Source organism: Diceros bicornis, chromosome X (assembly GCF_020826845.1).
Source record: "Diceros bicornis minor isolate mBicDic1 chromosome X, mDicBic1.mat.cur, whole genome shotgun sequence".
Taxonomy (NCBI): Eukaryota; Metazoa; Chordata; class Mammalia; order Perissodactyla; family Rhinocerotidae; genus Diceros; species Diceros bicornis.
Window position 1 is genome coordinate 77670566 of NC_080781.1, and position 112245 is coordinate 77782810.

The 112245-nt window shown below is 36.6% G+C and overlaps 2 protein-coding genes across 3 annotated transcripts; one reads left to right on the forward strand and one right to left on the reverse strand.

The window, feature by feature from the left end:
* Positions 1-2659: 2659 nt before the first annotated feature.
* APOOL (apolipoprotein O like) lies at positions 2660-89729 on the forward strand. Of its 2 annotated transcripts, none has more exons than XM_058536272.1 (9): positions 2660-2729; positions 44178-44279; positions 65518-65637; positions 68585-68639; positions 70071-70169; positions 75199-75290; positions 82014-82127; positions 82332-82446; positions 89172-89729. In XM_058536272.1, the coding sequence occupies exons 1-9, from the start codon at positions 2715-2717 to the stop codon at positions 89258-89260; spliced, it is 801 nt and encodes a 266-aa protein (XP_058392255.1). In that variant the 5' UTR covers positions 2660-2714; the 3' UTR covers positions 89261-89729. The 2 variants fall into 2 exon arrangements, with proteins under 2 accessions (XP_058392255.1, XP_058392256.1); XM_058536273.1 differs by lacking the exon at positions 2660-2729 and adding an exon at positions 11098-11144.
* A 1871-nt stretch (positions 89730-91600) lies between these two features.
* SATL1 (spermidine/spermine N1-acetyl transferase like 1) lies at positions 91601-111115 on the reverse strand. The gene is made up of 6 exons (XM_058536271.1): positions 110112-111115; positions 106589-106640; positions 94909-94989; positions 94397-94498; positions 93767-93807; positions 91601-92849 (listed from the first exon to the last, which is right to left on the reverse strand). Exons 1-6 carry the CDS (start codon positions 110895-110897, stop codon positions 92679-92681), a joined length of 1233 nt encoding a protein of 410 aa, XP_058392254.1. The 5' UTR covers positions 110898-111115; the 3' UTR covers positions 91601-92678.
* Positions 111116-112245: the final 1130 nt, after the last annotated feature.

Here is a 112245-nt window from a genome sequence, read left to right on the forward strand (position 1 = left end):
CTTCCCCTAGAAAACCTTGCTTTGGTCTAAGTTCTAAACAAATTTTGTGGTTACTGTTGAGTTTTAATAATATATATGTAACCTTCAAACTAGCACATTTTGATAACTTATCCTTTAACATTGTATTCTTCATGAATGTTAATTTGGAGAATTCCCAGTTACACAGTAGGTTTCCAAAAACACATTGACTGAGCTACATGCATTCTTTTAGAGCATAAATTCATGAAGTTCTCAAATTGTTGGAGCTCAGCTTTGGTGCAGTTTGTGTCTCCATCCCCTGTGGTACTACATATCCCTGCATTTAAACAGTAGATTAGAAATAAACAGTGATAGCACAGTGAGTGTAAATGCCAGAGGAACTGAACCTGGGTTACTTCAATTTTGCCATCTTATGTGACCACTTGGCTTTTTTATTTGTGTTCAAAATTTAAAACGCTGAAACAAAGTGCAAACTTCGAAGTGTAACTTTTTGTTTGTAAACCATAACTTTTAATTCATACATGAAATATTTTACTGCATTTGAATTTTACCGGTGTGAAACTTTAGATGAGGCTATTGATCAGACAGAAAAATAAGTGCAAACAGCCAGAATTAGCCTTAAGCAATGCACAGTGAAAAACTAATCTTTAAATTGTTTCTTGAAGATTGAGTCACAGAAATTGCGGAGAAGTCATTTACTACGCAACAACAACACAATGTAAGGAAATGGATAGTTACATAGAAAAAAATAATTAATTTTTTTAAAAACAGAGCAGGAGAAACAACAAAAGATGTACGTCTGACATTGCCAGAAGAAACCAAAAGGGCAGTATCTGAAATGCCTTGATCATTTGCACCAAGGAGTGGACACTTGTTCTAAAGCAATGGATCAAACGATGTCCAAGTTCCCTCACATTCATTTTCACTGATTTTTACAGAAAAAGAAATTCTGAAGTTTTTACCAACTATTATAGAAATTTATGGTTAGTATTCTGGTGAAGATATTTTCGTTGAAACGTTCAACTGTGGAAAATTTGAATGCCTCTGGGTTTGATCCTGAAGAAACAAAACCATGGATGGTACTGGAATTCATGGAACTTTTGTGAAATAGGATTTTTATGATTCTCTTTCAAACTTATTTACAATTTTAAGACTTCTATTTGTATATCTGTTGCTTCATATGAAATAAACTTTACTAATGTTAACATTAATTAAAATCTATCAGCTGTGAACAAAGATAGAGCGACAAATATACCTACCCCATCTACTGATGGTGGAAATATTAGATTTTGATGAAGTCATTGACAAATATGCAGCTGTTAAAGCTCAAAAGCAGAAACTGTGATATTATTATTCATTACTGTGGTAGACCACTATGTAGGTATAAATTCTTTCTCCTTTAAAAAATACATTAATGCAATTAGAAAAACATTGACCCACTACTTTTTTCCTTTTTTGTAAGTACTATTTATTTTCTATTTATTTTTATACTGGCATTATAGATAGATATGTAGATATGAAGTTCAATAAAAGTAATATTTCACTCTTGCTTTTATGGCCTTTATTATTAATTTCATCTTTATTTCTTAAAATAATTTTGTCATATAGAGGCGGTGGCTGTTAAAAAATGATCTGCTTCTGGTGTCAAATATGTTAGGTAAGTACTGATGCCTGGTATATAGTTTGCACTTAAATATTTGTTAAATGAATAAATGAATTAATATTGGGTATGTTGATGGGCAGACTATGAGCATCTTCTTTCCTTAGAATCATTCATTGGAGGCCTAGGGGAGATCTTGCTCCTACTGAGAGGTTGCACCTATCCACAGTATATTCTCTTTACAGCACCAAAACGATCCTTTTAAAATTTAACTTAGATCATGCCACATCTTTGCTCAAAATCCTCCATTGACTTCCCATCTTATTAAGAATCAAATCCAAAGTCCATATAGTGGCACAAAAAGTCCCTACACAGTGTGTTATTTCACTCCCTCTGAACTTACCACTCCAGCCACGCTGACCTTTTTCATTGCTGTTCTTTCTGCATGGAATGCTCTTCCCTAAATTTCTTCAGGACTTTTCTCAAATGTCACCTTATCAGAAAGTCTTCCCTTAACCTATCTGAACCAGTAAATTCCCACCCCGTCCCCATACTGTTTTATTTTCCTTCATAGCATTTGGCATTTTGTAACATTTATTTGTCTCTCTTTTCCTCCTGGAACCCTAAGCTCCAAGAGGGAAGCACTATGTTTTGTAACGTACCTTGAACAAGTGCCTGGTGTATAGTAACCTGTTAGTGATATGGTCCTAGAATGTATGAATTTGCTCATGTATCACAGAGATAACATATTCTTTTTGTGACTATATACGTAGTTATTTACTAAAGCAGCTGGACTTGAGTTTTAAATCCTTATCTAGACAAATCACATATGCCTCAACGACGAAAATAATGAAAATTCTGCACCCACCAAAATAGCTTTCAACTGTTCTCTGGAGAATATTCTGAAAGGCTTTATCAGGAATAGGGGGAGTCAACCGTAAGGACTAACCGTTTCCCGGGAAGACAGCTGACCAACCATAGCAGCTTCCCAAAGCAGCTCTAGGAGGGCGGAGAAAGGGCGGGAGCTAGCAAACAAGGGGCGTAACCGGGCGGGGCTGTCGCGAGGGGAGAAGAGTTGAACTGTTTGTCCCACTCCGCTCGCCGTATGAAAATTTAGGCGGAGAGGGTCACAGATATGGCGGCCGTTAGGGTGAGTAGGAAAAACCTTGCTTAGTTTATCCGGGCCTAGATAGCATTCTGGTAACTATAGAAGGAATCCTCGTTGCTTCAGAAGGGAGCCCCCCCCCACCCCAGCAAGAGGCAGGGTCGAGGTGCGGTTGTGAGATAATTGGCAAGATCAGGGAATCTTTAACATTTGAAACCTCAAGACGCTTGGGGCTTTAGAGTTTCGATTTTCCTCAGCCTGGGAGAGTACTCTCTCCTCAATACCCTGCGGTTGACTATTTATACAGCGGCACAGTGAAAACTGAGAAACGACTGGGTGAAAATGGCCGGCCAGGCCACGAATAGCAGCAGACGTTTGGGTCTCGAGCTGAAACAAAGAAAAGAATCCTGGACATTTGTCTGGGTGTATAGGGCGGGGCCTTATGACCCTTTGAAGAACTTTGTTCAGTCATTTGGGGTGAAGTAGACCAGGATAGAAACGTCTCAGAGTCTTTCTGCAGTGCACGGGTTTGTATTCACTGTTGTTACTTTCCAGGTTTGAACAACAAACCTGTTTCTTTTGAGTTCTGTAATGGGAAACGGTGCCTTTACTTAGGAATCTGTGTACAGGAAGTGACTCACCTGGCTGCTAGCTGTTTCCTAAGTACGTTTCAATAACAGTAGTCGACAAATATCTAGGAGGTTTTAAGTGTAAAATGCACTGCTTGCAGGAGATAGAAATATAAATAATTCAGTTCAGCCAGTGTTTAAGCTGACTCAGTATCCGTCTTGATTCATCATTCTCACTCTATTTCTACAATTCTGGCTCTCATAATTTGTCTCAGTTATCACAACACCCTTCTAACTGGACTCACTGCCTCTAGCCTGGCTCTCATGGAATCCATTTTCCTCTGCACTGCCAGAGTATTTCTACTAAAATGCAAATCTGATTATGCCCCTTCCCTACTTAAAAGCCTTTATTGGCACTCCATCTTCTCCCCTCTGGGGTCAGGTCCGACTCCTATGTCTAGAATACCCGACTCTGCCTTGGCTTTCCAGCTTGATCGCCTTTCTCTCAGGAACTCTCCTAACATCTGCTCTTTGTGCCTGAAGTGCCCTTTCCCATCCTCATCTAGTTAGCTCCTATTCATAGTTCATTCATTCATTTAACACATATTTGTGTACTGCCTCCCCATATGCCTAGCACAAAATGCCTTTTATGCCTCTAATTTAAATAACACATCTTTGTGCTCCCAGAGGATCCTTGGCATACTCTTAACAATAGGACTTATTACACTGAATAGTAGACTATTTGCTTGTCTGTTCTACTCTCCTAAACTATAAGCTACTTGAGGACAGTAATTATAGCATATTAAATTTTGTATCCTTAGTACTTAGTACAGATATGGTTTATATTAGGTACTCAATAAATTCTACATGAATAAATAAGTGCCAGGCAGTGAAGATAAAAGAAATTAAGCAGTGGAGATGCAACATTTAACACAAATGACTGTGATACAGAGTCAGGGAAGTGCCTTGGGACAAGTATGAAGTGATAGGAGGGTTCAAAAGAGAGAGCTCACACCTCCTTTAAGAGAATAAAGAAAGACTTCATGGAGGAGGTGCAAAGACAGAAGGAATGGTCAGTGGTAAAAAGCAAACCAGAATAGTCTCTTGTCACTGAAGCATAGAGAAGGAGAGTTGAACAGTCTTTTGATTCGGCCATTTATAAATCATTAGCTACAAAGCCAGGCACTATGCTAAAATACTTTACATATGTTATTTCACCTAAGTCTCAAGACAACTTTATGTTGTAGATATTATGATCATAGTTTTACAAATGAAAAACTAATGTTTAGGGAAGTCAAGTAAATTGCCCAAAGTCATTATGCTATTAAGAGCTGAGGTGAGATGAAGAGGTATAAGTAAAGTGGTAGAGGGAGAACTTAGATTATAGGATTAAGGGGAGGATAAGTGGTGGGAAACTGGCATTCATTTAGCACCTACTTTGGCTAGCTGCTTTACATATATTATTTCAGTTTAATCCTTTTGATGACCTTAAGAAATGGATAGTATCCTCATTGTACGTGTGAAAAAACTGAGGCTTAGAAAAAGTACTTGCTCCAGGTCATACAGCTGCTAAGTGGAAAAGCCAGGTTCCAACACAGGTATATTTGCCTCCAAAATCCATGATCTTTCCAGTACTCCTTGCTGCCTCTGAAAGGGAAGTGTATATTACTCTTTAGAGAAGCGTGTGGTGAAAGAAAGGAAGGAAATCTTCGGATGGGGGTAGCAAATTCTAGAAAAGGTATCTTTTCATTAAAAAAAGTTAGAAGACTCTATGTCAATTATGTCTCAATAAAACTGGAAAAAAAGATCAGGACACCTGAACAGGTTTGGAGACAAGGGGAAATGTGTCAAGAACTAGTATAAAGGAAAGATAACAATAGTAATCACAGCTATTATGTTATTGAACATTTACTCTGTTAGGCATTTTGCTAAGCACTTCATGTGAATTTTCTCATTTATACTTCACAGTGGCCCTATGAGTAGGTACTGTTATTATCAGCATTTTATAGGTGAAGCAACTGAAGCTTAGAAAGGTTGAGTAAGTTGCCCACAGTCACACAGTAGTAAGCAGCAGAGCTGGATTCACATGATCTGAGTCTAGATCCTGGGGCTTGAACTTGAGGAAGCATCTGTGAGGCCAAGGTACCAAAAGGGTGATCTCTGCGAATTTTGAAGCCCCAGAGTTTAATAACAAGGAGAAAGGTAGAGAGGAGTCCTGAAGGTTGGTAGATAACTCTGAAAATAGTTATATACATCTTGAAATATAAGAACTTATTGAGCAGATGTGATGGTGGAACACTGATGTGGAATTAGCCTTGAGAAACAAGGCCTGTGCTGATTTCTCCTGACTTCTTGAATCAGAGAGAATGGCTGGAGGACTGGCCTTCATTTAAAAGGGTTGGGAGGAACGTAGTAGTGTCAAACAAGAGCCAAATTTCATTAATGCCACAAGTTGAGTGAATTTGAGGAAAATTTGGGTCCTGAAAGACAATTTGTCTATAATAGAATACTTAATATCAAAATGTGGCTACCATTCCTATATGTCAGACACTGTGCTAAGCTGTTGATTCACATTTCATTTAGTTCTCACAAAAAGTTTTCTAAGGTAGGTAATTTTATCAGCTTGAAGAACAGGAGTAGAGCAGTAAGGAAATCAAAGCTGCAATAGGAGGTTGTAGTAAGAGAAAAGCTTGCTGAGTTTATGATTTTAGTTGTTAACATTAAGTTCTGGGTAATGGTAAATTCAGGGTGTACTCCTTGAGTAGGTAGCCACAGGGGAGTGAATATGAAGGTAGATGCAGGTGAGGTCAAAGGACAGTGAGGTGAGACTTTTGGGTTTTTCATCCACACAGACATTAAAGTCACTCAGAGTTATGGCAAGATTTAGAGTATAGAAGACGACTATTACTGCAGATCCTAAATCTTCGATGTGATGACGTGACCAGGAGGCAGGTAGATTATAGTGCTAAGGTTGAATACATGGATGATATGAGCCTCTAAGGAGCAGAATTACTTTTCTTTCCTTTATGTAAATTTTTTATTGAAATATAGCATACACAGATCATGAACAGATAGGTAAATTTTTACAAAATGATCATACTTGTTCAACCAGCACCCAAATTAAAAAAAAATAGAGCATTACTAGCAGCCCAGAAGCTCTCCCCTTTGTCCCCCAATGTAGTTGTCCTCCACCATAGATTAATTTTGCCTATGTTTAAACTTCATATAGATGGGATTATACAGTATTTACTCTGTTAAGTCTGGCTTCTTTCACCCAACATTATGTTTCTGAGATTCAGCTATTATGCACATAACACTAGTTCATTCATTCCTATTGCTGTATGATATTCCAGAACGTGAATATATCATGATTTATTTATTCATTCTACTGTTGATGGACATTTGAATTATTTTCAGTTTTGAGCTATTACACATAATGTTCCTATGAACATTCTTGTATGTCTTTTCGGTGCACACAAGTGCACGTTTCTGTTGAGTATATACCTAGGAATGGGATCGCCAGGTCATAGGGCATGCAGCTTTGGTAGATACTGCCAAATAGTTTTCCAAAGTGGTTAGACCAATTTATATTTCCATTTGTGAGGATTCCAGTTGTTCCACCTCGTCACGAGCAAGAACAGAGATTTTTACATAAGAATGGAGGAGTAATGGCTTAGAAGCAGCATTGAGAATCAGGAAGAAGACAAATTCTACCTCCTATCCCTGAGACACTTTGAATAGCCTACACCTGAGGGTTACAAAGGAAGCAGTGACCTCAGGGGACAGTCATGTTTCATTTCAGGCAAGGAGAGGGGAGGGTAGACACAATGGAAGGGTTTTCGGGGTTTGGGGAAGTAGCAGGAAGTTTGGTCAGTGGAGAGAAAATACAGAGCACTGTAGGAATTAGAATACAGGAGATGATACATGACTGAGATTATGTTTTGGGGCTTGGGCCGAGGATGATGGAGCTGGGAAGGAATATGGGCATTATAGGCCTTAAGGTTGCAAAATTCTTGATAATACCAGCCGTACATTCCTTTGTATTAACTTTAGTCCTTGTCTTTTTCGTCATCTTTGTTTCATGTGACTGATACTAGAAGATAGTTGGAACCTAACAAAGTGAAGTTCATACTTGGAAAGACAGATGGTTATCTACAGCAAAATCAGTTTTTCTGTTTCCACTCAGCATTGTTGGACATTTTTATTTTTTAGTGTAACTTTGAAAGTTAAGCTTTGAAACCTTCAGCCTATTTAACCATGTTTGGTATAGGTTGCAGGATGTTGCTTTATGCCATAAAATAAAAGTGATCTGTGCATTGCCTGCTACCATACCCATATGACAGAACTATTCTCTGTGATGCCATCCTCACAGACAGCTGTTAGGTGTTCTGTGAAGGTCATTGAATATGGAAATCAAAGATTGCTTGTCATGAATTCTAAGATTCCCTAAAATTGTTGCACATTGGGCTCATCTAAGTCAGTGTTTCCTAATCCTAGCTGTGCATTAAAATCATCTGGGGAGCTTAAAAAAAGTACTGCTGCCTGGGCCCGACCCTGGGTGGGGCATTTTAATGTTTTAAAAGCCTACCAGGTAATTCTGATGTGTTGCTAGGTTTGAGAACCACTGATTTAGGGAGGGGATGTGTGACTTTTATACAAGTTACAGAGAACAGAGTATTAGACTTTTTCAGGTTATGAAGAACAGAGGCATGTTCAAGTTATTTTAAGTAGTGGTTTAATAGAAGGATACATACGTTAGGAAGAAAGCCTAGGAAACTGTCTCACCAGGTTAACAAACCTAAAGAAGAATTATTCTGGATACTATAGCAACTCTGGTAGTTACAGTTCTCATGACTGAACTGTTCTGCTTCTGTTAACTCTATTTTTCACATCCAGACTTTCCTAGAGAGAGGATCTGATTGGGTTGGCTAGTCACTAACCATTACAAAGTACCCTCTTGGGCAGAAATTGCACATCAGGCTTCTTTATAAGACAGCTCCTAGTCGACTGCCTTTGGCTCAGGTACCACTTCCTAGTCCAGTCAGTTTTGGCCCATGCATCAGTCTTGTAGTTCAAAGCATAGCGACCTGTATTAGGAATCACAGAAAGGAGCAATATTATTGTCAGATGCTCTGAGGCTTCTTAGAAGAGGCAAGGCAATGGATGGGTACTTTTGGGGTTCATGGTCTGTCTGGTACCATTTACTTTTGAATACTTTCCATAAGTAAGTAATAAAGTTGTTGAAAACATGGTGGAATACTTTTAGAGCTGCGATTAAAAGCTAACTTATTAAGATCTTGTAAGTTAAATTGGGAAATTGGTTCCTCAAGGATAAAAAAAACTTTAAGACAACCAGTGTAAGTAGCAATCTGGTGGATAATGAAAGTTGCTTAATATAATTTGAACACGTCAGGGAAAAAGTGTAACCCATTCCTGAATGAGACCATCTGTTATATAGACTTGATAGATATTAGTACTCTAGGCCTAAGGCATGAGTTACATACTTAATGTAGATTTGGCCTGGCTGTTTTTGGATCTTTTCTCTCAGTCATTCTGAAACTCACCAGGGCGTATTCGTATCAATACGCTAACTGCTACTGCCACATCCCCTCCTCAGCTTGGCTCCATAGCTTACCTCATTCATTCATATTTTCAAATTTCTACTTGATATCTTTAGGTACATCAAATTCAACATGTTAAAAGTTTCTTTATCTTTACCCAATTTAATTTTTCTGCTGTATTCTCCTTATTTCATTTAAGAACATCAGCCTTGGGGCTGGCCCAGTGGTGGAGTGGTTAAGTTCATGCGCTCCGCTTCAGCGGCCTGGGGTCCGCGGGTTCGCATCCTGGGTGCAGACCTACATACCACTCGTCAAGCCACGTTGTGGTGGCGTCCCACATACAAAATATAGGAAAATGGGCACAGATGTTAGCTCAGCTGCAATCTTCCTCCAGCAAAAAGAGGAAGGTTGGTGCAATGGATGTTAGCTCAGGGCCAATCTTCCTCACCAAAAAAAAATCAGCATCTGATCCTGGGATCATCTCAAAGTATCCCCCACATCCAAACTGTTAACAAGTCCTGTGAATACTTTATTCTTCCATACATTTTTTCTTTTTTTTTTTGCTTGGAAAGATTTGCCCTGAGCTAACATCTGTTGCCAATCTTCCTGTTTTTTGTTTTTGTTTCTTCCCCAGAGCCCCAGTACATAGTTTTATATTCTAGTTGTAAGTCCTTCTAGTTCTTCTGTGTGAGCCACCACCACAGCATGGCTTACTGACAGATGAGTGGTGTGGTTCCGTGACTGGGAACCAAACCCAGACCGCCGAAGTGGAGAGTGCCAAACATTAACCACTAGGCCATCAGGGCTGGCTCTTCCATACATTCCTATTCTTTTATACATTCATTCTTTTCGGCATTCATTCATTTTAATGCCTGTGATGTGCAGGAGATGGTGATAAACATTGGGGATACAAAGATCAACAAGATACGAACAAGAGGTATATAGAAGAGAAGACACTGAAACTAACAAGCACATGAAGAGATGCTTAAAATAATTATCAGATAACTGCATATTAAAACAATGAGACAGCACTTTATTAAGCTAGAAAAAAATAAAATGCTAGCTAAGTCCAAATGTTGGTAGAGATATGGGAATATAAGGACCTCTATGTACTGTTGGTGGGAATGTTGACTGGTACAGCCATTATGGAAATCAATCAGTTATTCTTTAGTGAAATTAAGTATATACACATACCCTATGGCCCAGCAATTCTGTTACTGAATATATATGACAAAGATATAGAAGGTCATGAGGGCATTTGTAAAAGGATATTCATTGCAGTGTTATTTATTGTGGTGGGGAGTTGGAGGCAATATAGGTGTCCATCACTGAAAGTGGATAGGTGAAATGTGGTGGGTGTACATCATGTAGTAATATAGCAGTTAGGAGAAATGTGTTAGAAGAGATGGGTTATATGTACACATAGGGACGCAGATGGATACGATTAAATTGTTTAACCCACTCGGATTTAATGTAATTATTGATATGATTGGATTTATGTTTGCCATTTTGCTTTCATTTTCTATGTCTCATGTCTTTTTATTCTTCTCTTCCTCTTTTACTGCCTTTTCTTGTATTCACTGGATATTTTATGGTGTGCCATTGTAATTTTTCAATGATTTATCTATACTTTTAAATTATTTTCTGTGTGGTTGTTCTAGGGCATACAACATACATCTTAATTTATCAGACTCTATTCCACATTTATACTGACGTAACGCCTGTACGATATAGAAACTTTACTCCTTTATAGCTCTGTTTCTTCTCCTTTTTCTGCCATTTTTGTTATATAAATTATATCTATATGTGGTATAAACCACAAAATACATCATTATGATTATTTATTTTATAATCTAATGTCTTTTAAAGAAGCTAAGAGAGCACAGATATTTTATAGACAGTATGTGTGTGTGTGTGTGTGAGTGTGTGTCTATATACACACACATATATATGCAAACATGTACCCACCCCCACACGCATATCTTGTTTAACAATTTTGATTCTCATCATTTCTTCTTGGGGATTCAAGTTACTATCTGGTGTCATTTCTTTACTCTGATGTATCTTAATTTCACCCTTCCCTTGTGTTTTTTTTTGTCAAATATATTACATTTCTATATGTTGTAGACTCAACAATACAAATTTATAGATATTGTTTCTTTTAAAATGAGTTAAGAGAAGAAAGAAGAAATATGTAATTATACTGTCTTTTAGAATTACCTACATAATTCCTTTACTGTTGCTCTTTTCTTTTTTCCAATGTGGCTTCAAAGTACTGTCTGATGTCACTTGCTTTCAGCCTGAAGACCTTCCTTTAGTATTTCTTTAAGGTAAGTACACTAGCAGTGAATTCTCTCAGTTTTTATTGATTTGAGAATGTCTTTATTTTGCCTTCATTTTTTAAAGGTAATTTTCCTGCATATAAGATTTCTTGGTTGACATTTTTTTTTGCTTCCAGCACTTTGAATATGCCATTCCAATGTCATTCTGCCCTTCTTTCTTTCTGATGAGAAGTCAGCTGTTAATCTTACTGGGCTTCCTTGTATGTGATGAGTTATTTTTCTCTTGCTATTTTCAAGGTTCTCCCTTTCTCTTTGTTTGTTAACATTTTAAGTATAACGTGTCTGGATTTACATATCTTCAAGTTTATCTTACCTAGAGTTCATCGAGCTTCTTAGATGTGTAGTTAATGGTTTTCATCAAGTTTAAGTTTTCATTTAATAGTTCTTAAACATTTATTCTTTCTCTCATCTCCTTCTGGTACTCCCGTTATGCATATGTTTGTGCACTTAATGCTGGCCTACATTTCTCTGAGGCTCTGTTCATTTTTCTTCATTTTTCTCTCTGTTCTTAAGATTGCATAATCTCTATTGATCTATCTTAAGTTCACTGAGTCTTTCTTCTTCCCTCTCAAATCTACTATTGAGCCACTCTAGTGATTTTTTAAAAATATCAGTCACTGTACTTCTCAACTCCAGAATTCCTTTTTGGTTCTTTTTATAATTTCTGTCTCTTTACTACTGTTCTCTGTTTTTTTTTTCCCTCCCCAAAGCCCCAGTGCATAGTTGTATATTCTGGTTGTAAGTCCTTCTGGTTCTTCTATGTGAGGTGCTGCTGCAGCATGGCTACTGACAGACAGTGGTGTCATTCCGCCACCGGGCACTAACCCCAGGCTGCTGAAGCAGTGAGAGTTCTGAATTTTAAACACTAGGCCGCCAGGGCTGGCTATAATGTTCTCTGTTTTATGAGATCACCATACCTTCTTTTAAATCTTTCAAAATGGTTTCCTTTAGTTCTCTCAACATATTTAGAATAGCCACTTTTAGGTCTTTCTCTGCTATGTTCGTCATCTGGGTTCACTCTAAGAAAGTTTCTATTGCTTTTTTTTCCCTTTGTATGGAAAGGAAAAAAGGAGTTTCTGTTGCCATTTTTTCATGTTTTCTTTGCATGTTTTATATATTTTTTGTTGTAAATTGTACATTTTAGATAATCTAGCAACTCTGGTTTCTACCCCCACCCCCAGGCTTGTTATTGTTGTTCCTTGTTTGTTCATTTATTCATTTGTGTGGTGACTTTTCTGGACTAACTGTGATGTCTGTTTCTTCCATAGTGTGAAGTCTCAGATATCCTTGTGCAGATACTTTTTCCTATTTTTTCTTTAAGCTTAGATTCTTAGAGGTTGCCCCTGTGTCAGCACTGCGTAATGATCAGCCAGTGGTTGGTCAGAGGTTGTGCTTAAGCACCTTAAACCAGTAAGGTTTTCACCCTTTACCAGTGAGCCTGTTTGTGGCTTGCAGACTGCTTTCACAGTTCAGGAAGTTTAGGAGTTTGCTTCATGTTCAGCCAGGCACTCAGGGCTCAGTATTTTTCTCTCCAATCATTCCTCAGACAGTGAAGCCTTAGGTATATTCCCAGTATACTGGACCACTGGGGATGACTGTGGTTTTAGCTGGGCTCTCTTTCCATGATCTCTCCAATAATATTCTGACTGTTTGTTTCCATTGGTATCATACCAAACTATTAGTCTCCACTGATTGCTAGCTGATAGTTCTGTTGTTTTTGACAACACTCTGGGTAATAAATCGCCCTGCAGTTTGGTCCAAATAAAGTCTAGGCCCTTGGCAGCACTAGAATGTTTCCAGTCTTTGAGGCTTGTTCTGATTCTCCCCTCAGTAGAACCCCTGCCATATGTACCTGGAATAGCTCTTTTGCACCACCAACCTGGGGAATATGGGAGATTCCAATCAGATGTTGTGAGTATCAGAACAGCTCTTCAGCAGCACAGAGATGTAAGGGAATAGGGGACTGGAATTTTTACCAGCTGTTTTCCTGAATGCTCTCTATGGAGCAGGAACTGGGGATGGGGAACCAGCATATATGGTGTCTGCTAGTTTTCACCAGCTGCCAAATCCAACTAGTATACGTCTTTTAGCTCAGGAATCTGGAAAAGATGGGAGTTACCACTCTGCTGCAGAGCTTTCTAAAATAGCTCTTCCTAACACAGCACTGGGGAGGATGGGTAGAGGCCCTAATTTGAATGCAACTGCCTCCTACTCTTCTTACCAAGTTCTATAGATTTTGTTGAATAAATGCATCTCAATTTGTTGTAAGCCCTTTGATCCACATTAAAAGAATTTACTAATTTGACTAGTTTAATAGATGTCTCTCTGAGGGAGAGGTTTCACTAAGCTCCTCACACTGCCATTCAAGAACCACATACAAGTTTCCTGTTTTGGGCTGTGACACATAAAGCTGCTATGAACAATTGTGTACAGCATTTTGTGTGGATATGTTTTCATTTCACTGGAATAAATGCCCAGATGTGTGATTGCTGGGTCCTATGGTAATTATGTTCAGTTTTTAAAAAAACTGGTTCTTGATGGATTGACTCTTGTATTTGTTTCCTATTGCTGATGTAACAAATTACCACAGACTCTGGTGAAAACAACATGAATTTATTACCTGGAGGTCAGAAGTCCAAAATCAGTTTCACTGGGCTAAAATCAAGGTGTTGGCAGGCCTGCATTCTTTCTGGAGGTTTTAGGGGAGAATCCATTTCCTTGCCTTTTCTAGCTTCTATAGACTACCTGGATTTCTTGTCTTATGAACACTCCTTGCATATTGAAACCCAGCAATGGCTGGTCAAGTCTTTCACACGCTGCATTGCTTTGATACTTCTGTAGGCAAATCTCCTTCAGTCTCCTTATAACGATAGTCGTGATTACGTTGGGGTCACTCTGATAATCCACCATAATCTCTTCCTCTCAAAATCCTTAGTTTAATAACATCTGCAGAGTTCCTTCTACCATGTAAGGGAATATATTCACAGCTTCTGGGGATGCAGACATCAAAATCTTTGTGGGGGCATTATTCAGTTTACCACAATCCTTTTATCATTGTTTAGACTGCTCTGACACTAGTAATTTTCTTTGTTCTGAATTCAGCTTTACCTGATATTAGTATAGCCACTCCTGCTTTCTTTTGATTACTGTTTGTATGGTATATCCATCTCTACCTTTCCATTTTCCACTTGCCTATATCATTCTATTTGAAGTTTGCTTATTATAGACAGGCCATGTTTTTTAATCTACTCTGCTAATATCTGTCTTTTAATTAGTATATTTTGATAATTTGCATGTAATGCAATTATTGATGTGTTAGGGTTTCAGTCTGACATTTTATTTTTGTTTTTTCTTTGTTCTGTTTTTCCTTTCTGTGTTCTCTTTTTCCTGCCTTTCTATGGTTTTTTGGGTACCTTTTTTAGAACTCCATTTTGATTTATCTGGAGTATTTTTAAATGTATCTCTGTATAACTCTTTTAGTGATTTTTTTCTAAGAATGTCTGCTGTTTTACTCTTTCTATTGATTTTTCTTCCTTCCTGATGTTCCAAGCTTCCTTCTTTTATCATTTTCTTTCTCTTTAGAGAACTTACTTTAACCATTCCTTTAGGACTGGTCTACTGGTGGCAAATTCTTTTAATTTTTCTCCATCTGAGAATGTCTTGATTTCCTTGTTATTTCTGAGAGATAGTTTCTCTGGATATAGAATTATAGATTAGCAGTTCATTTCCTTCATCACTTGAGAAATGCTGTGCCACTTCCTACTGGCCTCCATGGTTTCTAATGAGAAATCTGCTCTCATTCAAATTGTTTTTTCCCTATAAATAAGGTGATGTTTCTCTTTCACCGTTTCAAGATTTTTTCTTTTTCTTTAGTTTTTCAGAAATTCAACTATGATGTGTCTTGGTGTGAGTTTCTTTGCGTTTATCCTTTTTGGGATTTGCTCAGATTCTTGTATCCATGGGTTTTATCTCTTTTGCCAAATTTGGGAAGTTTTTAGCCATTATTTCTTCTGTCACCTCCATTCAGCTTAGTTCATCCACTGAATGTTTTATTTCAGTCAGTCATTATATTGTGCAGTTCTAAACTTTCCATTTGGGTGTTTCTTTATATCTTATATTTCTTTTTGAGACTGTTTCTTTGCTGAGACTTTCTGTTTTTAATTTGCTTCAAGTATGTTCATAATAGCTTGTTGAAGCATTTTTATGATGGCTTCTTTAAAATTTTTGTCAGATAATTCTAACATCTCTGACAATTCACTGTTGGTATCTCTCTATTGTCCTTTTTCTTTTAAGTTGAGATTTCCCTGGTTCTTGTTACGATGAATAGTTTTTGATACATACCTGTAAATTTTGGTATTATGATGTAATGCTTTGGATCTTATTCAAAACTTCTGTTTTAGTTGGCTTTCACTAACACTACTCTGGCAAGAGAAAGGGCAGTGCTGCCTTGTTATTACCAGGTGGGGAGTAGAAGTCAAGATTCCCTGCTCAGTCTCTATTGACACCCATGGAAGGGAGGGCCCTCTTGCTATTCCTGAGCAAGAGTGAGAGTTTATGTCTCCCACTAAGCCTCTGTTCTTACCACCCTGGCTGGGAGGGATAGGAGTACCTTATTAGTGCTCCCCACATGGCCTCTACTAACATCACCATGGGGGACTGACCTTGTTACTGCTTTATGATGGTAAACATCCTGACTCTCCACTAGGTCTCAGATATCACCCCAGTGGGGAAAAAGAGGGGTGCCTCATTACATATCAGGTGGTGATAGATACTTAAGTTCTCCACATGGTCTCCACTGATATCTTGTGGGCCAGGGCTCGTTACTGCCTGGCAGGGATGAAAGTTCCACCTTGTCTACTACCACCCTGGTGGGATGGGGAGTGTTGGGATGCTTTATTTTAACCTAGCCAGAGTGGAAGTCTAAGCTCTCCCCTCAGCCTTTGTTTGTTGGGATGGAAGTATGGCCTCAGTTTTATCTGTGGTGTTTGACTATAGTAGAAGTAGCTATTATTTAAAAGTTTTATGTCTTGCTAGCCCACCCCTTTCCTGATCTTTTGGCTATAAGGAGCAAACTTTTCTTGGGTCTTGTCTGTACTGGTTGCCATTTCTGTGTTGCTGGCTTCTCCAGCACCCATTCTAAGATATATGAAGCAAAAAGAAAACGCAGGGACATCACTGCCATGCCATTCCTCAGGTCCTGAGGTCCCTAACTGATCTGCCATCTTCTCTGCACCTTTCGGAGTCTTCTGTACTTATTTTCTATATAATATCTAGGGTTTTTAACTGTACTCAGTGGAAGGAATTAGGAATAGTATATCTACTTCATCTTTCCAGAAATGGAAGTCCTCCATCATATCGTTTTATCATCCTATACTGGTGATATATTTGTCTGACTGCCATACTAAAGATTATACAATATTTGAGGGCAGGAACAATGTCTTTGCATATTTATATGGCCCTCATGGCCTAAGATAGCACCTGCCTGGAGCATAGTGTTTAGGAAGTGTTTGTTGACTGAGTTAAAACTTTGAACAACTTTTAGACTTCTTGCCCTTAAGAACAAAGTATCCTGGTTGGAGAAATATTAATTAAATAATAGTTCAAAATACTACATGGTTAAATTCTAAATTATCCCAGACTTTCATAGACTGGCTAATTCATGTCCATTGTAGGTAAATTCTTCCATTTCTTTGAAAAACCTGAAAATAAGGGTATGTTCCTTATCTCTGCCTGTAACTAGAATAGATCGGTTCCTTCTCTGTGTCCCGATTGTATACACCTCAATTATACTGATTATAACCATGTATTAGATTTGTTTTTATGTTTTTCTCTCTCATTAAACTGAGAGTTTCCTTAAAAACAGGGACCATGCTTTATTCATATTTGTATCTCAAGTCTCTCAGGCTCCTGAGATATAGTGTGCAGTAGACACTTGAATGTTTGTTCAATGAACAAATGACTGAATGAGTGTGTTCTGTGACATCCATATACACAAATATAGGATTTAAACATGTTTAAGTATTTATATTTAAATATATTTAGAGGGAAACTTATCATAATTATAAATTTAAAAATATATTAATTGCTAAAGTAGGTAATGTTAATATGAATATACTTATGCTTTTTTTTCAAAACTTCATTGAAAAAATTTACTTTTAAAAATGACCCTTGCTAGTGACTTGAAGTTTGAACCTTTATACACATTTATTGATAATATTTCCGCAAGACAGAAGAAATATTTGAAGATATAATGACAAGAATTTTCCAAAAGTAATGACATGCATCAAATCACCAATCTAAGAAGCAGAGAGAACCCCATGTAGGATAAATACCACACACACACACACACAAACACATCCCACTCCCCTATACACATCATTTTCATACTGCTGAAAAATAAAGAGAAAATCTAGAAAACAGCCAGAGAAGAAAGACACATAAAGAGGAACAGAGGTGAGAATTAAAGCATACTTCTCAGAAACTACAAAAGCTAAATAATGTTTCTGAAGGAGAGTATCTTTGTGATTGCAGCTGTGACTCAGAGTTGTTCAGTTATGCTTCTTACTTGCTTTTCTTTTGAACAATTGAGGCTTCTCATCTTTAAAAACAAAAAGAACCCCCAATTCCAAAATCCCCACCTTATACTGGTAAGGGAAATATTTTATTGTGATCTATACTGGATTTTATATGATGGTAGTCACACTACAGCTTCTTTATCTTCAAATAGTGGTGTGTAGTTACCTTTTTTAGAATTGTATCTTTAACACCATTCCAAGATAGGGTGTTTGAATTGTCCTGAATCTCTGTTATTAATTTGTATATAGGAATTCCTTATTGCAGTAAAGCCTGAATTATCTGAGGATTCTAGTTCTATAAAATGCCTCAAGTTCTGTTCGACAGTTTTAAAAGAATTGATTACACACCAAGTACAGTACAGATGCATGCAAATTCTACGACATCAATTCTGTTCTAAAAGAACTTATAGTTTTGTTGGTAAAGAATGCTTATCCTCATGCAATAAATAATATAGCATATAAGATAGCATATATTCAAATATTATAACATATGTATAATAAGTCCTTAGCAATTCAAGAAGTGACCCGTGTATATTATAATAGTTGAAGGCTTCTCAGTCTTTGAGTGATAATATTTAGATTATCAAGAATGAAGCAGTTAGCTTGTCAGCAATGGCTCTGGGTTGAACATTGTTTCATGTTCCAGGAACTTAAGGCAATTAGGCTGGCTAAATGAGAAAGGTTAATTTGGGCTTACTTATAAAAGATAAGATTGGATTAGAAACAGCAAGATGGTGGAGTATTTGAATGCTAGGATAAGTGGGAATTTTATTTTGAAGGCAGCAGGAAGCCATTGAAACAAATCCAAAATGATTTATGATTTTTTAAATTTAATGTAATATTACAGATATACGAAAAGGTATTAATGAACACTTCAAATGCATGTGAAACCTCCTGTGTATCCCTCCAACTCTGATTTGGTTCTTGCTCCCTGAACTCCCTGTAGCCACTCTCCTGACTTTTGTATTTAACATCGCTATGCATGTTTTTAGACTTTTACTGTATATGCATGTATTCCTAAACTTTATACACTATTGTTTTGTATGCTTTTAAGCTTTATATAAATTTTATTTATGCTGTGTATATTCTTCTGTAACTTGTTTTTATCACTTAGCGTTGTTTGTGATATTCATTTGTGTTTGTATGTGTAGCTCTAGTTCATTCATTTTCATAGTGCATAGTATTCTGTTTTATGATTATACTACATTTATTTCTTCATTCTCTTAATGGATGTCGTGGTCACTTCCTTCACCCTTTTTTCTAATACAAATAATGCTGTTATGAATAATCATGTGCAAGTCTCCTTGGACTCATGTGAGAGTTTCCCTGCTCTACCATATGCTAGCTGTATGATTTTGGGCAAATCACTTAACGTGTCTAAACCTCAGTTTTCTTATCTGAACAATTAGGATAAGAATAGTACTTATTTCCTAAGGTTTTATACTAGGAAATACTAAATAGATAATCTATGATGTGCATAACAGTATGCCTGGGCTATAGCAAATGTCCAGTAATTTCTAACTTCTGTTGTTATTCTTAGTATTTAAAAGAATCTTTGTATTCCCAGCACCTAATGTAATGCCATATTTCTTCTGACCTTCAGATCCCAATTTGTCATACCTCCTTCATGCCACTAGACTGATAACTTGATTCTCATGACAGTGAACATCAGTAGTCTCAAGCAAGTAGAATAGAAATTTGTTGTGTTATATTATCAGTTTTTTAATAAAATGAATATTTATTTACAGCCTTGTTTTTTCTTAGACTTATTTTGATGTCTTCCAAACTTTTGATGGTTATTCATGATATTTTTAATAACAGAAATAATCTTTAAGAGTATAAAATGTGTTTCTTTGGTTACCATACCTTTTATGTATAAAATGTTCCCCTTTCTCTCTTTATCATTGAAACACTAAACCACTAAGGTAGAAATTTGAATACAGAGGTTATTGCAGAGATTGTTTACTCAAAAACTATCCTGTGAAATATAAAATAGTTTTCATGACTTAAGAAAAGTTTCTTTAAAAATAACCCACATTGAAGGAGGTAAAATTCTAGTAGAGTGGAAACGAAAGTACCTTTTCATTAATCTTCCATGAAAGCTGATGAATCTAAATTAAGGCATAATAAAGTCCCAAACCTTTGAGGACTGAGATGCTAAAGGCCTTATAGTTTGTGGCTGGTTTACCCCTATAGTTTTTCCACAGGTTCTTTATTTATGTCTCAGCATTTCAGTCCTTTGAAGTAGACTGAAATGCTGATATAAAAAGCCCAAATTGTACAGGTAGACTTTTTATTTTGAGTATTTGTTCTTCAGTACCACTATCTTTTTCAGGAGTTTTGTGGGAAAATACGGGCAGAGTTTTTAAATTTCCTACTTGAGCAAAGTATCTGCTTTTCATGTACCAGTATAATAAATAATGCCATATCTGATAGACTCTGCTGTTCTCAGTAGATATAATGATAGTTCATTCTCTTAGAGATGATTCGCCCTTTCTTTATTTTCTGAAGAAAATAAGCACTATGATACATACAGATCTTCTGTTAGTGACTCACTTGTGATTACTCTAAAACAGGGCACCCTTGTGTAAGACTTTTATGTTGCTCTCAAGATATAGCTCTTAGGCTATAGCTACAAAATGAAGCATTAGCACCTTTTCTCATTTCAATTTTAGTCAGAAAAAAATATAGTGGTATCTCCGTTAAAGCAGAAGTTGGGTTCAATGGCACTTGTCGTTGTCAGAAACTTTATTCCTCTTAGAAAGTAGTACAGGAGACACAGGGGTGCATTGCAGAAGTCAATAAAGTGGAATTAAAATATGCTTTCGTGGGCAAAAGTGGCTGGACCTGTGCTGTATAACCCAAAGGAGTGGAACCAGGACCAGTAAAAATTATATGGACATATGTTTCAGTACAGTCTACGGAAGAACTTTCTCATAGAGCTATAAAAAGATGGAATGATCTATTAGTGGAGTTTCCCTATTAGAAGAGGGTCATACATGGACTGAAGGGTCACTTGGTAGTGTGTTATAAAAGGGATTCTATCATTAGAGGAATGGTTGGACCAGTAAACCTTTAAAGTCCCTTTACGTTCTGAGACTGAAACTCTAGTACAAAGAAGGTGATATTCCTGAAACACAGCCCTATATTTTGAAACCAGTTTCTCTTTTACCATTTTATGTTGGATTTAATAATCATTAGTTTATTCAGGAGCAGTGCTTGATCCTTCAGGCCAATTTGTGTTCCTCCCATCTCCTACCTGATATTTCAGAAGAGGCTAAACTTCATCAGTTGTACAGCTATGCCCCTGTGTTTGTTGTCTTCAGGAATATTTGTGCATTAGGTCTGTGGACAAAGGAAATCACTCAGAAAGAACAGTACTGGTGTAGTCAGTCACAGTCCTCCCTCCCTTGCTGATCAGGCAAGCTATTAGCCCTTCAGATCTACCAAGGGAAGGAAAGAGAAAGAAGAAAAAGTAGGAAATAGAGGTAAAATAAGGATTTAAAAATAATTGGAACAAATAGTTGATGAAAAAATAAAGGAGTAGGGGAACGAGGTGAGGAGAAGAAAAAACAAAAAGTGGGAGGAGATGGGTAAGCTACTTTTTCCTTTACCAGAGATGGCAGACTATAACTTCCCTCTCCTCCCCACTCATGAGCTAGAGTCATAAACAGCCCTGTGGTGATGAGATTTTCCTTGTGAACTGCTCCTCAGACACCAGCCCCACTGAAAGGGAAACTTCTTTTCATACCTTTCCAGCACCATTTCTGGATCTTTTGGCCTCCGCAAAATGAGGCCTTTTAAAAATATATATTTAAGCAATTATAGTATAAAGGAATAATTTTCCCTAAGAGATTCCTTAATCAAGGTATTATTGATCATTCTAGCTAAAAGTGCATCAATTTAGATAGAAAGTATTACATTTTAAAGTATTTATTTGATACAGTGTAATAATCATCACATTAATTTGACCAAGAAATTTTGTCATAGCATATGCAAAGTAGAATGCTGTTTCCAGTAAGAAAGAAGCAGGCTTGCTCTGTTGTTCCCTTGGAGACAGAAGGTTGAAATTTAGTCAAGAAATATGTTATAAGAATACTACCTTCTATTTATCCAGCACTAAACGGTTCTAAAATTTTAATCTCTTATAGTATTTGATTCTTAGAACATTCTTGTGAGAATTTTTGATAAGAAGATAAATATTCTCCAAGGTATTTATTTGTATATCAGGATAAAATATACTTGTGATAAATTTTAGTTGTGGGGCTGGATTAATTGGGTCCTCAAATGCTTCAGAGAGTATGGAGGGGCCTGCAAGCATATGCAAAATTTTGAAAGTAACTACATTTTGGGGGACCATAGTTCATAATTTTCATTAGATTCTCAGAAAGTTAAGACCAATGAATCAGTCTTACAATTTCTGATTAGCCTTAGGACCTTTAGTTATCATTTACCTCTACAAATGCTTAGCACATAGGCGTTCAGTAAATGTTCCATAAAAGAACTTGCTAGATTACCTGTGTATACTGCCTTATTTAAACCTATGAATTATTTTATTACTTAGTTTTGAGGTCTGTAGTCCTACAAAGTACTTTGTGTACAAAGAGGCATAAGGCTACTCACAAGGAGCCTACATTTTAGTAGAAAAATAGGCTACATACATTTTAAAAGGTAAATAATAATATAACGTTTGTTTAATACCAGATTAGTGCTTCACACAAATAAAAGCTATATGAATTCAGAGAGATGGCCATGAGTGAGCTAATGAGACTTGAGCTAGGCATTCAATGAAGGGCAGGGTTTAGGTAAGTGTATTCATTCACCAAATATTTTTTGAGTACTTGCTATGTGCCAGGCACTATTAGGTGCAGGAGACATTCTAACAGGGAAAATGAAGTGAGTGAAGGCACTGAGGGAGGAATGTGCTTGACATGTTTGGGGCCTGGGAAGATTAATTTGGCTAGAGCCAGAAGGTGTATAGAGAGAGGGGTAGAGTGAAGGTTGGTTGGTTGGTTGTTGAGCCAGGAGAACAAAGCAGTATTTTAGAAAGATTAATTTGGCTTTCCTGTATAGTTTATTTAATCCTGTTTTGAAATTTAGTAGCTACTGAATTCTAAACTGACAGCACCTTGAAAATCATCTCTTACTGGAGTGTTACTGTGTTCTCAAGGAAATAGAGTGCTCTCAATATTCCTTTCCCACATCCCCACAAGGTGGATATAGCCCAATTTCTTTTTATATATAGCACACGCATATGTATATATGTATGTGTAAAAGGAAGCTGTTAGGTGTTTTTAAAATTCAATTACTGATTTTGACAATAGTTGGTGTTTGTCTGACCCTGATTACCATAAACTGACTAAAGGTGAATTATGCCAATCTTTTGTGCCATTTCTAGAGGATTTTTTAAATGTTTATTTGTGTAACTGCTATATTCCCTTTATATATTTTTATTTTTAATTTTCTACTTAAATTTTTATTTATCTAAGATAAACTTTTGACACTTTCAGATGTTACTCAGTAATAATTACAATTAAGTGTTCAGAAATTCCAAAATAATTTTGTTCTTTCATACAACATCATAATTAAAGCACTTGGTACTTGAAATGCTTTAACATTAATGTTCTATAATTTAATAAGACAATAAAAACCATATCTATCTAAGCCACACTGAGCTGCACAGTTATTTGTTCTGGCTAACTGCAGATTGGCCTTTTAAGTGCTGAAGCCTTAATTTTGATGAAGATTATATCTCAAATGTACCATATACTTCCCATCCATCTTAAACCAGAGAGTTTAACCCATTCTTCCTCATTCGGTGTCTTCATTATTTAACTTTGCCAATTGTAATATGCTGTAGCTGTTATTCGTAATGAAGATGCAAATATGGATAGTGAACCTGAATGGGTATTGAACACAGAAATAGCCTTAGAATATGCTATCTTGAAAAGATTACTGGTGTCATTTGCTTTTTCCCCATAGAGGTGAAGTAAAATATATACAACTTCTTAGCTTTGTGGGGAGTGTAACATGCTCTATAAACCAAAGGCAGCCTTTTTCAAAGTGTTTTTCTGCCCTCTAAAGATCTCTGCTGATACTTGTGTCCTTTTTCTTGTCTGCCCTATTTTAAGTAATGTGTATGCTTTCTGCACCATTAACATAAAATAGTTTCTGATGCACAGTAGGCATTCAAAAAATATTATTTACCCCTTTCCTGTTACTAATGTATTAGAACACGAGTATTTTGTCGACACATCCATCTTCAGATTATTTCACTTTTACCAATGTGCTACAGGTCACTACTTTCTCTTAGTGTTCCTTAATATTTAATTTCCAAGAAAAGACCAGATGCTATGGACCATTTACAATTGCATTTTTAATGTGGGCAACAGAGCAGAGAGATGGCAGAACCTGGGTTCTTGATAAGTCACTGAATCAATCAGTCGTGGAGTTCTGCCTACTTCTAGACTTCCTTTTATATGAGAGAATAATGTTTTGTCATTGTTGAAGCCAATTTGAGTTGGCGATTCCAAAACTTTAGCCAAAAGAATCCTAAATGATACCTACTATGTTGGATTGTTGTGAAGATTAAAAGACTCAATGTATGTAAAGCACCTGGCTCATAGTAAGTGCTCCTTAAACACAGAACACCCTGTCTTCAGGGATTCCTTATGTTTTCAGGGACATCATATTAAGGTACAACACAGGTACCACTACCAGATTGTAGAGTTGTTCCATCATTCGTTTGTAACTTCCTTGCTGGTTCTTTCTTTCCCAACCATAGTGTGTGCCTCTGCTACTATCTTTCATTCTGCTTTTATTCTTTCTTATCTCTTGTATTTCTTATTACTTCTTCCACTTCTTGGCTTTTGTATGATAAATCTCGCTTTTTATAAACACAACTTTCCAATTGGAATACCCTTGCCTCTAATTCTCAAATCTTTGGTTCTTCTCCCTTTTTGTTCAGGGACAGCTTTTTGGCCACAAGAGATTCTGAAATATGATGACTTGTTTCTTTTCCTCCTCCCCAGGTCTTAGAAATCCTCTAGATGCCTAAAAGTTCTAGATAGTTAAGGCCATACTGTACCTTATAATAAGCATGGTTTGTGATACAAATTTCCAAAAGCCACGGAAAAATTAATCTCCTTATTTTGGAGTCACACAATGTATCTTAATCGGCTCCAGCTACTATAACAAAATACCATAGACGGGCAGCTTAAGCAACAGACATTTATCACAGTTCTGGAGGCTGGGAAGCCCAAGATCAAGGTGCCAGCAGGTTGGGTTCTTGATGAGAACTCTCTTCCTCGCTTGCAGACTGCTGCCATCAAGCTGTGTGCTCACATGATGTCTTCTTTGTGAGAGAGAGAGAGAGAGAGCATGCTCTCATGTCTCTTCCTCTGATAAGGACACCGATCCCTGTATGGGGGCCCCATCCTCATGACTTCTAAATCTAATCACCTCCCAAAGGTATATCTTCACATTAGGGGTTAGGGCTTCAACATATGAATTTGGGGGGGGGGGCACAAACATTCAATCCATTAATACCATGTATATTTTTAAATTTAACAAATCTTAACATTAGTCAAGTGTGGTGTCATTGGGAAAAAAATATCTTTTTTGCAGAATGTCTCCCCCGCCCCTTATTTCAGTTTGGGATTGTACTTGATTATCATGTGTACCCATAGTGTTGTTAAGCTAGGAGTAATAAAACTGCTATTCAAATATTTTATAAATATTACTTTAGAAAAATGCTGAGTGATAGTGGATAACTACCATACAAAGCAGCCTTATGTTATAGTGCAAGTAACAGGCTTCATAATTTTTCCCAGGTGACACTTTTTTGCTTTTGTTTTTAACAAAAGTGTCAGTTCAGGACTGAGGGAAGAATAAGCAAATGCACGATTTGACGGTTTTCATGTCAAATAAGCCAACAAATGGTCTCTGATAGATTTTGGTTTTATTCGTAGACTTTTGATGACCATTAATAAATTAAACCATGTTTGTATTTCATAAGTGCTGTGTTTCAAAATTTGAAGATCAGAGACCTGTTTGAGACACAAAGCTGGCTTATTTCAACTTAAACTTATGGAATAATAAATAATAATGTATAATCAGAGAGTTTTTCTTGAATATGCTAATTGTTACCCCCTGCTGTAAGTTTTAACACTTCAGAAAAGTGGAGATGATTTGTAGGCCAAATGAAAATCTAAAGAATGGATAAAAATGATATGATTAGTTCATATTTTAGACCTTGGATCTTACATTTGTCTAAGGGTAGGCTACTTTGACCTGATGATCTGCTATCATTAATTTATACTAAAACATGTATTTGAAAACAAAAAACAAAAAAAGAAATAAAAATAGAAACAAACAAAAACATGTACTTGATACAAGGCCAAGGTAAAGTGACTGCAACACTGCTAAGATTTAGTCATTATCTTCAAGGAAAATGCAATCTGTGTGGTTCAAAATAGAGTGAGAAAACAAATCTAATTAGAGAGTTAGGAAGGACTACATCAAGAGTGCCATATCTAGTAGTTGTTAAGAATGGCCAGGATTTTAGTAGAGACGGTATACCTGGGGGTGATGACATTGAGACAGGCAACCAGCTGAGTTTAGCTGCATCAAAGAATTCCTGAAGGAGAGTAGTAAACAAAGACAAGGCTAGAAAAGTGATGGTGAATTTCCTCAGAGATGGGACTTGGGGGAGGTGGGAGCGTATCCTTTTTTATGTTTATATTCCTAGTACCTAGCATAGTCTTTGACTAATCTTTATTTAAAGAACGGGAAAAATGTAAGTTAAATGTATTATAAGTTTGTTTTTATGATTTTATGAGACTATTCTCTAATTTATAGATTTAGACCATCTTTCAGAACCACTCCTATATAAGGCTAGATTCTCTCATTTTCATATTTTCCTTTTACTTTCTTGAAAGTAATGCTTTATAGTCCTCTGCAGTGGCATAAACAATGTTTAGCTCTTCTGCTGTTTTTAGGTCAGCATATATGCCCTGAATGGATCGGTATAGAGTTAAAACTGGTATGTTTGAAAGCAAAAATCATGTAAATGATTTAATCTCTTTTTTTACTGAATAAATTTGATATGTAGCATTGTGTAAGTTTACGGTGTACAGTGTGTTACTTTGATACATTTATATATTGTAATATGATTGCTGTTATAGTGATATTTATCACATTGCATAATTATAGTACAATATTATTGTCTGTATTCATTATACTGTGCATTAGATCTCTGTGGCTTATTTATTTCTCGTTGTAAGTTTGTACCTTAAACACCATTAATCTTCTCTCCCCTATCCCCTGGTAACCACCATTTTACTCTCTGTTTTTTACGGGTTTGATTTTGTAAATTCCACATATAAATGACATCATACAGTAGTTGTCTTTCTCTGTCTGACTTATCTTGTTTAGCATAATGTGCTCAGGGTTCATCCATGTTGTCACAAATGGCAGGATATCCTTCTTTCTCATAGCTGAATTCCATTGTGTGTATGTACCACATCCTTTTTATAAACCATTCATCCATGATGGGTATTTGGGTTGTTTCCATATCTTGGCTATTGTAATAATGCTGCAATAAACATGGGAGTCATATATCTCATCAAAATCTTAACCTATTCTTTTTGATAGAGTCATAAGAAAAACCTAAAGGTTGGAGCTGTAAGACAGTGCTCTCCAATAAAACTTTCTTTGATAATGGAAATGTTCTGTTTCTGTGCTATCCAGTATGATAGCCACTAGAGTCACATGTATCTATTGAGGCCTTAAAATGTGGCTAGGGGATGAAGGAACTGAATTTTTAATTTTAATTAATTGAAATAGAAATTTTTGTGTGTGTGTGTGTGTGTGAGGAAGATCAGCCCTGAACTAACATCCGATGCCAATCCTCTTTATTTTGCCGAGGAAGATTGGCGCTGGGCTAACGTCCATGCCCATCTTCCTTTACTTTATATGGGACGCCGCCACAGCATGGCTTGACAAGCTGTGCGTCGGTGCGTGCCCAGGATCCGAACCTGTGAACCGTCGGGCCGCTGAAGTGGAGTGCACGCACTTAACCACTACGCCACTGGGCCAGCCTCTGAAATAGAAATTTTAAATAGCACATGTGGATAGTGGCTACCATATTGGACACTGCAATTCTAAGGGTTCTCTTAGAACCTGCTCTGAGTCTTTTCATTTTACAAATAAGGAAATTTTGGCCCAGAGAGGTGACATGACTAACCAGAGATTACATAGTTGTTCAAGAACAGAGCTGGGACTAAACACAGGTGTCCTGATGCACAAGTCATTACTAGATCTAAACACTGAAATTTTTAAGTTGCTAATCAAATTGTAATTATTACTTTTACTCCATTTATTGTGTTTAGTAATAATTACACATTTCTCCTATCCTTTCTACTGTTTCCTCTCCTTCACACACACCTACACTATCTCCATCAAAAAAATAAAAAATGATATCTTTAGGACAAAGCTTTCAAATTCATTTATTTAACTTGGAAGTAAATTTTAATTGTCTGTGTTTTCAAATGACTTTTACTTCTAAATTCTTCAAATTCCCTCTGTGGTCTCCACATTCAGGATGTTCAGTGTGGGTTACCGAGTGATTCTGATCATATAATCTAGAGTATTATTTTAATATAAATAATTATCTGTTGGCGACTTCCCTTCTGGTTTTTAGAGGAACAAAGCAGCAATATCTTATCTGTAGTAAATTATACACTTGGGAATTATCACTGAACTTTAGAATTGTGCATTGTCAAAATTAGAAGGAACTTTGGACGTTTTGTAGTGTAGCCTCCTTTCACAAATTGGCAATCTGACGTACAGTGAGGGGGAATTTACTTGTAAAAGGTGACATAGTGAGTTATTAGCAGAGCACTGATGTTCTTTCCATTATATCACTATTGCTTCTCAGATCTTCACAAGTGAACAAATCAAAGGGCACTGCAGCGTGCGAAGTTCTATTAAGCTGCAAATGGCTGTCCTGAATTTTGATGACTAATCTCAACTTGTCACAGCTCATTAGGTGCTGGAAATAGACTCACCAAGTTCTTGAGTCAAATATTTAAAAGCAATTTACACTTGCAATATTGCAAGCACAATTGAATTTTCTTACAAATCTCAACTTGAAGGTCTGTCTGGCTGTTTGCAGGGGGTACTTGTTGCATAGCTATATTCCAATATGCCAGCATCTACTGAGGCTTGTACCCACCACACAGGTGTCAAAAATTTGGTTACCTTTTCTTTGAGTGAGGTGGAGAAAGCATAGTCATTTTTATGAACTATATTGGTCAAAGGACAAATGTTGTGGGTTAGAATGCTATATTTTGTTGCCAGAATATAATTCAGGCCAGACTGGTGAATGGAAGAATGAAAGGCAGTGTTTTACTTCAGTCTCCTGCAGCAGTGCCACTTTTCTAGTCTGCCACAGCATTTGCTACCATTATTAGACTGACATTTAAAATGTGGTGGTGGTGCTTCAAAGGTGAAAGATACACAACCATAAACTTAGGAACTTCCCAGGCCCAGTGTTTGACGTTTAAATTTACATGTCTAGCAGAGGGTCTCACCAGTGCCAGGGAACTCATCTCGTAAACAAGTATATATTGCTTCCCTGTTCACAAGGAGTTGACAGTCTACTTGGAGAGAAAATACTAATGCCAGTGGCTAGGTGCAAGTACAATAAGAAGCTAAGGATAAGCGTTGGGGAGTAGTAGGAAGTAAGACTACCTATGTTACCACACAAGATTGGGGTTCTCTGCTTGATGTGCATAAACAAGCCAATTAATTATGGCATCAGCTTTGGGGAGAGAAATCAACTTTTATTCTGCGATATCAATCTGCAGGGAGACAGGGGGCATGTGCCCTCAGATCTGTCTCCCTGATTCAGGATTTGGGGCGAAATTTAAGAGGTTAGGGAGAACAGGCTGGCATGTGGAAACACTAGTGGGACAGGTTTTGATTGGTGGGCTTCAAGCATTTATGGTAAGGTTTTAAATATTTATGACAGGGTGAGGAAGGAATTTTAACACTGGATCTTCCCGAATGAGGGACCTCTCGCTTCTGATAAGAGTCTTTCAAGTTCCGGTCATGTCCCAGCCCTTGGGTTCTCTGGGGAGGAGGATCTTTAGTTCCAAGGTCATTTCAGGTCTCAATTTCTTCTTTTTACACATGCCCTGGCTACAGGACTTTGCAGATTTTCTGAAAGGCAATTCTTAATCACTCTGTTGATAAGAGATGGGGTCAGTTGAACTGGTCCTGGAGGGCCCGTGGTTACACCTATGTAGGTTTTAGATAGATTATGAAGAGCCTGGAAACTATAAAATGGTTTTAAACATTGTACTAGGAAGCAGGAGGCCAATTAATTTTCTTCAGCAGGGTAGTAATCTAACTGAGCAAAGAATTATTTTGGTTTGACAGTGGTAATTCCAGTTGGTTGGAATTAGATGAAATGGAGTGGTGGCCATTGGCTAGGAGATTGATGATGGCAGTGATGATGATGATGGTAATAGTTAATATATATGAGCCCTTTTTCTGTGCTCATCCCTGTGAGATAGGTAATATTACATGTATAAAAATTGACACCCAGTCGAATTGCTTGCCCAATGCCACACCACTAGTAAGTAGTAGAGCTAGGATTTGAATCTAAGTCTAACTCTGAAGTCTGTCCTCTTTCCACTACTTGACCAAACAGATGGTAAGGGCCTGGTCTACGTTGGTGGCCCTTATAGCACTCTGTACCTACCTGTATTATAACACTCATCACTCTGGGTTCTTTTTGTATTACATACCTGTCTCCTCTACTAGACTGTGATTCTTTGAGGACGTGGATCATATCTTAATCATCTTTGTAACCCCAGCACCTAATATAATTATACAGTAGGCATTTGACAATGTTTGTTGAATAAAAGAATAGAAAATAAGGAGTAAACAAAAGACATAAACAACAAACTACTTTATTTTTGTACTTAAGGGTAGAGTAGCAGTAGAATACAGTCATGCGCTGCATGACAACGTTTAGGTCAACAACGGACTGCATATACGACAGTGGTCCCATAAGATTAGCACCATATATCCTAGGTGTGTAGTAGGCTATGCTATCTAGGTTTGTGCAAGTACACTCTACAGTGTTCGCACAAAGACAAAATTACGTAATGATGCATTTCTCAACATATTTCTGTCATTAAGTGATGTATGACTGTATTGAAGTTGGTAATACTAGAGTGCTTCTTTCTGCTCCTGCCTTTTATCGATATTCCTAGTAAACTGTCCTCATTTCAACTGAAAACTACTTTGAAAGATTATAATGGGATGTATACTAAGTTTCATAGGAGTCTTTTTAAAATTTTTATTATGGAAAATTTCAAACATTTACAAAAGTACGAAGGACAATGTGAAATATGATAATATAGCGTAATATAACATAATATGTAAAGTATAATAATAGGCAATATAATATATAATAATATGCCTATCACCCAGTTTCAACAATTGTCAAGTCCTGGCCAATCTTGTTTCATCTGTACCCCACCCCTGGATTATTTTGAAGCAAATCCCACATATATTTTGTCTGTAAAAATATCAGTATATCTCTCTTAAAAAACTGGAACTCTTTTAAAAATTATCACACATAAAAAATTAACAATTCCTTATTATTAAATATGTAGTCAATGTTAAATATCTGTGAATGTGTCATAATTTTTTAAAGTTCATTTTTTTGATTCTGGATCCAAATAGTGTCCGTACATTGCAATTTATTGATTTAAGTCTTTTAAGGCTCTCCCTCTATCTTTCTTCCTTTATTTATTGAAGAAATGAGGTCATGTCATTTGCCCTATAGAGTTTCTGAATCCTTGAATTTCCTTATTGAATTTCCAGGGTGTCTTTTAACATGTTTCTCTGTCTTCTGTATTTCCTGTATCATGATAATATAAGATAATCAACTAATTCTTACTCAAATTCAAAACTACAAGTTTTACTTTAACTTCAATCTTACATCTTTCTCCCATACTGAAACCCCAATCTTTAAAATACCAGCATATTTAAATGTCTTATTCTACAATATATACACAGTAGTTTCAAAATAAAATGCCAACACTGCCACCAACAATATGATTATTAAAAACAGTTTTAAGGTTTTTTTGCTGTTTTCTTTGTCCTTTGATCCTTTGAGTATAGCCCATTAGGGATGGACAGTCAATTACTTGGTTGTAAATTCACTTTGAATTGTTCCTGTATGTGTGATCATTGCCTCTACATGGTTTGTTTACTTCATTTTTCTTTTAGTTTTTAGGGCTTACCTTTTTAAATTTTATTTTTGTTTTATACTTATCACAGGATTCTTGATTTAATAAAATGACTTTTGCTACATGATGATACATCTCTAAAGCAGAACTAATGATTAGGACTGATTTTAGATTAGTCTATAATAAATATATGCTCTTTATTACAAAATAGGTAACAAAAATTCTTATAGAAGATAATTTTAAATTCCAATTCTGTTAGTAAAAAGAAAACCCATGTTTATGTTCCCCAGTGTTTTGTGCCATTCTCAGTCTATCAGTAACCAATGTTGTGGTTGGACTGGCCCTTGTGGTTTTTATTATGATTGCAAGACATCCTTCAGCAATAACCATCAGGAAACTTTGAAAAAATAAAGGTTTATTACTCACAAGACCTGGAAATTACACAGCACACCTGGGGCCTCACAGCAAGTTCACGAGGAGGGAGAGAGAGAGAGAGCAAGCAGGCGTGGAGTTCTGCTTTTATTGGGGTCCAGGGTGGGGGCCTAGGGTTTCTTGGGTTCATTCTTTATTGGTGAATTTAAAACGTAAGTGGGAAGAGGAGAGAAAGTAGCCTAAATGGTCAGTTATTGAAATCAACCAAGATCTCTAAAACAAAGGAGCCTTGGTGAGGGGAGGCAGCCTGGCTCTTTATCTAGTGTCGCTGACAATGTGTTTATTTGAGATAGCCTTCTTTGAAGTGGATGCTTCTTTGAAGTGGATGCCTCAGCAATCAAAGCTTAAGTCGGGCACTTGCAATACAAAAAAGAAAAAAAAAACTGTCAAGACTTACACTACAATCCACCCTGTGATGCCCAGGCATCAGAATCAATAGTGAGGACACTTAACTGCCTGGGTAGCTGATATGCTAAAAGTCAGGGGTAGGGCACATTGTAACCCAGAAAGTACACATCTAAATAGGATTATAGTAGCAAATCCTATAATAATTATACAGGCAATAGTCTGAAATGCAGTCTGTAGCCATTGTTCCAAACTTGAAGCCATGCAAAGAGGTCAGTGATCTTAGGGACTGGCCCTGGGAATCTGTTAAAGGATTTGGGTAATATTGTGAAATATTTTAACATCTTGGGCCATCTGGTATAAGTAGGTTTGAACCTGTCCTGAGTTGATAGATCGCTCCATATGTCCTCTAATTAGTCTGTTAGTCATGAGAATAGGTCATTTTAGTTAAAGGGTTGTGTTCTATTCTGGGAGCCGGTGATGCAAATGGGTTCCCCAACTTAAGCCTATATGGTGCAAGTAATCAAGTATTTAGTAAGAGGCATTTCTATGGAAACAAAAGAAAAAAACCCACAAAAGTTAATGCTTGGATCAGATTATAATGCGAGTTTCTGAGCTCTGAAGGCAGCCAGTCGAGATTTCTAGATGTTGGGCACAAAGCATCTTCAGACAGAGTGAGTGGCAATCTGATAGATTTTCCTGGTTTGCGGTTTGAATGTCTCTGGTGATCTTTCTGAGTGGCCCATACAGCAATAGACATGAAGATTGTCCATACATGAGCTGTTGTTGTGATTTCTCTGAAGTTTATATCAAGTTGTCCAACTTTAGTTTGCATGGCTTTGGAAAAAGGCCAGTTTTAGCTGTTAATGATTCTAAGTCAGAAGGGTGGGAGAACAAATGGAAACATTAGTTTGGAGAGTTGTAGCCAGATATTGAAGGAAATGAGAAGAATTCAGTATCCAGTCCAGTTTACAGGTAGGAAGCAAAGCCTGAAAGGCAATTAACAGGACTAGAATCTGATATCCACAAGGGTGTACTATAATTTTCCATTGAAATATATTTTTTCTCTTGAAAATCACCCTCCAATTTTACCAAAGGTAGTAAAATTAAGACTAATTTGTTTGCAAAATAAATCTAGTTTCAAAAAACTTCGCCTGATTATTTACATAAGTACAGCAAGAATAGCAAGTGACCCATATAGGCTCTTTTTTTTTTTTAGGAGTTCGAGACCCTTGCACCACAGCTTTATTTATTTATTTATTTATTTATTTATTTATGAGGAAGATCAGCCCTGAGCTAACATCCATGCTAATCCTCCTCTTTTTGCTGAGGAAGACTGGCTCTGAGCTAACATCTATTGCCAATCCCCCTCCTTTTTTTCTCCCTAAAGCCCCAGTAGATAATTGTATGTCATAGTTGCACATCCTTTTAGTTGCTGTATGTGGGACACGGCCTCAGCGTGGCTGGAGAAGCGGTGTCTCGGTGTGCGCCTGGGATCCGAACCCAGGTCGCCAGTAGCGGAGCGCATGCACTTAACCGCTAAGCCATGGGGCTGGCCCAGACTAGGCTCTTTTGAATCTACTTTGCTAGAACTTTTTTTTTTTTTTGGTGAGGAAGATTGGCCCTGAGCTAACATCTGTTGCCAATCTTCCTCTTTTTGCTTGAGGAAGATTGGCCCTCAGCTAACATCTGTGCCAATCTTCCTCTATTTTGCATATGGGACGCTGCCACAGCATGGCTTGATGAGTGGTGTGTAGGTCTGCGTCCAGGACCCAAACCAACAAACCCTGGGCCACCAAAGTGGAGTGTGAGAACTTAACCACTATGCCACTGGGCCAGCCCCTGCTTTGCTGCAACTTTTCATAAGGAATCTCAGATTGAACTTTTAAAGGCCTCTCGAGACCAGGAATGCCAAGCCATGGACTTACCATCAGATTTCACATGCAATACCTATAGATTTGAGTGAATTCCTCTGTTGTCAAGGTCCCCAAAATATCTTGAGGTTCTTGCATCTGCCAGGAAGTGACTTTCTTTACTCATCTTGTAAGGCTGCTGGAAACTCTATAAGCAGGGTACCAGGCCAGTTTTTCCAAGGGACTTTATTGCCTCCATGAAGTTAACCTTAGTTCCTTAAAGCTATCTGGTCATATCTGAGTCTAGGTATGTCTCTCTCAAATATGATATTCCAGTCAAAGACTTGGTAATATAATCAGTGTTTTCAATTGTGTCTTTTCACAAGGAGAACAGATTCTTATTGAACTTATGGAAATAACTATATTTTCATGAAAATAAGAATACTCAGTTTCGAATTCTGGAGGGATCAGGTATGGAGAAAAAGATGAAGATAAATGTTTCATCTTTTTCACCAAAGTATATATTTTACTGAATCACTCCAAGTCGTAGATATCTTAAGAAAAAAAAGTTTCCTTAAATCTGGAAAAACAAAACATTAAAAAAATCAGCAGTATTTCAAACAAAAAGTCATAAAAATTATATTCACACCCATCAGTTCATTCAGTCCCATGTAACTTTTGTTCCGCATGAATCCAGTTTTTCCATTAGTTCTGGAAATTCTTACCCAGTTCAGCTTTATGATATTAAAGTTATCAGAAACCTGTATTCTAGAGTATTTTCCAGGAATCTCCTTAAAGATGAAGCACTTTTGCAAAAAACATCAGAGTAAAACAATAACTCTCTGTAAATAACAAAAAGACTTAAAAATGGCCATGGCTAAAGATCTGATGAGACAGCAATTGACAAGGAAATTTGCTTATTTCTGTGACACACATTTCAAAATAATAACTAGAATTATGACTGATAACTTTATACCAACACGTTTTTAGGAATTTTATATAGTTTCTAAAATACTTATATTAATAACATATATCCATACAAGGATATCCATAAAGAAGATGTAGCATTATTTCTTATTTGACAATGCTTCCTATGTAATTTAACACATCAAATAAGCCTAATTAGTTTAATATATCTCTTTTTATGAGGAGAGATAACAAATCTTTTGCAATTTTCCAGGGGCTGTCTGAGAAATCCCAAAGTTATTTTCAGGTCAAAAATACTTCATTTAGAATTTGATTTTGGGAAGTTTGTAAAAAATATAAAAAATGTTTTGAACACTTGACTAAAAAGGATCACAGATCATTATGAAACAATACTTAATTACCCATTTAACCAAAGTGACAATAAAAGATTTCAAAGACAAATACAGAAAGTTACATGCTTGTGAGCAAAATTTAGCTTTTTTAATATTGAGAGGACTCAGTTTACTTAAGTAATCAAAGATTTGATGAGAACGATAACATGAAGCACAGTAAGTTATTTTGGTAAGACACAAAATCTTGGCTTTCCTGATCGATTACCCAGAAGGGGAAAAAAAAAACTTTTCATAATTTCCTATCAAGAGCAGACCAACAATCCAAGAAAACTCTGTCCTTCCAACAGAGAGAAAAACAAATTCTAATTTTACACCAGTGTACTTTTGATACTAAAATTCATTCATTCATTTTTTTTTTTACTTAATTAGATCCATTCTAATTTTAGCCAGCTTGACTAAACATAAAATTCCTTTCCCAAGATTCCTTTTCCACAAACCTTCCATAACTCTCCTTTTTACATTCAGATTTTTTGTCTTGTGTTTTTTCCTCTTTCCATTCTGAAACAATTAGCCTCACTTTAGGACAAAATCATTTTCCCTTCCTTTAAGAAAAATGCATTTCCATACTTCATACATTTCTTACTCAAAAACATATTCTACTTTCCTTGCATACAGAAATGTTTCCCTTATTACTTCCAGTAGTTTTAACCACATATATTAGATAGAATTTCCAACCCTCAGACACCTTAATTTCCAATGAAAACTAAGAAGTAAGCAATTGTGAACTGTCTGCCACGGCAGCATTCTTTAGATCGGCAAATTTATGAATTCTTTTCATAATTTCTAGAGAGATGTGCTTCCTCATAGTACAGTTTTTTAATGTGGCACAAAACATGTTTACTAATAGATCCAGATATCTTCACTTCCTCTGTAGTAAGAGGTCAAAAGTAGGTAAACTTAGACTTGTTTAGCAATTAACATTTCAGTATTTTATCTTACTTGGAAATGATCTAGATATTAAATGAATTCCCATCATTTCATTTAACTTAGCAAAATTGTAAGGGTGGAAGTTACAGAGAGATTTAGAAACTTTAAATAGACATGTCATAAGACAATCATTGCTAAAAAATACACCTAAAAACTCTTATCTCAATTACATCTATTTATTTTGTTTTTAACAATCATGTTTAGATTACCTACAAAAACTTCATTAAACATTAGATGTCAGTCGTCAGTCATCATCCAAAGTTCTTTTTCTTGCTGAGAAATTTTGTAATAGAGATAATATAAATTTATTTGACTCATCAACCCAGGTAGAATAAAAGTTGTTTATCTGCATTATATTTAATGCTGGTAACTCTGAAGACGTCTGTATTAATTAAACCAAAAGACTTAAACTAGCTTTAATTCTGAATATTTTTCCAGATCACGTGATCCGGAGAAGCATTTGTGTGAGTTTCTATTATAGTCATGTGCCGTTTAATGACAAGAATACGTTTTAATGCATTGTTAGGCAGTTTTGTCATTCTGTGAACATCACAGAGTATACTTACACAAACCTAGATGGTATAGCCTACTACACACCCAGGCTATATGGTACTAAGTTTATGGGACCACTGTCATATATGTGATCCATTGTTGACCGAAATGTTGTTATGTGATGCATGACTGTATATGCTTAATTTACTTTAAGCCAATTAAATAGAACTCTTTACTAATTAATTTTGGTGATACTATCCAGAGGTAGAAAAATATCACATATATGTAGCATACATCCATGGACACACAAAGACCCTATATCTTCCATTATAAAACAATATAAAACTCACTAGTTTAGAAATAATAGTTGAAATAAATTAAGTTTACTCGCTCAGATGGCTGAAGTCTTTTACTATTTGTAGAGAAGACTTTTACGATTTGTATTTGCCCTTGATAAGTAATCTTATGGAGGCTGTGGCAAGGGAGCCTTTATAGCAGTTTGTATTTTTAAAAGACTTCTTTCCCTCTTTTTTTTTCATTAGTCTGGGCAGAGTTTTAATTACCTCCTGGGGTGTTTACATTTCAAAGACATGGTAAGATTTACATCTTCAAGGGACAGAGAAAGAAAATGTAGGTTTTCTCCTAGAAGTTTTAGTGTCTTTTGGATGATTTTGGTGGTCCCAATTAAAATGTAGCACCACCCAGAAACGGGGCCTCTTCAGGGTTGGAAATGAAGAGCGGGTCACTTGGGTCACTGTTGTCATGGAAATGATAAACCCATTGGATCATGGAAATTTTGCACAGCAGGAGATGGGCTTTATCTTAATGTTTTCCATTCACTGTGAGCCTTAGCAGTGATCACTGTGATGGAAAGATGGGCACCATGCCAGGCAATAAATATCCAAATGAGGAGAGGGAGGGCCCTGGTGAGAATATGGGTGGCTTTAGGGGCCTTTGCCTTTCCTTCTCACTCTTCCTCCTCACTAGAGGCCTCAGTACCCTGTCAGCTTTTCCCTTGGGGGCAGGGATGCTTCATGAGGCATGTTTTTTATTTCTGCCTCATTCAGGGAAAAGCTGAGGGGGCTCAGGATCTGTGGTGTCTCAAAGGCAGCAAGCATGTACCATGGATGGATCTTTAAGAAAGTTATGCAATTTACGGTCTTTAAAGATACTGTTACTGCACAAAATTGGGGTTCTCTTGCCTGAAGTGCATTAAAAAAACAATTAATTATGGTATCAGCTTTGGGGGGGAGAAATCAGCTTTATTCTGCAAGATCGATCTGCAGGGAGACAGGGGGCATGTGCCCTCAGATCTGTCCCCCCGATTCAGGATTTGGGGCGAAATTTAAGAGGTTAGGGAGAACAGGCTGCCACGCAGAAATGCTGGCAGGACAGTTTTGATTGGTGGGCTTCTAAACATTTATTACAGGGTTCTAAACATTTATCATGCAGTTCTAAACTTTTATGATTGGGTTCTAAACATTTATGGATTATTATAGCAGCCGTGACCTTTTGGGTTGGATACCACAGGCTACATACACCAAAGGCAATATGCAAAAGCAGATAGCGGCTAGACAGACCCACCCAGCAAGCTGTGCTCCTTTCCCAGATGGTGTTACCTTCCTGAGTTAGGTGGTTAGTAAGCAAGTCACAAATAAAAGGGTAACCTTGGTTAACTGCAAGGGCAATCATGCAATCTTGGTGACTGCACCACTTGTTTTGTTCTAGTCTCAGCCTTTCAATAATGAATGTTGTGGTTGGACCGACCCTTGTGGTTCTTATTATGATTGCAAGACACCCTTCAGTAATAAATGTCAGGAAACTTTGAAAAAATAAAAGGTTTATTACTCACAGGACCTGTAAATTACACAGCACACCTAGGGCCTCACAGTGAGGTAGATGGTGGAGAGAGAAAGAACACAGGCCTGGAGTTCTGCTTTTATAGGGGTCGAGGGTGGGGGCCTAGGGTTTCTTGGGCTCACTCTTTATTGGTGAATTTAAAACATAAAAGCGAGAATTTAAAGCACAAGAAGAGAAAAAAGTAGCCTAAATAGTCAGTTATTGAAATCAACCAAGATTTCTAAAACAAAGGAACCTCAGTCAGAGGAAGCTGTGGCCTGGCTCTTTATTTAGTCCTGTGGCTAGCCATGTGTTTATTAAAGATAGCCACTTTGAAGTGGATGCCTCTTTGAAATGGATGCCTCTTTGAAATGGATGCCTCAGCAGTCAAAGCTTAAGTCAGGCACTTGCATTACAAAAAATGAAAAAAACAACTGTCAAGGCTTATACTACACCAAGGGAAGTTGGACAAGTCAGTGCTCTGCCCTGTTGTTTCAGCTCTCATACTGTGAACAGTTGTCCCCTTTGTGTTCTAATTAGTGCTACATCTTTTTACCTTTTTTTTTTTTTGGTAATGCCGCTATTTAAAATGGCCCCCATGCATAGTGCAGAAGTGCTATCTAGTGTTCTTAAGTGAAAGGAAACTGTGATATGCCTTAACGGAGAAAATATATATGTTCAACAAGCTTCATTCAAGCATGAGTTATAATGCTGTTGCTGTGAGTTCAATGTTAATGAATCAACAATATATATTAAATAAGATGTCTTTAAACAGAAACACATAAAAAACAAGGTTATGTATTGATCAGTTGATAAAAATGTCACCAGAAGCTCACAAGAAATTAACCCTGTGGTTTGGTATTCCCTAAATCAGTGTTCGTGACTATTTTATGGAATATAACTATGGCAAATAATGAAAATCAACTATTTTTTGATTACAGAAGCTCTTGGAAGGGTTGAATCTTATGGGAGACTTACCTCATGTTTAGTCTTCTATTTGTAGATCTGTGTATGATAGAATTCTGTTCTAGGACCTGTTATCTTTTGGAGGGAGCCAGTTTTTATCTGTCATTGATTTTAAACAAGTCATTTATAATTTTGAGTTGATAAATCATTATTTTAAAGTTACAAATAATTTTTAACTCAAGGTCTTACCTTCTTCTGCAAACTAGGATCGCCTCTGCTCAATTTTAATGCTATTTAGTTAACAACCTTATGATCTTGTAAGATTTATAATACTCTGAAGCTCTGATACTTTTTAAATATCCTATTTGATTTTCTAAATCAGAGGTTGGCGATTTTTTTTCTGTAAAGAGCCAGATAGTAAATATGTTAGACTTTGCAGAACAGATAAGGTCACATATTCTTCTTTGTTTTTTGTTCATTTATTTTTGTTTTTACAAATCTTTACATATGTTTTTTTTTTAAAAAAAAACATTTTTAGTTCAGAGTCCAGGCGAGATTTAGCCCGGAGCTGTGGTTCACCAATCCCGATTCTAAATTTTTCAGTGCAGCATACAGTCAGCTGCCTTTCTTTGGATAGTGATGCCTTCTTCATTAGTATAACCTGTGTTTTGAAAAAGCCTGAGTGTGCTGTTCTGCCTGTTTTCTTTTGACCAAAATCTTGGCCTTTTTTTTTGTTTAGAGGCAATAAGTGTGCTATATTTTTTTATTGTTATTATGGTTCTTACTAGAACCTGATTAACATCAAATATATATGAGAAGAAAAAGAGGGAGTAAGCACAACCACTTAACATCTTTATTCAGCAATCAGAAGGAATGGGGAGCTAAAAATAATTACCCATTTAGCAAGTGCAAGCAATTTTCATGTAATTCTTTATTTAATCTTCATGATAATCATAAAAAAGAAGGCATTCCTATTTTTTTTAGATGTATCACCTTCTAAGATAGTACTATCCATTAGAAATTTCTTCAATGATGGAATTATTGTATATCTGTGCTCTACAATACACTTTTGTGCACTTGAAACAGGGCTAATGTGACTAAGGAAGTAAATTTTAAATTTTATTTATTTTTAATTAATTTAAATTTAAATAACCACATGTAGCCAGTAGTTACCATATTGGGAAGCATGTCTCTAAGAGCTTAAGAAACTTGCGGAGGGGCTGGCCCAGTGGTGCAAGTGGTTGGGTGTGCACACTCTGCTGTGGCGGCCCAGGGTTCGCCGGTTCGGATCCCGGGCACACACTGATGCACTCCTTGTTAGGATATGCTGTGGCGGCATCCCATATAAAGTAGAAGAAGATGGGCACGGATGTTAGCCCAGGACCAGTCTTCCTCAGCAAAAAAGAGGAGGATTGGCATTGGATGTTAGCTCAGGGCTGGTCTTCCTTACAAAAAAAAATAATAACTTGCCGAGATTAGGCAGTAAGTTCCACAACTGGAGTTCAAAACGAGGTCTGTGCAACTCCTAAGTTCATGTTTTCTTCTATTATGCCATATTGCCTCGTCAGTAAAAGTCAAGGTGGATGGACTCTGTCCTACTGAGTAAAAAATGTAGTGAAGATACTTAGGCATTTTTCAAGGTATATTAACTTTTTAGGCCACTAGTTCAGTTAGTCAATCCAGACTCTGGAGCACTAGATCATAATTATCAAGCAATACCTATAAATTTGTTTTATAGTCTACATGTTATTATTGAAACAGCACATAAAACATTGACCAGCTTAAACTAGTTTGTTTCCTTAAAACAGGTTGTTGATTAATTAAACTTTGGTCCAGAGACAGCATTGCGCATGTACCAGGTGGGAACCTGTAGCCCCAGGATGACCCCAGAACCAGGAATCTTCAGAATTGTTGCCACCTGAGCTTTTATGAAGCAAGAAGTCCTTTAATAAGGAAAATCTGGCTTCCAGCAGCTTGATTACCATATATGGACTGATTCGAGACTAGCCAATCAGCTTCTACCCCTAACTCCTTCAATTTCACCCTAAACCCCGGATCAGGGAGACAGATTTAAGAGCCTTGCCTCCTGTCTCCTTGCTGATTGATCTCACAATAAAGCTCTTTCTTTTCTCAAAAGCCAGTGCCATAGTGTTGGCCTCTATGCACGTCGGATAGTGAGCCCTTGCTTGGTAATGTTATTATTACATTATGTGAAGTAAAATGACTATACTCTGAGAACATTAGGTTAAAAATTTTTCAGATGTTAGCATAGTTCAAAAGTGTTTTTCTTATATCTAGGGAGTAAGGTCTAATCAGGTGTTTAAAAAATAGCTTTTAGGGGCTGGCCCCATGGCTTAGCGGTTAAGTGTGCATGCCCCACTACTGGTGGCCCAGGTTTGGATCCCAGGCGCGCACCGACGCACTGCTTCTCCAGCCATGCTGAGGCGGCATCCCACATACAGGAACTAGAAGGATGTGCGACTATGACATACAACTACCTACTGGGGCTTTGGGGAGAAAAATGGAAGAAAAGGAGGAGGATTGACAATAGATGTTAGCTCAGGGCCAGTCTTCATCAGCAAAAAGAGGAGGATTGGCATGGATGTTAGCTCAGGGCTGATCTTCCTCACAAAAAAAAAATAGCTTTTAAATGTAAGAATTGACATCCTTCAAATAATCACTTCAGAGCTTTATTAACAAAATTTCTCAGGTACGTGGGAGAGCAGCTTTGCTGGCATCAGTTTTAAAATGTTTTTTTTTTATTGATACCTGCCATAGGTATGGAGTGGAAATCTCGTTATTTCATTAGTGAATACCAACTGGGTATAAGAAATCAAAAGTGAGGTTTTTGGGGAAGGCAGGCCTAGATAAATCATTCTGTGATGCTAACATATGTACTAGAGGGAGACTTGAATGGAGAAAAACAGTGAAGAAAATTTCTATTATTAGTATTGTCTTCATTTTACCCTATGTTTCTGGAGTCTCAATCTGAATCAGAGTCATGCCTAGTTTAAACAGGCCGTTGCTTAACTAGTGCCTGTAGCTTCCCTTAATATGCTCAGGAAATATTGAAAAATATGTCAGAAATGAAGTACAGGCACTATCACTGTTATCAGAGAACATTTAGAATCCTTTGGCCAGTGTTTCTTCCAGTTCTTGCACAATTCCACTTATCTGTAAGCCAGAGACTTCCCTCCGGATGTCCTTTGTTAATTTCCGCAAGCCTCCTTTCCCATCTAAAGAATCAAGCTCTTAAAATACTTGTTCCAAGGAAAGATTTTCATTTGGCCTTGTTGAATGGATAATCTTTCAGGATTATTTTGATACCTGAATAAACACTGGAACACTTTGTTCTTAGATCCAGTAATTTTTCTTCATTCTTAATTCAAATCAAGTTATATCCAAAACAGAGGTCCCTTTGGGTTTAGATTAAGCATGAAACAGATAAAGAATGCACTGGGAAAGTTAGGGGCAAAAGATTTGTAATGGAAGGAAATTATTTTTATAAATAATGTACATGTAAGTTGTATTTCAAGACGCAACCTGAATCACACAGTACTCCAGATCACCATTATCCTTTACTTTCTCCATAGCATTTATCAATTTGTAGTATACCATATAATTTATTTATTGTTTTTGTTACCTGTCTCTGCTCCACTAGAATGGCAGCTCCATGAGAGCAAGAATCTTTGTTAAGCACTGAGGCCAGGGTCTGGCACTTAGTAGTTGCTCAGTTAATATTGTGGGCTGAGTGAATACCATAATCTATCCCACTTCATCCCTCAGATTTTGAATTCACTTCTTCCTGGTAATTATTATATTGCTATATTCCATATGAAGTAGGTAGTTAACAAATTGGTAAAAATAATACTCTACCATCTTGTATGAGAAGAGAATTTTAGGAATTATATCCTAAAAATGTATAAAGTAATTTGGAGTGCTTGAGTTTTTACTAAATTTAAATGAAACCCATAGTGTTCCTCAGATGCCCCCAAACTTTATCTGGAAATGGAGGATGGGGAGCTTTTCAATTAAAAATATATTTTTGCTATATCTTTCTCAGATGGGAAAGCTGACAACGATGCCTACAGGTCTGATATGTGCGTCTATAAGTGTGCATGCAGCCAAAGAAGAATCCAAAAAGCAGCTGGTGAAACCAGAGCAGGTAGCTTGCCTACAAAAGTTGGTGAATTTTGTATAACATAAATATGATGCAAAAGCTCTGAGGTTTTTTTTTTTAGTTACCTCTATTCATCAAAAATATCTTTGAAGTATTTGTTAGGCACAATAAGTCGAAAGAAATAGTTATAAGGTGTCTCAAAATAAACACTGGGTTATATTTAACCCAAACATCTAAAATCCTAACTCCAATGAAAAACAACTGGTGATTTTTCTTAATGAATAATCATTGAGTAGTATAGGGTGTTAGTACTTCTAAGCAGTCTGATTTTTCTTTCTTGAAAAATGTATACAGGTACACCTGATATTTGGATGCCTTAGTTTAAGAAATTCATTAAGATCTCAGTTTTGAAGGTGACCTTAGATGTTTTCTAGTTCAACCTTCTGTATAGTACTGTAATCCCCTCTATAATAGGCACACTAAGTGGTCATTTATCTTCTACATGAATAAAACTCTGGAAAAAAGAAGCTAAGGCAGCCCATTCCATTTTCTGACAGCTCTCATTCAACTTAAGTTCCTTCCTTATGTCAAACACGAACCTGTCTCATAATAAGTTCTACCCATTGGCCCTGTGTCTGTTGCATTGGTGCCATACAGAAAAACTCTCATCTCTCTTCCACAAAACAACTCTTCAGATGTCAGTTACACTTTAAGTAGTTTTGCTTCCCAGATAAGTATATTAGTAGCTTTAACCATTCCTTATATGTCATAGCTTTAAGTTACCTCACTATCATGATCATTCTCTGCCAGACATGTTCAGAACAGTTAGTGTTTTCTTCAGGTGTAGGTATTTTGATGACTGCAGGATAGTCAGACTCTGACTTCTCTTGTTCTAGATGACATATTTCTATTAATGCTGCCTAAGGTCACATTCCTTTTTATATTTATTTGTGAGTCCTCACAATCAACCTTGCTTATAATCAGCCTTTGACCATGACATAGTGAACTTTCAGTTCTTTAAAATTCATTAAACTTTTTTACATGGGCTACTGGTAAGCTATGTCTTTTCCCAATCTGTACTTATGTATATGGACTTTTTGGACTCAGTTGCAGATACGTTTATGCCTGTTTAACTTTCATCTTATTGATGTAGTCTATCATGCCAGCCTGTTGATATCTAATTTTGGTTACTGATTCTATTTACCATTGTACTTTTTATCTTTTCCAGCCTCAAGTTACCCCTAAGATTTATCTACACAGCTAGAAATGTATACTTGAGTTAGACAGGCTTGAATCTGTATCCTGAATCCACCACTGACTAGTTGGATGATATTGGACGGAATTCTTAATGGTGGCATAAATATTTTGTTGTATGAATGTACCTTTATCAAATGTACAATTTCTATAAATTTTTGGAAATTGAGCATATTTCCAATTATTTTGCTGTTGTAATCAGTGCTTTGTCAAAACACCTTGTATGCAATTCTTTAGGTACATCTATAACTAATTCCTTAAAATAAATTTCTAGAAATGGAATTGTAGGTCAGAAGGCGTGAAAAATATCAATACGTTGCCAAAGTGACATGCATAAAGGTGGTATTCATTCATTCACTCAACGAAAAATATTTGCCGAACTCCTCTTGTATGTGTGTGAGGCACTGTTCTTAGCAGTCTAGGATAGATTCACTTCTCTACATACTTGCTGACTCTCATGATTCTTTCTCATGTTTATTGCTCTTAGAGAAATGTTTTTAAGCCTATTTTGACGCTCCCATCTTTGGAATGCTAAAAATCTAGGTGGGGGGCCAGCGCCATGGCGTAGTGGTTAAGTCCAGTGTGCTCCACTTTGGCGGCCCAGGTTCACGGGTTTGGATCCCGGGCACGGACCTACACCACTCATCAAGCCATGCTGTGGCAGTGACCCACATACAAAATAGAGGAAGACTGGCACAAATGTTAGCTCAGGGCTAATCCTCAAGCAAAAAAAGAGGAAGATTGGCAACAGATGTTAGCTCAGAGTGAATCTTCCTCACCAAAAAAAAAAATCTAGGTAGGAAGATAAGTAACTAGCATTTGTCCCTAATAGCTGAATTTACATATTTCTGAATTTTAAAATAAATTTGTACTCTTTACTATGTTATGGTATACACAGGATTCCTTGGTATTTGTTGTATTCCCCAGTAAATTTTAAATAGAATTTAATTGAATTACGTATTAAACAGAGTTGGTTGCCAGCTAGGTGCTAGAGGACTATTCAGAAAGTCAGGATCCAATGCTTGAGGAACTTAGAATTTCTGAAGGAATGAAAATGTGATTTGCATGCAACATTTCTAGGTACTTTTATTGTATAAAGTGAGTTATGCCTCTGTTTAAATCTATTTACAATAAAGCCTCTACTAAACCAAAACACTTTATGAATGAGGTGTTCTGGTTAATTGAATCTTCTGGTAAACTTGTGGCTAACCAGAAAATTCTTTTTTAGTTCAACTCTTCTTGTTAAACATTTTTTTTAAGTATCAATATACTCCTGCCTTATTAATTATATTCACATCTAGTGAATAAAATTGAATCTCTTCATTAGAAAACTCTGCAGAACCGTATGGCGATCATTTTTTTAAAACCATGAAATTTGCAATATTCAGATCTATAAAATGACTGGCAATTGGGCTGTGTGTATATGGTTAGCCATAGACATCACTGGATGTTTCTTTTTTCTAGATGTGAGTTTGACTTATTTTCTTGTCATTTTTTTCATAAAAAAGTAACAGAAAAGAAATATTAATTTGTGAGTTCTAGTTACTTTGTTTCAATTTAATTTAAATGTGGTTTTATAGCTTACTGAATCTAATTGTAGTTTCTAATTGAGTATAAACAATTTGTATTTATACAATAAGTGGCATTTAAGCCCAGGGCCTCCAATCTATAATAAGAATGTTCTTCTTGTTGAGAATGTTGAGACAGAATTCTCACAGTAGAGCTGAAATCCTTTTTTTTTCAGCTTTATATAGGTATAACTGACAAATAGGAATTGTAAGTATTTAAGGTATACAGCTTTATGTTTGGATATATGTATACATTGTGAAATGATCGCTACAATCAAGCTAATTAACATATCTGTCACCTCACATAGTTACCAGTTTCTTGTGTGTGTGAGTGTGTGGTGATAACACTTAAGATCTACCCTCTTAGCAAATTTCAAGTATACAATACAGTATTGTGGACTATAGTCACCATGGTGTGCATTAGATCTCCGGAACTTATTCTTCTTGCATAACTGAAACTTTGTACTGTTTGGCCGACACCTACCCATTTCCCCCTCCACCCCACTGCTGGTAACCACTATTCTACTCTCTACTTCTGAGTCTGTTTTAGAGTCTACATAAGTGAGATCATCCAGTATTTCTCTTTCTGTGTCTGGCTTATTTCACTTTGCATAATGTCCTCAAGGTTCATCCATGTTATCAAAAACATGAGGATATCTTTTTTAAGGGTGAATAGTATTCCATTGTATGTATACATTTGTATACATTTTTTAAACCATGAAATTTGCAGTATCTAGTATTACACACTGTCAGGGAAGAGGGAGAATCCCCCTCTGCCCTTTCCCTTAAGGTTCTTCTGGCTGGCCAAATAATTAACAAGACACGTTAGCAGGAGAAAATAATACCAAGTTTAATAACATGTATACATGGGAGAAACCAGGGAAACTGAGTTTCTCAACACAATAGCAGAGATTCTCATCTTAAATGCCATCTTCAGCCAAAGACAAAGGAGGATGTTGGGGGTGTGGGAAGTCAGTTACAGGAGATTACCAGTAAAGCACAGTAAACAACAGTGAAGTTATTATGCAGATTTAAGGCCTCATCTTCCCTACTGATAAGTTTCTAGAAATGAGGTCATCCCCCCTCTTCCCAATACAGAGAGGGAGATACCTTTACAAATGGAGATTTCCCTTATAAATGTAAATGTTTGTCTGGCAACCCCTAGCAGGGCCACCTAGAGAATGTGGCCGGGGAGACAGGAATTATAGTAATCAAGAGTATGTAGATTTAAGTTATCTTCTTCTGTCCTGATAAGAGTTTTCAAAGATAAGGTCATCCCCCCCTCTTCCCACTACAGAGGGAGATACCTTTACAAATGTAAATATTTGGTAAACAGAACTTTGTTAAGAATGGGCTTAGCGAGGACCCTGCCAATCTGTCCATACCCCGAGTTAAATTCTTTAGGCAGTTAGTGGGGGAGGTCAAATGTCCATCAGAGAAAATACTTAAAGTAAAGAGATATATTTCAGGTTGGCCAATTTTGATCTCCCACAATACACACACAAATACACACACACACACACACACCATATTTTCTTTATCTATTCATGTGCTGACGGACATTTAGGTTGTTTCCATATTTTGGCTATTGTGAATAATGCTGCAATGAACACGGGAGTGCAGTTATCTCTTTGAAATCCAGATTTTATTTCCTTTGGCTATATTCCCAGAAGTGGGATTGCTGGATCATATGATAGTTCTGTTTTTAACTTTTTGAGCAACCTCCATACTGTTTTCCATAATGGCTGTACCAATTTATATTCCCACCAACAGTGTATAAGGGTTCTCTTCTCTCCACATCCCTCACTAACACTTGTTATCTCTAGTCTTTTGATGATAGCCATTCTAGCAGATGTGAGGTGATATCTCATTGTGGTTTTGATTTGCATTTCCCTGATGATTAGTGATGTTGAGCACCTTTTCATATACGTGTTGGCCATTTGTATATTTTCTTTTGAGAAATGTCTATTCAGGTCCTTTGCCCATTTTTAAATCCAGTTACTTTTTTGCTCTTGAGTTTTATGAGTTCCTTATATATTTTGGATGTTAACCTCTTATCAGATATATGGTTTGCAATATTTTCTACCATTCCGTAAGTTGCCTTTTCACTCTGTTAATTGTTTCCTTTGCTGTGCATAACCTTTTTAGTTTGATGTAGTCCCACTTGTTTATTTTTGCTTTTGTTGCTTGTGCTTTTAGGGTCATATAGAATAAAATCATTACTAAGACCAATGTCAAGAAGCTTTTTCCCTATGCTTTCTTCTGGTGTTTTACATTTTAGTTTTTACATTTAAGTCTTTAATCCATTTTGAGTTGATATTTGTATATGATGTGAGAGATGAGATAAGGATCCGATTTCATTCTTCTGCATGTGGATATCCAGTTCTCCCAGCAACATTTATCAAAGAGACTATCCTTTGCCCACTGTGTGTTCTTAGTACCTTTGTCAAAGATCAGTTGACTATAAATGCATGGATTTATTTCTACACAATCTATTCTGTTCCATTGGTCTATATTTTTTTATTGTGAATTTTTTTTTGTACATTATTGTTTATCAGTCACCATATAAGTGCATCCCTCCACCCCTTGTGCCCACCCCCCACCCCCCTAGCCCCTGGTAACCACCAAACAGTTCTGTCTGTGCGTGTGTTGGTTTATCTTCCACATATGGGTGAAATCATGCACTGTTTGTCTTTCTCTTTCTGGCTTATTTCACTTAAGATAATACCCTCCAGGTCCATCCATGTTGTTGCAAGTGGGACGATTTTGTTTTTTACGGCTAAGTAGTATTCCATGGTATATATATACCACATCTTCTTTATCCAATCATCAGTCGAGGGACACTGGGGTTGCTTCCATGTCTTGGCTATAGTGAATAATGCTGCGATGAACATAGGGGTGCATAAGCCTCTTTGGATTGTTGATTTCAGGTTCATTGGGTAGATTCCCAGTAGTGGGATAGCTGGACCATATGGTATTTCTATTTTTAATTTTTTGAGGAATCTCCATACTGTTTTCCATAGAGGCTGCACCAGTTTGCATTCCCACCAGCGGTGGATTAGGGTTCCCCTTGCTCCACAGCCTCTCCAGCATTTATTGCTTTTTGTCTTGGTGATTATAGCCATTCTAACGGGTGTAAGATGATATCTTAGTGTGGTTTTGATTTGCATTTCCCTGATGATTAGTGATGTTGAGCATCTTTTCGTGTGCCTATTGGCCATCTGTATATCTTCTTCGGAGAAGTGTCTGTTCATTTCCTCTGCCCACTTTTTGATTGGGTTGTTTGTTTTTTTGTTATTCAGTTGTGTGAGTTCTTTATATATTATGGAGATTAATCCCTTGTGAGATATATGGTTTGCAAATATTTTTTCCCAGCTGGTGGGTTCCCTGTTCATTTTGATCCTGGTTTCATTTGTCTTGTAGGAGCTCTTTAATCTGATGAAGTCCCACTTGTTTATTTTTTCTTTTGTTTCCCTTGTCTGAGTAGACATGGAATTCAAAAAGATCCCTTTATGGCTGATGATGAATAGTGTACTACCTATATTTTCTTCCAGGAGTTTTATAGTTTCAGGTCTTTGATCCATTTTGAGTTAATTTTTGTGTATGGTGAAAGAAAATGGTGTGCTTTCATTCTTCTGCAAGTGGTTGTCCAGTTTTCCCAACACCATTTATTGAGGAGACTTTCCTTTCTCCACCGTATGTCCTTAGCTCCTTTGTCAAAGATTAGCTGCCCATAGATATGAGGTTTTATTTCTGGACTTTCAATTCTGTTCCATTGATCTGTGTGTCTGTTTTTGTACCAGTACCATGCTGTTTTGATTACTATCGGTTTGTAGTATGTTTTGAAGTCAGGGATTGTGATTCCTCTAGCCTTGTTCTTCTTTTTCAGGATTGCTTTAGCTATACGGTGTCTTTTGTTGCCCCATATGAATGCTAGTGTTCTTTGTTCTATTTCTGTGAAGAATGTCCTTGGGATTCTGATTGGGATTGCATTGAATCTGTAGATTGCTTTAGGTAGTATGGACATTTTAACAATGTTTATTCTTCCAGTTCAAGTGCATGGAATCTTTTTACATTTCTTTATGTCATCATTGATTTCACTCAGTAATGTCTTATAGTTTTCGTTGTATAGGTCTTTCACTTCCTTGGTTAACTTTACTCCTAGATATTTTATTCTTTTTGTTGCAGTTGTAAATGGGATTGTCTTCTTGAGTTCTCTTTCTGTTAGTTCGTTGTTGGTATATAGAAATGCAACTGACTTCTTAAGTTGATTTTGTACCCTGCCACTTGGCTGTAGTTGTTGATTATTTCTGATAGTTTTCCAATGGATTCTTTAGGGTTTTCTGTATATAAGATCATGTCATCTGCAAACAGCGAGAGTTTCACTTCTTCGTTGACTATTTGGATTCCTTTTATTCCTTTTTCTTGCCGAATTGCTCTGGCCAGAACCTCCAGTACTGTGTTGAATAAGAGTGGTGAGAGTGGGCACCCTTGTCTCTGCTTTCAGAGGGATGGCTTTCAGTTTTTCCCCATTGAATATGATGTTTGCTGTGGGTTTGTCATATATGGCCTTTATTATATTAAGGTATTTTCCTTCTATACCCATTTTGAGAGTTTTTATCATAAATTTATGTTGGATCTTGTCAAATGCCTTCTCTGCATCTATTGAGATGATCATTTGGTTTTTATTCCTCATTTTGTTAATGTGGTGTATCACATTGATTGATTTGCGGATGTTGAACCATCCCTGTGTCCCTGGTATAAATCCAACTTGATCATTCTGTATGATCTTTTTAATGTATTGCTGTATTTGGTTTGCCAATATTTTGTTGAGGATTTTTGCATCTATGTTCATCAGGGATATTGGTCTGTAGTTTTCCTTCTTAGTATTGTCTTTGTCTGGCTTTGGTATCAGGGTGAAGTTGGCCTTGTAGAAAGTGTTGGGAAGTGTTCCATCTTCCTCTATTTTTTGGAATAGTTTGAGAAGGATAGGTATTAAGTCTTCTTTGAATGTTTGGTAAAATTCTCCAGAGAAGCCATCTGGTCCTGGAATTTTATATTTGGGGAGGTTTTTGATTACTGTTTCAATCTCTTTACTTGTAATCCATTTCTTCTAGATTGTCCAATTTGTTGGCATATAGTTTTTCATAGTATTCTCATAATCTTTTGTATTTCTGTGGTATCTGTTGTAATTTCTCCTTTTTCATTTCTAATTTTATTTATTTGAGCCTTCTGTCTTTTTTTTTTGGTGACTCTGGCTAAGGGTTTGTCAATTGTGTTTACCTTCTCAAAGAACCAGCTCTTTGTTTCATTGATCCTTTCTACTGTTTTTTTAATTTCAATTTCAATTATTTCTCCTCTGATTTTCATTATTTCCCTCCTTCTGCTGACTTGAGCCTTTGTTTGTTCTTCTTTTTCTAATTCTGTTAGGTGTAGTTTGAGGTTGCTTATTAGGGCTTTTTCTTGTTTGTTAAGGTGGGCCTGTATTGCTATGAGTTTCCCTCTCAAGACTGCTTTTGCTGCATCCCATGAGTTGGTACGGTGTATTTTCATTTTCATTTGTCTCCCTATATGCTTTGATTTCTCCTTTAATTTAATCAATGATCCATTGGTTGTTTAGTAGCATGTTGTTGAGTCTCCACAGCTTTGTTGCTTTCCTCGTTTTTTCCTTGTAGTTGATTTCTAACTTCATGGCATTATGGTCTGAAAAGATGCTTGTTATGATTTCAATCTTCTTAAATTTATATGAGCATGCCTTGTTTCCCAACATATGGTCTATTCTTGAGAATGTTCCATGCACGCTTGAGAAGAATGTATAATCTGTGTTTAGGTGGAGTGCTCTGTATATGTCTATTAAGTCCATCTCATCTAGTTTTTCGTTTAGGTCCATTATTTCCTCATGTGTTTTCTGTCTGGATGATCTGTCCATTGATGAGAGTGGGGTGTTGAGATCCCCTACTACTATTGTGTTGTTGTTAATATCTCCTTTTAGGTTTGTTAATAGTTACTTTATGTACCTTGGTGTTCCTGTATTGGGTGCATATATATTTAAAAGTGATATGTCTTCTTGGTGGAGTGTCCCTTTTATCATTATATATTGCCGCTCTTTGTCTCTCGTTACCTGTTTTATCTTGAAGTCAACTTTGTCTGATATAAGTATGGCAACACCTGCTTTCTTTTGTTTGCCGTCAGCTTGGAGTATCGTCTTCCATCCTTTCGCTCTGAGCCTGTGTTTGTCTTTAGAGCAGAGATGTGTTTCCTGGAGGCAGCATATTGTTGGGTCTTGTTTTTTAATCCACCCCACCTCTCTGTGTCTTTTGATTGGAGAGTTCAGTGCATTTACATTTAGGGTAATTATTGATGTGTGGGGGCTTGTTGTTGTTATTTTATCTGTCTTTTTCTCGTTCTTTTGCATTCTTTTTGTTTCTCGTCCCATGTGTTTTGGACTACCAATTTAGTTTGGTAGTTCTGTATGGGGGTTCTCTTAGTTTTCTCTTTCTTTATTGTGTGTGATTCTGTTCTGATTATTTGGTTAGTGGTTACCATGAGGTTTGTATAAAAAATCTCGTGGATGTGATAGTCCATTTTTTGATGGCCTCTTATTCCCTTAGACTAAGTCAATTCAATCCCTTTCCTCTTCCCCTTCTAAGTTATTGTTGTCGCATCTTATTCCTTCTTGTGTTGTGAGTTCGTGTTTAACATGATGAGGTTATATTTATGCTTGGTGCTTACCTTCCCTTGATCTTTGGTTTTATATTTAAGTGTTTGCTAATCTATTTTGGTAAAGGACTGCAATTTTTCTGCTTTTGTCAACCTGTTTTCCTCCTTGTTCAAAAATTTGAATCCCCTTTCTCTTTTTTTCCTCAGGTATGAGGGCCTTCTTGAGCACTTCTTGTAGTCGGGGTCTTGTGGCAATGAACTCCCTTAGCTTTTGTTTATCTGGAATAGTTATTATTTCTCCATCATATCTGAAGGATATTTTTGCTGGATAGAGTATTCTTTGCTGAAAGTTTTTGTCCTTCAGAATTTTGAATATATTGTTCCACTCTCTCCTAGCCTGTAAAGTTTCTGTCGAGAAATTGGCTGAGAACCTGATAGGAAATCCTTTGTATGTTATTTTTTTTTTTTGTCTAGCTGCCCTTAATATCTTTTCTTTGTCATTGACTTTTGCCAAATTTACTACTACATGCCTTGGAGAGGGTCTTTTCTTGTTGATATATTTAGGAGACCTATTTATTTCATTCACTGGTATTTCCTGCTCCTTCCCCAGGTTTGGGAAGTTCTCCGATATTATTTCTTTGAACAAGTTCTCTGCTGCTTTTTCCCTCTCTTCTCCCTCTGAAATAGCTATAATCCTTATGTTGGATTTCCTAATTGAGTCAGGTATTTCTCAGAGAGTTTCTTCATTTCTGTTTAGTCTTAGTTCTCTTTCCTCCTGCATCTGGAGCATTTCTGCATTGCTGTCCTCAATGTTGCTAATTCTTTCCTGCATATTGTCAGCTCTGATGCTTAACGCTTCCAGATTTGTCTTTATCTCCTCTATTGTGTTTTTCATCTCTAAGATTTCTGATTGTATTTTTTTTACAGTTTCAATCTCTTTTGTGAAGAAACTCCTTATTTCATTAGATTGTCTGTCTGTGTTTTCTTTTATTTCATTAAGCTTTTTTATGATGGCTATTTTGAATTCTCTGTCATTAAAGTTATACATTTCTGTGCTTTCTGGGTTGACTTCTAGGTGCTTGTCATTTTCCTTTTGGTCTGGAGATTTAATATATTTTTGCATGGTACCTGTCAGTGTTGGCTTACTTTTCCTCATAGTGAAAATATACGGTCACAGTTTCTTCTTGCTGCCGCTGGGTGGGGGTCATAGGCTGTGTATTCTGGCCTGCTTCAATCCGCGGGCACTCTCACCAGCCACTGGCTGATATGAGTTGTGGCTGAGTGGAGGCTGCTGGGGGGGAAGCGTGGGAACAGCTGAGTCTGGAGTGCAGCTAGGCCAAAGCAGCTGGGGCTCAGGTGCAGGTGGGTTGAAGAAGCTGTGGCTGAGGTGCCTCTGGGCCAAAGAATCAGGGGCTGGAGTGCCGCTGGGCAGAAGGAGCTGGAACTGGAGTGCGCTGGGCTGAACAAGGAAGAGCTGGAGCGCCGCTGGGGCAAAGAAGCTGGAACTGGTGTGCGCTGGGCCAAAGAAGCTGGAACTGGAGTGCACTGGGCCAAAGAAGCTGGAACTGGAGTGCGCTGAGCCCAAGAAGTAAGAGCTGGAGCGCAGCTGGGCCAAAGGAACTGGAACTGGAGTGCACTGGGCTGAAGAAGGAAGAGCTGGAGCACCTCTGGGCCAAATATGCTGGAACTGGAGTGCGCTGGGCTGAAGAAGGAGGTGCCAGGGCACCACTGGGCCAAAGAAGCTGGAACTGGACTGTGGTGGGCTGAAGTTGCTGGCACCAAGTCAGCTGGAGCCTGAGCACAGGCCAAGCCAAAGCCACTGGAGCCGGGGGGGGGGCGGGGAGGGCGTGGCAGTCAAGCCGAAGGGGCTGGAGGAGGGGCACGGTTCAGCCAAAGGAGCTGGGGCCATGGCATGGGGAAGCTGGGGAAGCTGGGGCCGTGGCTTGGTCCTGCCAGAGCAGTTGGGTCTGTGGTGTGGTGGGGCCTGAGCTGCCACTGCCTCTGGTGCCGGGGCACAGGCTTGCCTCAGTGCTGGTCGGGCCCAGGCACATGGGGGCCGCTGCCTATGGGAGTGGGGCGGTCACGCTGCCCCTGCTGGTGGGGCCCGGGCGCCTGGGGGCTGCTGCCTCTGGGGACAGGGCTGAGCTGAAGCGCTGCTGAGCTGAAGCGCCAGTCAGGTGGGCCGGGTGGGGAATGGGCACTTACTTTTGCCTCGCCTATCTCAGAGGTTTCTCGCCTCATTGTCGCTCTCTGCTCTCCTGAGGGGCTAGCTTGCCGAAACTACCCTTGCAACAGTTCCACTCCCTCCATAGGGGGATCCCCTCAGACTGTGAGGGGTCTTGGAGAGTGCCGGTTTTCACACAGCGAGCCGCCCCTCCCCCTCCTCTGAGAGCCTTGTAGTCTCAGTCTCTGGGTCGCAGTGCTTGGGGAAGGAAAGGAACTCCTCTTACCTCCTTCCACTTCCTCTGGGGATTCTAGCACCTCTGTCCTCAGGTGTATGGCTGCCTGGATGCCTCAGACGTCCCCTGTGTTGTGTGAATAGCTTCTGTTGGAATATGAATGTCCTTTTTGTTGTGTCTTAGAGGGGGAGAGTTCAATGTGGGAAGCTCATTCTGCCATGATGCTGACGTCTGGTCTATATGTTTTTATGCCAGTACCATACCATTCTGATTACTATGGCTTTGTAATATATTTTGAAATGAGAGAGTGTGATGCCTCCAGCTTTGTTCTTCCTGCTCAAGACTTTGCTTTGGCTATTTGGGGTCTTTTGAGGTCTTTTGGCCTATTTGGGGACTATTTGGGGTCTTTCCATATGAAATTTAGGATTTTTTTCTGTTTCTGTAAAAAATGCCATTGGGATTTTGATAAGGATTGCATTGAATCTGTAGATCACTTTGGGTAATATGGACATTTTAACAATATTATTTCTTCCAATCCATGAACATGGGATATCTTTTCATTTATGTGTTGTCTTTAATTTCCTTCATCAGGGTTTTATAGTCTTCAGTGTACAAGTCTTTCATCTCTTTGGTTGAATTGATTCCTAACTATTTTATTCTTTTTATTACTATTGTAAATAGAATAGTTTTCTTAATTTCTTTTTTGGATAGTTTGTTGTTTGTGTATACAAATGCCACTGATTTTTGTATGTTGATTTTGTATCCTGCAGCTTTACTGAATTGTTTATTAGTTCTACCAGTTTTTTATTGTCTTTAGAGTTTTCTACATATATGATCATATGTGCAAACAGATAATTTAACTTTTCCTTTCTAATTTAGATGCCTTTTATTTCTTTTTCTTGTCTAATTGCTCTGGCTAGGACTTCAAGTACTATGTTGAATAGAAGTTTCAAATCTGGGCATTCTTGCCTTGTACTGGATTTAGAGAAAATATTTTCAATTTCTCCCCATTGATTTTGACATTAGCTGTGGGCTTTTCATATGTGACGTTTATTGAGTTGAGGTAAGCTCCTTCTGTACCTATTTTGTTGTGAGTTTTTCCTCATGAAAGGATGTTATATTTGGTCAAATGCTTTTTCTGCATCTACTGAGATGATCATGTGGTTTTTATCTTTCATTCTCTTAGTATGGTGTATCACATTGGTATGCATGTATTGAACCATCCTTACATACCAGAGATAAAGCCCACTTGTTCATGTTGTGTAATCCTTTTAATGCACTGTTGAATTCAGTTTACTAGTATTTTATTGAAGATTTTTGCATCTATGTTCATAGGGATATTGGCTTGTAGTTTTCTTTTCCTGTGATGTCTTCTTCTGGATTTGGTATTAGAGTGATACCATCATAAAATGAGTTTGGAAGGGTTTCCTCTTCTTCTGTTTTTTGAAAGAGTTTAAGAAGGCCTGGTATTAGTTCTTCTTTGAATGTTTAATTTACCTGTGAAGCCTTCTGGTGCTGGGCTCTTCTTTGTTGAGGAGTTTGTGATTACCAATTCAATCTCCTTATTGGCTATTGGTCTATTCAGGCTTTCTATTTCTTCTTGATTCAGTCTTGGTAGGTTGTGTGTTTCTAGGAATTTATCTATTTCTTCTAAGTTATCCAATTTGTTAGCATATACTTGTTCATAATAGTCCCTTATTTTTGTTTCTGGGGCATCCGTTGTAATGTCTCCTATCTCATTTCTAATTTTATTTCTTTGTGTCTTCTCGCTTTTTTTATTAATTAGTCTAGCTAAGAGTTTGTCAATTTTTTAATCATTTCAATAAATACTTTTATCATAGACTTTTCAAGTATGCTTGAATGTCCATACCTAAGAAGGAAAATACTTTAAAGCACTGGTTCTTAACCATTTTGACCCCTTTGAGAATCTGATGAAAACTTTGGATGCTCTTCATAGAAAAGTGCATATACAGAATTTTGCATACAATAGACCACAGATAACAAACCTGTTCTTTAAACTATTAATTTAATTTATCCTGGGGTATAAATGAATAATCAGTAGGTTTTGGTTGGGATAGAGGAGAGAGTAAGAACACTTAATGACTCAGAAATTTTGGAATTGAGGAGCGTAAAGAATTGAGAGGCTGGGGACATGATGGACAAACATATAAGTAAATAATTTTGTCCATTCTAACACCCATGCGTCCACACGCATGCTCCCTTTCCAGGGGAACTGGAGGATTTCCCTACCTGCTGTGTACCTGCTTTCTATATGTGAAATGCACCTTTAATGTAAAATATGCCCCTCTGACCTTCCTAATTATACATATTTGCCAACGTGGTGAATTTAGAATTCAAACATTAGTCCAGAAAGAGAAACACTAACTCTTTAATCTTGGTATGGGTAGCAAAGGGTCATCAAATTGTAAAATACGACTTTTGTGACCCATTACTGGTGAAGTTTTACCAAATCTACACTGTCTCATGTTTGCTGCTGGTAGAAGATCAAATCCAAAGCCGTTAATAATCTATTTCCCTTGCTGTTGATTTGTAAACTTGATTCTCCCCATTGTGTCTTTATCAAACTTCATAGAAAGGTGCTACATCCTGAATATAAAAGCAAAAACTATATATTTTTTGAAAGAAATAAGTCCTTACCTCTTTAAATTTTTCATATTCTGCTTTCATTAAAGGCTGTTTAATCAGTTTATGACAAGTATAAAAATAATATGATGGAGAATCATATACCTACCACTCAGTTTAAAGGAAAACAAAATTAAAACTCCTATGTTCTCATCTCATCTCTATCCATTCAGAGATAACCAGAACCCTGAATTTTGATTATTGCTCCTTTTCTTTTTAATTTTGCCTTATATGTCTGTTTTGCTAAACAATATGTTTTTTGGTTTTGCAAGTGTTTCAGCTATATATTGATGGAAACATATTTGCATGTAATTTTCTACATCTCACCTTTTTTATTCTTCAGATGCCTTTTCATGCTCAACATTCCTGAAGTCCATCCAAATTTTTCTACATAGCTGTAATTTATATATTTTTCTGTAATTTATAATATTTCATTGTGTGGTTGTACTCCAATTTAGTAATACATTCTAAATTTTTTCAATTAAAATGTTTCTATGAACATTATTGTATTCAAGTTTACTAAGCCAAATTGTTTTTCAAAGTGTATGTACCAATTTACATTCCCACAAGAAGTGTATAAATGTTTAGGTTGCTCCACATTCTTGTCAACGCTTGATATTGTCAGACTTTAATTTGCTGAACAGGTGGTATTGATATGCTATCTCATGATTTTCATTTGCGTTTCCATATTATTAATGAAGTTGAACATCATTTTATATATCTGTCATTCTAGTGGTTGTGTAGAGGTATAACGTTGTACATTTAGTTTGTATTTTTCTAATGACTAATTATGTTGAGCATCTTTTCATGTGTGTGTTTGCCATTCATGTATCTTCTTTGGTGAAGAGTCTGTTAAAATGTTTGGCCCTTTTTTAGTAGGTCATTTTTTATTATTATTGAGCTTTGAAAGTTCTTTATATATTCTGGATTTCAGCAGTATATCAGGTATGTGTTTTACAAATATTTTCTCCCAAATTGTGGCTTATCTTTTCCTTCTGTATTAGTTTTCCGTTGCTTATGTAACAAACTACTGTGAACTTAGTGACTTTAAACAACACAAATTTATTATCTTACAGTTTCTGTAAGTTAGGATTCTGACACAAATATCACTGGGCTAAAATCAAGATATTGGCAGGGCTGCCATTCCTCACTGGAGCTTCTCAAGAGAATCCATTTCCTTCCTTTTTTCAGCTTATAGAGGCCGGCCCACATTCCTTGGCTTGTGTCCCACTTCCTCCATTTTCAAAAGTAGTGTAAGTCGTTCTCACATGGCATCACTCTGACCATTCTTTAGTCACATCTCCCCCTGACTCTACTCTTTCACCTCCCTCTTCTATTTTTAATGTCTTATGATTACTTTGGACCCACCCAGATAATCCTGGAAAATATTCATATCTTAAGGTCACCTGATTAATGTTAATTACATATGCAAAGGGTAATTCTTTGCCATGTAGCATAACATATTCATGAGTTCCTGAGATTAAGACATGAGTGTCTTTGGATGGGGGTCATTATTCTGCCCATACTACCTCCTCTTAGCAGTGTCTCTTGAAGAACAGAAAATTTTAATTTTCATAAAGTCCAATTTATCAATTTTTAAATTTATGAATTATGATTTTGGTCTCATGTCTAAGAAATTAAAAGTCACAAACATTGATGTTTTAGTGGGTTTTATTTCAATTAATTGGTTTTTAGTATATTTAGAGTTGTGCAAACATTACTACTAATTTTAGAAAAATTTCATCACTGCAAAAAGAAACCCTATACCCATTATCAGTCACTCGCAATTCTAGTTTCTCTCCGGCCCCTGGTAACCCTTGATCTACTTTTTTCTCTATGGTTATGCCTACGCTGGACGTTTCATATAAATAGAATCATACAATATGTGGCCTTTTGTGACTGGCTTCTTTCAATTACCATAATGTTTTCAAGTTTCATCCATGTTGTAGAATGTATCAGTATGTTATTCCTTTTTATTATGGAATAATACTCCAGTCTACGGATATAGCAAATGTTGTTTATCCCCATTTCAGTTGATGGACGTTGGGTTATTTACACTTTTTGGCTATTATGACTGATGCCGCTATGAACTTTGGTGTACAGGTTTTTGTGTTGACATGTTTTCATTTCTCTTGGGTATAGACCTAAGAGTGGAATTTCTGGTCCATATGATAACTCTGTCTTTAAGCTTTTAGGAACTGCCAGGCTGTTTTCCAAAGCAACTGCAACATTTTACATTCTCACCAGCGGTGTATGAGGGTTCCATTTTCTCCACATCCTTACCAACCCTTGTTATTGTCTGTCTTTTTTCATTCTAGGCATCCTACTAGGTGTGAAATAATACATCATTGGGTTTTGATTTGCATTTCCCTAATAAGTAATGATGTCAGGCATTTTTTCATGTGCTTACTAGTAATTTGTACATCTTCTTTGGAGAACTGTCTGTTCAAATCCTTGCTCCATTTTTAAATTAGATAATAAGTCTTTTTATTGTTGAATTGAAGGGGTTCTTTATATATTCTGGATACAGGTCCTGTAAGAGATACCTGATTTGCAAGTGTTCTCTGTGGGTTGTTCTTTTACTATGTTGATGGTATCATTTGCAGCATACGTTCTTAATTTTGTTGAAGTCCAATTTATTTATTTATTTTTCTTTTGTTGCTAGTGCTTCTGCTGTTGTATATAAGAAACCATTACTTAACCCAAAGTCACGAAGATTTATCTCTATGTTTTCTTCTAAGATTTTTATAGTTTTAGCTCTTACATTTAGTTCTATGATCCATTTTGAGTTAATTTTTGTACATGGCATGAGGTAGGGATCCAACCTCATCCTTTTGTATGTGAATATCCAGTTGTCCAGGTACCATTTATAGAAAAGACTATTCTTTCTCCATTGAATTTTTTTTGTTCGCTTGTTGAAAATCACTCGACTGTAAGTGTATGGATTTATTTCTAGACGCACTATTCCATTCTATTTATCTATATGTCCATCCTTATAGCAATATCACATTATGGTTTTGTAACAAGTTTTGAAATTGGGAAGTGTGTCCTATGTGTCCTCCAACTTTGTTCTTCTTTTTCAATATTGTTTTGGCTATTTTGGGTCCCTGTTACATCCATATGAATTTTAGCATCAAATTGTCATTTTACGGAAAAAAGGCAAGTGGGATTTTCATAGAGCTTGCATTGAGTCTGGATCAATTTGGAGAGTATTGACATTTTAACAATATTTAGCTTTCCAATCCAAGAACATGGGATGTCTTTCCCTTTATTTATATCTTCTCTATTTCTTTTAACAATTTTTTGTAGTTTTCAGTGTACAAGTCTTATTAAACTTCTTTGTGGAATTTATTCCTAAGTATTTTTTTGATGCCATTGTAAATGGAATTGTTTTCTTAAATCATCTTCAGATTGTTCATTGCTAGTGTATAAAAATACAATTGATTATTGTATATTGATCTTTTACCCTGCAACCTTGCAGAATTCATTTATTTGTTGTGGTAGGTTTTTTTGTGGGTTCCTTAGGATTTTCTGTATACAAGATCATTTCATCTGTGAATAGAGATAGTTTTATTTATTCCTTTCCAATTTGATACATTCTGTTCTTTTTTTTCTTGCCTGAATGCACTGTCTAGAACCTCCAGTACAATGTTGAATAGAAGTTTTGAGAGTGATATTTTGTATGTTTCCTGATATAAGGGATAAAACATTCAGTCTTTCACCATTAAGTATGGGATTTTTGTGGTAAGAGAGCATGTTCTTTATACCAATCCTTTGAAATTTCCTAAAACTTTCAGTTCCTGAAATGGCCCAGGGTGCAGTCAATTTTTTATACATTCCCATTTGTGCTTGAAAATAATATGTATTTTATAGTTGTTCAATGCAGTGTCCTTATATGTATCTGTTAGATCAAGCTTATTGATTATATTGTTCTGTACCAGGAGTCAACAGGCTTTTTCTTAAAAAGCCATATAGTAAATATTTTAAAGATTTGCAACTCTCTCAACTGCTGTTGTAACACAAAAGCAACCATAGGATACATCAATGAATGATTATAGCTGTGATTCAGTAAAGCTTTATTTACACAAATAGTTGACCAGCACATGGGCTGTAGTTTGCCCACCCCTGCTTATTACTATTAGTTTTTTTTTTAAATCTGCTTTTGATCACCCAATTGCTGAGAATAAGTTAAATTCCCTCTACGATGATGAATTTATCTATTTCTCCTTGTTTCATATATTTTGAAGATATGTTAATAGATGCATACAAGTTTAAGATAATAATATCTCTAGTTTTTAAATCTTTTTGTCTTAATATAGTCACTTTATCTCTAGTAATGGTTTTTGTCTTTAAGTCTATTCTGTCTAATGTTAATATAGCTTATAGTAGCTTTCTTTTTAGTTGCTATTTGCTCAATATGCGTTTTTTTCATTCTTTTTTTTTTCAACCTTTCTAAATGGTTGTTTTAGGAGTGTCTCATAAGTAGCATGTGACTGTATTTTGTAAATGCAATCTGATCATCTTTGACTTTTAAATAGATCATTTTATCCATTTGCATTTATTATAATTACTAATATCTTTGGAATTATTTCTACCAAGTTTTTGTGTTTTTTTGTTTTTCTTACCTCTTCTGTTGTTCTTTTATTTCCTTTCTTTCTTTTGGATTGACTATTTTTTCTCTTTTTATTTTTTCCACAACAAAGTTTGTTAGTTATGCCTTCTTTGTATTTTTTTTTACTGGTTACCCTAGAAATTTTAACCTGCATTCGTTTCAAGTCTCATCAATATATTTACCCTCCATCCAAACAATATTAAGAACTTAAAACATTTTAATTTCTGTCATCCCCTCCTAATTTGTACTATATTGATGTTCAGGGATTTAGTTCTATTTTAAATACACATAAACATTAGTATTTATATATTAATTGGTTTAGATTTATCCACGTATTTACCACTTTCTTTGCAAATCATTCCTTTTTGCATCTCAGATCTTCTCAATGGGAATATTTTTCTTTTGCTTGAAGTACATGATTTAAAATTTCTCAATTAGGGTTATTTGGTTGCAAACTGTCTCGGGTTTTGTCTGTCTAAATGTCTTTACTTCCACCCTCATTTTTGAAACAAAGATATTTTATTGAGTATATAATTCTCAATTGAGTTACTTTTCTTTTAGCACATTGAAGATATTATGATATTATATAGTGCCTTCCAATGTTGTTTTTGAGAAGTGAAAGTTTATCTAATTATTCCTTTGAAAGTAATCTGTCTTTTCCCTCTGGCTTTTATTTTTTTAACATCCCCTCTTTGTCTTTGGTGTTATGGTGTTATGATTTGTCTAATTTTGGATTACTTTTTATTTATTCTGCTTCAGATATGTTGGATTTCTGAATCTTTCAAGTATTCAGTTCATTAATTCTGGAAAAATCTTGGCCATTCTCTTCAAATATTACCTTTGCCCCATTCTTTCTGCTCTCCTCTGGAACTCTGATTAGACATATATGTTAGTATTTCTCACTCTATCTTATATATCTCTTTCATTTTTTTTTCATTTCTTTGCATAATTTTTTCAGATCTACTAGTTCACTAAATCTCTCAGCAACTGTATCCAATCTATCAAACCTGTCCATTGAGTTCTTGATTTAAGTTTTCGATTTCCAGTTCTAGAAGTTCTCTCTCTCTTTATTTTCATTAGTTTTGGTAATTTTTGTAGTCTCTTGCTTTTAACTCATATTTCCCCCTTTCATTTCTTTAAAAATAAAAATATATACACAGACAGAGAGAACAGTTTAGTGGTTACCGGGGGAAGGGGGTTGGGGGGTGGGCACAAGGGGTGAAGGGACGCGTTTATATGGTGACTGACAAACAATAATGTACAACTAAAATTTCACAATGTTATGAACTATTATGACATCAATAAAAAATAGAAAGATATGTATTTGATATTATATATTCTAATACTTACATTCTTTGTGGATCTGAGTCTGCTCTTTGTTGGGGTTTTTTTTTTTTTTTTTGCTAGCTCTTGTCCAGATGCTTCGTGTTTTCTAATTTTTTTTAAATTTTGGTCTCATATCTTTTGGAACTTTATCTGTTGTAATTTTTTGAAGTCTGAGTAGCTTCCTCCATAAAGGAGATATTTATTTGCTTCTGCCAAGCATCTTTGGGGGCTGCCAGCCTGGAAGCACTTTAAATATATTGTTGGTTTGAGATTTCTCAGATTACCCAGATAGTTTTATACTGCATATTATATGAGTTCTCACTTGTGTTTGCCAATTCTTAGGAAATATTTCCTTCCTCTCCACTCGGTACCCAATTTTTGAGATAATCAATTTTCTAACAGTCCCTTGGAGTGAAATGTTTATTTCTATTTCACCCTTACATTAAGGACGTAACATTTTGAGATGCCAGCTTTATAGGGTCTTCAGTAAGATTGCCTATCTCGAGGCTGTTCTGGGTTTTGTTTCCTGATCCTATACTCCATGAACTATCTTTTATAGCAAATGATGTCAAGGTAAAAGCTGGTTTTAGTGTTCATCTCCATGGGTTTCTATCTTCACTTAATTTATGACTTCTAAATAGTCTTTATAAACAGCTTCCCAGATCATTCCTGCATTTAAGATGGTTTTTAAAAGTATTTTATCAGCATTTTTAGTTGTTTTTAGCAGGAAGGTTTATGAGGATTCCTATTCTGCCATACTGCTGGAAAAAGAAGTCCAGCTATTTTATATTTTTGAGTTGACTTTCCCTTTTTCCCTCTAGCTCCCCATATATACTGCACCACCTCTCCAGTCTAAATATGTTAAAGAGCAGCCTGGTCATTTACAGATGAGCTTTGCATCCATCCGCACTACAACTGGTCATTATATTGGCTGGTGCATGGTAAGTCAATTCTAATAGTGGTTCAATATTGGAGGTTTCTGATTTGTATTACATACCAATCGTTCCATTTACCCATTGATGTGTAAGAAACTACCCAAAAAGTTAGTGGTTTAAAACAGCAACCGTTCTATTACAGTTTATGATTTTGTGAGTCAGGAATTTGATCAGAGTTTGGACAGGTGATTCTTCTGTTGCCTGTGGTGTTGACAGAAGTCACTCAGTGGTATTCATCAGGTGAATGGGCTAATCTAGAGGGTCCAAGACAGCTTTATTCTCGTCTCTGGTACCTTGTCAAAGGTGGCTAGAAGGATGGTCTCAGCTGGGAATATTGACTGAAGCAGCTACACATGGCCTCTCAGGCATGGTGGTCTCAAGGTAGTCAGATAACTTACATGGGTAATTCAAGGCTCCTAGAGAAAATGTTACAAGAGGCCCTAAACAGAATCTGTCAAGCTTACCTATCCTCAGATGTCCAAGGAAGTCACTTCTATAGCATTCTATTGTTAAATCAAGTCACTAAGGCCAACCAAGTTTTAAAGGGAAGGAAATTAGATGCCACCTCTCAGTACGAGTGGCACCAAAGGATTTGTGGCCATATTTAACCTATACTATACCACTACTGCATGGATTAAAGTAGTTTAGCAAGTATTGGGCACCTAGCTTGTACCAAACATTGTTTGCCCTTATACATGATGTTCTGAAATTACTTCTGAATTGTTCCTTGTTTGGCTGAGCAAAATGTTCGCTGGTTGAGTTTAGCTCATAAGACCATTCTGACTCCAGTCAGCTATTGGGCAAAATAGAATTCACCTTATTTTAATACTTAGCCTTCAATCAGCATTAATCAGCAGTAAAGTGGTAGAGTACGCTGATAATGATACTGGTTTCATTATCTTCACATCAACATGGTGTGTTAGCATCAATATCTCCAATGTCAGTCTTATGATGATAATCTTGGTATTATTGTCGTCATCATTCTGAACTAATAACCACACAACTTTTCCTCAATTCTAACCTATCTAATTGTGAACCCTTATGCTTTTTTGTTACTAATCCATTCTTTTTAAAAATTCTAATGATCTTATAAAATACCAAATCTGTGAACTCTGGTCATTCCAGATGATATTTCAAACATCTGATGAATACATGATGTTATTTTTGAAAATTTGTGCCTTTCAAACAATTCTAATAGTACTAGTTATACTACATACTTTTAATAGTTTGATCTCAGAGAGAAATAGCTTAACTAGTTAGAATCTGAATCATGCCCCTGAGGCAATGCCAACAGCTGGATGATTCAGACTTAAATCTCCTGAGACGTAATTTTCCATAGCATTCTAAAGTTGTTTTCTGTGAGATAAATTGTTCCTGAAATATTTTTAAATTGCTGTTGTTACTATCACCCAATTTAAGACTAAAAGAACTTATTATTCTGTTAATATACTGAAATGAATAGATTGAAGAAGGGCACTTTTGAATGAATTTCATCTTCAGTCTAAATAACTTTGCCTTTCTAATTTTCCCCTAAAAACATAATTTATTCTTTAAAAAGTACTTCTGGCTCAAATTACATTCTACATTAAACTTAGAATCATGTAGAGCAAATTCAGCTCCTACTCCTACGTGTTTTGAAATTTAGGTAGCAGTGATCCCCAGTGGTAAAAGTAGATTCCTAAACACAGCTAAGGAAAATTTCCCAAAAGAAGTGACCAGTTTTCTTTCTCAGCAGTTACACGATTCCCAATTAATTGGTCAATAGGTATTATAACTATGAAGGTGGAATTTTCTCAAGGGACAGTCCCTAAAGAGAAGAGAAGTAGCTCAGTGGCAGTTAGGGTCTGTGCTAGTTTGTACAGCTTTAAACCATGATGAACAGGATAAAGCTCTGCCTCTCTGATCACCATGAAAATATCTGAGACAAAGTTACTAATACCAAGATATCTCAATAGCAATAACTTATTCTTTCTTGTCTAATATAATCATTTCTATTTGCTTTGAAAATCCCTTGTGTTGTTATTTTTATCCCGTGGTTTCATAGCATCTAGTTTTTGTTGTTGTTTTTGTCCCATGATTTCATAGCAGCTAGTTCAGAGAAAGAGACCATGTATTTGGATTGTGTTTTCTGGTTCCTTCAATAGAGTACTGCATGACTATGGGCAATTACTATGAGTAAATCACTCTGTGGCTTCATTTTTCTTCTGATGTAATTGAGATAGTACCTATCACTCAATAAATGTGTGTAACAATATTTCTTGCATTAAAATAAATTAGTTATAAACTGGTAAAAGGAAAAATTTGATTTAAAGCTTTAATCCCTCCAATGGGTTAATATAATCTTAATTTGTAAAGAATTTATGTTCCTATTTAAAAACAAGATGGACACTAGTCTGTGTAGGATGATTTCTATCCTGAGATAAATGTCTTATTTAGATTTTTTTTCTCATTCTAATGCACACTAAGAAAAGAAAAAGATGAAGCGCTTTTCTGTAGTCTTTTTGTTGTTGTTTTCTCCACAAATCATTATGTTGTTGTGCTGCATCTTTATTAATCAGATGTTGCTTCTAAGCTGAAATATATCTCTCTTCATGCTTTATTTAAATTTCATTCATTTTTCTAGGACATTATAAAATAAGATGATGAATCTTTGTATTTCTGCAATAACTTTTCTGTGAGTTTCTCTGATTATTTTATAGGTATTACTTTACCCATTTATATGAGGAAATTAGTAAACAAGTATTATCCATGTTAAATAGAATGAAAAGCAAGAAATGATGAGAAACTAAGTTCAACAAGTATCCCCATAGTAAATAAATAGTAAAGATAGATTTAGATTTGGGTGCAATGCCAAGTCAGCATTTTAATATAATCTCAGAGATGTGGACTGTTTGATCTAATTATCAAACATCTTCAAAAATGCAGCTGTCCTTTTTTTCCCCTTTTTGCTTAGGGTGTTTATGTCTTTGTGAAAAATGGGATAATGGATACAGTACAATTTGGAAAAGGTAAGTGAGTGAACCATCGATAATTAGGAATGTTCTATTGTCTTTTTAACTTGCAAGGTTTAAATGTGAGAAAAACAGACATGGTATGTTGTTCATTATCATGTTTCACCAGCTCAGAAGATACTCTGTATAGCAATTTATGATAATAATAAAGCAATAGTATCTATCATTTCTTTAGCAATTATATGCTAAGGCACTGTGATAAGAATTTTACATAATTGATCTAATATAATTTTGTAGCATTTCTGTGAGTGTTAGTATTATAATTACTCCCATTTTACAGATGAGGAAACTGGGGTTTAGAAAAGCTAAGAAGGTTACCAAGGTCATGTAGCTAGTAAGTGGCAGCACCTGGACTCAAACTGAGGTCCGTTTTAGCTACAAAGTCCATATTATATACTCATAAAGCATAAATTGGAAACATGCCTCCATGTTATGAACTAGGTTAAATACGTACTGCTTGCTGTTAAAATGCCTAGTATTTTGCTATCAATTGCTAGGAAACAGTATACCTGTTAGTCACCCTAGAATATTTGAGCTAATGTTGGAAAGCAATCGTATTTGACTCTTTAGTTTGATAATAGTTTTTGGCAGCAGATATAGCTTCCTGCTATTCTTGGCCTAAGCCTGTTGCCAAATAAATGTGTATGGGAGACAGAAAGATCAGCTAAAATTTTAAATGTCTCCATGATGTTGATGATCTGTATACGTATTATCATTATTTAATCTAGGTAGTAATTAATTCCAAATTACATTCCTCATCAGTCTTGAGGAATATGATAAGTGATTGCCATTAAATAATTAATCATGATAGAAGAGTGTCTTTTTTGGATTGCAAGCCAAGAAATCTGTACTTTTGCCCACTCTCCATCTACTTTTTGTCTAGGCTTACTTCTCATCCTGATCGTTGGTTTTAACCAAGAGCAACAGCTGCTCTGAGATTATTGGGGAGTAGTGTCAAGCAGGGTCTAGTATCTGCATGTATCCTTAGACTGTTGTTCAAAGTTCCCTAATAAAGTATCTATTTCAGTTATTATTGGATCGTACCAATTTTTGAACAGATAAGGCCAGGAGAATTTCCATTATGGGGATATAATACGTACACAATCAGGAATTTACTTTATAGTAATCCATGTTAAGATGTGCATTCTATCATCATATTTTATTAAAGAGTAATAATTATCTCTATTATTAAGAAAACAAATATCATTAAATCAGCTATGGAAGGAAGATTTTATTTGGTAACAAGTAACTATTATACCTAGCTTTTTAAGTTGCTGCTCAAATCATTATTTTGTGTAGCTCTTTTGAAGAGTGTTTAAAACATCTGCTATTATCTTAGCAAATCTCTTTAGCTTTTCTCCATCATATATATATAGATTGCCCAATTGTAGTAAGTCATTTATGTTAATTTTTAACTGATTTCTTGAGATGCATATGTCTATCTGAAGAATCCACCTGGAGATTTTCTTCCGAAAATTGGAGTGATTACAGTCTCAGGATTGGCAGGCTTTGTTTCAGCGAGAAAAGGTAGGGTAAAAATATATATTATCTTTTTCAATGCCTTTATATTAATTTCTGAATTTTATTGTAACAGGAAAACTTCATATCCTTTATTGAATATTATTAGTATAGGCTATCGTAAAAATTTTTTAATTCTGTAGTACAGCATGTTTACTTTTATGAAGACTTTTTGTGTTTTCAAAAATATAGCTATTCCAAAAGATGTTCAACATCATAAGTTATTGAGGAAATGCAAATGAAAACCAAGGCGAGATACCACTACACACCTATTAGAATGTCTAAAATTAAAAAGACTGACCATACCTAGTGTAGTCGAGAATGCAGAGCAACTAGAACTCTCATACACTGCTGGTGGGAATACAAAATGGTACAGCCATTCTGGAAAATAGTTCAACAGTTTCTCATAAAGTTAAACATACACTTACCATGAGTCCCAGTAATCCGCTACTGGGTATTTACCTTGGAGAAATGAAAAACCTGTACACAAATATTTATAGTCACTCTATTAATCGCCAAAAGCTGGAAACAACTTAAAAGTCTTTCAACAATAAACTAAACTGTGGCACATCCGTACAAAGGAATGCTGCTCAGCAACAAAAGGAATGAACCGTTGACACATGCAACAGTCTTGATGAATCGGAGTTAAAGAAGCCAGTCTAAAAAGGTTACATATTGTATGATTCCATTTATATGACTTTTTTAAAAAGACAAAACTGTAGTGACAACAAGTCAGTGGTTCCCAGGTGTTAGGAGTAGGGAGAAGGGGTGACTACAAAGGGATAACATGAGGGGGCCGGCCCCGTGGCTTAGTGGTTAAGTGCGCATGCTTCGCTACTGGCAGCCCGGGTTCAGATCCCAGGCATGCACCAACGCACCGCTTATCCGGCCATGCTGAGGCAGCATCCCACATACAGCAACTAGAAGGATGTGCGACTATGACCTACCACTATCTACTGGGGCTTTGGGGAGAAAAAGGGAAAAAAAAAAGGAGGATTGGCATGGATGTTAGCTCAGGGCTGATCTTCCTCACACACACACACACAAAAAAACAAAGGGATAACATGAGATATTTTTTAGGAGTGATAGAACTGTTCCATATGCTGATTGTAGTGGTGGTTATATGACTTTATACATATATTAAAATTGATAGAACTATACACCAATAAGGTTGAATTTCCTGTGTGACCATTTAAAAATAAAATTTTAAAAATATATAGCTGTTCCTATTAAAATTGTAATTTATCATTTTGTTTCTCATCTTCTAGATAACTTTATTTTTTAAAATATCTTAAGAGTCTCTAGCTGTCAAAAAAAAAGATCTTGAGAGTCTTATGTTAACGTAAAAATGTATACTAACAACTTAAACTACTTTTCTCTGCTTAGTCATAACCACCCATATTCTGAGGGCTATATTAAGGATTTGAGACAGAGATGCTGATAGCTCAGAAAAAATTTTATTCCCTCTCGATCTCATCTTGACCAAGGTTGCTGGAACTTATATCAGCCAGCTCAGAATGGACTTTGTGAAAGTAGACAACTCACTCACTACTCTCATTCAGCACATGAGGCTTGGTATAATTTGATTTCTTTTCCCCCTCTTTGCCCTCTGTATCTCTACCAACTTTGTCCTCCCCTTCCCACTATACCACTTGTGTAAAGGATCCCCAAGACCATCCCCAGATTTGATGGTTAGCCAGGAAGACTCAGAGGACTCAGCATGTAGTCATATTCATGGCTAAGATTTATTACAGTGAAAGGATGCAAAGTAAAATCAGCAAAGGCAAAAGGCACATGCAGCAAAGCTTGGAGGAAACCAGATACAAGCTTCCAAGAGTCCTCTCCCAGTGGAATCATATAGGATGCACTTAATTCCTACACTAATGAGTTGTGACAGTACATGTGAGACGTTGTCAACCAAGGAAGCTCATTAGAGACTGAGTGGCCAAGGTTATTATTGGGGGCTGGACACGTTAGCACCATCTTATCTAGCATGTACCAGACTCCCAGAAGGAAAGGAATTGTTCAGCATAAACCACATGTATCATTCAGGGAATGTTTTCTATCAGCGTAGGGGACTGCCTGCCAGTCGAGTTCCCATATGCCATCCAAGGGCTAGTCTTGAAAGCAGGCATTTCTAACAATGGCAGTCTCAGGCATACTGTGTTAACTCTTTTCTGTGCACCATTAAATAACTCTCTTTCATAAGCACATGGTGAATTTTGTATTTGCCCATCTTCCATCTCTGGGTATGGAAATCCCTCTCAGTAGGTGTTACTGCCTCTGCTCCTTACCCAGGCCCTTACTAAGCTGGTGCAATTCTCTGGTCAGTAGCTATTTTGATCACCTTCCACTCATCCTCTGTCCATGACTCAAGTTGCCAGTCATTGTGCCCAAACTAAATTATGTGTGGTTGGAAGTCACAGCTCTGAACTAGTCTGGAATTGGATATCAGATACCTTATGGTCGGTTTGCCCAGCTTTAGTCCTTAAAGTAACCTCAACTCAGGTACACCTAATCAGAAACAAAACCTCTGTGAATTATAAGAACATTCCAGCATTCTAACTCTAGCCCATATATCCCATCTCAATAGACCTAACAGTTTCCCTATAGCTAATACTAATGACTCCTTATATCCCATTTTTTTTCCTAACACTGTGAGCAACTTCTAATTGAATACATATTATAAATTATTCATTAGGAAAAAAATTGAAAACCAAGATCGCCATATGTAACAATAGGACTCAAAGAATTAAATGTTGAAGGAAATTGGCCAAAACATATTACTGAATTCTCAGTGAGAAACTCATAATCCACTTGTAAGAGAAAATGTTTCTTAGGTCCTTGACAGTGTCTCCAAATGTCAGAGCTAGAATAATCCAACCCAGTGTTTTTCAAACTGCAGATTTCACTATTAGTAAGTAGTGAAATAAACATAGTGCATCTTAGGAAGCATTTTATTAAAAAATAAAATAGAGAAGAATAGCAAATATCAAAGTGTTTTGTACTTAGTATGGGTAACTATTGTGAAACTTTTGTTTCAGAGGAATGTTTGTGGGATAGGTCATAATGTAAAATTTGTTCTTTAATATGACTCATGGTCAAAAAAGTTTGAAAGCTGTTGGTTTAGTCTAACCCTGTTATGCTACAAATAGAGGTCCAGAGAAAGAAAATCACTCAATGATTTCATAGTACCTAGTACATAGCTAGAGTCCTTCCTACTTATGGAAGTAGGGCTATTGAACCCAAATGATTTTTATTTTCTTGTAGACTGACCTTTCATATCAAGTAAAGAGAGGATAAATGTAAGTCTTTTTAATATTTAAAATGAGACATCAAGGAAAAACTGCCACCTTCCAAGTTTAGGAGCAGCACAATTAGGAGAATTTGGCTAAGTCAAGGAAACCTACATCAAGAAACGTTAGATCAGTAAAATCAAGAAGCAAACTATAGATACTAGAATAGTAATGAGTAGGACTAGAGTAAAGGAGCAACTTAGGATATGTTTTAAAATGCATAGACCCTCTTTACCACTATCACAAAAACCAATCTAAATCTAAAGGAAAGCTAAACTAGAGGCTGAATCAGCCTCCCTAACCACCTCCTCCAAGCTCAGTCTATTGTAGACACGACTGTAGAAGCCCTCTGTACTAATAGTTAAGCCGGACAGAGAAATACCTCTTGTTTTTACCTTCCCTAAACTGTAAAGCTGCCTGTAAACATTGCCAGGTATTTTTCACCTTGGTCTTTACTGATATACCAGATAGGCTGTTTCATTTTTTTTTTTTAAGATTTTTATTTATTTATTTTCCCCCCAAAGCCCCAGTAGATAGTTGTATGTCATAGCTGCACATCCTTCTAATTGCTGTATGTGGGACTCGGCCTCAGCGATAGTTGTATGTCATAGCTGCACATCCTTCTAATTGCTGTATGTGGGACTCGGCCTCAGCATGGCCGGAGAAGCGGTGCATCGGTGCGCGCCCGGGATCCGAACCCGGGCCGCCAGCAGCGGAGCGCGCGCACTTAACCGCTAAGCCACGGGCCGGCCCGGCTGTTTCATTTTTAAATTAAGGATTGTAAGAGCTGTTCCAGACAATAAAAGAAATCCCAAATTGCCTAGATCATATTTAGAGTCCAGTGTACCCAGACAAGCATTTAAGATACATATTGTGTTGAACCAACAGTCTTGGAACTAAGCTATGGCTTAGAGTGGTGGGTTTCAAACTATTCTACAGAACCTAGGGTTCCATGGAAGTGTTTAGAGGTGATAGGGATAAGGGAAAAGCTATGCAGGTAGAGCTCAATACTGAGCTTCCCTCCTCCAGGCTAATCAGAGTAGCTTCAAGTTTATAGGTTTTATATATGAAGTTCCTAGTGAAATTCTTTTTGGAAGATTTTCATTTGAAAAGGATTTTGATGTCAAAAAAAAAGTTTGAAAATGAGTCAGATGCTTAGTTAAGGCACTTTTGGAAAGATTATCTCAAGTTACTTGCAATTATTAAATTATTACTTCAGTATTCTAAATCATTGACATGAAGGAGTTATTACCTTTTAAAGTCTTTAGCTGATTAGTTAATTGGATCTTTAACCTTCCTAAGGACTTAATCAAAAAGGATATATTAAGAGAGTCCATTTCAGTTTAACATGGTGTCACAAACATGTTAGTTGATTAATTCTCTGTATTATCATGCTTTATTAGATACCTGAAAAAAATGTCGCTACAACCTTGGGTTTCTTAAGACATGAAAAATACCTACTTTTAAAAAAGAAGAAAATCATCAACCCCCTTTGTGTAGGTAATTATCAGTGTTAGATTAAGAATACTTTTCTTAAATTGGACATGACAAATAAGGGGTATTAATTGAATTGTGATCCTTAAGGACATTTTAGCTACCATCTTGATTGGTATTATTACCTACAGAGTAATTTAACATAGGATGATGGCTTAAAGGGGAACAAAGAAAACATTAAAGTTATAAAAGCATCAAGTCTCAGGTAGCATCTGTTTGGAGTTTAATAGTTTGTTTGAATTTCATAGGTTCTAGGTTTAAGAAAATTGCTTATCCACTGGGGCTGGCCACTTTAGGAGCATCTGTTTGCTACCCAGCTCAGTCAGTAATAATTGCAAAGGTAAGTTCTTTTTAAGTGATAGCTTCATTTCAGTGTTTGTTTAAACTCTCAGTGTGACAATATTTAAATGTCATACAGCACCTGCAACATTTAATTTTCAGAGAAATATAGTTGGTATCAACTCTTACGTTGGCAAAATTACATTAGCATCTCAGCATGGTAAATGCCATTCTTAATTACGTGATCATCACAAATAAAGAGGATGAATTTGTTTAAATATAATTTAACAATATAAATGCTGGTTTGAGGATTAAGTTCAGAGACACTGAATTATAATTTATGAGGAGAAATACTGCTCCATTGTTGAGCTGTGCAAAATTCAATTTGTAATTAACAGAAAATTACACCTGCTGGCAGCTGTCAGTTCAGCAGATTAACATAGTGCAAGAAACAACCAATTGATACATAACAAAGGTTTCTGAAGGTAAAAAAAAAATACACACACATAGACATACTCAATTTGGAAACCACCTGGAACCAAGTAACACTTTCCATGAATCTGCATTATAGTCGTTTTATCATTTTCTTGTGAGCTTACCTACAAATCCAGATTCTCCTAATGATTTGAACAGTTTGTGTCAGTACTTACTTTATTTTTACACATATTAAGATTGAGAAGGAGAGCTTTGGGATATGCAGTTTTTTCTTCCTTTCCTTCTTCCCTTAATTACCAACATTTAACATTTCCCCCTCATACTTGAAGCAATGTGTAGTGTTACCAGAAGGATTTTCTGTACCTGTATTCTCATTACTGCATCTCTTTAATTACTGAGGTGGATAAAACTGCCTATTCAGTATTTTGAGAATGTAAAGCATATAGTGCCCTATGTAGTTTGTAATGTGATCAAGCTATAAAAGGTTATAGCAAAGGAAGAGAGCATTATTCTTTCAATGTAGTTATACTTGAGATAATTGGTGGATAAAATAATAAACTTATTTTTAAAAATCTTTTCTAAGAATTTACATAGGAATTAGGCACTTAAATTCATACAGTGTTAGTGCTGAGAGAAACCTTTGAGGTCAGTGCATTCAACTTCCTCATTTTCTCATTTACTGATAAGGAAACTATGGCCCAGTGTAGTTTCACAGTGACTGATTTGTCCAGAGTTCTCTTCAGTTTCAGGTGTCCTGCTTCCCTGTCCATTTTTCTTCCCAGTGCATGATGCTGCCACTGATTCTTTTTGTTTGTTTTAGAGTAATGACTTCGTGTTTTTTTATCAAATTGGTACCTACTCATCCTTAAATAATTTAAGCATTAATGAAAAGTGTAGGGAAAAAAAACCAACCAACCACCTGAAATTCTTCTATCCAGAAAAATATCGGTGTTAACATTTGATAGAATGTTATTCTAGACATTTCTCCATGCATACATAGAGATAGAAAGATAGATGGGTGAATAGGCAGATACCGTTTCATAAGAAGGGGATCACAATATAGTATGAATCTTATTTTTAATTTTAAAAATAAAATATTTAATTTTACTTTAACAGAAGGAAAATAAAAACAAAAAAATCGCTGAACTTCAAAAAAATTTTTATGATGAAAGAGATATTAAGGGGCTGGCCCCGGGGGCTGGCCCCATGGCGTAGAGGTTAAGTGCACGCGCTCCGCTGCTGACGGCCCAGGTTCGGATCCCGGGGACACACCGATGCACCACTCGTGAGGTCATGCTGTGGTGGCGTCTCATATAAAGTGGAGGAAGATGGGCACGGATGTTAGCCCAGAGCCAATCTTACTCAGCAAAAAGAAGAGGATTGGCAACGGATGTTAGCTAAGGGCTGATCTTCCTCATACACAAAAAAAGGGGGGGCCCGGCCTGGTGGCATAGTGGTTAAGTGAGCACACTCGCTTCGGTGGCCCGGAGTTCACAGGTTCGGATTCCCGGCGCAGATCGACACACGGTTTGTCAAGCCATGCTGTGGCGGCATCCCATATAAAGTAGAGGAAGATGGGCACGGATGTTAGCCCAGGGCCAGTCTGCCTCAGCAAAAAGAGGAAGATTGGCAATGGATGTTAGCTCAGGGCTAATCTTCCTCACACACAAAAAAAGCGATGTTAATATGAGTTCCTAAAGTTCTTATATGGTTAAATAATGTTTGGTACTTAAATTTCTAGAGTTGTGACCTTTGCTTTTCCTTTGACTGTCGTATAACAATGTCATATGTGATATTTGGTGGATTCTAATATATATGTATAGAACATGGGTTCTTAACCTGAGGTCCTTGATGGACTTCAGAGAATCTGTGACTCCTCCACCCAAAACTGTATGAAAAATTGTATGTATACAATAGATGCCTTCTACTTTGATATTATCAGGACCCATAGTTAACAATTAATCGAAAATGTTATAGCAGGGAGTTTTTAAAAAATCATAAATATGTACCCTAAATGTTTTATTTCAAATTAAATCATAAATATGTGTTCATTTTTCTCTCTTTTGAAGTAGGGCTTTTCTATGAGTATGGGACTCCTAGTTGAAGGTCCACAGCATCTTTCTTATAGTTAGCCATGTATGTAATATGTCTTTTACTGTTTTCAGTTTAGGTTTCTTTAAAATGGAATGAACACCTAAAAACATTTTTTAAATAATATGAGTGAAGAATCCTCTTAGATTTTTATTATTTCTCCCAGCCTTATACAGTTGTCTTGCCCACCTCTAATTTGACAGTAGTTACTTTTTTAGTAATTCATTTTTGAGTTTTTACAAAGCATTTAACTTAATTTTCCTGACACAACAATTATCTTCACACTCATATTTCATCCTATTATGTTACATATAAATTGTTTAATTAAAGTAAAACTGATGTGGAGACTTGAAAACAAGTACAACTTATTCTTGGTAAGCATACAGATCATTTGTGAAAGACAGTACTTGGGCATATTGGAGAGTACCAACTAGTGATGAATATTCAGCATTCTATGAACATCATTTGTTATAAATTTTTTAAACATCTTCAGTTAATCTGACAAGCCTCTTAAAAGGATGTCAGGTGAGAGTTCTTCTACTGAATGTGTATTTTTCTGAAGGAAAAGAGCCCGTTCCTTTCTCCAAGGTGAAAGGTGATCTTTGATTCTCTCCAAGGTGATTCTCCAAGGTGTCTATGATATAAAATAGGTTATGAAATGATAGTCCAGAAGGTCCTTTGAAAAACAGAAGTCACACTCCAGTTATTCACCATTTTGGAAATGTACTTGAAGATGGAATTACTCTTTGCTTTTTATATTTGTTCCTCACAATATTTTCATTATTAACTTATATAAAGAGTAACAAGCAACCTGTTTTGAAAACTATAAAATATCTAGGAATAAACTTATCAAATAATGTTTTAAGACCTGTTTTTTAAAAACTATTAAACTTTACTGAAGGGCATTTTTTTAAACTTGAATACATTTAGAGATACATCTTGTTTCTAGATGAAAGGAGTCCACATGGAATGTGGCAGGTGTTTCCAAATTTACAAGTTGAATTCAGTTCTTACAAAATTCCTGGATTTGAAGGGAACATGACATTCATTCAAGCAGTATTTGTTGTCCATCTACCATGTATTGGTAACTCTACTAAGCTATAGCACAGACAATAAAATAGACCAAGAGAACAAAAAAGAACATCCAAAAACAAATATATTGAGTATGTCTTTGTATACATTATGGGGTGGGGTGTGGGCATATGGTAAAGGTGGCATTTCAGATCAGTGTGTAAAGAAAGAATGGATTATTCAAGAAATGTGTTGGAATAATTGACTTTTTGGAAAAATACTTAGACCTTTACCAAAAATCATGCAAAAAGAAATTCCACATGGAATAACGATCTAATCATAAAACATAATATTATAAACAGAAGAAAAAAGAGAGAGATTTGTATAATCTTGAGATAGGAGAGGCCTTCTTAAGCAAAACACAATCCAGAAACCATCAAAGAAAAATTAATGTTTTTTACTGCATCAAAATAAATACATTTTGTTGATCACAGTATACCATACACAAAATCAATGGGTAAACGAAAAACTGGGAAAACTATTTGCAACATATATAACAAAGGACTAAATAATATCCTTCATATATTAAGAGCCCCTATAAATTGATAGGAAAAAGATTAATGCCTTCTAAGAAAATGAAGAACGTATATGAACAAGCAGTCCACAAAATAAGAAACATAAATGGCCTAATATATGAAAGATGCTTAACTTCATCAGCAATCAAATAAATGCAAATGTAAAAGATCATTTAGATGTTGGTTTTTAGCCTTTCAATTTGAACAAGATTTAAAAGATTCCTAATACTGCTACTGGTAAATGGGTAGAAAAACAGACATATACTTGTGGGAGTGTAAATTGCTGCAGTATATCCCTGAATTTCTGGAGGCAATGTGGCAATCTTATCAAAAATTAAAATGTATAATCTTTAATCCAGATATTTCACATCTAGGAACTTGTCACAAGGAAACACAACAACGGTGTATGGTCCCAGTTGTATGTGTAAGGATGCTAATCACAGCATGCTTATAATTGCCAAAAAAAAAAAAAGGGAAACATCCCACATGTCCATCAATAAGGGATTTGTTAAATAGATCATAATGCGCATATGCCCATCAATAGGGAATTTGTTAAACAAATTGTGGTATATCCATTATAGAATACTAACTATGCAGCTATTAAAAAAGAAGCAGATCTACTGGTATATAAACTGATATGGAAACATCTCTGTGACATATTGTTAAGCTTTTAAAAAATCAGATCTCAAAACAATATGTATAGTGTGATCCCATTTGTATTTAAAAAGGAAATAGGGGGCCAGCCCGATGGCATAGCAGGTTCCACTTTGGTGGCCCGGGATTTGCTGGTTCAGATCCTGGGTGTGGACCTACTCACTGCTCATCAAGCCATGCTGAGGCAGTGCCCCACATAGAAGAGCTACAACTCTACAACTATGATATACAACTATGTACTGGGGCTTTGGGGAGAAAAACGAGGAAGATTGGCAACAGATGTTAGCACAGGGCCAATCTTCTTTAAAAAAAAGAACATAGCAGGTAATTCTTTGGAGGAAAGGAAAAGATACCTTCCTCCCCAACTTAAGAAAAAAAAAAAAAGGAAACAAGTTAAGTATATACGTGTGTAGTTTATTTTAAAATTTAATTTAAAACATAATTGAGATTGTAGTGTATAATCTATTCTCTAATCTCTTTTTTTCAGTTCAGTGGTTCATCATGGACTTCTGTCCATGTTAGTGCATATAGATCTACTTCATCCTTTTTGGTAGATCTATAAGTATCAGCATTCCATTTGTTTTAAAATAGTATGCATGTGTGGGCCGGCCCCGTGACTTAGTGGTTAAGTGCGTGCGCTCCGCAACTGGCGGCCCAGGTTCGGATCCCAGGCACGTACCGACGCACCGCTTCTCCGGCCATGCTGAGGCCACATCCCACACACAACAACTAGAACGATGTGCAACTATGACATGCAACTATCTACTGGGGCTTTGGGGAAGAAAAGAAAAGGAGGAGGATTGGCAATAGATGTTAGCTCAGAGCCAGTCTTTCTCAGCAAAAAGAGGAGGATTAGCACGGATGTTAGCTCAGGGCTGATCTTCCTCACAAAAAAAAAATAGTATGCATGTGTGTTTATAATATACATATAAGACTAAAAATTGAGGAAGAATATCCACACGGCTATTAACAAAGTTTACATTGGGGGGAGGAAGAGGACTTTCTTTATAATAGTGAATTAATTGATTTTTCTTAAGTGTAGGCATATACTTAGCAAAAACAATAAAAATATGTCTGTTTAAGGAAGAAAACCATAGTTTTTTAAAAATTTATGTTTATATAAAGCATAATTCTGAGAAGCTCCCCAAAACCACTTTACAACTTGAAAAATCAATAGGTATTGAAATTACTTTTACTATAAGGAACAAAAGGATGGGAAAAGAATAGAAAGAAGGAATCAGAAGGAGATTTTCAAAGGGAAAGAAATATGCATGAAAGTAACAGCAGCTTCAGGAATTCAGTCAGCATCCTAGCCTCTGCTTTAGTGTGTTTATAGTTCATTTTTCATTTCATGTTTCTATCAAAAAGAGGAGTATTATTCTCTGGAGAAACACACTGATGCTTTTTCTTTGTGACTGGAGAAAGCACCATAAAAATTAAAGCAAATCATTAACTTTGTAGCATCTTAAAATCTCATTTTCTCAGTCAACTGTTTATTATCTCAAACTATCTTTGCCAAACTCCTGTTAAATGGACATAGTTTTTGATTTACATGTTACAGTGTGAATGAAAACTATACATTTTTTAAAGACTTTGTTTTTTTATAGAGCAGTTTTAGGTTCACAACAAAATTAAGGGGAGGGTACAGAGATTTCCGGTACATGCTCTGCCCCCACACATGCATAGCCTCCTCCATTATCAACGTTCCCCACCAGAGTGGTACATTTGTTACAATTGATGAGCTTACATTGACACATCATTATAACCCAAAGTCCACAGTTGACATTAGGATTCACTCTTGGTGTTGTACTAACTCTGTATTTTTTAGCCTTTTACATGAAACAATTTTTCATATAAGATTTAGAAAATGGGGCTTTGTGTTATATGATCTAGAGATTTACATCTTTCCTATTGATTCTGACCTGGGTGTTCATATAAAATACCTGACATAAGTTTTAAAATATTTGTTATTTTAACTTTTAAAAATATATGTTATTTGACTCACTTGTTTTAATTAGGTAACCGGGAGAAAGGCATATGCTACAGGCCAGCAAATTTATGAAGCAGTTAAATCATTGTGGACAAAAAACAACAAAAAAGAGTCACTTCCTGAACCTAAAGAAGAAACTAAGGTAGAGTTTAAATGGACCAAAAAGGTAGACACTGAGTTTTGTTTGGGTGGGTGTTGGCTTGTAATAGGAGTCCTGGACAGAGGTCAAGGATAGAATGAAAGGAGATGAAGGAACCTAATACATTTGCATGCTGTAATTTACTAAAAGAATAAAATATCCTAAAAAATTGATGTACTTATGAAGGAAAATATTTTTGGTATACAGCTAGGAAGCTCTGCTGAAATAGAAATATCTGCAAAAACTCACGACCTGAAACACCCAGTGCCTTTGCCAACAGAACTCAGCTCTGAAAGGAAGATCAAATCAGAATCCACTTCAGGTTTGTCTAGAGTAATTCAATTTTGTTTTCATTCTTCTCTTAAATAATTTTATAGTATTATAATTAGTAGTTTGAACTTATTTGTGTGTTTTTGTCATCAATGTTTTGTCTTTCTCATATCTATATTCTATATATCTTTTTAGGTTATGAGGTACTCAGGTAGCTGGGACTTTTTCTAATTGCCACATAGTTCATAATACAGATCTCTGTGTATGGGAGTATAGCGTAGCACTGGCAGGTTGAGTGAGTGAAGCATTTAATATTACTTCATAAATGTGAGCTTTTTAATCAGGTGGAGAAAAATTTGCCTTTTTGGATTCTATCAATTTACAGGCTATAAGTATGAGTCATATCTACACAGAAGAAATATCAGCTTTCCATTTCTTGTGCTATTTACCTCTATCAGTTTTGTCTAGTTTAGATACCAGGATAACTTCCAGCATTAAATAGTGAAAAATAGCACCAATTATAATACTGATAACTTTGCTAGTATTAGATACTGGCAATTAATACTTTGTGGGACCAAATAGTGACAATTATACTTTCTAGGCAAATACTACCATGGTTTTACTGTGATAAAAAAGAAGGCAACAGAGTGTTTAATACCATTTCAATAGTGTGTTCACAAAAACCCACCAGTCACTGCCTTGCATAGGTTTGTCTGTCTGTACAATGTGAATGGTACTAACCATGAGTTGTCTTATTGCAAAGGAAATAGGACCAACTCAGAAGTAGAGAATTAGGAAATAGTAATCATGTCCGCCCTTTATTGAACACCTACTGTGGTGCAAAGAGCAGTAAGTATATTATGTTATTCAATCCTCACCCAAAAAGCAAAACAAACAAAAAAGACTCTGGTGTATATGTAATTATAATCATTTTATGATGAAGAGACTGAGACTCAGGGAGCATAAGTAGCTTGCCCAAAATCATACAGCTTATGAGTGGCAGAGTTGTGTTTATAGTCTAGATCTTCCTAACACCAAAATCAAACCTCTTTTCTTTTGTGTATAGATTATCTAATTTAAAACCAGAGTTTAGTCTCAAATTTCAGCCTCCTCCTCTCTCACTTAATCTTTATAAGGCCATCAATGACTAACAAACTCGATTTGAGTTTTACTATTTTCCTCTGTCACCTCTCCTTTCTAATCAAGAAAAGTTATGCAGTTTTTAGACTCTCGCTGATTAATCAACAGTTGACCATATTCCCACAAGTATATAATATATCTGGTCATTTTTCTAAATGTCTGTCAATTCCAAGTATCTTTGTGGAGATGAAACATGTTACAACTTAACAGTGGTACCAGACCATACATCCAGATTCTGGAACCCTTTACCCACCCATCATGGGTAATGTGGGATATGAAAAGCATTCTAAGGAGACATGTTGAGGAGAGAGATATGCCAGTACTATTCATCTTGATCATGTATCATTCAGAGTTGATTATACAGTAGACCCTTGGGCTTCACCATTTCTACATTTCACATGCAATCCCAAAGGTCTAAGACATAGGAAACAGTAGTGATTATGAGCACAGATTTTAGAATAAGACCTGGATCTGAATCCTAGATCCAACATTTACTAGTTCTATTACCTGGGGCAAGTTATCTAATACCTCAAGCCTCAGTCTCCTCATCCATAAAAGGGGGACAATAATAGTGTTATTCTCACATGGTTGTTGTGAGCATTAAATGAGATACTACATGTAAAGCACAAAGTATAACGTCAAGAACATACTAAGTTCTCAATGAGCATTAGAAGATAATATTATCATTTGCCTAGAGTAGAGTAATTAGCCATTTTGCCGATAAATTTATTTTCATTGAGCACACTTTGGGAGCATGTTACTTAGCTAGGGAGCCTAGCCATGGCCACCACTTATAACCATACAGAATGGACTGGATGTACTGTCCAACTGTATATTGTGGCTCTGAAGATGAGTTTTGTTTTTCTCTATCATTCATATACATTTATGGTGAAAATTATTTTAGGAATCACAAATCTGGAAATTTGGTGACATGGACCGTTTTGAAATCTGATGAAAGCAGAATGAAATCTCTCACAGGATTAATGTCCCTCTAAAGCAGAGGTTGCAAACTATGGCCCTTGTGCCAAATCTGGCTCACTGCCTATTTTTGTACATTCCACAAGCCAAGAATGATCTCTACATGGTTTAAATGGCTGAAAAAAAAAAAAACAAAAGAATAGTATTTTGTGACAAGTGAAAATTATATGAAATTCAAATCTCAGTGTTCATAAAGTTTTATTGGAACACAGACACACTCATTCATGTATGTATTATCTGTGGTTGCTTTCGTACTGCAATGGCAGGGTTGAGCAGTTGTGATGGAAACCTTATGTTTTACAAAGTTGAAAATGTTACTCTCTGGCCCTTTGCAGAAAAAGTTTGCTGATTCCTGTTTTAGAAGGATGAGGTATGCCATACATACATGACTCCCCTTCATGATATTTGTGAGATTTTTTTATGGGTCAGGAGACTAATAGCCAAGTTCAAAACCTCTGAAGGGAAAAACTGAATTTCCTAGTCTTTTAGTGTGAGGGAGACAGAAACTTGTCATGCTCTCCATCAGAAGCTTGGGAGTGCCATACCTGAGGAACAGGGAGAAAGCAGAGGTTGACTTACTCTTACTAAAAGTGCAACTCAGGTCAATGCCTGATTGGATTGAGAAGATAAGCACTTCACCCTTCCTAAAAGAGGAAAAGGGTCCCCCTCTCTGGTAGAAGATATCATCTGGAGCTTCTGCAATTCTTTTATACACAGTGTCCACCATACAAACAAAACACTAGTCAAGCAAAGAGGCAGGAAGATGTGACTGGCAATCAAAAGAGAAAAGAAATAGCAGACCCACAGGTGATCTAAGGTGATCTGCTTGAAGTTAGCAGAAAAGGACTTTAAAGTAACTATTATTAATATTTTAAATAGAAAACATGAACAAAATGGATGAAAAGATGGAGAATTTCATAAAAAATTGGAATCTCTTAAAAAATCAAGTGGATAATCCAGAAGTGAAAAAAACAGTACCTGAAATTAAGAACTCATTTGATGGGTTTAACAGTAGACTATATACAAAAGAGGACAGAAGTAGTGAGATCAAATATAGCTCAATAGAAAATAGCCAAACTGAAGCACAGAAAGAAAAAAGAAAGAATAGAACGAAGTGTGAGACAGTTCTTTGCAGTGACTAGTATCTTTAAGTGTTTCTATTATTGAGAAGCTGAATGCTGAATATCATCCCAATTTTATACAAAAGAAACAAAAATAGAATTTCTAACAATCCTAACTTCACTCAGCAATTTATTAGTGATCTGTCCCATTTTTTGTACCTAACTTGCTTGAAATATAAATGAGATAATATGTGAACTAAGTTATCAGTGAACAGATATCACCTAATGGCTATTTGACACAATAATTCATTGCCGTTTTATAACTTTAAACATCTATATTCTTTTTCTTTCCTGTTTGTTATAACACCAGCTTTTTTAACAGTCTGCAAAAAAAAAAAAACTAAGCATAAAATGTTTTTATTAGAGATTAAAAATATGATAAAGCTCAAAGAAAAGCATTATAATGAATAGAAGATTGAGATTCAAGAAGAGTTTTATGATTGCTAATCTTTTGGGAGGACAGAGAGCCCTTGATCAGCTCAAGGGGTGAAGAAATTTCTAAGAGGAAAGATATAATCCTTAATTACTCAGAAAAGCATGAGATGAATCTTTTTAAAAGGCAGGAATCAAATGACCTAGGCTAAGTGATTCTAAACCAGCAGGATCCACATCACAATTGAGTTTTTTTTTTTTTTAATTCACTCTACCCAAGAATTATAAATCAGAATCTCCAGAGGTGAGGCCTCCAAGCAGGTGGATTGTAGGAAAAGCTCCACAGGGTATTCTCTATGCGTATTCCTCTAGTTAATAATGTCTGACATAAGCTATGGAGAAATTAAAAATTTGAAGCCTTTCAACAAATTTTGAGAGGTGGAGAGATCTAAAGGCAAAGGGGTCTTTCAAATTTGGGTGAGCTCTATTTTTGACCAGAGTTTGGACAAGAATATAAATTAAGAAAGTGAGTACAAGTGTTAGAGAACTTAGTCAATCGGTTAACATTGTTAAGCGAATTAGACACATTCATACTTATATAAAATAATTATTTACCGCATGCTTACTACAGTATGTCTGTCTGATAAAGAGGAAAACTATTTCGTAGTAGACTTTTCACTTGTACTGAGCAAGGGCTTCCACCAGGTGGCAGTAAGAATACATTTGAGAAAGGACAAGCAGAACCACTAAGTTTCTTAACCTTTTTTGTGTGCTACGGACCTCTTCTCAGAATAATGTTTTTAAATGCATAAAATAATATACATACTAATATATGAGCTTCCTTAAATTTATTAAACAACAATATCTAACAACAGATCTAATGAAGGCCATGGTTTTGAAGTAGTGGTAAGTGTAACTATTTCGAGATATCTGCAACTGCAGTGTGATATGAAAATATCTGTGATTTCTATTAGTGACAAAATCTAGGGTACTCCTAATGCTATTTTTGTTTGTTGCCTACATTCGTTATTGAAGAAAATGTTCATTTTCAGTCAGAAATTAATGAAAATAAAGACAAATTTTCCCTATTCAAGTTCATAGATCACATGAATTCTATCCACAGACCCCACAGAGACCCCAGGTTAAGATTCTCTATCCTATGGAGAACTATATTAGTGTCATCAGTAGTGATTATTTATGATCTGGTTGTTTTTTAATATATTTGGTGGTGAAGTTGCATATAGGTATATCACACTTTATAAAAAATGTTTCTGAAAAGATAGGTGTAAAATAAATCATTGTATGTAAATCTATTTCTCCCCTTTGCTTTCATCATAAAACTAGAAATTAAAATCCTCTGGAAAAAAGGTGTGTTTCCCAAATGTAATAAAATCATTTTAAAATGAATCAGATTTTGAAAAAAATATTTAAAATAAAAACAGATTTCTGAAAAAATGTTTTTAGTCTTATGTCACAAAGTAAATATAAAAATTGTTGTTTCTTTCCTACTTGCCATGCACAGGGTATTATATGCAGCACTTTGTGCACATTATTATATTGAATACTAAAAATAATTGTATGACATTGTTACTACTCTAACCCCCATTTTACAGAAGAGCGAGAGTTGTTGTGTTGGAGGTCAGACAAACCTGGATTCGATCCTGGCTCCACCACTTATCAACTGAGTGACATTGGTCAAGTTTCTTAACCTGTCTAAATTAAATTTCCTTATCTGTAAAACAAGGATAATATAAAAATATCATCTATCTCATGGTGGTATTGTGAGATAATGCATGAAAATTACGTAGCATCTTGCCTGGCACACAGTCAGCTTATCAAGATCACCATTGATCCACCCATTGCCAAATCCAGGAGTCCATTCTCAATCTCTATCTTCTGGAATCCATCAGTAACTTTTAACACAAGTGATGACTCCCTCCTCCTTGAAACAATCTCTTCACTTGGCCTTCACTTGCTCTTGGTTCTCTTACCTCACTGACTGGCTGTTCCTTCTCAGTCTTCTCTGCTACATTCTTCCTCTCTTCTTAATCTCAAAACGTTGGAGTATCCAAAGGGCTCATTCCTTGGACTTCTTCTCTGACGCTCTATATGACCCATGGTTTTAAGTACCATATATAGGCTAGGACTGTAAAATTTATAAACCAGCCCAGGCTTCTCCTCAACTCTGCAGACTCAGATGTCTAGCTTCTTACTCAACATTTGTACTCAGATGTCTAGTTAGTAATTCAAATTTAACACCTCCAAAACTTAACGCTTCATTTGCCTTCCCCCAAACATGCTTCTCCCACATTTTTCCCTATCTCAGTAAACATAAACTCCATTCTTCCAGTTTCTCAAGTTAAAGAGTTTTTCTCACACAACATATTCAATCCGTTTAGGAAATCCTGTCCATTCTACCTTCAGAAGTTATTCAGAATCCAATCCCTTTTCGCCACCTCCACTGCCACTGCCCTAATTAAAGTCATCAGCATCTCTCTCCTGGAGTACTGCAATGGCTTTCTAACTGGTTTCCCTGCTTCCACCCTTGTTCCCCATAGTCTCTTCTTCCCATGGCTAAAAGTGATCTTTTAAAAAACATGATGAAGTCATGTCACTCTTCTGCTTAAAACTGTCCAGTACCTTCTCATCTCACTTAAAATAAAAAAGAAAAACCTTACCATGGCCCTGTGTGGCCTAGCCTTCAACTATTTTCTGATCATGTCTCCTATCAGTCTCACTGTACCCACCATCACCACATCTTGCCTACTCTGTTCCAGCCATAATGGCCATTTTGTGGTTCCTCAGACATGCCTCAGGTCCCTTATACTTGCTGCCTGCTCCTCAGATATCTGCAGGGCTCATACCCTCACCTCTTTCAGTTCTTGTTCAATATCAGCTTTCTAGAAGGCTTTCCCTGGCCACCCTATTTAAAATTGCAAATTACCCAAGCACTCCATATGCCCCTCCCTGTTTTATTTTCTGCATAGCACTTACCACCATCTGATATGTCTTTTACTTGATTTATTGTCTGTCTCGCCCAACTTGAATGTTAGGTCCATGTTGGCAGAGGTTTTTATTTGTTTTGTTCACTACTGTATTCCCAGTACCAACAATAAATTTGTTAAATGAATGATTAATTTTTTTTTTCGTTTTAATACTTTATCAGGTCCTACACAGTTTATGCCTGACCCCAAGCTCATGGATCACGGGCAGTCCCATCCAGAAGATGTAGATATGTACAGCACTAGAAGCTGAAATAGTCTGCATAGAGAACTACAAGATGTGTGAAGTTGCAAATAATGATGAAAACATCATGTGATGGGTAACTGTGATGCATCGAGTATAACTTAAACCAAGGTTTTTCCCTTACATCTTCTAATGTACAGTTTGACCAATCACATAAGTGATTAAAACACAAACTATGTACACAATTCAAACAATATTAAATGATGAAGAGGCAGAGGTAGAAGTATTAGGATGCATTTGATGACTTTTAAGGGTGTTTATGAAAAAAAAATAGAATATATGAACACTAATGAGACTAAAATCTGAAAAAATATGTATGTGTATATATAAATATTTATACACATACACATATGTATTTGCTTTAGCTTTTCTGAATTAATGTCAGCTAAATTAGAATGGTGTGTGGAAGAATGTGTTTCCTCCTGCCCCCTTTTTTTCATTTCCCAGAGCTGGAATAAAATATCCATACTTTATGACATTTGAGCTTGGCTTTGTCTCTTTGTTTTATTGATGTTAACTCCTCTTAAATGTCCAAAGATAACTCTATTTAAGAGGACCATATGCTACATGGGACCCCCGAGGCTGCTTAGCAGTCCTACTAGTTCCTAGGTAGTTTCCTATTCTGTTCCCCAGGAGAGGTATTACAGACCTTTTATTCCCAAGCCTCCTATATTTGCCAAAGATGACTGTGTCTCCTATTACATTAAAAAAAAATAAGATATTAGACGTGACCATTCCCAACTTCTTCCCATCTCCTTTCAAAAGACTTACTTCTTTTCATCCATGCAGCCCCCTTTTCCAAGGCTAATGCTTCTATTTGTGTTCCTGATCTCATTCCTGCCCATCTTTTCCAATACCATAGTGCCCTGTTTAATCTTCAGTCTTTGGTTTCTCTTTTCACTCATCTATTTTCCTCAGCCTCTAAATAGCTTCAGATCTTCTTTATCCAAAAACAACAGTAACAAAAACCTTTACCTAACCGTGCCTCTTCTTCTAGAGCTATCTTTTCTTTCTCCTTCCTATGATTGCCATACTTCATCAAATGAATTAATGTCACTTTCTTTCTACCTCACTTTCAATTCCTCTCTAACTTGAAACACCCTGGCCTCTATATCTACTTGAATTTTCTGTAATTATTGACTCTCAACCACTCCCTCCTTGAAACTCACTCCTCCCTTTTCTCTCTGTTATTCTTGCTTCCCTTGTTATTCTTCATTCTTCTCTTGCTGTGAATCCCTTAAATGCTCAGGCTCCTCAGGTTGCATTCCTAGTCTTCTTTTCTCATTCTATATGCTCTCTCATTTTCATTCAACATACTGTACTGACTTCAGCCACCATTTATATGTCCTTATTATTTACATTTCCAGCTCCTATATTTCTCCAGAGCTATAGACATTTCTTTCTAATTATTTATTAGTTTATCTATCTTACACCCCATAGATATCCCCAGTGTCAATATGCCTAAAACTAAATAGTCTCTACCTCTCTGCCCTTATCTCTGTTTCTCAAACCTATTCTACCTTCTCTAATCCTTGTTCTCATTTAAGTCTTTATCATCACTTTCCTGGATTATTACAGTAGCCTTCTGGTTAATCTGCCTGCCATCACTCTTGCTTCCTGTCACTTCAGAATGTGTTCTATTTGCAAGTAACAGTAAACCAGGTAACATTAGCTTAAATAAATAAGAGTCTATTTAAAGTCTGGAATTAGGTTGTACAGGGTTGGTACAGTGGCTCATTGGTGCCATCAAGAACCTAGACTTTTTCTCTTTCCACTCTGCTCTTTAGCATGTTGATTTATCACCTCATAGTCACAAAATGGCTGCTGTACCTATGGGGAGCACATACACATTCAAAGCATGAAGAAGGGTTAGGGCAAACTGTGTACCAGATGCTTCTGACCTCTTTTTATCAGAAAAGTAAATGCTTTCTTAGAACCCCTCTCAAAAGACTTCTGTCTATATCTTGACCAGAACTTGTCATGTAGCCACACTTAGCGCAATGAGGATTGGCAAAACATAAAACATATTTGTTTCTATCATGAGGAAGGCAAGGGGTAAGGGACTTGGAAGGGGTGTTGAGTTTGAGTTAACATACAGTGTCTGCTACCCTATTCTTCTAACCCATCTGTCATATTATTATGAAATAGTTGTCTAACAACTATTGTGGATAGTTGTCTTTCTGAAAACTTCAGTGGTTCGGCATTGCCTACAGAATCAAATCAAGACTCCTTAGTATGACATATAAGGCCCTTCATATATGATCCCAGCTCAACTTTAATCCTATCTTCTCTCTCCCCACCCACCCTACTGCCAATGTATGTTATATTTTATCTATAACATACCACTTGCTTCTTGGACATGCTTTGTTCTTTTGTGTCTCTTTTTCTCTGCCTATGCTGGTGTCTCATCTTAGAATTTTTTTCTATCTCATCCTGCTCTATATTCTAACTTCTTGTTCATTCTTCAAACCCAATTCCAGTGTCACCTTTCTCAGTTCTCCAAGGTAGGATTTAGATGCTCTCTCTATATTCCCTCACACTTGGTATTTATAGCTATCATAGCCCATACAATTTATTATAAAATTAAAACTAGTATTTTTTTCACAGACACGGCTCCTTGTGGGTATGACTGAATCATCTTTCTGTAGCTTTTATGCCCACAAAATACCTGGTACATAGTAGGAACTTATATGTTCTACCGTGCTGGTTGTAACACAGGATGTAAAAATAATTATAATTCTATCAAAGGGCTTATATTCTACTAGAAAGGATAGAAACATGTACAAATACAGTGTTATATGTAGTATCTGCCCTAAGATAGGTACAACCAAAGAGAAGTAGATGTTCAGAGATGGAATGTAGTTCTGGGATGATGTCAAGGAGGCAGTGGTACTTGAGCTGCTCAAGGTGGGGAAGCAGTTCACTTACTAGTTTTTCATAAGTTAGCTCTTCATAATTTAGCTTCAGTATTTTAAGTAAATTTTTTGTACCTCAGATCTGTTTATAATCAAACACACTCATTTTTCATCAAATCTAAGACACATTACTTACCGCTAAGAAAAAAGTACTGCCAGTTGGTCATTATAGTTATCCCAATGTCAGATATGTTAAGATGTGAAAATATAAGCATCTTAAATTTAGTGAGATGTGGTAGGCAAAAAATAAATATCCTAAAGCCAAGTATAAGTGATTTTTGAATTATCTACTCTTGAATCATCAGCTCTGCTACTAGCCATTAGTATATTATTTTGGATAATGGAGAGTTGACTGTATCTGCAAAATATGTTTCAAAGTAAAAGATCTGTTCAAACCGGAGTTTGGTCACTTGCTGTATTGTACAACACTCAAAGTCAAACTTTTGTTGGACTCAGGTGACATTCAAATGTGGGAGCCTGTGTTGTTGGGACAAGTTGTGATGAGTCATCTTTCACTGTTCCCCTGCCATGTCCATGAGTTCTTCTCTGTTAAACCTGAACAGATGCCAGCCCTCCTCAGAGGAAAGGTCTAAAGCCCCTCGACGAGTGTAGTAGTCAATAGAAGCCTGGTTCCAAATGACGACAAGAAAGTGCATGCAGTTACAGTGGCTTCTGATGGCTATCTGTTTAAAAACAGAGATTACTTTTACTTGAAAGTATAGTCTTCATTAACGCATTTATTTTATTGAAGGTCGACTATGTATAGGGCACTGTGTGTGTATAATACTTTCAAATAATAATACAATAATTATCTCTTGGACTTCTCTAAAGCTGTAAAAAGAAAAAAGTCCTACTGCTGAATTTTAAAACCCTTTCTTTAAAAATCCAAAACTGAGGGGCTGGCCTAGTGGCGTAGTGGTTAAGTTCGCATGTTTTGCTTCGGTGGCCTGGGGTTCGCAGGTTTGGATCCCGGGCATGGGCCCATGCACTGCTTATCAAGCCATGCTGTGGCAGGCGTCCCACATATAGGGTCGAGGTAGATGGGCATGGATGTTAGCCCAGGGCCAATCTTCCTCAGCAAAAAGAGGAGGATTGGCAACGGATGTTAGCTCAGGGCTAATCTTCCTCACCAAAAAAAAAAAAAAAAAAAAAAATCCAAAACTGATGTGCAAAGTCCACTCATTGGTTTTTCTATAAATCCAATTCACTGTTTTTTTCTTTGTTCTATAGAAAAAGTTTACCTAAAGTTCTCATATGTGTTTCCAAAATACAAAAGGATCTTGTTTTTATACTATTCTCATATTCATACTGTGGGCCTATTTTATGGATAAAATTGGCTTCTAATCTTCGTCTTGCTTACTTCTGCTTTATAGCAAATAAGTGTATAGTGTGGATGTGGATTATACAGAAATCAATTTTTAATTAAATGTAATTCAAATATAACCTATATGAGTATCTGATTTGAAAATCCAGTTTAATTGGAATAAAAATATTAAGTACATTTTTAGGTTATATTCAGATGGTGAGATAAATCATCTAATTTATGCCCTATTAAATAATAATATTTGATGAAGAAAAAGATCACAAAAAGAATACATACCTGACTTAGCCTCTTCAACATTTCAGCCCCAATACCTAGACCTTTTAAATAGATAATGCAGAATGAAAAACTGTTTAAGTTGAAAAATTCCACTTAACAAGTTACTTGCTTTAGTTTAAAAGAAATAAAATATAAAACCCTGTATCTGGTGGTTATGTATTCTTAATAGCTTGTGTTGAAACTCAACTCGTGAATGTTTTTCATGTCTCTTTTTCCTAATTGAAATGTGGTTCCAAAGGTAATAGAAAAGATTTTGGATTTATTTTAAAGATCACTGGAGAGGAACTGATTCCCTGTCACTATCATCTTATCACACAGTATACTTCTTAGTCTTTTCTAGACAAACCAACCCAAAATGTAAAAGCATTTTTTAAAGATACAAATATAGCTATGATAACTTGGCTTATTCAAGCCTTGATGGGAACTAATAAGAAAATCTTTTCCTAATATGATTGAGTCTTCACCATATGCAGAGTTAACTAGGACAGTGATTAGGCTCATGAAATAGAAATGAGTTACACAAACTAAGTTAAACGCCATATTTATACTAAAGCCCTATCGCTCCGCCTTAAATTAAAATATACTATTTCCATTTTTAAAGTATAAGTAATACGATAAATGTAGCTTGACCTCGGTAAGCTTGTATGACATAAAAGTCTTCTAGGTAAAGTAACTTGCCAATCCAGGGGTCATATGTAAAGTAGTACATGGCAAATCCAATGGTTACTTTGCCTAGGTAGAAGGAAGAGAAGGTACAAAGAGGTTAATGCTTTGAGTCTTAGAAAGTTCTTTCCTCCAAAATGGAACATCTTTGTTATTTTTTTTAACTACTAAAGTAGTAAAAGCTCACTGGGGAAAATGTCAAACAATACAGAAATGTGTAATGTAAAAGTCCGTTATAATACAACCTTTAAGAGATAAGCCATCTTTTAACACTGTGGAATATATTCTTCCAAAATTATTTTCCTATGCATATACAAAACATAAGTACATACCACACATCTTCATTTTTAAAAAACAAAACTGAGTTTATGTACTTATACTCTCCTCCTCTGCTTAATAGTAATTATAATCTACTAAATTATACTTTGTTTTCAGGCTAGAGAAGGAAGATTAAATTAGAGGAGGAAGATTTATTTTACCTGATGGTTTTTGTTGACTCTGTACTTCTGCAATTAAGCAGTAGAAAAGGGGATTGTCCCCAAAGCCATCCCTGAGTAAATCTGAAATAGCAATTCACATACAATATTTTAGAAAGTTTACAGTAGAGAGAAGGAAGATGGTGGAGTGGGCAGCCCCAGGAATTCATCTCTTGACCTGTACAACTGTACTGGCAGAAACTGCCTAAAGTGAATAGTTTGGAACTCTAGAGTTTATCTGAACACTTGAAGCTTCCAGAGGACAATGTGGCTGGTAAATTGCAGTTAATTTTGGTCAAATTCAGCCATCAGCCCAGTGGTGGCTTCTAAGCCCCCCCCACCTCTACCTCATGGCATGCAGCTGTGGGGACAGCAACCTTAATTTCTAAAGTGGTTTGTTGGAGCCAAGGTAGGCAATAAGGAACTTACCCGCCAAATATTGGAGTTCTGTGTTCTGATTGTGGATTGCTGCTCTGAACACTGAGGTGAGGGCTTGAAAGCTGGCTACTATATTTTCAACCTCCACAAACTAAAGGTGCTTCCAGGAGATTTAAAGGAGCCACACTTGTTTTGTTAGATATAAAAACAACTGTGTATACAACAGAATCTAGAAAACCACCATACATGATCAGGGAAAGACGCAGACTTAGAAGAGACCTCAGAACACCTTAAACATTCAACTCAGGCTTATTTCTGACACGGAGACACTTTATAACAATAAAAAAAAAAAAACAGCAATCCCTGGGGAAGGGGGGTAATTTGGTTTCCAGAGTAAGAGTCAAAGGTCGTGTTTTCAACAACAACAAAAAAGTCACCAAGCATACAAAGAAATTGGAAAGCATGGCCCATTCAAAGGAACATATCAAACATACTGGAGGAAGCCCAGATATCAGACTTAGTAGACAAAGACTTCAAAACAACTGTCTTAAATGTGCTCAAAGAGCTAAAGGAAGACATGCACAAAAACAGGAAAAAGATGTATGAACAAAATAAATATCAATCAATAAATAGAAATTATAAAAAAGAACCCTCACCAAAAAATCTGAAGCTGAAAAGTATAATAACTGAAATGAAAAATTCACTGTAGGGGTTCAAAATCATAATTGAGCACGCAGAAGAAAGAATTAGTGAACTTAAAAGTAGGACAATTGAAATTATCAAGTCTGAGGAATAAAAAGGAAAAAAGATGAAGAAAAGTAAACAGATACTAAGGCATCAATGGAACACCATCAAAAGGACCAACAGAGTTATGGGACTCTCAGAAGGAGAAGAGAAAGAAAGAAAAAAAGAATATTCGAAGAAATAATGGCTGAAAACTTCCCAAATTTGATGCAAGACATGGTGGAAATTAATAAACAGAAACCTCATTAAAATGGAATTGGGAGGCCACAAGGGGGAGCTCTCACACCCTACATCAATAAAAGAGCACAACAGGAAGAAGAGACTTCCTCTTCTTGACGGGTGAGAAGCTCAGCCAATGGGAGACTGTCACAACTCAGGCAATGAAAAGCCACTAAGCACACTCAATTCCTCTGATGGACTTTTGTTTACAATAGCCCTCCCAACTTCTTCCCCTCTGCAAAAGAGTTTCTCTTCCCCTTTCTGCTCAGGGCTTGTATGTGGCTCACCATGGTTGCAGACCCCAAATTGCAATTTTTTGCTGATCTTGAATAAACCCATGTTTGCTGGAGAAATAACTGGATGTCTATTTGTTTAAGGTCAACATTTTGGTGGCCTGTACAGGGATCCAGAGAAGACCCTGACAATTCTGAGGCTGGTGAGCAAACAGGTGCAGTACCCACAATAGAGCCCATTGAGCTCACTGCTTTTCTGGCCGACCCTGAAGTCTGCGTGTAAGTCTTTTCTCCTGGATCCAAGCTTCTGCCTTCTTTGTGTTTGAGGCTCTCCAGGTTTTATTCAAGACATATTTTAAGGCTTCATGCTTTTCTGCTTAAGGCCTTGTTTGTGAGTACTCAGTTGGCACTTAGGCCTGATTCTTTTGAAATCATGCTGTTTCCACCAGAACTATGTTAAGCCTTCGGTCCAATTCCTTTGGAACCAGACTGTTCTACTTGAAACTGAGCTGGCACTTTGGCCTGACTCCTTTGGGAGCTGCATGTTCCAATTGAAATTGTGCTGATCCAGCCTTCGGCCTGACTCCCTTGGGAACAGGCTGTTTCATTGGAACTGCGTTGATCAACCTTCAGTCCGATTCCCTTTGGAACCAAACTGTTCCATTGGAGCTGCATGGATTCAACTTTTGGTCCACGCTACTGAAATCAAGACTATTCCTATTGGGACTGGCTAGCATTAAGCTTGCAGGTGGTTTGAGCTATTCAAGCTGTTGGAGTTGCAAGCTGTTTAAGCTGTTTAGGCTGTTTAAGAATTGTTCCTTTGCTCTAGAGAAAAACTTCTAAGAAATGGGATCCCAGTTATCTAAATATTTTAAGGGTGCGCCCCCTACAGGGACCCTGGCTAATTTTATGTTTAAAAACCGCCCTCATTCCTAATGCACATTTTTAACTGAATGGATCAACTTAACCAAAAGTAATTTAGAATACCAGTGGCCATTGTGGTGAACTTTTGAACTCCCTAAATTTTCTTAAAACCGAATTGGACAACCATAGCTCTGTAATTTCCAAAACTAAATAGAATGCCTATGTTGATTGGTATTTTGAGGCTTCCAAACATTACCAGGAGTCTAAAATTGCCTCTTTGCAAAATAAAATTTTAAGATTAACTGAGGCAAACAAATGATTAAAGAAAGATAAAATAGCCTCTGAAGCCTCGTGTTCCTCTCCCCTGGCTCCTCATACCCAGGCTCCGCGTCTGGCGCCATATCCCTTCTTCCCTTCTATACCACCTACACTCCTCAATACCCTCAGTTCCCCTGTACTAACTCTCGCCGAACTTCCCCTTTTCCCTGAAGCTCTCCCCACTCCCTCTTCCTCTGAAACTATCAGAACCTGTCCCTTTAAAATTAAGCCTTCTGAGGATCCAAAGGCTAAACCCTTAATTTCTTATTCCCTGAAGTAAAGCTGAACTGCGAGCCACAAAGATTGTCCCACAGTAACTGAATATTCTCACAGCTTTGCTGAGGAATTTAATATAGTCATTCAAACTTACCAACCTTGGTTCTCTGACTTACATCAGCTAGTTCATACGCTTGTCAGTGAAGGCCGGGCTCAGCATTGGATGAAAACTGCTAATTGGGAAAATCCTGAAAGGTCTCTAGAATTACAACCAGGTGACAACCTGCTGAAATGTATGTATAATCAATCAGGCTCAGGCAATCACTAGATGACTACATTGGACACTCCTAAGGCTTTCTCAAAGCCTGTTGATTGGAACAAAATTCAGCCTTGTGCAAAAACCTGATGAGCCTGTTTATGACTATTAAAATCAACTTCAGATTGTTTTATTAAAAAAAAAAACTGGTCTTCTTTCAGATGTTGGTTCCACCTGAGTAGCTTTTAATTCTACATTTATTAATGGGTTGAACTGGGATCTTTCCCTTCTAGTAAAAAGGATCAGGATGTAATGGGAATCTACGTCCACTCCAGATTCAGTTAATCTGGCAAACCAACTCTCTTGTACTCTAGATGAGTCACCTAAAAGAAAGACCGCTAAAATTCTTACTCTTCAACTCCAGTAAATGAAGGCCCCTAAACAAAACCAAAAAATCTCCTGACTTCTGCTATTATTGCCAACAGCCAGGACATTGGAAAAGAAATTGTTACAAATTTAAGCACTTCAAGTGCCTTCAGCCCTCTAACCAGCCTTTCCAATGTTCTCCAAATTCTCAATGATGGGGCTCCCAGGAAGTACAGGGGCTCTTCCCAATCCTCCCTCTTAATCGGCTCAGAGAAACATTTCTCCAGATTGGAGATGAATTTCTTTCTGTCCTAATTGACGCAGGAGCTACACTTTCAGTGCTCAACCCCACTACTATAAAGCAGCCCCTGCCCTGGAGTACTAAAACAGTTCAAATAGTGGGAATTTCTAATAAACCTCAACAGGTTCCTGTCTCTGAACCTACTGCCTTTTGTTTAGGCCCTTTCAGAGACATACACCCTTTTCTCCTTATTTCCTCTGCCCCAATCCCCTATTAAACCAAGATTCTTGGAAAAGTATCATGCCAGAATTTCTTTCTCCCAAAAGGGGGAAATAAATAATTCTAGAATTTGACAGTAGTCATCAAAACAGCCAATCAACTGAATTAAATGACTCTCTGACATCTTTTATTTCCTCTGTCTCCAATGATACTAGCGCTGATTCTGGAAACACTGATCATTTGTTCCTGTTGAATCAGCTACCACCCTTCTTATGGGCAAAATCTCCAACTAATATTGATAAAATTCACAGTGCACCTCCCATCAAGATTCGAATAGATCTTTCAAAACCTCTCCCCAGAATTAATCAATACCCTATAAGTAAAGAAGCTCTTCAAGGTATAAAGCCCATGATAGAGGACTACAAGGCTCAAGGCCTCATTATCCCTTGTACTAGTCCCTGTAATACTCCTATTTTACCTGTGAGAAAACCCAAGGCCTGAAGGTGGAGGTTTGTCCAGGACCTCCAAGCAATAAACAACATCGTTATACCTCAACACCCTGTTGTTCCTAACCCTCATATGCTACTCACATCCATTCCCACTGGAAGCAAATTCTTTATGGTAATTGATTTATGCAGTACATTCTTTAGCATTTCAGTTGATGAAGCTAGTCAATATCTTTTTGCCTTCACTTAGGAAGAAAAACAGTTTCTTCAGGGTTTTACCGAGAGCCCTTCTTATTTCTCACAAATCCTGAAGGCTGATCTGGATGATATAAAGTTCCATAGGGGTTCTATTTTGTTGCAATATTTGAATGATTTGCTTCTTTGGTCTCCCTCCCAATTCTCCTCACAGGAAGATAACGTCCATTTGCCTAAAGCTTTTAGCCTGAAAGGGACATAAGGTTGCCAAAGATAAATTGTTGTTTGCTCAAACCCAGGTTCGAAATTTAGGGCATCTTATATCAGAAGAAGGGCTACACTTAGATCCACACAGGCTTCATGGTGTCCTAAGTTTCCCAAAACCCAAAACTAAGTGCCAACTGCAAGGTTTTCTCGGGCTAGTTGGTTATTGCCGAAATCAGATACCAAATTTGTCTCTTATGACCAAACCTCTGCATGTATTATTAGAACAACAACCCCATCCAGATTTTATGGGAAGAACTGGCAGACATAGCCTTTAAAGCCTTAAAGGAGAATTTGATGAACTTACCTGCCCTTGGGCATCCCAATTATCAGATTCCCTTTTTCCTTTTTGTATATGAAAAGGAAAAGAATGACCTTGGGGTACTCGCCCCAAAACACAGGGACTGCCATTCACCAAGAGGGTACTATAGCCAGCAACTGGACCCTGTGGCAAGGGGATACTCCCTTTACCTTAGAGCCATTACTGCCAGTGCCCTTTGCTTAAGGCCACTGAGAAAATCGTGGGATCCCCTTTAACAATTTTTGTACTTCATGCTATGGTAGCTCTCCTGAATTCTCATCACACTAAGCATTTTTCAGTCAGCCACCATACCTACTATGAAATCCTGTTGTTAGCTGCTTCTCACATAACTCTTTTATATAATAACCTTAACCCTGCTGCTCTTCTCCCCTCCGTTACCGATGAAGTCTCTTATGACTTTTTGACGCTGATGGATCACGTCCTTTCTCCTCATGATGATCTGCAGGAAAATTCCTTTAGATAACACTGAGTGCTCATGGTTTACTGACGGTTCTTATTTAAAAGGTGACAATGGCAAATATTGTGCTGGGTATGCTATTGCAATTCCTTTTGATATTGTAAGGCAGCCCCTTTACCTATGGCTACTTCAGCCCAACAGGCTGAATTATACACTCTTACATGGGCTTGTACTTTAGCCAAGGGCAAAACTGCCAACATTTATATTGATAGTAGATATGCCTTCAGAGTAGTTCATGATTGTGGAATATTGTGGAAGCAATCTGGCTTCCTTTCTTCCAGCAGAAATATAATTAAAATGGCCCCTATATTTAGGAATTACTGGATGCTATACTTTTACCTGCCACTTTAGCTATTAAGATCCCAAAGCATTCTAAACTTGACTCTCTGGAAGCTAAAGGAAATCACCTTGCTGATATTTCCACAATGAATGCAGCCCTTAAAGGAGCCAACAACAGCCAAACCTCTCTCGTGGTCCAAAGGGATATTTCACCAAATGATAGCTTAGAAAAACTGGCTAGAGAAGCCCAACAATTACTTTCTGAGAAGGAAAAACAAGATTAGAAATTCAACACTTGTTGGTTTGATAAAAGGAGAAAGCTCTGGTTGGGACCATATAACAACTCAGTCCCATTAGAGACTCTAAAGTTTCCACTCCTAACCACTGTACATGCATTAAACCACTGGTCTACTGACAAAATGATGGCATTCATGAATCAATATTGGTGGGGAAATGAATATTAACAAGACCATAAAAAGTACCTCCCTCACTTGTCCACTTGTCCAAAATACAACCCAGAGAAGCCTGTTTGAACTGCTCCTGGACATTTTAAACTTCCTGATGAACCATTCAAGGTTTGGCAAATGGCTTTCATACCATTCCTCCATCTCATAGAGATACATATGTTTTAGTCATGGTTTATATGTTTTCTCACTGGACTGAAGCCTTCCCTTGCAGACAGGCTACTACCTCTTCTGTGGCTCAAGTACTTGGAAAAGATTATCTCTACCTGGGGAATTCCTCTTGAACTTCATAGTGATCGAGGAACCCATTTTATTTGGTCAGGTACTTTGGCAAGTCTCCACTGTTTAGCTAGTTTTACAACACTTTCACTGTGCTTACCACCCTCAATCCTCTGGTTTAGTTGATCACACTAATGGAATTACTAAGACTCAATTGGCAAAATTTATAGAGACCCTGCAAATACCTTGGCCAAAAGCATTGCTGTTGGTCCTTCTAAATCTCAGATCCATCCCCTTTGGAACTCATAAACTCTCACCATTTGAGATAGTCACGGGACACCCAATGTACTTGGCTTCTGCCTCTTTGGACTCATGGCTGATGAAAAGAGATATACCCTAATATTGCAATGGCTGAATTGCTCCTATTAAAAATAACCATGTTTTGGTAGAGCAATCTTTTCACAGTGCACTCCAGGGAGACAAAGACGTTTAAGAATCACACTTTGCAACCTGGAGATTTTGGCTATTAGAAAAGACACCTCCAGAAGGACTCTCTTCAACCTCACTGGAAAGGCCCCTATCAGATACTATTAACCAACCCTTGTGCTGCAAAACTCAAGGGAATAGACTCTTGGATTCATGTGACACATCTAAGGAAAGCACCAAACCCTGACTGGACCTGCACACCATCTGGTGACTTAAAAGTAAAGATTTCCCAGAATTGAAGCAGACAACACCTGATGAGACAGCCTTCCCAAGATGTTCAGACCAGGCCTATTGGAAGGTTGTCTGCCAAATCTTTGATGATGATGTAAGTCTTTTTTTTTTTTAATTTTTTGTTTATTGCAGTAACATTGGTTTATAACATTGTATAAATTTAAGGTGTACATCATTATACTTCTATTTCTGCATAGATTACATCATGTTCAACACCCAAATACTAATTACAACCCATCACCACACACGTGCTGAATTATCCCTTTCACCCTCCTCCCTCCCCCCTTCCCCTCTGGTAACCACCAATCCAATCTCTGTCTCTATGTGTTTGTTTATTGTTGTTGTTATCTACTACTTAATGAAGGAAATCATATGGTATTTGACCTTCTCCCTCTGACTTATTTCACTTTGCATAATACCCTCAATGTCCATCCATGTTGTCACAAATAGCTGGATTTCATCGTTTCTTATGGCTGAGTAGTATTCCATTGTGTATATATACCACACTCTTCAGGTGATCTCTAATGCCTATGATCTTGATAACATATGGACTTTAGAAAATAAAAATGCCTGAGAGTTCTCCCTTCTGTGTGTCCTTGTTACTCAATGTGGCGACAGTAGGTTTCTAGTTCATGTACTTTTCCTCCAGTGTGGGACATGACACTCAGGAAATGTCCTTCTTGGCATCAAGGGACAAAAGGCTGCTAAAACAAAACAAAAAAAATGACTCTTGATCAGCTATGCTTTCAGAGAAAGATCTCAATAAAAAGGGGAAATGTGGGAATTAATAAACAGAAACCTTATTAAAATGGAGTCAGGAGGCCAAATGGGGAAGCTCTCATGCCCTATGTCAAGTGCAGAGCCAAACAGAAAGAAGAAAGACGACTTCTTCACCAGCAAGAAGCTCAGTCAGTGAGAGACTGTCACAACTCAGCCAATGAAAAGCCACTACACTTTGAACTACCAGATTCCTCCAATGGACTCTTTGTTCACACAATGTATAAAGATGTAATCTCTGACATCAATAACATAAAATGGGGGAATGGAAATGTACAGGAGAAGAGTTTTTGTATGCTGTTGAAATTAAGCTGGTATAAATTCAAATTAAATTGTTATAACTAGGATGTTAAATGTGATCCCCATGATAACCACAAAGAAAATATCTATGAAATATACACATAAGGAAATGAGAAGGGAATCAAAGCATTTCACTACAAAAATAAACTAAACATAAAAGAAGGTAGCAGTGGAGGAAATGAGGGACAAAAAAGCTATATGGCATATAGAAAACAAACAGAAAAATGGCAGAAATCTGTCCTTATAAGTAAATACTTTATATGTAAATAGATTAAATACTCTAAAAAAAGACAGAGATCAGCAGAATGGATTAAAAAAAAACATGATCCAACTACATGCTATCTATAAGACACTCGCTTTAGATAAAAAAACACATAAAGGTTGATAGTGAAATGATGGGAAAAGATACTTCATGCATATAGTAACCAAAAGAGAGATGGGGTGGCTGTATTAATACCAGACAAAATAGACTTTCAGTCAAAAACTGTTACAAGAGACAAAGAAGGATATTATATAATTATAAAAGGGTCAATTCACCAGGAAGATAGAACATTTATAAACATTTGTGTGCCAAACATGAGAGCTCCAAAATATATGAAGCAAATATTGACAGAATTGAAGACAGAAAGAGACTGCTCTACAATAATAGTAGGAAACTTCAATACCTCAATTTCAATAATGTATTAACCACCAGACAGAAGATAAATAAGTTAATAGATTATATGAATAACACTGCAGATCAATTGGACCTAACAGAAATATACAGTACACTCCACCCAACAACATAATACACATTTTTTCTCAAGTGCACATGGAACTTTCTCTAGGATAGACCATATGTTAGGCCACAAAACAAGTCTTAATAAATTTTGAAAGACTGAAATCGTACAAAGTATCTTTTCCAATCACAATGAAGTGAACCTACAAATCAACAGCAGAAGGAAACTAGGAAATTCACAAATATGTGGAAATTAAACCATGCACTCTTAACCAATAAGTCAAAGAAGAAATCACAAGGAAAATTAGAAAACAGAGATGAATGAAAATGAAAGCACAACATATGAAACTTATGGATGCAGTGAAAGCAGTGCTCAGAGAGAAACTTATAGCTTTAAATGCTTACACACAAAAAAAGAAGAAAAGATCTCAAAATAACCTAAACTTACACCTTAAGGAACTAGAAAAAGGAGCAAACTAAGCCCAAAGCTAGCAGCGGGAAGGTAATGAGAAAGATTAGAGCAGAAATAAACAAACTAGAGGATAGAAATACAAGAGAGAAAATCAATGAAACCAAAAGTTAGTTCTTTGAAAAGATCAACAAATTGACAGCCAGACTTACAAAGTAAAAAAAAAAAAAAGAGAGAGAGAGAGAGAGAAGATTCCAGTAATTAAAATCAGAAATGAAACAGTACTACCACTGACCTTACAGAGATAAAAAAAACGATTATAAGTAAATACTATGAATTGTACACCAACAAATTAGATAAACTAGAAGAAATGAACAAATTCCTTGAAACTGACAAATTACCTAAACTGATTCAAGAAGAAATAAAATCTGAGCAGACCCATAACAAGTAAAGAGTTTGAATCAGTAATTAAAAATCTCCCAAAACAGAAGTCAGGGAGCACCAGAGGGTTTAACTGGTGAATTTTATCAAACATTGAAAGAAGAATTAACATCAACCCTTCTCAAACTCTTCCAAAAAAACCGAAGAGGAAGAAACATTTTCACAAGAAAAGAAAATTATATCCTTTATTAATATAGATGCAAAAATTCTCAACAAAATATTAGCAAATCGAACCCAACAGCATATTAAAAGGATCATCCACCATGACCAAGTGTGATTTATCCAAGAATGAAAGGATGGTTCAACATAAGAAAATTAATCGGTATAATACATCATGTTAGCAGAACAAAGGGAAAAATAAAACACATGATCATCTCAATTGATGCAGAAAAGGCATTTAACAAAATGTAACACCTTTTCATGACAAAAACCCTTAGAAAACTCGGAACAGAAGGAAAATTCTCAACATGGTAAAGGGTACTTATAAAAAAAAAGTTAACTTCATACTCAATGGTGAATGACTGTAAGCATTTCCCCTAAGATTAGGAACAAGACAAGGAGGCCCAATTTCATCACTGCTATTCAACATTGTACTGGAAGTTATAGCCACAGCTATTAGACAAGAAAAGGAAACAAAAGCCATCCAAATTAGAGAGGAAGAGGTAAAATGATCTGTATTCGCAGATGACATGATCCTATTGACAGAAAATCCCAAAGAATCCAAAAGAAAGCTACTAGAGCTAATAAATGAATTCAGCAAAGTTGCAGGCTACAAGATCAACAAACAAAAATCAGTTTTGTTTCTATACACCAGCAAAGAACAAACCAAAAAGTAAGTTAAGAAAGCAATTCAATTTACAATAGCCCCTAAAATAATTAAATACCTAGGAATAAATCTAACCAAGGAGGTGAAATACTTGCATACTGAAAACCATAAAACATTGCTGAAAGAAATTAAAGAAGACCTAAATAAATTAAAAGACATTTCGTGTTAATAGATAAGAGTTAACATTGTTAAGATGTCACTACTACCCGAAGTGATCTAAAGATTCAATGTAGTCCCTATCAAAAGTCAAACATCCCTTTTCACAGAAATGGTAAAGTTGATCCTTAAATTTATTTGGAATTCCAACTTTAATCATCTCTTCTCTTAATGTTCATATTTTCTGCCTAAAAATTTCTAATTCATTATAAAACACTAGCCTATCCTATTAATATTGCTGTCTACCAAAATGTAGTAAATATCTTGAAAATAGGTTAAGTCATTTTGCTTTTATCCATTTCATCCTATCAAGCTACTACCAACATACTGGGCATTAAGTTATACTTTCTTTGACCAATTATAATTCTCCTTTACATTTTGAAAATTAGTTGGTCTATTGCAGCTGTAAAGATGTAAAAGCTCTATCAATTTCATACTAAAAAATGGGGAAAATATAAAACAGTGGAGCGCCAACAAAGCTTATCAAACTTAGGTCCTGTACATATAGATACTATTAATGGCATCATCTTTGTGTACCAAGGATAGAAGCTTTCACATATCTAGGTACAAGTAGTACTGTGTGCATACATTATGTCATGTTTCTTTTTCTAGCTCTGAAAATACCATAAAACATCTTACCCAATGCTGTTAACTTCACTGCATCTAGCATGTTTTCACAGGCAGCCAATTCCTGTCAAAGTAGAGAAAACTTTCAGTCTATGGTTTACTAAGAAATTCTTAAGATAATCATGAAGTTTTTATTGAGCATTTATTAACATATGATGTCCCGGGCAGTAATAAATGTGAGTCAGTCTTAACCCCAGTCATCTAGAAACTTGAAATCTAAAACAGTACATGCAACAATAGACTATATACAGAGAGAAGATTAACTATGTTGATACCTCACTCACATGAAGTTCAGTTGTCCAGGTAACTAGCCTTGAATAAATACAACCAGAAATGAGGAAGTAAAGCCAAAAGGGTTTCTGAGCATTTAAGGTAGATGTCACAAAGTCCATGTAAAAAAAAAAAAAAAGCTCATAGACAGGTCTGTCATGTTTGCCTGTGAGGTGTTTTTCCCACTTAACTTTAGACTTTGTTTATTTGGCTTTCTACTATACCATTTTCTTACACATTCAAATTAATTCTTCATGATTTGGATCTCATGCTCGGAAAGGCATTCCCCACTTTCAGATTATAAAAACAATCACTCTTATTCTCTTCTTAATTTATTTTTATTAATTTTATTTTTTCCAGTTTTATTGAGATATAATTTGACATTGTATTAGTTAAAGGTGTACAACATAATGATTAGATATATGTATATATTGTGAAATGAGTACCACAGTAAGTTTAGTTAACATCAATCATCTCACAAAGTTATAACTTTTTTTCTCGTCATGAAAATTTTAAGATCTACACTCAGCAACTTTCAAATATACAATACGGTATTGTTAACTATAGTCACTATGCTATACATTAATCACATCCCCAGAACTTATAACTGGAAGTTTTTACCTTTTGACCATCTTCACCCATTTCCCCCACCCCCCACCTGCCACCTCAGGCAAACACCAATCTGTTTTAAGTTCTCAATTTTAATAATTGATTAACTTTATTTTTTTTTTTGTGGTGTAAGAAGTGAGGTGGAATTCCATCTTTATCTTTTCCCCCCAATTGTTCCAACACCGTTTATTGAGTAACTCGTCTTTTATTAACTGATTTGAAATGTCCCATTTATCATATACTACATTCTCATACATACTTAAGAGAACTTCTGAACTCTCCATTGTGTTCCATTGATCTATCTCTGCATCTATGGTAATAGATTACCATAGTATTTTAAGTACTTACAGCTTTATAATATCTGGTAGGGATCATCTCCCCTCATTACTCTTCATTTTGGAATTTTTCTAGAAATACTCGCATGTTTATTCTTCCATGTGAAAGTTTGGGGATTTTTACTGGAATTGCATTAAATTTATAATGGAAAAAAAACTTGTAAAATATATAAAGAAGATAGCAAGGGCCAGATTACGTAGAGTGTTGGTAAGAAATTTGGATTTTATTCTCAATACAACCAGAGCCCAATGGAGTTTTGAGCATTTGGGCTGCTGAGTAGAGCACCTCCCCTAAGACATTGTAAGCTCCTTGATGGCAGTGACTATAATTCAATAATCTTTGTATCCTTTATAGTACTTAGCACATGGTCTTCCTCTAATATGTACTCAGTGTTTGTACAATGAACAAAAATCAGATATTAGTAGTACACAGCACTTACCTGTGGATCACCAATGGTCCGAAAAACACACTTTGAGAATCACCATAATAAAAGGCTTTGAATGGCAAGTCTGGTAAACAAGAAGTTATGGTTGCCTAGCTATGAAATGACTGGATTCCCAAATAATGCTGTGGTGTGGTGATTAAGAATAGAATAAAACAGGTGCATACAGAGGATACTTGAAAGGATTTTAAAGGCAGGACAGTAAATAAAACCTGCAAAGTACTCAGCTAATGAATAAATTGCTATGATGGCAAACTCTCATAAATTTCTTTGAAAAAGAGAATGTTTTGCAAAGTTAGCAATAAACAGAAGTTGACAAATGGACATATATGTATTAGAGAAGAACATAAAGCTCAAAGCTAATTAATTATTACATTCATGTCTATGATGCAGAGTAGGTAATTGAGCTTTTCTATTATTTTTCTACTGTGACTATTCATTAAAATTATTCCCAAGAAAGTTCTAGTGTCTATTCAGGTACATGAGGCAAATTCAGAAGTAAGCATGATCAGGAACTCCACAGGTACAGGTTCACTGAAGTGGGAGGGTCTAGCGATGTAGTTTCCCCTCGGTGATAGCAACGGGCACTGTTTGGAAAGCTAAGGAAGGTAAGTTTTCCGAATAGAGAGATTCACTGTCATTCAATAATAAATTTATTAATTGCCAACTGAGTGTCAGATACTACGCTACCTTTAGAATTATTATTAACCTTTAAAATTATTTTTTACCTAGAAAAACGTGCTTCTGGAATAATTAACACGTTGGGCGTAGTATTTTGATTGATGAGCTAATCATGCAGATTAATGCCAGTTAGAGAAATGATGGGGGAACTTGTAGGGTATAGAATACAATGAAAGGCATGGAAGGATAGATAATCCAATTCTTACAGATCTGTAATGGGGCCAAGTATCATTTCAACAGATGGATTTCACCAGATAACTTTTGTTATTTTATTTTGGCCATTAAAACACATTCTGTGATCAAAAGGAACAGAACTTGGCCTGAATAAATATATACATACTAGTAGATGGAAACATTTTCATTACAAAACTCTTTTATAAGGTTTCCTTATCTATAATCTGTGCCATGTTCCAGCCACATATTTACTCCGTTAAAAATCTCGGCGACTGCTTGCATATGGGCTTTTCTATAGAATTGTTTCCACTGTGCATCACATAAATGATTGCCTTGAGCGCCACAGAACTCCAGCACAGGAACTATGGCTGTTAGTGTGTCCCCTTCACTGTACTAGAATTATTTCCAAGAAAACCATTAAAAAGAACTTTTAAATCAGAAATTTTTAATCCAGCTCCTTGGACTCCTTGAGGCTGTCTGTGGTTGGACTTTAAAAGTCAAAGAACTGTATGGAAAACTTGTTGTGGATGAATATTGTTTTCTGGGCAGTCAATCATTAGCTTCTACATGTGGGTGTGGTCTTAAAAGCAACGAGACTCCCTACTCTAAAATCTTAGCCACTAATACCTGAAATTTTATCATAAATCATTTGTTTCAGTTAAGCATTTCTTTTCTCTAAGATCCTCTTTTAAACTTAAAATTTCCCCAGGAGCGACAACACATTAAGCCCCTGAAATTTCCATGCATTGGTTCCCCTATGACTTTTTGAGCCACCTACTATAAGTCAAGCAATTTATGTGTAATCATTTTATGTTAATGAATCATTACAACAGTCTTTTGATATAGATAGTACTATGATCTTGATTTTAGATGTGGAAATTGAAGTGTAGAGAGGTTAAGTAACTTCCAGACAGCTGTGTACATAGGTCATAATTAGCAGAGCTAGGATTCAAACCCAGCCTATACCTCTCAGCCCTAAACTAATACCACAAAGCTCCATGGAATAAGAAAAAAGCAGCTTACTTTAATTAGGCGCAGGATTTCTGGGCAGTCTCGAGCCTCCGCAGGTCTTACTCGGAAAGAGTTCATGCTTGGTTGCCTCGTGCCTGATTGGCTCCTGCCTGGTTGCCTCAAGCTTGATTGCCTCACGCCTGGTTGACAAGGACCTGGTTGCAACATGCCTGTTGGGCTCCTGCTTCTTTGGCTTGTGCCTGATTGGCTTGGGCCTGGTTGACTCGTGCCTGATTGGCTCCAGCCTAGTTGCCTCAGGCTTAGTTGACTCATGCCTGATTGGCTCGTGCCTGGCTGACTTATGCTTGATTGGCTCAGGCCTGATTGCTTCATGCCTAGCTGACTTGTGCTGGATTGGCTCGAGTATGATTGCCTCATGCCTAGCTGACTTGTGGTGGATTGGCTCGAGTATGATTGCCTCATGCCTGGTTCACTCAGGCCTGATTGGCTTGGGCCTGGTTGCCTCGCATATGGTTGACTTGTGCTGGCTTGACTCGGGTACGGTTGCAGTTGACTCATGCCTGATTGGCTACTGCATGATTGGCTCATGACTGGTTGCCAAATGCCTGGTTGGCTCGGGACTAGTTGGTTCATACCTGGTTGCCTCATGCCGGATTGGCTCCTGCCCGGTTGTTTCATGCCCAGTTGGTTGGTGTCAGGTAGGCTTGTGCTTGGTTGGTTCATGTCCGGTTGGTTCATGTCCAGTTGGTTCATACCAAGTAAGCTCGTGCTGGGCTGGCTGGTGCCTGGTTGATTCATGTCTGGTAAGCTTGATTGGTTCATGCCTGATTGGTTCATGCCCAGTTGATTCGTGCCTGGTTGGCCTGAGGAGTAGACTTCAGACTGGTTGACTTGAGACTGGTTGGCCACGAGGATTGGTTGGCAGGTGCTGGGTTGGCAGACAACTGGTTGGCCAGTGACAAAGTATCTTGATGGAACAGGAGCCCTTAACTCTAGTGCTGTGATGGGAGGCTGTAGGATGTTTCTGGTTTTTCTCAACTTGATTCGTACTTCACGATAGGCCTCTATCAAGATGAGAATGGGAAAAATAGAGGGCTACCTAAAGAAGATTATTGATGCCTCCGACTTGCTGGAGTTGACCTCACCAGCGATCACAGCAGTAGACTTGTCTGTGTTTCAGGTTTTCATCTGGCCTTTCCTCACCAACAGGCCCCAAGGGAGGGGAAGAATAAAATGACTCTGGGGGAGTATTACCGTCTCACCCCCTTGCACAGTCACTGCGTCATAGTGATGAGGTCACAATGCCCGTATCTACGTGCCTACGTGCTCCCCCATGTGGTGAAGGAGAGGCAACGCAGGGGCCCACCTCACCACCACTTTATTTCCTCCTCTCCAAGAGCTTAAGAAGATGAAGCAAAAAGCTGGAAGGAGTCTCAGGGCTTATGCTTGGCGCTCACCCTAAGAGTGCCTGCTGTTTTAACCAACCGATTCAAAGATACTTGCCCTAACCCTTTCTTCCCCATGCCCGAGTCCTGAAATAATTCACTTCCTATTTCTGTCCTAAATTCCACTTACTACCTCTTTTCTGTAGGCATAGAAACTAGAATTCTTAAAAGGGTTGTCCTAATGAGGTGCTCAAGTCCCTCATGCAGAAAATATTTCTTCACAAATAACTAAGAATAACTAGGGTTACTATTCATTGAGATCTTTTATGACTTAGGCTCCGTGGGAAGCACTTTACATTTTCTCACTTAATCCCATAGCAACCCTATAATCCCCAATTCTGAGGAAACCAGTTCAAAAGATTTGATAACCTAACCAAGGACTCAACAGTTGATGAAGAGCCTGAATTCAGACCCAAGTCTATCTGACTCCATTTCCAAGCTTTTTACCATCACACTATCCCGCCTTTTATACACACTGTACTTATTCTCCACCCCCATATCTGTGAGATCAGGTATATTATCGTTTTACCCCATCCCACCTTGCAGAATCCCTTCTCCCCTCATTGCTATCTGTTGGCTCATTTCCTCAATAATGTATATTGTGTAACTGATATTAATATTATTGTAGATGGAGTGTCTTTTATTTTTTAAACATACCAGAGAAACTTGGCTGAAGCTGTTCTGAGACTCACACTGTGCTAAGCGCTTTATATCTGCATTATTTCATTTAACCATTGAAG

Bases quoted from the DNA above. Each gene is read 5' to 3' on its own strand.
- APOOL (XM_058536272.1), top strand. The intron at 65,638-68,584 runs GTAAGTCAATTC...CTTTTTGCTTAG, and splicing joins ATTATATTGGCTGGTGCATG to GGTGTTTATGTCTTTGTGAA. The intron at 82,447-89,171 runs GTTTGTCTAGAG...ATACTTTATCAG, and splicing joins CAAATCAGAATCCACTTCAG to GTCCTACACAGTTTATGCCT.
- SATL1 (XM_058536271.1), bottom strand. From the start codon at position 110,897: ATGAACCAATCAGGCATGAACCAATCAAGCTTACCAGACATGAATCAA. The intron at 94,990-106,588 runs GTAAGATGTTTT...TTGCTATTTCAG, and splicing joins AGTGAAGTTAACAGCATTGG to ATTTACTCAGGGATGGCTTT. The intron at 93,808-94,396 runs GTCAAGCTACAT...TCTATTTAAAAG, and splicing joins TGTCATACAAGCTTACCGAG to GTCTAGGTATTGGGGCTGAA.